This window comes from Sphaerodactylus townsendi, linkage group LG08 (assembly GCF_021028975.2).
Source record: "Sphaerodactylus townsendi isolate TG3544 linkage group LG08, MPM_Stown_v2.3, whole genome shotgun sequence".
NCBI classification, from domain to species: Eukaryota; Metazoa; Chordata; class Lepidosauria; order Squamata; family Sphaerodactylidae; genus Sphaerodactylus; species Sphaerodactylus townsendi.
The window spans coordinates 114,714,589-114,851,131 of NC_059432.1; the positions used below are offsets into that span (position 1 = coordinate 114,714,589).

Sequence of the window (136,543 nt, forward strand, 5' to 3'; positions counted from 1 at the left end):
TCCTTGACTGGGTAAGCAGAGAAAGAGGCACAGCGTCTGGCCACCTTTCCCCCTTCCACTGACAAAGAATTCACCAGGAAAATCTGCGGGCCTGGCGCAACTCCAAATTATTCTCTCTCTCAGTGGCAATTCCCGCTTCTTATAAAATGTCCCTCAAAAAAATACCTCCGTTTACAAACAGGTTCTTTTCAAAAAATATACACAAAAGATGGCGTTTCTGAACACTTTTATTCACGTACAGCCGAGGTGCTCTAGTTCCTAGAGGACCAGTATTCAGGACTAGTCCTGCAAACTGAGCATGCCCAAGCACCTCTTCCTTCCGCCTACCATCCATCTCTTTAAGACCTGGATTGGTCCAGGATCTGTCCTACAAACAGGCCGCCAAGTAGGGGTCAAAGAAGAGATGATGGTAATTTACAATGGGATAATAACAGACAGTCATATAGACGAAGAGAGGATAACTCCAGGCTTATACCAGATGTTATGGATTCATACTTATCAGCTTTCCTTCCAGCATGGCCAATTGGCCATGCTGGAAGGGGCTGATGGGAACTGTAGTCCATAACATCTGGAGTGCCAAAGGTTCGCCACCACGGCACTAGGGACTACGGCTCAGCAGCAGAGCCTCCACTTGGCACACTGAAGGTCCCAAGTTCGATCCCCGGCATCTCCAGTGAAAAAGACCGGCTGGGAGGTGATGGGAAAGACCTTTGCCTGATACCCTGGATAGCAGCTGCCAGTCAGAGTAGACAATATTGTCTTTGAGGAACAAGTGCTCTGATTCAACAGAAGGCAGCTTCAAGGGCAGGGGCCGAGGCTTAGTGGAAGGGACTGTTTGGCACGCATGAGGTCCCAGGTATCTCCAACTACAAGGACTAGGCACTGGGTGATGTGAAAGACCTCTGTGGAGACCCTGCAGGGCCACAGCCAGGCTGAGTAGCCAACGCAGACCTTGATGGACCATTCAGGATAAGGCAGATTCATGTGTCTTCTTTGCTCACATAGAACAGCGGCAAAAACTCACACGCAGGAGATGGACTATTTGCCAGAGGTATAAGAACGTAAGAACGAGCCTGCTGGATCAGACCAGAGTCCATCTAGTCCAGCTCTCTGCTACTCGCAGTGGCCCACCAGGGGCCTTTGGGAGCTCACGTGCAGGAGGAGAAAGCAACGGCCTTCTGCTGCTGCTGCTCCCAAGCACCTATTCTGCTAAGGCATTTGCCACACCCTGCTTCATCATCTACAGCAGAGCTCAAGGCAGGTGAGCACCTTTACAGGCAGGTGAGCACCAGATTTCAACTCAAACGGCAGTTCAGTCCCAAAGGCCTCCACTTGCGCAGGCATCAAGCACCTGCCAGCACCAGACACAGGGCAGAGGGGAGAGTTTCTCCCCACAGGCCTTGTATCTAGGACAGGGGAAAGAGATGCAAGAAAGGCAGGCTGAGAAAAGTGTTCATCGAGGAGACATTTAAAGAAGGCAAAGGAGAAGTTGCTTTGAAAGCAGAGGGAGGCTAACGAGAAATCCAAGACAAGCACCACAGTTAGTGGCACTGAAATTGCGGCTGTTGTGCAGAAGTCGAGAAGGGAGCTTGTTGATTCAAACGGCTGAGAAATTCTGGAGGTTTAGCGCTTTCCCCAAAAGGGAAAACCCGGCTCCCCTTTACTGTTTAATTACTGAAAGTACATGACAGGGTAAGAGCAATTCCTGGAAGGAGCAAAGCCAAGTTAAATTCGGGCATCTTTCTTATAAAGAGGCTCTTTTGACCCTGGGACAAATGATGTGCCCCTTCCTCGGACTCGTCCATCCTGGAGATCCAGCTAAACCAGCGACACCACTTCTAAGTAGCGAATCAACAGATTCAGCCTCTGAGGAGCCCCAAACTCCACACACTGATCAGGTGGTACCAACAAAATTGAATGCATAAGAACATAAGAAAGAGCCTGCTGGATCAGACTAGAGTCCAGCACTCTGCTACTCGCTGTGGCCCACCAGATATCTTTGGGAGCTCCCCTGCAGGATGTGAAAGCAATGGCCTGCTGCTGCTGCTGCTGCTCCCAAGCACCTGGTCTGCTAAAGCATTTGCAATCTCAGATCAAGGAGGATCAAGATTGGGAGCCATAGATCGACTTCTCCTCTTCCATAAATCTGTCCAAGCCCCTTTTAAAGCTATCCAGGTGAGTGGCCATCACCACCTCCTGTGGCTGCATATTCCAAACACCAATCGTGTGTTGCGGGAAGAAATGTTTCCTTTTATTAGTCCTAATTCTTCCCTCCCCCAGCATTTTCATTGGATGCCCCCTGGTTCTAGCATGGTGAGAGAAAAAAATTTCTGTCGACATTTTCTACCCCATGCATAATACCCCATGCATAATAATGCACCATCAGAGCAGCATGCGAGTGGCAGCCAACAGCAGCTAAATCCCCCTTCATTCTGAGCTTCTCTCTGCATGTCTACAAACTGATCACACCAGAGCTGACTTGTCCCCAAAAGTCCATCTCATCTTCACTCAAACTGAAGCAAGGCAAAGCCAGCTGGGGCAGGTCAAAGGATCCAGTCTGCTAAGTTTTCCAGAAACTGAAAGCAAGCCTGTGGTCTACTCCCAGGAATGAAAGTCTCAGCCATGTTGGTCTAGATTCAGGAGAGGAGCGGGACCCTTGAGACCTGGACTATACCCCATCAGCCAATTGGCCATGCTGGCAGGGGCTGATGGGAATTGTAGTCCATAACATCTGGAGTGCCAAAGGTTCGCCACCACTGGGATGACTAGATTTGGTCATCTAGATGACTAGATTTAAGTCTAGTAGCAACCTGAAGACCAAAAAGGTTTCCAGGGTAGAAGCAGTCAAGACAGAGTGGCATATATGAAATGGGGTGCTTGTGATGAGCCCACAAGGCCTCCCAGCCTGTGCTTGGATAAGCAGGGATTGGGGCCTCCTCAGGAGGTTGACAGAACCAAGAGCATTGACACGCATCATCCAAGTTGCAACAGGATCCAGGGAGAGCTAGCAGGGCTGCACGCAAACACAGCACACTAGGGCCGGAGGTACCAGCCTTAGAACTGTGCCACCAAGCGGAGCCCAGGTTTTGGGTCTGTTTGCTTTGAAAGCCTGTTTTTAATCCTGACAGCTGTGAAGAGACACTTGAAAGAGTGTCAGTAAATTCCTTTTGAAGGGGACGTGTGTGAATAAGGAGTCTAGTCAGGAGAGCAAGGTTACGGCGGTCTGCATAAGTCACTGCCTTTCGCCTTAGCTAGCAAAACTGGACTGAAACAGGAGTCCCGTGGCTCTAGCTAACACAATCAAGTTTCAAAGAGTAGCTTAGAGACCGACTAGATTTTAAGACCATCAGCTTTCAAGAGTCACAGCTTCTGGCCTTGGACAAAAGAGTTTTGACTCTCAAAAGCTGACTTTTGACTCTCAAAATCTTGCTGGTATCAAAGGAGTCGAATCTAGTTGTATAGAATTGCCTTATTCTAGCCTGCAGAAACTGTGATTTGGCACAGCCTTCCGATTCTTCTAGAGCCCAGCATGATGTACAAGTACCTTTCGTTTTCTTCTCTCCTGCCCTTCCGTGCCTGGGCTCACAAGTCACAACAACGGGCATAGGCAGTTGACTTCTAGTTCACTGAAAAGAAAGGGATCCTGGCCAAGGGAGGCAAGCCAAGTATTTGGCCACCAGGCTGCGCAGTTTGACCACAAAGCCAGACAAAAATGTGGCCCCGTGGTAGGAGTCATGGATTATAAATAAGGAAAAAGCAGCAGAACTAGCTCAGGCTGGTCTACGGCAGAGCAAAGGTTTTTTTGCAACTTGCAAGCACATGTCCGGCGTGTGGAGGACACACAACCAGGAAAGCTAGAGAGTGGCCTAAAGGCCCGGCAGCGGAAGGCACTAAGTGCAGAAGAGCCCGTCGGTAACGCTGTCACGTGGCATAGAGAATTCACAGTTGGTGGGTCCCTGCTACAAGTCTTCTCCTGCTTAGGAGGTAGTGGTGCTAAAGTGCTCTGGCCAGTTCCTCGCTTCAAAGAGCCTCTCACGCCAGTACAGGCTCGAACTTGCAGCCCAGATACAGGACCACAGTTCCCATCACCCCCTGCCAGGATGCTGGCAGGGGGTGATGGGAACTGTAGTCCATAACATCTGGAGGGCCGCAAGTTTGATACCTGTGCCTTAAGGCAAAATAAATGCTGCCTTTAGCAAGGCAAGGTTCTCTGCACCAGAGGAAGGCGCTCTCCGTTCAGAAGCGCATAGCAAGGTTGGAATGAGATGCTCCAGTCCCTGCCAGTGGTCCTCTGCAGGCATTCACCTTTGCCGCATGCTTTCAGACATGGGAGCGATTTGTCAGCGTGCTCCTGTGTGTCATTCATCCATCATCCAGGGCTACAGCCATGCCCACACATCATCCAGGGCTACAGCCATGCCCACCCACACTCCAAAAGCACAACGACAAAGAGACAGCCCCATCTATTCTGTGCTCTGCTCTGCTGAGCTTCAGATTCTAGAACAGGGGTCTGCAACCTGTGGCTCTCCAGATGTTCATGGACAACAAATCCCATCAGCCCCTGCCAGCATGGCCACTTGGTTGCAGAGCCGCAGGTTGCAGACCCCTGACTTAGGGGGACCACAGAATTCTTGAGGAAGGACCAACATGGGATTTCCACTACAATAACAGGTTTCACCCTGAATTACATCACTACAGTTGGCCATGCTGGCAGGGGCTGATGGGATTTGTAGTCCATGAACATCTGGAGAGCCACGGGTTGCAGACCCCTGTTCTAGAATACCAAGTCAGAGGAGAAAAGGCAAGTTCTCAAAAGCTTGTTCCGACGACCAAAGGCAAAGGCAACATGGCTGCTGCTCTTTCCACTAAAGCTGCCCAAGGCAAGGAGGCAGAAGTTTGTGCTTTCAAAAAACTTCAAGAGTAAAAGGTCTCCCTGAGAAAAGCAAATGCACGGCACGTGGCCAAGCTGGGAAAGCCGGGACAGTACCTGAGCTGCAAACTGCACAGAAGCAAGAGCGCCAGGGTGGCGAAGAGCGTAGAGTGTCCGATTGGGGTCCGAGAGACCCAGGTTCTAATCCCCACTCTCCCATGGAAGCTTGCTGGGTCACCTTGGGGAAACCACACACGCACCTCACGGGGTTGTTGCGAGAGTAAAATGGGAGAGGGAAATGATTGAGAAAACAGGTGAGTGACTCCCAGAGACTTCCAGATGTTATGGACTACAATTCCCATCAGCCCCTGCCAGCATGCTGGCAGGGGCTGATGGGAATTGTAGTCCATAACATCTGGAGTGCCAAAGGTTCGCCACCACTGACGTAGGATGCTTTGGGTCCCCACGGGGAAGGAAGACTGGAGAGAAGAGGCAAGTAAGGAAATATATAACTGCCGTTCTGCAAGGCAAAAAGTCTCAAGAGAAGGCTGGATGCAAACGGTCCTCCCCCAGCCGCCAACGAAGAGGCTGTTTCCTAAACCTGCCAACAGACATTCACCTTGGTGTTAAAAGCCCTTCACGTACTCTTAGGTAGGGCTGTGAGCATCATGAACAAGCGACCGATCACCCTCTCGCTAGGAAGGGGGATTTGGTTTCAGAAGAATTCAGCACCTGGAGATTCTTAGTCTCAGTTTGAAACTGGTTTCTAGTTTCTAGCTCTCATGGCAGCAAAAATCAGTTGGAGAGGGGAAAAAAATGAGCCTGGCAAAATCTCTGGGCTGCTTTACGAGGCGGCAGAAGGGCCTGCTGCACCCCTCCTTGAGCGGAGGATTCCGTGTTGAGCGTTCCTTTGTGTTGAAAACACCCTGCAAATCAACCAGCATCGAAAGCAAAGCAGGAGGGAAAGAGCCCCCTTTTCTGCTCGGCTCGTTTTCTGTCACCCGGAAGTGATTTGATGCAGACTTAAAGCAGGAGTTCATCACTGCGCTCAGAAGGGCCGCAGGCCATTCTAACCAGAGCTCTGCGCTGCACTGCACTCTCAAGTCTCCTGAGTGTGCGAAACAGGACCCAGAAGCCAGGGACTTCCAGAGGCTGGGATTCAGGGATTTTCCCGACACGTGAACATGCTGGATGTACCAAGTCTACTTTTCTTCCACTCAGAAAACGTTCCAGAGCCACGTAATGGCAGCTGTCCAGTTTTCCGTAGGCTGCTACACATGTGCATATTTGATTTGCATAATTTTGTCAACAGAAAACAAACAACAAACAATGCATAAACGGTGGGCAGAGGGGACGTGGTTTCTACATCAGGTGCGGAACTCCTCAAGAGGCTGTGACTATTGAGAAGCAAAAGGACTCATGAGAAGATACGAAAGAAGAAAAAAACCAGGTCAAGAAGTACACCGAAGACACTGAAGACAAGGGATGTGGTCTCCAGTTCCTTACGGCTTGAGTGATCTCGTGAGCGAATCTTAACGGCGAACAGAAACTATATCCACAGCACCGGCACATCTGTGCAAATATGGACAGCTGCCCAGTTTGCAGGTGGGCAAAGAGGAATCATCCCCAGTTGCTGGAAGCAACGCTAAGACTCAAGGCAGACCCTCCTGCTGCCAGGACCGAGGCAACATCGAAGGACAGCATGGGCTTTCCTCAGCCACGTTCGGAAAAGCCACGAGAAGAGGAAAAGCCTCCTCTGAATACAGAGGGCTGCTTGACTAGGCAGCGGAATGCCCTGAGGAAAGCCACTCGATCATCCTCTGCTTGGCTTCCGGCAAACTGCGCTTTCACTGTGTGCCAGGCGACACAGCCTGCTTTGCGAGGACGGCAGGATGGTGCTCAGGAGGCACGGAAGTGTCTTTTGAATCAAGATGGCAAGGATGGCTCTATAGTCTGTGCAAAATAAGCCCCACCCCCCAGCCCCGGGGCATGTGCTCGAGGTCTCGGAAGAACCCTGAGCGATCTCCGTTTTTTGTCTCTAGCGACTGCGGAGAAAACTTGAAGCAGCACCAGACTGTTGCATTTGGAAGAAACTCAGAGGAGGCCTAATACGTGGGAAGGCTTACGGTCCAGAAAGCAGAGTTTGCTTTGTTGATGCCACTTCCTAGCTGCCCCTGATCTCTCCTCCACCGCTAACTATCCCATTACCCACACTAATGTCCCTACCCCTCTCACACTAAGGAGGGGCAAAGGCAGATTTCCTGTTCTACAAAAATACCCTAAACTGTGCAATTAAATAACTCCATTTTTAAAAAAAATTGGCTAAATTATTCCAGCACCACAATAAAGGGCTGTTGTGGTTTTTTTGTTTGAAATCACAAAGCATTATAGACCCTTGGGAATTACTCAGTGAACAGCAAGCGTGGGGTCATTTTCAGCAAACGGGTTTTCCACAGAGCCCTTTCCGCATGGCGCAAGTGGGCTGCCGGTGGAATCTGTGAGAACAGACATACACAAAATCCCCCACTGGAACACAGACCATTTACCGACCACTTGGAAGAGCTGGAGTGAGTCAGAAGCACCCCTGCGCGTCAGCTAGAGGAAAAAGACCCAGCGATAGAACACGCAGAGCGTTAGCATGAGAGCGCAGTAAAATGCCGCAAAGCCGCAAATCTGGGCGGAAAGGGAGGTCAGAGTGGCTTCTTCTGCATCTGCCCCCAGAGAAAGGAGAGATTCTACTGTCCTTTTAACGCTGAGGTTTAGCTGGAGAATGTCAGAAGGGGAACAGAGATTGTCCTGTCCAGAGTGTGAGCAGGAAGGGAAAACAGACAGAAAAAAATTAGAGTCAATCGTAGCAGGCGGGCAAGCATCTAAGAAGCAGTCAGAGCCTACGGGGACTCCTTTCCCATATGGGAGCCTTCAAACGTCTCACCTCTAATTAAACACAGCTGTTCAACTCACAATCAAACAGCCTCTCTTACATTTTAGCAAGGTGGCAGGCATCTTGCTGGTAGTCCCCTGCCCCTCGTCAATATGGCTGGCCTCTACCTGGGCCAGGGCCTTTGCAGCCCTGGCCCCGTCCTGGTGGAATGCTTTACCATCTGCTGTCCGGGCCCTGCGGGACCTTGGCAAGTTCCGCAGGGCCTGTAAGACCGAGTTAGTCCACCGGGTCTTTGGGGATGCCAGCCGCAGACTGCCTGCCCCCTCTGCAGCCCCCACGACAGTTTTGCCATCTTCAGCATTGCCTGATCGCTGATTCCATCCATTTTGGGGCAATGCTGGCCCTCCTGGCCTTTGGGTTGGGCGCCATCTGTGCATGCATCTGTGCATGTATTTTTATCCGTAATTTTTGGAATTGCTGCTATAATGTATTTTAAATTAATTTTAATGTTTTATCACTATATTGTATTTATGAGACCTTATATTGTATTTATTTTATGTCTCATTGTACACTGCCCAGAGCCCTTCGGGGGTTGGGCGGTCTATTAAGCCGAATTAATAATAATAATAATATCTTAAGAAGGAGCATGGTACAGATGTTTCTCTATCAGTCCAAGAACTTACTCAAAGGAGAACTGGTGCCCAGCTCAGTCTGTGAGGGGGTCTCTCCGTTGAGCACCACAGAGCAGAGAGGGGCACCTTTTTTCGTAGCAGCGCAAAGCTGGTCTCTGAACGTAGTTTTCTGCATAAATACCCAGCGTGCCACCTGCTCAGCGCTGCTGGCCATTTTGTTGGTTTGTTTTCAAGGCTGACATTTTGGGACTTTTCGCTTTTCTGCCAGCAGTGGTGAAGGGGCTGGAGGCGTGCCGAGCACATCAGTGTCCGAAGGCATCCCAGAACTGAACCGCACTGGGATGATGGCAGGAAGGCTCAATGCAAGGTACTATCTTTAGAGAGCAGCAGCTTTTTAAACAGGTGTCCTAGTTGGCACTCTCCATAGGTCAGTATTTCTACATAGGGCAGTGGTGGCGAACCTATGGCACGGGAGAAGGGCCTGCTGCACCCCTCCAGAGGTGGCACTCAGAGCTCTCTCTGTGGGCATGCGCGCACAGAGTTTGTCATCTGGGGGGGGGGAATTGCCCCCCCCACACACACACACATCTAGGCTGGCCTGGGTCGCTGGACTTGATGCACCTGCACCTCAGCGATCAGGGAGGACTCAGCTAGCGGGCCTGGTGCCTGTGCTCCAGGTGGCTGCTGCCGGGGGGTGGGGTGGGGGGCAGAGGCAGCAGAGATGCTAGAGAGGTGCAGAGCGGTGCATGTGGGACTTGCTGGAGGCTACAGCAGGCTGGCCCCTGCTTGAGGGGGTTATTCAGCTTAAATTGCCACATTGGCACTTTGCGATAAATAAGTGGGTTTTGGGTTGCAATTTGGGCACTCAGTCTCGAAAAGGTTCGCCGTCACTGACATAGGGCCATCCTAAGAACGGTTGCTTACACAGCAGGGTTAACACTCTCCAGCTTCTATAAAATTAAACATGATAATAAAACTATTAGAAAACACTCATTTTCTAATCAGATGAACTAGGGAACAGGATTGTAATTTTAATATCTGTGGAAACTTTTGACAAGTCCCATCGCGTTGTTCATTGCATGTATTGTACTGCTTTTCCTGCCTTGTTCTCTCATTCTGTAATCCAATTGCATTTCACTGTCTGCTGCATGTGTCGTGCCGTTGTTTCTGCAGTCTTTAATGCTGCAATCCAGTTTTTTGTATTAAGTGTATGTGTTATATTGTTTTAACTGCACTGTCTTTAGACTTGTGTAACCCACGAGCATCTCAGCAAGAATGAGAGACTATAAGTTAAGCAAGCTAACAAAATGCTGTCTGAACAACATATGAAATTGCCACTTGGGCTGTGATGTGCTGATGCCTCAGCTGTACCTCAAGTCCGAAGGTGTGGAAGAAGAGGAACAAGCGGCAAGTCCAAAAATGGTTAGTTGGGCAAAAAAGCCAGCTTGTGCAACCTGCCACATGAGAATTCATGTTCCGATTCCTACTGACAGAGAACAGTCAACTGTCTCTGTTGCCAGACTCTCTAGAATAGTAATTTAAAGTTAATAGTAATTTAACTATGCAGTGGCGTAGTGGCTAAAAGCAGGTGCACTCTGATCTGGAGGAACTGGGTTTGATTCTCTGCACTGCCGCTTGAGCTGTGGAGGCTTATCTGGGGAATTCAGATTAGCCTGTGCACTCCCACACACGCCAGCTGGGTGACCTTGGGCTAGTCACAGCTTCTCGGAGCTCTCTCAGCCCCACCTACCTCACAGGGTGTTTGTTGTGAGGGAGGAAGGGCAAGGAAATTATAAGCCCCTTTGAGTCTCCTATAGGAGAGAAAGGGGGGATATAAATCCAAACTCTTCTTCTTCTTCTTAAAGTTAGCCTTGATGAGTGAGCGAGCAAAAGAGAATCTGGGAACCCAAATAACCAGAGTCTTCCATTCCAGATTCTCATGTACATCTTTGCAGAGCAATCTCCAGCCTTTGTGACAACTTGTTTGTGACAATGGCCATGCAAATCACATGTCTTACTCTGCAGTTAAGATACCTAACTGGGCTAGTTACAGCTTTTCGGAGCTCTCTCAGCCCCACCAACCTCACAGGGTGTTTGTTGTTGGGGGGGAAGGGCAAGGAGATTGTAAGCCTCTTTGAGTCTCCTACAGGAGAGAAAAGGGGGATATAAATCCAAACTCTTCTTCTTCTTCTTCTTCTGAGAATAGCTGAGCAGGTATGGAGATAAAACCTTGGTACATCAGGATTTCCATCATGGACATTTCTTTCCCAAGAGCAAATATCGTAACGTTAAAAGTGCCTGCCAGCCGCTTTTCGGCATCAGGAATAGACTTTATATGCTTAAAATTACGATTAACTGAAGCCAACTTTATACTAGATAGCATCAAGTGGTGTGCTTCCACCGGACTTTTTTTGGGGAACAGACGTTACCAGGCAAACCAGAGCTGAGTTGCAACACAATCAGCAAATACTGTGAACAGAGTAGGCAATTTTCTCTGAAACAGAACGGGATGGTTAGGATTTCATCTCCTGTTTTGCTTATTCCTTCGTGCCCAGTTTTTAAATGCAAATGTTCCTGATGACATTGTTGTGTGTGCATAACAGCGGGCAGCCCTATGTGGCAGCCCATCATTTCCTGACATTCACTTCCAGTGGGATACTCAATTCTGCAGACACAGCCCGCTGTGGACTGTTCCCACTAAACGCGGGACTCCCAGGAGGTGAGAGAGCATTTTGATCATCGTCCAAAATGTGTTTACAAAAGAAACAAAGCATTTTTATTTTCTTACCTGAGGCACACCAATCTTTCGGCAAGCTTCCAGGAAATTTTCCACATTCCGCCTACACTTTGCCATCGTTAATTTAGGCTGTAGGAAAGAGGAGAGAAGAAACCCGGAGTTCTTCAGTACCTTCATTATAACCCAGAATGATTAAGAACAGAACCACAACAGCAGCTGCCTGAGAGGATTTAGCAGGTGGCTAGGATCCTAGATAGATAGATATTTATTATTACGGCCTTTTGGCCAGCCAAAGGTGGCTAGGATCCTAATGCCTCAGGCACAAGCAAGACACTATTCCTCCTCCCCGCTCTCTCCCCCAGTTTTGCATCTATTGCATGTTGACCTCCCATTATTTCTCACAACAGCCACCTGTGCAGTCAAGAAGTAGGCAAACAACCTGACGCTCTGGAATTATATAAAAAAAATCTGCATCACAAAGGAAGTTGCAAAAGGCTTTGGGGTTCTCACGCTGTAGGACTGCTGTGTTTTCTACATGCCCGAGGTTCCCGTGAGGCCTCTCAATGTGATGTACTGAAATACAGCTTGCGTTTCTGCTTGCATTTCAGGCACGCACAGCCCAGTTAAGTCCATCGGCGATTTTTTTTTGTTTTGTTTAAGAGAAAGCCGAAGACATCCACATTTTTAAAAAATAAAAGAGAACACACCCAAGTGTGACGACAGATTGCAGAGATTCTTCAGACTGTCTACATTAAGACAGACTACTACTACTACTACTACTACTACTACTACTACTACTACTACTACTACTACTACTCTTCCGCCTCCTCCTCCTCCTCCTCCTCCTCCTCCTCCTCCTCCTCCTCCTTGCAGTGGCACCATGTTTCCCAATGTACTACACCTTCAGAAATTCCACACCACAATCCTTTATACTTAGCCTTCAGAAATTCCACACCACAATCCTCTATAGATCAATTATTGTAACTGATCTAATGTTGTACAATGAGTTACTAGGCAGTGCCTGGTGAGCAGCAGGAGAATTGGGGGGATGGGGGGAGGCACAGCATTGGGTGAGATTTTAGTCCTTACAGGAAATGGCAAACAGTAGCTGTAGGAATCACTGGAAATTTGGGAGTTACTAGAACTATCCTTTGTCACTTCCTGTTGAACTTCTGGTACCAAAGACAAGGCTGTATTTGAAAAGAATATTCTCCCACTGCCATTCCAAGTGCTGGTGGACCAGGAGATCTGGAGGCAGGAATCTCCCACCCCACCAGGAACTTGGCAGTCTTGGGTGGGTATTATTAGGTCTTGTTTTTTTTTTGATGTGTAGTTTCATACTGTCATTTGTACTAACTGCTTTTATTTTTTTCAGACCCTTATATTTTAAGTTTGTTGTTTTGCAAGCCACCGGAGGACCTTCTAGATCGGGTGTCTGCAACCTGCGGCTCTCCAGATGCTCATGGATTACAATTCCCATCAGCCCCTACCAGCATGGCCAATTGGCCATGCTGGCAGGGGCTGATGGGAATTGTAGTCCATGAACATCTAAAGAGACGCAGGTTGCAGACACCTGTTCTAGATGAAATAGCAAGTGAGGAATGAATTAATAGATGGAGATTCTCCCAAGCCCCCCCAAACTACCCGACAGATACTTACAACAGCTGGCGAGGGGACATGAATACTAGGAACGGAACGAGGCCGGACATGATTGGCTAAATGACAGAGCACCACCCCATCCGTCAGCGCTGCTCCGAGATCACTAGGCAAAGACACTTTCAACCGTGACTCAATGTTCTGCAAACAGAGGAATGGATAAAACTGACATTCAGCAACCCTGATTTGGGGGAGAGGAGGGGCTGGGTGGGACACACACTACACAAGCACAGGGCAAAGTGGAAATTGTTGCAAAGGAAGTGCGACTCCTAGGGGACAATAGGAACTCTAAGACACGCGTGCTTTGCTGAAATATCTTAAGACCAGACCTGTCGTTACCACTTGTGTTTATGAGAGCCAGTCACCAAGCTGTTCTCATGACTACAATCATGAACAAGGAATGGATTTCTGCAAGTGCTGACAGGTTAAACTAGATATCACTGTGGTAAGAATGTGAGATGCCTATAAAACCCTTCCCTCCTTTTGGACACACACCTTAACATGATGAGGGGGTTTGTATGTGTCAGCAAACCAGGGTGCAATACCACAAGGGGTCTACACAGAGGTGGGATCCAGCAGGTTCTCACAGGTTCCCGAGAGTAGGTTACTAATTATTTGTGTGTGCCGAGAAGGGGTTACTAATGGGTGATTTTTGCCTTAGTTACGCCCCTCCTCTCAGCAGTAGCGCACAGAACTTGAAGCAGTCTAGCAGGAGGTGCACCGGCGTGCGTGACAGCCTGCGCCTGCGTGCATTCGTTTCCCACCCAAGGACCGGCACAGCGGCTGCGTCCTTGCCACAGCCCCGCCCAGCAATGCCCCGCCCCAGAATGCCCAGCCACGCCCCCATTGTGCCCAGCCACGCCCCATTGGCGCTACGCCACTGTTTGAATCCCACCACCATGGGAACCTGTTACTAAAATGTTTGGATCCCACCACTGGGTCTACACTCCGTCAAGAAGTTAAACTCCTAGAAGTCATTCAAGATGGAACGGTCACAGCTGAGCACAGCTGGTTGGGTCCTCCCAGAAACGGGAGGCTGGATAAGGCCAAACAATTACCTCGCTAGGTAATTCTCAAAGCACGGGCATACAGAAACAAACCACGGCTACCTACTTTTCTCAGCTGCTCTACCAGCTCCACCTCTTCTTCCAGCAGCTTGGAATTATGGTTCTCGCTACAGTCTTTGGCACTGTTAGCAGGAGCAGGGGCAGGAGGCGGCGAGGGGGCGGCAGCTAGAAAAAAGATGGAAGAAATAAGGGACCGCCCAGACAGGGAGAACTCTTTGATGCTGCTCTGCTGAACACAGTTCCGGTGAGTCTGAGTAGCATTCTGTTATTAAATCAAGGCAAGGCATTCCCCCAGTCTTTTCTGTCCTTCGTCTTCAGTCCTGGGCCAAGCTTAGAGCCAGCGCAGTGTAGTGATTAAGAGCAGGTGCACTCTAACCTGGAGAACTGGGTTTGATTCCCCGCTCTGCCACTTCAGCAGTGAAGGTTTATCTGGTGAGCCAGGTCAGCTTGTGCACTCCAACACACGCCAGCTGGGTGACCTTGGGCTATTCACAGCTCTTCGGAGCTCTCAGCTCCACCTACCTCACAGAGTATTTATTGTGGGGGATGGGGGAAGGAGTTTGTAAGGCCCTTTAAGTCTCCTGACAGGAGAGAAAGGTGGGATATAAATCCAAACTCTTCTTCTTCTACTCTCCACCATAGAGAAGGAGGTGCCTCACTTTGTGAAAGAGTGTTGGCATGCAAGCTATACTTCTGCTTGTTAAGAGCTGACTCTTTTTCCATGCTAAGCATATGCTCTACCACTGATGCACAGTTTCTAATCCTGCCCCCCCCACCCCAAAAAAACCTGGAAAGACAACTGCACACCAATGCTGTAGGGAAGCCTCCTGCCCCACGCCCCTATGGTTGGAAGGAGGATGTGGAAGAACAGCTCTGTACGGAAGCAATCTCAGTCACATCCAGACGGGCTGCCTACCTTTGCTCACGTCATCCCTCGCAGAATTTCGGAAAAGGAAGCTCTGAGGACGCTGGGCAGGATTTCGGTAGGACGGAGCAGTGGTGGCAGCAGCAGGGCCAGGATACGGAGCAGAAAGGTGAACTGAAGGTGGGGAAAACAGAACAGAGGGCATTAAAATATAGCTACAGAAGGAAACTAAAAACTGTGTCAGCCGGCCGTGACAAAGATGCAAGATGGAGACCGACATGTTCCAGATGCTGTATCACCACCAAATCAAATCCAGTTCTCCAGATTAGAGTGTGCCTGCTCTTAACGACTACACCACGCTGGCTCACAGTGTGTAGTGCTGGAATAAAATCTCGGGAGACCTGGCTTTCAATTCCTACGTCTACCATAGAGGTTCGCTGGGTGACGATGGGTCTGTTGCAAACTCTCCACCTCAATCAACCTCGCTGGGTTGTTGTTGTGAGAGAATGGAAGCAGGGAGAACCATGGTCAAAACTGCTTGAAGTCCCAAGAAGAGACAAAAGCAACTTACAAATAAGCAGATAAGAACATAAGAACAAGCCTGCTGGATCAGACCAGAGTCCATCTAGTACAGCACTCTGCTACTCGCAGTGGCCCACCAGGTGCCTTTGGGAGCTCACAGGCAGGAGGTGAAAGCAATGGCCTTCTGCTGCTGCTGCTCCTGAGCACCTGGTCTGCTCAGGCTTTTGCAATCTGAGATCAAGGAAGATCAAGATTGGTAGCCATAGATCGACTTCTCCTTCATAAATCTGTCCAAGTCCTTTTTAAAGCTATCCAGGTTAGTGGCCATCACCACCTCCTGTGGCAGCATAATCCAAACACCAATCACATGTTGTGTGAAGAAGTGTTTCCTCTTATTAGTCCTAATTCTTCCCCCCAGCATTTTCAATGTATGCCCCCTGGTTCCAGTATTGTGAGAAAGAGAGAAAAATTTCTCTCTGTCGACATTTTCTACCCCCTGCATAATTTCATAGACTTCAATCATATCCCCCCTCAGACGTCTCCTCTCCAAACTAAAGAGTCCCAAACGTGCTCCAATCCCTCAATCATCCTCGTTGCCCTTCTCTGCAACTATAAATGTGTCCATTGCTGGTTTACCTGTTTGAGTAGTAGGTGAATTTGGAGAGATTGACCTGTCGTCACCCTGTGGATGAAAAGAAGAGATTAAGTTGAATCACGCACACCATAGATCACTTGTGTTCATCGGGGGGGAGGGGGGGGGGAATAAACACACACATCTAAGACCCCAAGAGGGAAGACAAGCGAACAGGTGACTCTCCAGGAGAAGAGGTGCATGCCATAAAGGAGAATGAAAAGAATCACCCTGCCTCTTTGGGAAAAACAGTAACAGGAGAAAAGACGGTTTGGGGTTGTGTGTATTTGGGGCAAGAACCGCAAGAACAGGTGCCATTAAGCCAGGCGGGGAAAGGCAAGTAATTAAATATTGCAAAGATATACAGTAACATCTTTGATGATATACAAGAGCTTTGCCACAACCAAACAAGTATAACCACACACTCCACCTATGCACCATCTCCTCTGTGGTTCCAAGTGTTAACAGTTTAGATTCTTTCAGAAACTTGGTGGTGGTCATCACAGTTTCCAGCACAAGTGGAAAGCGAACTTCAGAAAACCCAGTTACCCCCGAAAGTGACTTTTTAACTCAAACTACAAAGTTCAGTCTGTAGAACAACCAAACATCCAACAGCAAGAGAGGCCTGTCGATAAAGCTTTGTTCCTCTAACAGGGATGGGACCGGTTCAGGATTTGGTTATTTGTGTTCTAATTTGTAGCAACCAGCAGCCATGCACACAGTCACAGACAGTAAAACAAGCCCCACAACATATCCCATGTATGACAACAGGGATTCAAGCTTGTTGCGGGTTGTCCCTCTGAGACAGAGGAGGAGGAGGAGGAGGAGGAGGAGGAGGAGGAGGAGAAGGAGGAGGAGGAGGAGGAGAAGGAGAAGGAGAAGAAGAAGGAGGAGGAGGAGGAGTTTGGATTTATATCCCCCCTTTCTCTCCCGCAGGAGACTCAAAGGGGCTGACAATCTCCTGGCCCTTCCCCCCTCACAACAAACACCCTGTGAGGTGGGTGGGGCTGAGAGAGCTCCAAGAAGCTGTGACTAGCCCAAGGTCACCCAGCTGGCATGTGTGGGAGTGTACAGGCTAATCTGAATTCCCCAGAGAAGCCTCCACAGCTCAGGCGGCAGAGCGGGGAATCAAACCCGGTTCCTCCAGATTAGATACACGAGCTCTTAACCTCCTACGCCACTGCTGCTTCCAAAGAAAGGAAGAAGAGAAGAAGAAGAAGAGTTGAATTTGTATCCCCCCTTTCTCTCCTGTAAGGAGACTCAAAGGGGCTTCCTTCCTCCCCCCTCACAACAGACACCCTGTGAGGTGGGTGGGGCTGAGAGAGCTCCAAAGAACTGTGACTAGCCCAAGGTCACCCAGCTGGCTTGTGTGGGAGCTCTCCAAAGTCTGCCCCAGCTTGTCCAGACAACAGCTTTGTGGCTGCTTCTTTCTGGCCTGATTCCAACATTACATTAACTGCCACATCAGATTAGTAGGTAACTTTACTCCAGATGTTATGGATTATTATCAGCTTTCGCCAGCATGGCCAATTGGCCATGCTGGAAGGGGCTGATGGGAATTGTAGTCCATAACATCTGGAGTGCCAAAGGTTCGCCACCACGGCTGTAGGATGTCAACACACAATTGTCACAATGGGGAACAGCTGGCAAAAGGAGCTGGAAAGGCACAAACAACGGCAGAAGCAACATTTAGTGATCCATGCCTGGGCCTGGCCTGTTGCGAAAGACACAGGAAAGGAACGGTTCACGTGCCATGGTACAACCGTGGCACTGTATAGCAGCAAACAAATTAAATGTATTCACCATTGGAGTGTTGTGTGGTTTCTGGGCTGTATGGTCGTGTTCCGGTAGCATTTTCTCCTGACGTTTCACCTGCATCAGGTATACATACCCCACTTGCTTTACTACCATCAGGTCCTCTGAAGATGCCAGCCGCAGATACAGGCGAAACGTCAGGAGAAAATGCTACCAGAACACGACCATACAGCCCAGAAACCCCACAACACCCCAGTGATTCTGGCTGTGAAAGCCTTCAACAGCATTCGCCACTCCAAATAAAATCCTCTCTCTGAAGCCTTTTTCCCTTGGCAGCTCCATTTTGGCTGGTGACTGTGCCCATTTAGCTGCTGGCCACGGACGGCAAGGAGAAACTAAAATCTAATCTGGGGCAACCCAATGATCAAAGGTGTGCTACACTTTTCCTTAGGAGGAAAGGCTGAAACACAGCCGTTTACCATGAACACGATAAAGAGTGTTACACAAGGAATGTACGGGGTGGAGACCACAGGGTGATAATTTCTTCTCCGACTCTCATAAGAAACCCGTTGAGTCAGAATAACTTCAATACAGGTAAAAAAAAAACACCCCACAATTCTTCAGAGAACACATGACTTAGGAATTTACCACTGCAAGAAGTGGTGATGGTTTCTGGCTTAGCAGGCTCAGTAAGGATTTCAGCCAAATCCATGGAGATAAAAACTGTCAATGCCTCGGAGTCATGATAGTTTAGTGCAGTGGTGGCGAACCTTTGGCACTCCAGATGTTATGGACTACAATTCCCGTCAGCCCCTGCCAGCATGGCCAATTGGCCATGCTGGCAGGGGCTGATGGGAATTGTAGTCCACAACATCTGGGGGGCCAAAGGTTCGCCACCACAGGTTTAGTGCAGGGGTGTCCAACTCTGGCGCTTCAGATGTTCATGGACTACAATTGGCTATGCCAGCAGGGGCTGATGGGAATTGTAGTCCATGAACATCTGAAGAGCCAGAGTTGGACACCCTTGGTTTAGTGAAACCTCTGCATTCAGCGACAGTATACATTTGAACAGCCTAGAAGCATTTGGCTGGATAGCACCAGAAAGCAGGATGCCAGCTGGCCCTCACTGCTTAGGTTTGTACCTAGCTTCTATCTCCATTCCACCTCTTCTCCTTGGAGCCACCCAATTAATGAAATTGGCCCTTTGTTCCCTCCGACAATCTACCCTTTGAAAAGTCCTCGTCAGCCTTCGCTTTAAAGCCAGTTGGCCAGTCCACGGCCACAGGGATCGATACAGCGCTTGGCCTCAAACAAACAGAAAAACTACAGCCAACACAACAGGACAGTCCAACCGAGACAGTCACACGCTGCATGCTCTTCACCTGGTTGAGGGCTCCCGGCCTTCTTTTAATGGTGTTGGTGTTACTGTCAATCTCAAAGACAAAGACAGGCTCAAAGCCATTCTGTCAGGGGTGGCAGAGAAGGGGTGGGGGGGGGGGGAGAAGAAAGGGAGTGAGGAAGAGCATCACCTGCGGGAGACAGAAGATGCAAAGCAGAAGAGACCAATAGGCTGACAGGGCACGCTTGAAGAGAGATCGAGCACTTGCATATCAACATTCAAAACTGCCATATACTGTACCCAGGGTGGGCGCCAGTCCCACTATTTGACGTTTTGCCTTCAACTGGAGATGCCAGGGATTGAACTGGGGCATCCTATTCCTGCAAAATGTCTCTACTCGACCCCTCAGCAAAGGCCCCAATCCAAGATTTAAAAACAGAGAGCTGGAAGGGACCTCAACGGTCATCTAGTCCAACCCCCTGCATGACACAGGAAATGTACAGCTACCTCCTGTCCCGGTGGCCACTGATCTACACCCTGTGGAAGGCAGCACCCCCTCCCCCGCCCCCATCTAGCCAGGAGGAAAACTTCTTCCTGACCCCAAAGTGGTGATCGGCATGATCTTGGGCATGTAAGAAAGGGCCAAGAGAGCCAAGAGCTCGCTCTTCCCTCCTTGCCGTCCCTCTTGTGATCTGCCTAACATTTGCTTCAAAACTTCTAAGGAAGTTTGTTCCACCACCTCCCAAGGAAGCCTGTTCCACCGAGTATGTCCTCTGTCAGGAAGCTCTTCCGAAATTCTGACACGTATGCCTCAAAGGCTGCTCGAGGTACCGCTGCGTGTTGGGCCGATTACGCACAATGTGCTTGCTGCGTGATTGGGGTGAATGTCTGTCGCAGCAAGCTTTCTCATACGGACCTGTTTCTTCAAGCCCTGCTTTCACTTTCCGTTCTCTCCATGGCTTGAAAGACCACTTTTTGCCCAACCTTTAATATACTTCACTGTTAAGAGCGGTGAAATTTGCCAGTGAGCACAACTTTGCCCCAGAGGTCTTCCCTCTCCCTTGTGCCGCTTTGCACGTCTCCCCCTTGCCCACCCTTCCACGTTGCTGGCTGCTTCAAGTCACAGCAAAGAAGCTCACTCACTCACTCACTCACTCACTCACTCACTCACTCACTCACTCACTCACTCACTCACTCACTCACTCACTCACTCACTCACTCACTCACACAACACCAACCTCCCGCTCTCTTGATATTTCAAGATATCAACATCAAGAGAGCTTGGAAATGACAAGTCTCTGTCCTCTGGTGGCAGAAGCACCAGGACGGCCCCCTTCTTTAGCAGCCTGTGGCCCAGGGAAGTGCTTTGCCTCTTTCAATGGGTGGGTGGGTGGGGGGGGGGATTACTTACAGGGCAGTAATATCGACATAAGCAAAGCTTAAAGGGCTAAGCCAACAGTCTTGACTGCCAGGTGTAATGAGAACTGTGCCTTTAAGAATGACTTGATAGCAGAGTTAAAAGAACCAGGCATGGAGAGCTCTCTGCTGAAAAACTCTGGGGAAAGGTGGGAGTGCCTTCTCACATGTGAACAGAGAAACATGAGGAGAGCCCTCTGCAAGTCCACTGCAGAGAAGAGTCTCAATGTAAGTGTTCCACGCAAAATGGATGCTGGTGTGTTATTTGAAGCAACTGTTTATAATTTTTCCTGAACTGACCCAGCGTAATGGTTAAAAGTACGTGGACTCTAATCTGGAGAGCTGGGTTTGATTCCCCGCTCCTCCACATAAAGCCTGATGTGATTCCTTAGGCCAGTCATAGTTCTCTTCAAACTCTTTCAATCCCACCTACCTCACAAGGTGTCTGTTTTGGGGGGGGGGGGGGGGGAAGGAAAAAGGAGTTTGTAAGATGCCTTGAGACTCTTAAGAGGTCAGAAAGGCAGAGTATACATCCCAAACTCTTTTTCTTTTCCTCTTAAATTTAAGGAATGCTGGCCAACTGTTGAAAAGTTCTGCCTTCCCATACCAAGAAGCTCTACCCCCTAGGCCGCAGCTCCACTGACGATGCACTTTTGTTGCCATTGCCTAGCAGGCTGGGAATAGAATCTGTGGCTCATATCACCATCCGCACTGGATGATAGAAAGGTATTATGGTGGCAGCCACAGCCAGAGAAACTCCTGGGTTTTCCCACTGATATGTTTCCTCACTGATCAGTCAGCTTCATATGGAAAGAGACACATTTGCGGGTTGCCTGACGACTTGCTTCTGAAAGCTCAATGATTAAAATTAAGGGATGTAGCAAAACCAGCAACAAACACAGCATGAGAAGTGTGCAAGACCCACACATATGACAATTAAGTGTCGATTATTGCACAGCGCTATCCTTAATAATGCCAACTTCACATCCAAAATCTTCATACGTTCTGTAATACATCCTTACTAGTTCTCCAGAATTGTACAAGTCTTCAATGGATATCAGTCATGACAGAGAAAAGCATGCAAAATTAGGATCATTCCATGCAGTGGCAGAAAGAACCCCTAAGTTGGGCCCAAGTTTGTGACCTACAGTACCTGGGATCTTGGAATCCTGGGGTACACACTAAACCCACTCATTTACATTCCGCACTGAGCCATCCTGCCAAACCTTCATGTGTAGGAGTGGGGAGACAAATCCAGTTTCCCAGATAAGAGTTCGCCACTCATGTGGAGGGGTGGGGAATCAAACCCTGCTCTCCAGATCAGGATATATCAATGAGTATACCCAGTGGTGGGATACAAAAATTTTAGTAACAGGTTCCCATGGTGGTGGGATTCAAACAGTGGCGTAGCGCCAATGGGGCTGGGTGGGGCACGATGGGGACGTGGCCGGGCATTCCGGGGGCGGGGCATTAATAATTTCTCTGTTACTGTAAAAAACTCTTACTGTAAAAAAAAGCGACAAGACCGATGATGGTGCTGCTCTGCTTTCCAGAACTCTCAAATGAAGAAGAAGAGTTGGATTTATACCCCCCCCCCTTTCTCTCCGAGAAGCTGTGACTAGCCCAAGGTCACCCTGCTCTTAACCACTGCGCCACTGTTCTTAAGCACCATGCCAAATGCACGGTGCTCTGCTGTCCTGGCCACTTTAAGATGCTTCAGAAGAAAGAGCTAGGGGAGAAGAGTGACCCAAGTAGGAGACACAAATGGACAGTTTGCAAAAAGAAACCCCAAAGATGCAGGCAGGTGTCTGGAAGAGAAGAAACTAAAGGGACGCCAGACCATCCCTTCGCAAGCGTCAACAAAGCATCAGGAGGGGCTGAAGACCGAGGGCGTGAGGGCTGTTTCAAGTTGCCTGCTTGCGAGAAAAGTCTGCTTGCAGGAGCAGCAGTGGCGTAGGTTAAGAGCTCGTGCATCTAATCTGGAGGAACCGGGTTTGATTCCCAGCTCTGCCACCTGAGCAGTGGAGGCTTATCTGGGGAATTCAGATTAGCCTGTGCACTCCCACACACGCCAGCCGGGTGACCTTGGGCTAGTCACAGCTTCTCGGAGCTCTCTCAGCCCCACCCACCTCACAGGGTGTTTGTTGTGAGGGGGGAAGGGCAAGGAGATTGTCAGCCCCTTTGAGTCTCCTGCGGGAGAGAAAGGGGGGATATAAATCCAAACTCCTCCTCCTCCTCCTCTTCTTCTTAATGTAAGGCCACTGTTCTGAGCAAGAGAGGCGCCGTCTCAGCTGACTGCTAGATATGATGTAATAAGGGAAGTGCCACACAAAAGGGTTTCTATCCACGTTCTGCACAGCACTCGATTACATTATGGGAGCAGCACTTCACATACAGCCAGGACATACTTGTGTGAGAGCGGAACTGAAACAAAACGCTGAAACAAACTCTGAAACAAAACGCTGGGGACGGCTGGTCTGAGTCTCAGTGGAAGACAAGTCGTCATTAGAAGGAAGCAGGGAATTACTCAAAAACAGAACTGGGATACGATGGAAAGAATCATTATCGCTCACGCCGAGTCTTGGAAGGAGAAGGGGGGGGGGGATGTCCTGAGTCTAGTTTAATTACCTATTTGATCAACATGGAAAATTAATTTTAAAAGTATTTTTAAAACTAAGCCAAGCAAGGAAATCAAATATGAAAGGGCTCATATATCACACTTATACACTGTTTATAAAAATCGAGGTGGGATGGAGGGTAAGAGAAAACTCTTCAGAAGAAGAAGAGTTGGTTTTTATCCCCCCTTTCTCTCCTGCAAGGAGACTTAAAGGGCCTTACAAACTCCTTTTCTCCCCCCCCCCCACCCCACAACAAACACCCTGTGAGGTGGGTGGGGCTGAGAGAGCTCCGAAGAACTGTGACTAGCCCAAGGTCACCCAGCTGGCATGTGTTGGAGTGCACAAGATAATCTAGTTCACCAGATAAGCCTCCACAGCTCAAATGGCAGAGCGGGGAATCAAACCTGGTCCTCCAGATTAGAGTGCACCTGCTCTTAACCCTGACACCACGCTGGCTCTCCAGTTCACGCTTGCAAGAATGTGTGCAAAAGGAACCCACTACTGAGCTCAAATATTATCATTTTCTGTATAACAGGTGAGGTTTGTTCCTACTGACCAACTGTGGCTTCCCAGGGATTGGGGCTCCCTCGTCAGGAAAGGTCTGTAGAAAGACTGCCCGGGGCATCCTCATGAGCACCTGTGCAGCTGCCTTACGCTAAACCAGATCCTTGTCTCATCACAGTCAGCACTGTCTACTCAGACTGGCAGCCGTGGTCTCAAGGTCTCAACCTAAACCCTAACCCTAACCCAAACCCTAACCCAAACCCAAACCTGTGGTCTCAAGGAAGAGGTCTTTCACATCACCCACTGCCTGGTCCTTTTAACTGAAGATGATGGGGATTGAGCCTCAGACCTCTTTCTGTGTGCCAACCACTGAGCCACAGTTACACCAAGATGTCTTCTTCTGAGTCTGTCGAGGCCAGTATCACTCACTCAGACTGGCAGCCACTCCCACCAGAAACTCAAGGAAGTTGTCATCTATGCAACGTCCTACCTGATCATTTTAATTGGGGCTGCTGGGGATTGAACCTGGGACCTTCCACGTGCCAAGCAGATGGCCAGACACCGAGCCACAGCCCCTCCCACAAATGCTCCACACTTCTACTTTCTTCCAGATCTTATTTGGGTCCCAGCCATTATTCCTCCAGACCTTATTTGCATCCGGAGAAATCCTGGTGGTGGGATTCAAATAATTTAATAATCCTGGTGGTGGGATTCAAATAATTTAACAACCAGTTCCGGTGGTGGGATTCAAATAATTTAACAACTGGCTGTTTACAAGCACCATTTAAGAACCGGTTCTGCCAAAGTGCTGAGAACCTGCTGAATCCCAACACTGCTTATCCAGATAGAACATAGTCTGTCTTTAAAATCCATTTTAAAGAACGGGGATCACATACATCTTCCGCATTTTGCTCCTATCTCCAGCCCACTCTCACCCACCAGCCTTAGCCCCGAGTAAGTCTTTCACTGGATTCGATCTTAACCATGGTTAACATGCTGACCTGAATCCTGTTAAGCAAGGCCTCAATATCCATTTTCTGGCTTCTTCATTCCATGCAGCAATTTTCATTCAGGGGTTAAAGAAGCCACCTGTGGATCTCTGACAAGCCACCGGTGGCTTCTCTGATGGCCGCTCTCCTACACACCACCTGCCCCATGTTTCAGGGAAGTGCCGGAGGGCCTTTGGATTGGCAGGGGGTTCCCATCGCAACACAACTGCCCCCAGAGGAAAGGATGAAGCTGTCAGCCTCCCTGAAGCACAGGCCTTGTGCCAAAGAGGAAAATAAATGTGGCACTTTGGGGTGACGATCACTGTGCACGTGGCTTTCAGCCACTGGTTCCATGTGTTCTCATAAGACAGAGAGGGAAATGTTAACACTGGTGGCAGCAGCCCAAATGTCAGGAACAAGAGAAGAATATTTCCACTGGTTTATCTTGCACTTAGAGTCAAGTTTCAGAGCTTGTCAGTCATGCAAATCATGCAAAGGGATGCAGAGAAGGGGAGCCTGCGACAGAGAAAAGACTAGAGAATGACTATTTTTAAGGTACCGAGGAAGAAAGGAACAAAAATAGCATAAAACATCAAAACAGCCCCAAATGGAATAACTATCGTTTTCTTGGGGGGGGGGGGGGGAACAGAAGTCACGAAGGAGAGAAGTGTCGGTGCCTCAAGCAGTTTAAACTATGAGGCAACAACAAGGCTAGAAGCGTGTAGACTTGGCCTACTCTTTGTTAGAGAGTTTCCACGTTCTCAACTGGGTTCCTGCCAATGGCAGAGATGGCCTCCAAGCCAAACGTGCTGCAGACTCCCCTGAGGGAGGCTACGGATGAACATCTATTCAGGCCCGGCAGGAGGCTAGATGACATGACCCATAATATTGGACAGAGCCTCGTTCACCCTCCAGGCTTCGCTGGGCCACTTTTGGGTATTGATAGCTGGAGCCACAAGCAGGGCAGCTTCAGAGCAGAGGCCAAGGGTGCCTACAGCAGAACTGCCAGCGGACACCAAAGACTGCCATGTTTTATGCTATTTCGATTAGAACCGAACCTCCTAATCCGGGCAAACTGCAAAAGTCACGCTAACTAGGACGGAGGGCTGCTGCCATGTAAACAGGCGGCCGCATGCAGGATTCTTACCACCAGCAAGGCACTATCATCAGTGTGGTGGGACCTTCTGGATGGAAAGGGACACTGGGGACGTGGGAAAGATGGCAATGTCAGAAACAGAGAAACACAACAACACAATATGCAGACAAGCACAGACATCTGGAAATGGCGAGCTTTTTTCTATGGAGTGATCAGTAATGTATAACAGAAACAGGGCGGGGGGCGCAGGGGGTGGAGAATCTGACAAGTCTCTCAATCTCAGCATTAAGACATCTGCAACTGATTCAGAAGCAATTTCTCTTTTTCAGTCGTCCTCTCCAGAGCGGAGCACAATCCGCCATGTGAGTCTTTCCAGTGAAGTACGAGGCAATAATCAGGAAAGAACACACACATGCACAGAGCTTGGAGGGAATTGTATTTAAGGGAAAAAAATCAAATAAAAAGGAGTTACTGGGAACCATTCCAGAGCCACGAGAAGCGGGCAACTAGAAAAACTTTTTCCCTACGTGTTTCTGGCATCTTGTTTGAATTCTTGAGATCTAAAAAGATCTCAACGCAAAAATTATTTGCTGTTGGTATAACAAAAAAACAAGGCTGACCAAAGTGATGCAAAACACTAATCTTGCAGGGAATAATGAACGCCAATGGAAAAGCACTAGGAATCAACTGAGGACTTCTGTTTTTAGGTACCTGGTTCAAGAGGGCTCACTCCCTTACAACTTTAACAGGGTTGTTAGAACGGAGTGAATGGGTCCAGCTGTAAGGCTGACACATGGTGCGTTTAAGCTTTTGTGCACTGAGGTTTGCAGGGAAGGGGGCAAGAACCCGGCGGTTGAATGGAGTTAATCTGTATGTTAACAGCAGTGATTTTTTAATGGCAGCCTGGATGCCCAGGAGGGAGCTCAGTCCATTATTAATGATGAAATGAGTGAAGAGTGAAGAAGCCGATCGCCAGCAGCACCACGGGGGGGTGGAGGGTGGGTTGGAGGGGTGTTTTTTAAACTACTGCTGAGAAAGTCCCTGTTCCAAACGTGCTACTTCAAGAACCACATTTAAACAGACCTAAGCAGTCCTTTTTATACACATCTACAACGTGCTAACACAAACCACCCTAAGTGGAAACAAAGGAAAGGGAGATTTGAAAGACAAATTGGGGGGGGGGGGGGAGGAGGCACATCAAACTCTGAAACAGCTATTTCTTTCATTTAAAATATTTATACCCCATATTCAAGGCAATTTATAAAATATTTAAAGGCAGCTGGCAAAAATTCTGTACTTGCACCTTCTATTCATGTCAGTCCCACTGATTCCAGGAAAGTTTACTCTCAAGTCAGTACAGTTTGGATCACAGACGTCAGAGAAACAAGGCAACGGAAACAGTTCAAGTCTTACCTCACTATCCAGGGGGCTTTGCTTCTGAGAACTCTGGGATGCCTTTTGCTTTGGAAGAATCAAAAAAGAAAGAGCTCAGCAGGCTGGTTCCACCCAAGTGAACAGGACGCGAGTGCGAAGCAAACAGAACAGCCCAAGCAGAAACAACCCAATGTATTGTCGAAGGCTTTCACGGCTGGAACCACTTGAGTGTTGTGGGTTTTCTGGGTTGTATGGCCGTGTTCCAGGAGCATTTTCTCCTGACGTTTCACCTGCATCTGTGGCTGGCATCTTCAGAGGATCATCTGAAGATCGTCTGTGGCTGGCACCTTCAGAGGATCTTCAGCCATAGATGCACACGAAACGTCAGGAGAAAATGCTACTGGAACATGGCCATACAACCTGGAAAACCCACAACACTCCAGAAACAACCTATTTTGATTAACCTAGTGCAGTGATGGCGAACCTTTTCGAGACCGAGTGCCCAAATTGCAACCCAAGCCCCACTTATTAATCGCAAAGTGCCAACCCGGCAATTTAACCTGAATGCTGAGGTTTTCGTTTAGAAAAAAACGGTTGGCTCCCTCTTCCTCCGCCCCACCCGCTCGAGCAGGGGCCAGCCTGCTCTAGTCTTCAGCAAGTCCCACTGCTCTGTGCCTCTCTAGCATCTCTGCCTCCTCTGTGCCCCCCCTCCTCGGGCAGCAGCCACATGGAGCACAGGCACCAGGCCCGCCAGCTGAGTCCTCCCTGCTCACCGCGGTACACGCACGTCGTGCTCAGTGGCCCAGGCCATCCTAGATGTGTGTGTGTTGGGGGCTTTTTTCCACCCCCCACATGACAAACTCTGTGTGTGCGTGCCCACAGAGAGGACTCCGAGTGCCACCTCTGGCACCCATGCCATAGGTTCGCCATCACTGACCTAGTGGCTATTTTGGAATGAAGAGGAAGCTGATTTTTAATGTGAAATTAGTTTAAGGGGCAACAAGAAATAGATTTAGGCCGGTCTTAGCTGAATCAATTTAGCAAAAGGGTGCGGGGTAGGGGTGGGAGTCCAGAAGAAGAATAAAAGGAGGGGAGGAGGAGGAGTTTGGATTTATACCCCACCTTTCCCTCCTGCAAGGAGACTCAAGGTGGCTTGTAAATTTCGTTGTGCGTGCACAATGACAATAAAAATGCTTATGCTTAGAAGCAACCACCGCACAAGAATCTACACTGCTTTACTGAAGTTCAGGTACGGCAATCATTTGGTGGCTGGCAGCCATTCTGTGGTTGCGCCCATCATGCCGTGTCAAAATTCCAAACATGCTTGCAGGCTCAAAAATGGTTGGGGACCACCAACCTAGGAATTATAAAGTCACAACATCATAACAGCCCCTCTTGTTGCCCTGTGCATTGGCGATATATTTGACCATCTGCCAACCCCCTCCCTCCCAGGGTTTGACCACTGGGGTTTGATACCAGACGTCTCTTATTATTAATCACTTACTGATGGTTACTGCTGCTATAGTTTTAAGGTTTTGTATTATTTTAACTGGGGCTATTCAATTTGTTTTATTGTGTCACTGTTTGTTGTTGTACACTGCCCTGAGCCCTCCAGGGGATAGGGAGGTTTATCAAATTGAAATAATAATAATAATAATAATAATAATAATAATAATAATAATAATAATAATAATAATAATAAGAAGAAGAAGAAGAAGAAGAAGAAGAAGAAGAGGAAGAAGAGGAAGAGGAGGAGGAGGAGGAGGAGGAGGAGGAGGAGGAGGAGGTGGTCCCAGTGGTGATTGGCACACTGGGTGCAGTGCCTAAAGACCTTGGACGGCACTCAAAAACAATCGGCGCTGACAAAAATCACCATATGTCAGCTGCAAAAGGCCACCCTACTTGGCTCTGCACACATTATTCGTCGATACATCACACAGTCCTAGATGCTTGGGAAGTGTCCGACGTGTGATATAATACAAAATCCAGCATATTGATCTTGTTTGCTGTGTATAACTGTTTTTGTATCAATATAATAACAACAACAACAACAACAACAACAATAATAATAAAGCAACAAGAGGAAAATAAGCAAAATGGAAACCCATTAGTGGATGCTTGGATATTTCTCCCAAGCAAGTGTCCAACGGATTGCACTGAAGCTGCTATACACCAGCAGCGAATTAAGTTCCAATTCAGATTCTGAAACTACTTCATCCGTTTCGGATCAGGTTCCTCGCTATTCCCTCTGCATCTACTCAAAAGGGAGGTTTGTCCCACCTGGTGTGTCTCACTGGAGCATTGCAACTGGGGGTACGTGGTGTGCACATAACCAAGGAAGAAGGCAATTAGTACAGCCAACTGATGAACGGGCCACCCCAATTTTGTAAAAATTATCCCTCTACGCCACAAGTTAGATTGCTCTTTCCTGTGCACACAAGCCAGCTACGATAAATGTAGTGCACTTCTGGTGGATAATCACATTCGGAATTGTTTCACATGTCACGTTTAGTATTTCTGCTTTGTCCAGATGACAGCTTCATTTCAAATTTCCCCAAAATCTTTAGTCCTGCTACATTTTGATTATGAGAGGTTTCATCCGACTGAACGCATTGATTTACAATACACAATCTGCCTTGGGTCTCAGGGAGAAAGGCAGCCTATGAAGGATGCAAATAAAAATAGAGTAATATGGCTTTAAGCGGCTGTAACACAAGGCAGGCCAATAAGTCTCTACAGAAGTCTCACCATGGACAGTGATGAAGAAACCCTAAAAGTACAGAGAGAATGAAAGCGGCTGAATGTAACCTATGCTTGTCTTCTGGAACCCTCGAGTGTCAATCCAAGACAGGGTCTATCTGGTTGTGGGGCCAGGATTGTGGAGCTCTTTTTCAAGGGATATTAGACTGTGTGTGCGTGTATTTTCAGTTCTGGGTTTTTTCACTTTGCTTTATCATGTACATTTGGGACTTCTTAGTTTGGAGAGGAGACGTCTGAGCGGGGATATGATTGAAGTCTATAAAATTATGCATGGGGTAGAAAATGTTGACAGAGAGAAATTTCTCTCTCTTTCTCACAATACTAGAACCAGGGGGCATCCATTGAAAATGCTGGGGGGAGGAATTGGGACTAATAAAAAGAAACACTTCTTCACGCAACGTGTGATTGGTGTTTGGAATATGCTGCCACAGGAGGTGGTGATGGCCACTAACCTGAATAGCTTTAAAAGGGGCTTGGACAGATTTATGGAGGAGAAGTCAATCTATGGCTACCAATCTTGATCCTCTTTGATCTGAGATTGCAAATGCCTTAACAGACCAGGTGCTCGGGAGCAGAAGCAGCAGAAGGCTATTGCTTTAACATCCTGCATGTGAGCTCCCAAAGGCACCTGGTGGGCCACTGCGAGTAGCAGAGAGCTGGACTAGATGGACTCTGGTCTGATCCAGCTGGCTTGTTCTTATGTTCTTACTTTTATATTATACTAGTTTCAGTTGTTAAGTGCTGCCTTAGTGGCCCTAACTGGGCTGAAAGGCAAAATATAAACCATTTAAATAAAACAAACATATAACCTAATTTTTGATGACAGGTATAAATCCAAATTTTTCTTCTGCCGTGCCGGGTGCACGCTTTCGGAACGGGTTACAATGCGGCACTGACAGGCCCTCGCCCCCACCCCCCAGCAGAGAGAGCAGCAGTGGCGTAGGAGGTTAAGAGTTCGTGTATCTAATCTGGAGGAACCGGGTTTGATTCCCCACTCTGCCGCCTGAGCTGTGGAGGCTTATCTGGGGAATTCAGGTTAGCCTGTGCACTCCCACACACGCCAGCTGGGTGACCTTGGGCTAGTCACAGCTTCTCAGAGCTCTCTCAGTCCCACCTACCTCACAGGGTGTTTGTTGTGAGGGGGGAAGGGCCAGGAGGTTGTAAGCCCCTTTGTGTCTCCTGCAGGAGAGAAAGGGGGGATATAAATCCAAACTCTTCTCTTCTTCTACATGTGTGTGGTTAATTTTGACTCTCACAAGCTCATGCCATTCAAAATCTGGCGGGTGCGACTGGTCTCGGATGTAGCGGTTCTACTGCAGAGCAACACAGCTGTCCTTCAAAGCCTGCGCCACTTACTTTGACAAAGTCCAGGACAGCTTCCCTTTGGATCTGCTTCGTCCTCATCTTCTCTTCCTCAAACTGCAGAACAGCCAGCTGGGCTTCCCTGCGGGTACGCTCCAATAAAGGCTCGCGCCTTCTGTGCAAGTCTGCATCCGAGTGAGAGACCTGCAATGAAACAGTCGATGCCCCACAAATCAAAACGAACGGGTCCAGGCCGGAGGTGGGGCGCTCACGGGGACATGTGGAGTCACATGTCCCTGGGCACATGCCAGCTGGTCACATGGGGGGCGGAGAATCGCTGTCCCCCACGCCCCACTTACTTTGCCGGTGGGAGCCGGCTGTGGGCTGTGGGCCACCTGGCGGCAGCCCAAACAATCTGCTCCTTAGGCCGGCGGACTCCATTGGCTGAAGGAGCAGCCTGGCTGGGCCGCCACCAGGAGCCCCTTGGCAGGCTCCCGCCGGCAAGGTAAGTGGGGCACGGGGGAAGGGGTGCGGGGGGGAAGAATAAGAAGAGAAGAGTTTGGATTTAAATCCCCCCTTTCTCTCCTGCAGGAGACTCAAAGGGGCTGACAATCTCCTTGCCCTTCCCCCCTCACAACAAACACCCTGTGAGGTGGGTGGGGCTGAGAGAGCTCCCAGAAGCTGTGACCAACCCAAGGTCACCCAGCTGGCATGTGTGGGAGTGCACAGGCTAATCTGAACTCCCCAGAGAAGCCTCCACAGCTCAGGCGGCAGAGCGGGGAATCAAACCCGAACTCTTAACCTCCCACGTCACTGCTGCTCCACTGAAGGTGGTGCAGGGACAGGTGCCTGGAGCAGATGTTGCCCTGGGCGCCATCCCCCCCACCCCCAAACACAGGATGAGCAGAAAGCAACACATTTCCAAATGACGGGCACGTTTACAAAGGGCGCAATTACCTGATTATGGGCATTTGGCAGGGATGTGAGGCAAGAGAAGTCGCTGGAGCCCCTGAAAGGGGGGAGAAAAAGGAATTTAAGACAAAATAAACACTTCTCGTCAAGTTCACTGTTTCTAGTGCTCTAACAACGTGATTAATGCAGACTTGATAATAAATCTACTCTTCTCAAGTGTCTGAAGAGACACAGCTGGGTCATTAGCTTAGACCACCAAGGTCTGAATACAGATATAGAACTTTTCAGGAACTGGTGCCTACGAAGAAAATACTAGTTTTGGACCGTTTCTGCTCAAAACCTAGAAACCAGAATAAAAGTGTACTTTATTTATCATCATCATCATCATCATCATCATCATCATCATCATCATCATCATCATCATCATCATCATCATCATCATCATCATCATCAGTTTTATATACCACCCTCCCCCTGAGGGCTCAGGGCGGTTCACAACAGGTTAAAACATACATTAAAACATAATTTAAATACCAATTACATAACAACAGAACCCATTAAAAATGTGGACGGCGTCTGGATACCCCCCTCCCCCCTTGTGCCCACGGGAGGCCAGATGACACGGTAGATCAGACCTGGGCATTATACGGCCCATGGGCCACATCTGGCCCGCCGGATGACCCTGACTGGCCCCCCTGCCTTTTGGCCCGGCCCTCCACAATATTTTCTGTTTCTTATGCGGCCCCATGGAAAAAATAATTGCCCACCCTTGCGGTAGATGTATTTTTAAGCAGGCTGGCCAAACGCCTGGCGGAACAGGTCCGTCTTGCAGGCCCTGCGGAAACTCTGCAAGTCCTGCAGGGCCCTGATCTCCCTAGGGAGCCTGTTCCACCATTTAGGGGCCAGGGCTGAAAAGGTCCTGCCCCTCGTCGAGGCCAGCCTGATCATTTTTGGGCCAGGGATCACGAGTAGGTCCTCCTCCGAGGAGCGGAGGGGCCTACCGGGGCAATATGGGGAGAGGCAGTCCCTCAGGTATGCAGGTCCGAGACCGCGAACGGCATTTCAGCCTTATTCTGAGCCCTCGAAGCTCACAGCCACCATGCCTTACAGTAGGGCTCGATGTTCCTCAATCCCATCTCCAGAACAAAGCGTGCTACTGGCTATTGTGTGTTTTCACCAGCTGCATGGCTGTGGTCTGGTAATTTCCGCTCCTAACGTTTCGCCCACATCTGTGTCTGGCATCCACGGTAAGATGTCTTTTCTCCGCAGTACAGTGTGGACAGGTCTCTGACGAGGCCAGTCACAGATGCAAGCAAAAAGTCAGGAGCAAAAACTGCCAGACCAGAGTCACACAGCCCAGGAAATCCACAGTGGCCAGCGGATATCGGCCGTCAAAATCTGTGTGCGACGTTTTCCCCAGAGGCCAAATTATGCAAAGGCTGAAAACCTGAGACTGTCCCTGAGCTGGGAAACAAAGGCTCTCCAGTTGGCGAACAACCACAGGAAGTGGCTGTTGTGGGTTTTGCGGGCTCTGTGGCCGTGGTCTGGTAGATCTTGTTCCTAGCGAGAATGTTTAGTGGGGTATGTATTGTCCACGTCCCAGGGTGGGGAACCAATCAGTAAGTGTTTTGGGTAGAACGTGCTATGCAAAGGTGTGGTTGACTGCATTTATTATTATTATTATTATTATTATTATTATTATTAATAATAATATTTTATTATTAATAATAATTTATTATTAATAATAATAATTAGGTTTATATACCGCCCTCCCCCGGAGGGCTCAGGGCGGTGAACATATAAAACAGAGCACATATGTCAGATTAAAACCATTAAATATCAATTAATACGGCTCTCATAAATATAAACCTTACCCCATTAAAATGCAGCATTTTAGATCAACATAAGATGGCACCTACTATCAACTCCCTTAAAAACTCAAAAGGAAGGGGCAGTAGGATCCATTTGATGTTATAAGAGGGGAGGAGGGGGCCCATCAGCAGCTAGTCTCCCCAAAGGCCCGGCGGAACAGCTCAGTCTTACAGGCCCTGTGGAACTTGTTAAGATCCCGGAGGGCCCGGACAGCTGGCGGAAGAGCGTTCCACCAGGCCGGGGCCAGCCGCATCATTGAGGGGCCAGGGATCACCAGTAAGTTGGCCTCTGCCGAGTGCAGAGACTGATTTGGGACATATGGGGTAAGACGGTCCCGCAGGTACAGAGGTCCCAGGCCGCGCATTGTATTGTGGGTGGGGTTTTCAGTCTATTTACATTCGTATTCCCGTTTGCATTCTCTGCAGTAGAAACAGTATTACCTTGTTTCCCCGAAAATAAGATGGTGTCTTATATTAATTTCTGCTCCCAAAGAGGCGCTATGTCTTATTTTCAGGGGATGTCTTATTTTTCCGCTCCACAGCTGCATGCTCTGGTCGACGGGCATGTAAGACTTTGCTACGTCTTACTTTCAGGGGATGCTTTATATTTAGCACTTCAGCAAAACCTCTACTACGTCTTATTTTCAGGGGATGTCTTATTTTCGGGGAAACAGAGTAGTGAATGCAAATCCCGTGACCACAGGAAGAATCACACGGTGGGGGAACAGCCGCACTGTACTGCGACTTCTGTCCCAGGCCTTCCAGTTCTGACTCCCAAGAGGCACGCAATGCTTATAACTGGCAGGCAGCTGGGAATTACCCTGACACCTACACGCACCTCCAAATAATCAAATAAAAGCACGCAGAATGATTGCACAGCCTTAAGCATCCCCGCCCACAGCCGTAGTTCCTGACTCGAAACCGGCCACCCACTGAGCAGCTGCTGGCTGATCAGGCTGTGATCCAACCTGCCAGCCCGAAGACAACATAGCAGGGCAGGCCTTCGAAGGTGGTCCTGGCCCCGGCTTCTTCCCGAGGGACGCAGAGTCCTGGGCTCAGCCAGCCGGGATTTCTTCATTGTCCCCTTTTGCAACAAGAGCTGTGAACAACTGGAATTGCACTGCAGCAATCAAGGCCTCCTATTGAAGAAGAGTTGGTTTTTGTACCTCATTTCTCTTAACCCAGAAGGAGCCTCAAAATGTATTGTCGAAGGCTTTCACGGCTGGAATCACTGGGGTGCTGTGTCTTTTCCAGGCTGTATGGCCGTGTTCTAGCAGCATTCTCTCCTGACGTTTCGCCTGCATCTGTGGCTGGCATCTTCAGAGGATCTGAAGATGCCAGCCACAGATGCAGGCGAAACGTCAGGAACGTCAGGAGAGTCATAAGGGGAGACGTCAGGCGAAACGTCAGGAGAGAATGCTGCTAGGATGTAGGGGTGCGTCAGCGGACCCAGTAGAGCCTCAGAAAGTGAGTCCCCTCACAAAGGGCTCACACATCGTACATCCAATGCGAGATCTCCCCTTGGTGACACCTTGCAGGTCACAAGATACCTGATTGTGGATTCGACCCAGACAGGAACGTTTCCCCCTGCACGTACGCAGCCCTTCACTGAGTCATGAATTGCGCAACCAGGGACCCCAGCTCGGCAGACTAGCTAGCTCAGCTGGACAAGCCGCTGGCTTCTCTCCACCAGTCTCCTGATATCGCTGCGTCTCGCCTCATTCATTGCGTCGCCGTAACGACTTCACTAGAACACGGCCATACAGCCCGGAAACCACACAGCACCCCAGCCTCAAAATGGCTTACAAACTCCTTCCCTTTCCCTCCCCACGCCTTGTAAGGTAAGTAGCACTGAGAGAGTTTGGAGAGAACCATGACTGGTACAAGGTGGAGGAGGAGTGGTTCTCCAGATTAGTCTGCTGCTCATGTGGAGGAGCCGGGAATCAAACCCGGTTCTCCAGATTAGAGTCCACGACTCTTAGCCACTACACCACGCTGGCTCTCACTGGAAACAACCCCAGCACGAGCCCTCTTGCAGCAAATGAGAATTCCACAAGAACATGACAGCATTCGCTGCCACGGTGCCTCTTTACCTTTCTGCCCGGTCCATGCAGCCCCTCAGAACTTGCTGCCGCTCTCTATCATGCGTCAAGCTTAGACTTTCGGGTCGCCTTAACTCATCTGCATCTCTGCAAACATACAGAGCAGGGGCTGATTACTGACTGAGAGAGAAGACTTAACCAATACAAACAAAACATCATGGGCAGAGAAAACAAACCCCTTTTGAGAACACCGCAATTCAAGCGAGGAAGTCTAGCCAGGCAGGACTTGAATCAAATCCTGATACTAAACCAGGATACTTAACTTTATTTGTTGCAATGATAGATTCGCCAAGGCAGAGCTGACGGCAAGTCTGCATACAACAACATTTCAAAACCATGTAACCGGCTGATTTCAACAGAGCAGACATAATTAATAAAAAGACTTAACTGGCTGCTTCCTTGTTAAGCATGCCAACGAGGAAAAATGCAGCCACCTTAAAGGTGATCTCAATAGAACAATCCAAGAGGAGAAAACATTAACATTCATCAGGTTTGCCTGGAAAATTTGATAAGACTAGAATTATGCACATAGACCCTATACCAGTGGTGGCGAACCTTTGGCACTCCAGATGTTATGGACTACAACTCCCATCAGCCCCTGCCAGGATGGCCAATTGACCATGCTGGAAGGGGCTGATGGGAATTGTAGTCCATAACATCTGGAGTGCCAAAGGTTCGCCACCACGGCCCTATACAGACAGCAATACTGTAACACATGTTCATATGTTTCAACCACATCTATTTGGCAGGGCAAATATGTTGAGGATAAGAGATATACAAGTATCTCCCCACCTCCCCAAATCCACTACATTATCAACTTAGGGCAGGGGTCTGCAACCTTTGGCTCTCCAGATGTTCATGGACTACAATTCCCATCAGTCCCTGCCAGCATGGCCAATTGGCCATGCTGGCAGGGGCTGATGGAAATTGTAGTCCATGAACATCTGGAGAGCCAAAGGTTCGCCACCACGGCACTAGGTTAATCAAAATAGGTTGTTTCTGGAGTGTTGTGGGTTTTCCAGGTTGTATGGCCATGTTCCAGTAGCATTTTCTCCTGACGTTTCGTGCGCATCTGTGGCTGAAGATCCTCTGAAGGTGCCAGCCACAGATGATCTTCAGATGATCCTCTGAAGATGCCAGCCACAGATGCAGGTGAAACGTCAGGAGAAAATGCTACTGGAACACGGCCATACAACCCAGAAAACTCACAACACTCAAGTGATTCCGGCCATGAAAGCCTTCGACAATACATTGTCCATGAACATCTGGAGAGCCGCAGGTTGCAGACCCCTGACTTAGGGGGACCACAGATTTCTTGAGGAAGGACCAACATGGGATTTCCATTACAATAACAGGTTTCACCCTGAATTACATCACTACAGTTGCCACTGGATGTCCTTAACTGGATGAACGACACAGAAAAAAATTTACGCCAGTTCCGTTTTAAAAGTTTATCTTCACTTGGGAGTGTAAACCACAGAGCACTACAAAAACCTGTCAGAATAGGCTACTTTTTGAATTCCTCTGGCATGCTTCTTGACTCTATGAAGAAAACCAGCTTCTAGATAAAGCTTCCCACTCAAGGCAAAAGGGAGAAATTCATGAATCAAAGAAGACAGAGGTTTAAGCTAAAGCAGAGATAGAAGGGATTAAGTTAATTATGTCGTCCCAGGCTTCCTGCTTCCGTATGCAGCAGGACAGTGGTGGCGAACCTTTGGCACACCAGATGTTATGGACTACAATTCCCATCAGCCTTTGCCAGCATGGCCAATTCGCCATGCTGGCAGGGGCTGATGGGAATTGTAGTCCATAACATCTGGAGTGCTGAAGGTTCACCACCACGGCAGTAGGATGTCCCAGGACAGCCTTCCGTGAGTTAGCCAGCCCACTTGTGACAAAAGAATGCTGGAGGCCTCTGATGCTTTCCTTTGGTAGCAGCTCTCTGCAAAATTCACATCTCAGCATGAGGAAGAAGCAGGGGCCAACCCCAGACAGCCAATCAGATGTTGCAAAGCCGAAATAAAGCCTTCTTCCAAAAGACAGCCACCGTGGTGGAGTGGTTAACAGCAGAGAACTCTAATCTGGAGAACCAGGTTTGATTCCCCACTCCTCCGCATGAGCTCTTATCTTTTCGAACTGGGTCTTATCTTTTCAAACTGGGTATGTTTCCCTGCTCCTACACAGGAAGCTCTCCACATAACTGCACTTTCATAAGCATAAGCATCTTATTGTCATTGTGCACGCACAACGAAATTTACAGCAGCATTCCTCGATGCACACAATTTCAGACTCATACCCCATCCTCACTTTTCCCTTCCTCCACCCATCCCTACACAGCCCCAAACACATCAACATGAAGCCGCAGAGTTTAGCATAGCCACAGCTCTAGAGTAGAAGCTGTCTCTAAGCCTCTTTGTCCTAGTTTTGATAGACCTGTATCGTTTCATTACATTTCCAGCCTGGCTTGAGTCGTCCCATGAATTAGGAAGGTAAGAGAGACCTTCCCAAGTAGTCATGAATTTAGCAAGATCTATTTTTATACAGATTGCCAACATTAGTCTTTGTTAGTATAAGTCACTCAGAAGCACTGTCCAACTCTTCTGCCTTGTTCTAATTTAAGCTTGTAAGACTCCAAGTCAGGATCACGCCTTCAATATCATGCCCAATTTTGGTTAGGCAATTAAAAGCTTATAACTAGTGCTCAAATTCTTCAGAAGTGTGTTTACTTTAGCAATCCCTGCTAAATTTAGCTCAGGTATTTAAACGAGAGGGAAGGGGGGAGAGGGGACGGGACGGGACCATTCCTAAATTCAAGCTTCCTGAAATATGCTTGTGCAAGATTTTATGATGAATAATAATCTATCGAATCACACATTCCGTTTTGGCAAAACTGATCGGCCACCAGATACAAAACTCCACAAACAACACTTGTAAAAAAATATCACCATAAATGGTGAAAATTGAGAACCACCGCTGACAATGATCACGCATGCGAGACACAGTGAGTTTGCACTAATGGTTTCAATAGGATTAAGCCTGCAACACACCCTAGCTGGGTGCAGATGCTGCAGTCTCAGTACCCCAACTAGGGAGAGGGCAAGAATGGCTCATTAGCCTGCAGGCTCCTTCCTCCCCACCCTAAGAACATAAGAACAAGCCAGCTGGATCAGACCAGAGTCCATCTAGTCCAGCTCTCTGCTACTCACAGTGGCCCACCAGGTGCCTTTGGGAGCTCACAGGCAGGATGGGAAAGCAATGGCCTTCTGCTGCTGCTGCTGCTCCCGAGCACCTGGTCTGTTAAGGCATTTGCAATCTCAGATCAAGGAGGATCAAGATTGGTAGCCAGAGATCGACTTCTCCTCCATAAATCTGTTCAATCCCCTTTTAAAGCTATCCAGGTTAGTGGCCATCACCACCTCCTGTGGCAGCATATTCCAAACACCAATCACACATTGCGTGAAGAAGTGTTTCCTTTTATTAGTCCTAATTCTTCCCCCCAGCATTTTCAGTGAATGCCCCCTGGTTCTAGTATTGTGAGAAAGAGAGAAAAATTTCTCTCTGTCCACATTTTCTACCCCATGCATAATTTGATAGACTTCAATCATATCCCCCCTCAGACGTCTCCTCTCCAAACTAAAGAGTCCCAAACGCTGCAGCCTCTCCTCATAGGGAAGGTGCTCCAGTCCCTCAATCATCCTCGTTGCCCTTCTCTGCACTTTTTCTATCTCTTCGATGTCCTTTTTGAGATGTGGCGACCAGAACTGAACACAGGACTCCAAGTGCGGTCGTCGCACCACTGCTTTATATAAGGGCACGACAATCCTTGCAGTTTTATTATCAACTGCTTTCGTAATTATCCCCAGCATAGTTTGCCTTTTTCACAGCTGCCATGCATTGAGTTGACATTCCCATGGAACTATCAACTAAGACGCCCAAATCCCTTTCCTGGTCTGTGACTGATAGCACTGATCCCTGTAGCGTGTATGTGAAGTTTGGATTTTTTGCCCCTATGTGCATCACTTTGCATTTTGCTACATTGAACTGCATTTGCCATTTCTGAGCCCACTCACCTAATTTATCAAGGTCCGCTTGGAGCTCTTCGCAATCCTTTGCGGTTCTCACCACACTACATAATTTGGTATCATCTGCAAACTTGGCCACCCTAACTCTCCAGCCTGCGTGCAAGTCCAGTTCACAGTGACTGTGCCCTGGGACTGCTTGTCATAGAATCATCTTCAGCAGCGGGGTTGAGGCTCAATGCTTCTGTTTGGTACGCAGGAGGTCAACTTGGTGAAACCACCTGGGTACGCAGGGCCACAATCCAGGCTGGAACCACGGCTAAAGGGAGACCGTTTCAAATTGGTAAGATGGCATGGAGGGGTGTCTCCAGTCAAATAGACATGACAAACACGCAAGGATTTCCAGGACTAACCGATAAAGATGGATCAAGTTACCAGGTCTGAATGGCACTTGTCCAAGAGTTTTTGAAGAACTGAAGTGTGCAACTGTTAACTGCCTATCAAACTACACAATCTAATTAAATAAACCTCCTTACCAAAAAAAGGGGAAACAGTCAAGTACACATCTATTTTTAAAAGGGGAATCAGCTGAAGTAAGGAAATTGCAGGCCACCGTGGTATATAGGGTAAGCAGGGTTGTAATGCCCGTTGGGCAAGGTGGGCAGCTGCCAAGGGCACCACCTTGTGAGGGGCATCAAAATGCAGGGTTCGTTTTGGGGTATTTTTAGTGGTTTTCCATTTTTGGCCTGCAGGGGGCACAGTTCTTAGGCTAGCGCAGGGGTAGGCAACCTGCGGCTCTCCAGATGTTCAGGAACTACAATTCCCATCAGCCTCTGTCAGCATGGCCAATTGGCCATGCTGGTAGGGGCTGATGGGAATTGTAGTTCCTGAACATCTGGAGAGCCGCAGGTTCCCTACCCCTGCGCTAGCGGCACCAAAATTTCAGCGCATCATCAGGAGACTGTCCTTATGCTACCTCCCAAGTTTGGTGAGGTTTGGTTCAGGGAGTCCAAAGTTATGGACTCCCAAAGGGGGTGCCCCATCCCCCATTGTTTCCAATGGGAGCTAATCAGAGATGGGGGCTACAGTTTTGAGGGTCTATAACTTTGGCCCCCTGAACCAAACTGCACCAAACCTGGGGGGTATGATTGGGGCAGTCTCCTGATGAGACCATGAAAGTTTTGAAACTGTGCCTTCAGAAATGCCGCCCCCCCGCCCCCCCCCCTTGCAAGCCCCATTAACAGCAATGCAGAAAACTCAATGCAGAACAAAGATTCTTGGGCAAATTTCTGGGATGTTCCTGCAGGGGGTGCATTTTTGGACGTATCAGCACCAAAATTTCAGGGTATCATCTGGAGACAGTCATGATAGCACCTCCCAAGTTTGGTGCAGTTTAGTTCAGGGGGTCCAAAGTTATGGACCCTCAAAAGGGTAGCCCCCATCTCCTTAGCAAAGAAGCTAACAAATGCGCTGGCTTTCTTAAGCACAGAAAAGTACAGGTCCTGCTGACGAAATGCTGCTGCACTGAACCTCCGGGGTGGCGTCAGAATGTCAGAAAGTATTTTGATTCTATTAAAGCGTTAGTTAAAGTCTTGTTCGCAACTCTGCTGCGCAATTAATTTTCCTCTCTTTTTAGCCACGTTGCACCGGACTGGTTTCCCTCACGGAGGCACATTAAGTTTAAACTTCCCCCGACCTCCTTCATGGTCTCATCTTGTATCTTTCTTCGTTTTTTTCTCTCCGTTCTCCTTCTGTCCACAGTTCACCATACGTGCATCTGTTCAGGCAGCTTCCAACTCCCTTGGGCTGTTTCGCGTCTCTCTGCTTTCTTCCCTCTCCCGTGAAACTGACTCCCTTGCGTTATTTATCGGATTTCATCTTTTTTTGGCCCACATTAAGAAATTATGTAAAACTAGCCGTTTGTTCTTCAACTTCAGCAGCAGAAGGCCATTGCTTTCACCTCCTGCAGGTGAGCTCCCAAAGGCACTTGGTGGGCCACTGCGAGTAGCAGAGAGCTGGACTAGATGGACTCTGGTCTGATCCAGCAGGCTCGTTCTTATGTTCTTAAGGCCCTTGCTTTCACCTCCTGCATGTGAGCTCCCAAAGGCACCTGGTGGGCCACTACGAGTAGCAGAGAGCTGGACTAGATGGACTCTGGTCTGATCCAGCTGGCTCTTTCTTATGTTCTTAAGGCCATTGCTTTCACCTCCTGCACGTGAGCTCCCAAAGGCACCTGGTGGGCCACTGCGAGTAGCAGAGTTCTGGACCAGATGGACTCTGGTCTGATCCAGCAGGCTCTTTCTTATGTTCTTAAGGCCATTGCTTTCACATCCTGCATGTGAGCTCTCAAAGGCACCTGGTGGGCCACTGCGAGTAGCAGAGTGCTGGACTAGATGGACTCTGGTCTGATCCAGCAGGCTCTTTCTTATGTTCTTAAGGCCATTGCTTTCACATCCTGCAGGTGAGCTCCCAAAGGCACCTGGTGGGCCACTGCGAGTAGCAGAGTGCTGGACTAGATGGACTCTGGTCTGATCCAGCAGGCTCTTTCTTATGTTCTTAAGGCCATTGCTTTCACATCCTGCATGTGAGCTTCCAAAGGTGGGCCACTGCGAGTAGCAGAGTGCTGGACTAGATGGACCCTGGTCTGATCCAGCAGGCTCTTATGTTCTGAACTTCTTCCTTTCCCCCCTCTTATTTGTGTATCATTGCATAAATGTTTTGCCCTTTTCCTCCTTTATTTCAGACTAATTTAGCCTGTTGTCAGATATCCATCACAGCTGCATCTCCTTTCATTTCCTGTTTTCAGAACTTCTCTCAAGGAATTTGTCTAAACCTCACCAGGCCTTCCAATTTGTCTAATCCAGTGGTTCCCAAAGTTATTTGGCCTACTGCCCCCTTTCCAGAAAAAAATATTACTTAGCACCCCCTGGAAATTAATTTTTTAAAAATTTTGATAGCAATTAAACAGAAAGATATATGTATTAATGTTTCTATCTTTTTCGTAAAATATAGTAAAGAAAGGTGTAAATTAGAAACATTGAACTTTGAAATTATGAAACTATTTATGAACTTAGAATAGAAAGGTAATACAAAAAAAGTTAAAACATTCGAAATCATCTTAATGTGAAGGATGAACCTGGTGTGCTATTGCCAATTTAGTAATCCTCAGCTCTATTTTCGTCAGCAGTAATCTTAAATCGCCGCGATTGACTATTTGCAATCGGTTTCTTTTTTGTTAATAAATTGGTTACCGCACTGAATCCACGTTCACCACCCCCTTACAGTTATTCATCGCCCCCAAATGCACCTGTGGCCATCACTGCCCCCCTGGATCGCTAAAGCACCCACCAGGGGGTGGTAGCGCCCAGTTTGGGAATCACTGGTCTAATCCCTTTGAACAGCCTTCTGAGCCACTGGCTGTCACACCCCATCTTGTGGCAGCTAATTCCACAGGTCAAACAGTTCTCTGCCCACACACAGATTGACATTCTACTCATAGCTGTCGGGCAGCACAGCTAAAGAGAACTTTTCACATTCCAAGGCAGCATACCGTTGAGTGCCAGTTATATGGTGCAGCAGTTAAGAGCCGGTGGATTCTAATTTGGAGAACTGGGTTTGATTCCCCGCTCCTCCACCTGAGTGGCAGAGGTTTATCTGGTGAACTGGATGTATTTCCCCACTCCTACATTCCTGCTGGGTGAGCTTGGGCTAGTCACAGTTCTTGGGAACTCTCTCAGCCCCACCTTCCTCACAAGGTGTCTGTTGTGGGGAGAGGAAGGGAAAAGAGCTTCTAAACCACCTTGAGTTTCTTTACAGGAGAGAAAGGTGGGGTATAAATCCAAACTCCTCTTCTTCTTCTAAGACAAGATTACTCCCCTCATTCACTTCTTGGGGGCTTCCCAGTGGTATTTAGTCAGCTACCACAGAGAAGAAACTTGTGGACTTATCCACTAGGGTTGTTCATATGAGCCAAACAATGGTCTGCTGTCATGCATACATTGATATTAACATCTACCTTGGTTAGCTCAAACCAGCTTTCAAAACGTCTCACAACCATGGTTAATTAAGGTTATTGCATGCTGCTTCTCCACAGATGGTTTGTGAGGCAGCCCACAAAGAATCTGTTCACAAAATAAGCAGGGGCTGTGACTCAGTGGAAGAGGCTCCGCTTTGCACACAGAATGTCCCCGGTTCAAGCCCCAGCATCTCCAGATTAAAAGATCAAGCAGCAGGTGAGAGACCTCTACCTGCTGCTGCTAGTCCAAGTAGACAATACTGATTTTGTCTACCGAGTAGACAAAAAAATTGAAGACTTTATTATTACAACATACGGGAACAATTACTAAATGTGAAATCTGTATATAAATAGAACTTGTTGGGAATTGTAGTCCATGAACATCTGGAGAGCCACAGGTCGCAGACCCCTGATCTGGAGGGTCATAGGTTGGAGGCCATGCTGGCAGGGGCTGATGGGATTTGTAGTCCATGAACATCTGGAGTGCCATAGGTTCACCACCACTGTCTCAGAACAAAAACGGGAAGGAGCACACACTCTGATTCCTACATGAAACCATGGCAGCTGATCAGGAATATATTTGGCCCTTGGCCCGTGAGTAACAGCAAAGTAACATGTGCAAACCATTTGGAGTTCTGTGCTTAAAAGTACAAGTGGGCCCAGGAAGCCAAAAAAGTAATAATTAAAATCACATGGCCTATTTCTTAACCCCACAGCATGACTGACGGAGAACTCCAAGGATATGCAAAGAAGCCGTACTCACCTATTGTGGTGCAAGTATCTTCTTGCTTCTTCTGTCCTATGACATTCGCGGGCGGGCGCCTGTTTGACCGGTGAGCCCTTTGCAAAGAAAAAAGATGTGAAAATCAGCAACAAAAATCAGCACAACCTTCTGCTTGCCAAACCGGACCTCCAACATAGTTCTGCCATGATCAATATTTACGGCATCTGTATCAAAATGGAAGTGACAAGCAGAAAAGCGATGCATCATGAATTGAAACAGCTAGATTTGTTGGCTAAAAAAAAAAAAGATCACCTGCAGCAGCATGTCGGAGAGGTAGTCAAGAAATGCCTTGGGAATTATAGATACACAAGCATATACTTAAAAGCAGGCAATCCCATCAAACAAGAATTACTCTCTTGTAATTGCCACGAAGACAATTCAAACAGCTAAGCCCTGCTTGAAGAAAACTATTTGAGCTGGAAAATAAATGGGCAGTTCGTTCTTGTGCAAACAGATCCAGGTGGGTAGCCAAGTTGGTCTGAAACTACCGAAAAATGTTTTGAGTCCAGTGGCACCTTTAAGACCAACAAGAGAGGACTCCTGCCACTCCATGGCAGGAATTGAGAATAAAACTGCAAAGATTGTCATGCCCTTATATAAAGCCGTGGTGCGACCGCACTTGGAGTACTGTGTTCAGTTCTAGTCGCTACATCTCAAAAAGGATATTGAAGAGATAGAAAAAGTGCAGAGAAGGGCAACGAGGATGATTCAGGGACTGGAGCACCTTCCTTATGAGGAGAGGCTGCAGCGTTTGAGACTCTTTAGTTTGGAGAGGAGACGTCTGAGGGGGGATATGATTGAAATCTATAAAATTATGCATGGGGTAGAAAATGTTGACAGAGAGAAATTTTTCTCTCTTTCTCACCATACTAGAACCAGGGGGCATTCATTGAAAATGCTGGGGGGAAGAATTAGGACTAATAAAAAGAAACACTTCTTCACGCAACGTGTGATTGGTGTTTGGAATATGCTGCCACAGGAGGTGGTGATGGCCACTCACCTGGATAGCTTTAAAAGGGGCTTGGACAGATTTATAGAGGAGAAGTCGATCTCTGGCTACCAATCTTGATCCTCCTTGATCTCAGATTGCAAATGCCTTAGCAGACCAGGTGCTTGGGAGCAGCAGCAGCAGAAGGCCATTGCTTTCCCATCCTGCCTGTGAGCTCCTAAAGGCACCTGGTGGGCCACTGCGAGTAGCAGAGAGCTGGACTAGATGGACTCTGATCTGATCCAGCTGGCTTGTTCTTATGTTCTTATGGCGGCCAGCAAGTGCAGAGTAACACTGCTGGGCCAGGCTGGCGACCCCTCGCCCCTCCCTTGACCAACGGGCAAGCCAGGGAATGAATGTGCACGGATTTTCCAGATTGCAGGGGCACCATGCCCCTAACCCCAGAGATGTTGACGGGATGACTGTACTCCTAAACATGTTGTGTTGATTATTATTAGAAGGAGAAGAGCTGGTTTTTACACCCTGCCTTTCTCTGCCTAAGGAGACTCAAAGGGGATGACAAATTCCTTTCCCTTCCTCTCCCCACAACAGACAACTTGTGAGGCAGGTGAGGCTGAGAAAGTTCTGAGAGAGAACTGTGAGTAGGCCAAGGTCACCCAGCAGGCTCATGAGCAGGAGCTCGGAGATAAATCCAGTTCACCAGATAGGAATCTGCTGCTCATGTGGAAGAGCAGGGGATCAAACCCAGCTCACCAGATAAGAGTCCAGTGGCGTAGTGGCTAAGAGCAGGCGCATTCTAATCTGGAGGAACCGGGTTTGATTCCCCGCCCTGCTGCTTGAGCTGTGGAGGCTTATCTGGGGAATTCAGATTAGCCTGTGCACTCCAACACACGCCAGCTGGGTGACTTTGGGCTAGTCGCAGTTCTTCGGAGCTTTCTCAGCCCCACCTACCTCACAGGGTGTTTGTTGTGTGGGGGAAGGGAAAGGAGATTGTAAGCCCCTTTGAGTCTCCTATAGGAGAGAAAGGGGGGGATATAAATCCAAACTCTTCTTCCTTAACCACTACTCCATGCTGTCTCTCTTGGATCTCTCATGCTGCTTGATTATATTGGACTATAAAGGAAATAAATAAAAATTTGTTCTCAGGTATTAGGAGTATTTGTTCTCGGGTATCAGGAGCATTAGGCATTAAACGCCAATTTAAAATGGGTTAATTCACATATAATATCCACACTGATAAGGGCTGGTGAGTCCTTGCTTAGCCGTTTCAAAATCCATATTTTGTCAGGTCTGCAATTTAAGTGAGCGACGGACAGTGATGCCGTCTCCTTGGCTCATTAACTGGACTTGGAGGACTAATGTATGGACAGAAGAAACCTGAGCCGCCATGATTTCAAGAATAGAAATTAGGGGGAATACAAAGGCCCTTTTCAGACAACCACTGAACAAGTTCGCAATTAAGCTGGTGCATGTATTTTTCCCACAGAGCACTAAAGCCCCCGGGGGAACCACGATGGACGCAACTGGAAGCTCGTCTGGGTAATTAAGGAGCACCGTCTCGCTGCCGCTTCGCCCGGAGAGAATAATGGGGGCTGTGTTGGGCCCGAGCAGTGCTTGTGGGGTATGAAGAGGAAGGGATGGCGGAGAAGCCGAACGGCCCACCAAAAGGGAACAATAAGCCAGCCTTAATCGGGGTCATCCCAGCTCCGCGTTGTAGCCAGTATAAGGAGGCACAGATTGCCATCGGAGCGCAGGGGGCAAGCTGCTCGTTAAGCAAAGTAGAAGATTATCCCGTGCAGGCTGGCTTGCCACATGGGATACTGCCCGGAGCTCCGTGCCCCCCGCGACACTTATGCGCAAGGGTTTTGGATTAAAAGGCCAGAATGATGAAAACACATTACTGAGCGTTTCCTGATTTCAATGTTAACCTTATTAAGAGTGCTTCCATTTCCTACAGTCCAGACAATCACAGCAGGGAGCAGTTTTAAGGGGGCAGGTGTCTTCCCCCTACCCCCACCCCCACCCCGTACAAACCCAACTGTTAAGTAGCCAAAAATACAGCTCATGGGTCCCAGGAGAGCTTCAAAGGAGACACCTGGAATGCCAAAGGCATAAATATTCCATTGCACAGTGTCATGGAGTCTGCTAGAACTGACTGCAAAATCACTCACAGTTGATTCCCGAATAGCTGAACGTGATTGAATCATAGAATCCTGGAGTTGGAAGAGACCACAAGGGCCATCAAGTCCAACCCCCTGCCACGCAGGAACGCACAATCAAAACACTCCCGACTGCCTATCATCCTAGGTTCCACCACCACAACCCCACGTGTCAATAGGGACTTCCGCAGGTGCCAATCAAAAACGACCCGCACACCTGCTTTCCCCACTGTGGCTTCCGCCTTGTGGAATGGTCAGCCTGAGAAAGGCAGGAAAGCGCCCCATCTCCTGGCTTTCTGCAAACTATGCAAAACTGAACTGTTCAAGAGGGCTTTTCTGAGCAAATAATAAGGCAGATTGCACACAATATCAATAATATCAACCAATCGATAAGAATAAATCTGCATTTTTCAAGGAATAAAACTCCATCAAGAGGGATGATGATGATGATGATGATGATGATGATGATTATTATTATTATTGTTGTTGTTGTTGTTGTTGTTATTATTATTTGTTTAATTTAATATACCACCCTATCCCCGAAGGGCTCAGGGTGGTGAACAGCATAAAATATCACACATAAAATCATCACAAAATTAATTACCATAGATACAATTAAAACAACAATACCTAACACAGCGTCCCACGAACCCTTGCTTAAACCCTCCCCAGAAATATATATATATAATGGGTCCTGACAATATAAAAGACCCATATGGGGCAAAAGAAGGGGCAGGGGCACCCTCAGCGGCTGGTCTCACCAAAGGCCCGGTGGAACAACTCAGTCTTACAGGCCCTGCAGAATTCCCCAAGGTCCCGCAGGGCCCGGACAGCTGGAGGAAGAGTATTCCACCAGGCCGGTGCCAGAGCCGTAAAGGCCCTGGCCCGAGTAGAGGCCAGCCGCGTCATTGAGGGGCCAGGGACTTCCAGTAAATTGGCCTCTGCCGAGCGCAGAGGTGGAGCCGGGACATATGGGGTAATGCGGTCCCGAAGGTATGAGTGTCCCAGGATAAGGTGATTCATCAAGGGCATTCCAAATTATGTGACACGAAAGCGAGAATACCTGAGATCTTTTTATTGAATTATGTTAAAAGGTTGGATTTATCCCATATAGACCTGTACGGGTACTGAGGTCAGCAGAGGAAGAGTGGGGGGGGGGGCGCTTCCTGGTGGCTCTACCATGTTCCACGTTTTGCAACAGGGCTGCCATCTGGAAGGCCTTATCCGCAGTGGCCCCAGTGCTTTGCAACACTCTCCCTCTGGGGGCTGCCAGGGGCTGACTCTGCAAGAGTTTAGGTGCCTGGCCAAAACCACGCTCTGTACCTGGGCATATAGGTGATGCCCCCCTGGGCAATGTCTCCTCCCTCCCACTATACTTCCCTTTTTATGTGATACCTGACATTGGTGTTCTGGCACTCTATGGGTGCAGCCCCAGCCCAATTTTTGAAGCATGTTGGGGGCATTATGGGGGAGGGATGATTATGTATTTTTAGGAGGGTTATGGTGGGGATGGGATGGTTTTTAAAGCAGATTTTATTACGGTTTTTAAGAACGTTTTATGTGATTTATAACTGTGGTGATGGGCAGGAAGGAAGTGTACAGATAAATTAATTAAAGTTAGTTTTTAAATATTAGAAAGTAATTAATCGTCACGACAAGGCTGTGGGAAGCGAATGACCCATAGTTATGTTGCTGCACCGTTCTACATCTGATCGTGAAAAATACCTCATCCCATCTTTTGAATCTGAGAAAAGGTGTTTTTTGCAATCAGATTGCAAAATACCAGCCATGTTAGTCTGTTACAACAAAACCACATCCAGTGGAACCTTAAAGACTAATTACATTTATTTCAATACAAGATTTCATGAGAGAGTTCACTTTTGCAAAGTTATTTGAGCATTAAAAGTAAGAATGTGTAAGATCTTTTTATTGAATTACAGTAAAAAGTTGGACTTATCAGCACAGGAAGTAGTAAAATATTTAACTGCAATTTTATTTTTATTTTATTGACTTCAGTTGTACCCAGCCTTTCTCCCCACTGGAATCCCAAAGAGGCTTACACAGTTCACCTCTCCTCCATTTTATCCTCACAACAACCCTATAAGGTAGGTTAGGCTGGCCTAAGGTCACCCAGCAAGCTTCCATAGCGAGGATTTGAACCCAGATACTAATACAATACTCTTCCAAGTAAATTGGACTTGCAAAGAAAAATTTAGGATATGGCCAAGCTAGCTGGGCTTACTGCTTTATTTGGTAAAAAAAGAAGTTAAAGGTTGGCAAGCAAATTGGAGTCGTTTATTATGTCATGTTGAAAGGAATATTTGTGAGTAGAAGTCCAACTGTGTGTATATATCAACTTGCATCGATCATGTAAGTAGTTCCTTATTTCTTCTTCCTTTCACAATTGACATTTACGTGCATTTAAAACAAAGGGAGAATGCTGTTGCAACAAAATTTGAAAAGATTCCCAAATTGCAACCTTTTAGCCCGGATGCTGCAGGCAGCTTTAAAACAGCAGGACACAGGCAATACATTGTTCAAACGTACAACCTCAAAACTGACTGAATGTCTCCCTTTAAAACAAAACAAAACAGAAAAGCCGTATTTTACAGGCGATTGAACTTTCCTTCTGCTTTTCCTTGGGGTGGATCTGTGCCAACGGGCCAAGAAAGCTCTCTCTTTCAAAGCCTTCATGAAGGAGTTTGAGTTAGACACTGAATGTGACTGATTAGGGGTCTGCAACCTGCAGCTCTCCAGATGTTCATGGACTACAATTGGCCATGTTGGCAGGGGCTGATGGGATTTGTAGTCCACGAACATCTGGAGAGCCGCAGGTTGCAGACCCCTGGATTAGACTGTATCTTACAGAGGCAGTCTGTCTTTCTTTCTAACCCCTTTTCTAAGACCAAGGTCCTGAACAATAAAATCATAAAACTTAAATAAGACCCATATGTAAAAACACCTCCCTTTGACTCTTCTCTGCAGCCTCTAAGAAATGAACAACGAAATAAATACGACGAGGGTCAGAGTCCAAGAGAAGGCAGTGACTTGAAGCCTACATAATTTGAATCATGCAGACCTTGCAATCAAAATCAGCACTATGAATTGTGGAGGGAAGATGACAACAAGGGGACAGTCTGAGCAGTATTACAGCTACTGTGTCCTGCTGAGCAGTATTACAGCTACTAACCCCCCCTCCCCGCCCCCCGCCCCCCCGAATTTGAAAGGGGAACTCCAAGTCAACCATGGACACGAAACATTTCAGCAAGCGAAAGCACGTTCACAGGGGCGCGCACACACTTAACGGATTCAAAAAGATGCACCACCTCATGCGAGATGCGTCGTTCAATATACGCCATGAACTGCGAGCTGAGGCTGTCTGGCTCCGTGCATTTGGCCTGCCTCGCCTCTTCCTCCTCCTCTTCAGTGACACAACTGTCGATAAAGTCAATCTGATCCAGGTCATGTTCCACTTGGCAAACACAAAGAAAAGGATCGTCATTAGGCAACCGGCAATAACAAAGGGAGGAAAACAGAAAGTCCTGATGGGGCTGAAATCTCTGCAAGAACAAAGTCGCTCAGAGGGACTATGTGGTACACTGCTTGGTTCGATCTCCCCCACCCATACCATCCAAATTCAGAAATGTCTCCCTGCTAGCTGGTTTATAGAACCAGGGAGCAAAATACACACCCATGTCTATAAAAAGTGCTGAGTGAAGGAAAGAGTTTTCCAACTATTAAATCGTTTAGAGAGCTAGTTCATAGGCTGGAATCAATTATACACACAAAAAACCCTCCACCACTATCGGATTTATAAGTCCCACTAATGCATCTGGCAGTTACCAATCCATAGCATTTCACTTCGGTAGAAGAACTTAAGGTAGAAAACATTTTGAAAGCTACTTCATTTTGAAAGCTAAATAAATAAAATACTTCTCTGGGGTGCCTGCCTTGAATGATCAATTACTAAAGAGAATATCAGTCTATCGATATTAGTCAGCAAAGTAATAAAAGGGGGAAAAAGACGCCAGGTGACAGCTTTAGTGTTTTGTAAAGCCCTTGCGTGTTTCGTTGCACAAGCTCTGCCAGGAGTTCCGTTGTGCTGAGCCTGCCAAATGCACAGGGGTTTTATGAAACAATAAAGCCAAAGCAACATTTTTTAAAAAATCCGCACAGTCAGTCAATTAGACGCCTCGTTGCACAAAAACCCTACCCGGCCCCTCCCACCTCCTATAAACACATGGTTGGCGCCAGAAAAGGTGTCTGGGAGTGCCACGGCACCCATGGGTGCCACATTCAGGACCTCTGCTGTTCTCATGATGGGAGCCAATGTGGTGTAGTGGTTCAGAGTGGTGGACTCCAGTCACAGTTCTCTCAGGACTCTCTCAACCCCACCTGCCTCACAAGGTGTCCATTGTGATGAGGGAAAAGAAGGAGTTTGTGAGACTCCTTAAAAGGTAGATAGCAGCAGTGGCGTAGGAGGTTAAGAGCTCATGTATCTAATCTGGAGGAACCGGGTTTGATTCCCTGCTCTGCCGCCTGAGCTGTGGAGGCTTATCTGGGGAATTCAGATTAGCCTGTGCACTCCCACACACGCCAGCTGGGTGACCTTGGGCTAGTCACAGCTTCTCGGAGCTCTCTCAGCCTCACCTACCTCACAGGGTGTTTGTTGTGAGGGGGGAAGGGCAAGGAGATTGTAAGCCCCTTTGAGTCTCCTGCAGGAGAGAAAGGGGGGATATAAATCCAAACTACTACTACTACTACTCAAAGTGGGTTACACACTCCTTCCCTTCCTCTCCCCCAATAGACACCTTGCAAGGCAGATGGGGCTAAGAGAGTTCAGAGAGAACGGTGATGACCCAAGGTCACCCAGCAGGCTTCATGTGCAGGAGCAGGGAACCAAATCCAGTTCTCCAGATTATAGTCCGCTGCTCATGTAGAGGAGTGGGGAATCAAACCTGGCTCTTCAAATTAGAGTCCATTGCTCATATGAAAGAGTGGGGGATCAAACCCAGTTCTCCAGATTAGAGTCCATCATTCTCAACCGCTACACCATGCTGGCTCTCAGCAGATGGATACTTTCATACAATCAGGTGCACATGCATCTCGCAGACAGAAGTGTTCTTCTCAGAGCCTGCCTCACCAACAAAGCATCTAAACCCACCGAATTAAATCAACGCCTTTTACCTCCCCCATTGGTGACAACCACACTCCCTCTGTTTTCCTGGTACTGGCTCTCTCTCCGTAGTCGCTGCTCTTTGGTGATTTCCGCCACTCGAAGAGGAAGGTCAGAAAATTCATCCGTGGGCTCCATTAAAAAAGAAAAGAAAGCAAGAAACACATCGTTTATTCAAGAATTATTCAGAAGCAATAGGGTTGCACTATATGCAACGGTTTACAAAGTTTCTTGGGTGAGTGGACTGTGGTGTCTACTACTGTGCATTGCCTTCTGTAAGTAGGATCCTACTATGAACACATTAAGGTAATCACTTATACTCTGCTTCACTCCTGTGTTTTTCAGATTTCTGCTTGGTTCCAGATTTCCTTAATCTTAATCCTCTTCTATTGTTAACTGAATTACCCCCATCTTGTTGATTGCATTGGCTCACTGGATATTATCCGTCTGGAGTCCCAAAGGGAAAGGCGGACTATAAAGAAAATCAATAAATAAACAAAATATACCACAGCGTGCCCAAACAGATCTTCAGCTCTGCAATTCTTTGCTAACAACAGCTCCTCCTGAAAAGCATGGCAGACAGGTACCAGGCAGGCAGACGAAACAGAGTTTGTTACTTGTCCAGAGTTTATGCGGACTTTTCCTTGTTACGGGCGTGCTCTTTTAAAGAGCTGCCACCTGTGTGTTCCAGCTTGCCCGTGGCCTCAGATAATGGATCTGGGAAAACATGCTGCCTCTCAGCCTTGCCTCCCTTTCAAAAGGAGTGGAAAACTTGCCTCACCAATTATGCATACTAACAATCAGTTCTGAAGCAACTGTGGGAATGTCCAAGGGAACGGCTGGCATAAACACGGCACTTCTCCACACTTCATAACTGGGCAGCACGGGGCTGTCACCTGTTGTTCAAAATGGGCATCAACCTTCCTTTTCTTTTCCTCGTCCCCTTGTCTTTCATTCGTTTCCCTTGGTGAGAAATGTTTATAGTGCCTCATATTGTTTAGTTGTATATTTTAATCCTTTAATTTACTGTTGTAAGCCACCTCGACCTCGTCAAGGGGAAGGGCGGCCTAGAAATTATAAATAAAGAATTACATACGAACATCTCTTCTCTAGGGCTAGATAATTCAAAGTTCTCCCAATCGGGTCACAAAACAGTGGCTCGGTCAGTTCCCAGAGTTATGAGAAAAACAACTGCTTTCTGGATGGACAAATCCATAGCAGACCGTAGCCTTTCCACACGCCATATCCTTGAAAGAAAATCAGCTGAATATTTTTGAGAAAACTCATTTTCGAGTCCTTCACCTACAGAAGGACTCAGAAGCCAGAAGCCAACAATTCCAATAAAACATTTGCTGTTTTAAGTGGGACAGAAGATGCCTCTTGCAAACAATTCCCTGTTTCTTCATACTAGGAGGAATCTGAGATGTGAAAATAAACACCTTGACCTCAATCCTCAGATCAATGCAGGGTAAGCTGTTTAAGATTACAACCCTACGGAGTTCGGCAAGTAAGTCTTCCGCTGCCGTCCCGTTTTGTTTTTTTCCTCTTCGCATATGCTACAAATCCCTCAAACAAAAGCCAGGCAATTGTACTTACCTCGTTTCCTGACCACCTCTTGTCTCCGCTATCCACACTATTGAAGCCAGAATCCAACGCTCCGTACGGCCGGCTGGAGTACAGTTCCTCATGGCTGCCAAAAAGACAAACATTTTAGTTATTGTCCTGTAAAAGTAAAGGAAAATTTCTTTGGGAAAAATTAGACATCAGATGGCACCAGAGGGACATATTTCAACCTGTTAGTCATAGTGCATTTTTCATGCATAACTGGAACCTGCTCAGGAAGCCCAGTTCTTACAGACTAAGAAAAATGCTCCTTTCTGTCAGCCAACTCTTCGGGCCTTCAGACAGTTGCCTTTGCCTGTGAAAAAATGCCAAGGCACTCGAAGACGGCGGAACAGAGCAACACACTATCTTCGCCGGCCCAATCGCTCGGTCAATGCTGCCCAACAAATACCTCTTTCTCTTATAACAGTGATGGCGAACCTACGGCACGGGTGCCAAAGGTGGCACTCGGAGCCCTCTCTGTGGGCACGCACACATAGAGTTCGTCATGTGGGTGTGGAAAATCTCACACACACACACACACACACACACACACACACACACACACCCATCTAGGCTGCCTGGGCCACTGAGCATGACGTGTGCGCACCGCGGTGAGCAGGGAGGACTCTGCTGGTGGGCCTGGTGCCTGTGCTCCGGGTGGCTGCTGCCTGGGGGGGGGGGGGGGGCGCAGAGCGGGCAGAGATGCTAGAGAGGCACAGAGCGGTGCACGTGGGACTTGCTGGATCCTACAGCAGTTTGAGCAGGTGGGGCGGAGGAAGAGAGAGCCAACCATTTTTTTCTAAACTAAAACCTCAGCATTCAGGTTAAATTGCCGGGTTGGCACTTTGCGATAAATAAGTGGGGTTTGGGTTGCAATTTGGGCCCTCGGTCTCGAAAAGGTTCGCCATCACTGTCTTATAAGGATATCCTCTTCAGGCAGTGGCTACTGTGAAACATCAGAGATCTGCAGGACGTCTATCACTTTCCTTTGGGGAAAAGGCCACTAGCCCAAGGTCACCCAGCTGGCATGTATTGGGGTGCACAAGCTAATCTGATTCACCAGACAAGCCTCCACAGCTCAAGTGGCAGAGTGTGGAATCAAACCCAGTTCTCCAGATTAGAGTGCACCTGCTCTTAACTACTACACCATAAGAGAAGGCAGCTGTTTATACCCTGCCTCACCTCCACATAGTACATAGGTGCTGTCTGCATCTAATGATGGCAGTGACATAGTTTAATTAATGAAGGCGAAACTCAGTGTTGTGTGGGCTAATTTGAAACATTTGAAGCATTTTATGGATTAATAATGCACAATACCAATGACACCATCTACTGCATCTGTTTCATGTATTTTGCTCAGTGCTGTTTTTAAACTTTTGTAAGCAGTGAGTTTAGCCTTCATTAATTAAACTATGTCACTGCCATCATTAGACGCAGACAGCATCTATTTACTATGCGGAGGTGAGGCAGGGTATAAACAGCTGCCTTCCTCTCTCATGCGGCAGTGGTTAAGAGCAGGTGCACTCTAATCTGGAGAACCGGGTTTAATTCCCTGCTCTGTCACTTGAGCTGGGGAGCCTTATCTGGTGAACCAGATTAGCTTGTGCACTCCAACACATGCCAGCTGGGTGACCTTGGGTTGGTCACAGTTCTTTGGAGCTCTCTCAGCCCCACCCACCTCACAGGGTGTTTGTTGTTGGGGGGGAAGAGAAAGGAGATTGTAAGCTCCTTTGAGTCTCCTTATGGGAGAGAAAGGAGGGATGTAAATCCAAACAACAACAACAACAACAACCCTTCTTCTTCTCCTCCTCCTCCTCCTTTAAACACACACAGTGACTACACAGCTCAGTCCTGTGGCTGTCACAGATGCTGTGCTTGGCAAATGTCACAGACAAAAGCAACTTAACAATGCAACTCTTATGACCCTTCGCAGATGGACATTCAACAATGAACCAACCACTCCGCTGGCACTAGACCCCCCCAGGGAGATTGGCAGCAAGAATGGCAAGAGGGAAGTTCTGCCAACGAAAGGCTCCACCCAGGCATTATTAATTGCAGGTCTCTCCCTGGCCGGTCACTTGGTTTAAAAATCACTGGCTTGAGAAACAGCGTAATTACTATAATTCATGCAGCACCATGTGGCAAGAAACAAGCCTGGGCTAAGAGGACCGTGGGTCTAAGGACGCAGAGCTCAGCGAATGGTGATCAAAGGACAGCAATGCTGTGAGTGGAGGCAGTTTGGCTTGATGGCAGCAAATGAGGCAGAAAAAGCAGACTCCTATTTATTTGCAGGGGGTGTCCAACTCTGGCCCTCCAGATGTTCGTGGATGATTCCCATCAGCCCCTGCCAGCATGGCCAATCGGCCTCCAACCTACGGCCCTCCAGATCAGGGTTCTGCAACCTGCAGTTCTCCAGATGTTCATGGACTACAGTTCCATCAGCCCTGCCACTTGGCCATGCAGGCAGGGGCTGATGGGAATTGTAGTCCATGAACATCTGGAGAGCCACAGGTCGCAGACCCCTGATCTGGAGGGTCATAGGTTGGAGGCCGATTGGCCATGCTGGCAGGGGCTGATGGGAATTGTAGTCCGTGAACATCTGGAGGGACCATAAGTTGGACACCTCTGACTTAATCCACTCTGCATTCGTGTGTAACAAGAGGGCATTATAACCTAGGTCAGTGGTGGCGAAGCTCTGGCACTCCAGATGTCATGGACTACAATTCCCATCAGCCCTTGCCACCATGGCCAATTGGCCATGCTGTCAGGGGCTGATGGGAATTGTAGTCCATAACATCTGGAGTGCCAGAGGTTCGCCACCACGGAAAATCCTTGATCAAGATAATTCATGCCTGAGGTCAAGCCTACACGGCCACGCCAGTGGTGGTGCGCCAGCAATGATATGACACTGACACCTCCCCGGACCGTTTCGCACGTAATCGGTCCCGGTAGGGGCGGAAGGTTCCTCGACGCTTTAGCCATCCTCCCGGCCTTTCTGGTGTCGCTTCAGGCCAGGGACGCCTGCCCTGTGCTTAATAGCTCTGGAGTTGTAGGGCAGGGGGGCGGTCCCTGGTTTCCGGGCGCATAATTACCCCAAGGTCGGAGGGACGGTGAGGCGCTCGGTGAAAAGGGGAATGGCACCTTCAGCCACTGCCGCTTGCATCGCAGCTTAAAGCCGCTGTTTCAGAAAAACCTCGCTCCCTGAAACAGCGGCTTCGAGCTGCTCGGGGGTTATGAGGCCATGCAAACCCCTCCTCAGGGACGCTGTTTTTAGCATCCCTGGGATGCTGTATTCCGCCCGTGGGGAAACAGCCTGAATGTCCCCCACTGCTGTGCATGGGTGCAAAAGTGGGACAGCACAGAAAGCTGGTGAGAAGAAAGCTGATTAGTTTGAAATGCGTTGGAGGGGAGTTTTGCAGATACTCTCCCCTCCTCCCCCTGCAAAAGACAAATCAGTGAGTTTTAGATCAAATCAAGCCTGAAGTCTCCCTAGAAGCTAAAATGACTATCCTGAGGCTATCCTGCTTCGCTCTCATTCTGAGAAGAAAAGAGTCACTGGAAAAGACAATAACACCAACAAAAGTGGAAGGCGTGGAGACACAGTGATTCAATAAAGGAAGCTGCAGCCTTCAGTTTGTAAGACCTGAGCAAGGATGTTAATGAAGAAGAGTTTGGAAGAAGAGTTTGGATTTATATCCCCCCTTTCTCTCCTGCAGGAGACTCAAAGGGGCTTACAATCTCCTTCCCCCCTCACAACAAACACACTGTGAAGTGGGTGGGGCTGAGAGAGCTCCGAGAAGCTGTGACTAGCCCAAGGTCACCCAGCTGGCGTGTGTGGGAGTGCCCAGGCTAATCTGAATTCCCCAGAGAAGCCTCCACAGCTCAGGCGGCAGAGCTGGGAATCAAACCCGGTTCCTCCAGATTAGATACACGAGCTCTTAACCTCCTACGCCACTGCTGCTGCAGGGTGTTTCAGGGGTTAATTCTTTTCTTCATCTTTGCCAAATGGCTGTCCAATGGCAGCTGACCTGCGGCAACCTCACAGGGTTTTTCAAGGCAAGAGAAGTTCAGAGGTGGTTTGCTGCTGCCTCCCTATGTGAATTCCTTGGTCATCTCCCATCCAAATACTGACCAACCCTGTTTAGCCTCCAGGAGCAGACAAGGCCAGGCTAGCCTCAATATTCTAATGGTCAGCCATTAATTCATATATGTCACAAGTCAGAAGTGACTTAAGGGAACAAAGCGACTTAAGAGCACAAAACCGCTGGACCAGCATGAATAGAACAGTCAAAGCATGGTATCTCATATAGACACTTCCGCTATCAATATTCTTAAATTTGCTGTTCTAAATGTTATAGTTTAAATTTTAATTTGATTTCTCACTCATAAGTTTCCTTCCTGATTGTTGAAGGTTACAGTTAGAATCACTGGTGTTGTGGAGCTCGGGCTGTGTGTCGAATAGTAAGTATTTTCCTGATAAGTCACTTCTGCACAAAATGCAGGCAAAACACGTCAGGAGAAAATGCTAGTAGAACACGGCCATACAGCCTGGAAACCACACAATACCCCAGCCTTTCCTGATTCTTAATTGTGTAATTGAGCATCCCGTTGCATAGGTTAGTAAAAGGCAATTTATAAACTGGTTGTGGTGGGTTTTCCGGGCTGTGGATCCACCAGACCACGGCCACACAGCCCAGAAAACTCACCACAACCAGTTGAATTTGGCCGTGAAAGCCTTTGACAATGCCATTTATAAAGGTAAAAAGTAGCAGGAACTGCTCAGGAACTGCAGTAGGAAGTAAAGTGGCGAACAGGATGCATTTTCCCCCTCACTCCTTTGCTGCCTCCTCCTTTCCCGCATGACCCACTGATCACTGCAGAAGCTCCCAGACCAAATTCAAAACCTCCCAAAATCCAAAATCCGGTTCTCTTCGGCTGAATTTCTGTCCCATCAGGCTGTTCCTGGCACCACCCCTTTCTGCTCTCCTTTCTCTGACAGCACACTTCCTTCCGTTCTCTGTGGGTGTGCCCCACCCCGAAAGACTTTGGTCTCTGCTTCCTTCTTTTCCCCTTCTGTACCACTTCTTCTGATGATTTCATCCGTTCTTTTAGTTTCAACTATTCCTTTTACAATGACAGCAACCAGCTGCCCTCTGTCCTCTTGCACTTGACTGAGCTGATTCATGTGAGCATTTCCATCACTCAGTGAAAGATCTTTCTCCGTCCTGGGATTTGCCACCTCTGTTAGAGCTGATGAGTCCAAGTTTTCTGGCAGGCTTGCTTTCTTCTCAGGTCATGGTTAAGCACTAAAATAGATCCTGATCCATTTATATAATATGATATTAGTTCACAAAATATTTTGAACACCGCTCCTGTTAGTATGGACTAACAAGGCGATGCGTTTCAAAAATAATTTTTTTAGCAGATTCAAGCCATCCTCCATTTTTAATGAAATGGATCAGAACTTTGACAGACGTGATATGCACAATGAGGTGGAAGGGAAAACACAAATGAACAGACCATGCCGCTAGGTCTTTTGTGCATCCAGTAAAAAAGAAGAAGGAGGAGGAGGAGGAGGAGGAGGAGGAGGAGGGAGGCGAGAGAGGAGGAAGAGTAGTTTGGATTTATATCCACCTTCCTGTAAAGAGACCTGCGCTTTACAAGTTCTTTCCCTTCCTCTCCCCACACAACAGACACCTTGAAGAGACTCAAGGTGGCTTACAAGCTCCTCTACCAGACACCTTTGGTGGAGGTGGTGGTGGGGCTGAGAGAGTTCTGAGAGAACTGTGACTAGCCCAAGGTCATCTAGCAGGAAAGTAGGAGTGGGGAAGCACATCCGGTTCACCAGATAAGCCTCTGCCACTCAGGTGGAGGAGTGGGGAACCAAATCCGGTTCTCCAGATTAGAATCCACCTATTCTTAACCACTACACCACGCTGGCTCTAAAACCAGACAAGCCACGCAATGGAGTGGATCCTGGAGAGGTCTGAGGGGTTTTTCTGAGCTCACACTGCTTAAACGCACGCTTGCCCAGCTGCCTCTGACAACTACGGAGGGAAGTTTTCAAAATTAGAAGAGCTGATCCTTTCTAATTCCCATCAATCTTCCAATGTGACACAAACAACTAGCACAGGCATGCAGGACAGCTGGGTGATAGCTGCGTATACAGACCTTGTTGGAAGATATGGAACAAAATAAAAAGCTCTACAAGTGAACTGTTTCCATGTTATACCTGACTATAACGCAGGCCATTTCACCCGGTAGACATTATTATTATTATTATTATTATTATTTATTCCACTTTTATACCGCCCTCCCCCAGAGGGCTCAGGGCGGTTCACATCATAATACAACAAGTGGGTAACAAATAAAATACTAAAAATTCATCAGTTAAAAACAGCGCCCTAATTCAGAAACAATTAAAACAGATGGCGTTTCAGCTATTAGTTCCCCAACTCCCCTAAGAGGGGACAGCGGAGCCTAGCCGTTAACGGGCCCCTATCAGCATCCGGCCTCCCCAAAAGCCCGGGGGAATAACTCAGTCTTACAGGCCCCCCATGGAACTCTTTGTAGGTCCCTGTGAGGGTCCCGACAGCTGGAGGAAGAGTATTCCACCAGGCAGGGGCCAGGGCCGTAGAAGCCCTGGCCCTGGTGGAGGCCAGCCGCATCATAGAGGGCGGAATCTCCAGGATTGGCCTCTGCCGTCAACGAGACCGACGCGGGGACATATGGGGCCAGACGGTCCCTAAGGTAATGAGGGTCCCAGACCGCGTAAGGCCTAAAGGTTAACACCACACCTTGGAAGACGGCCTGAATTCAACTGGGAGCCAGTGCAGACGGTGCAGCACGGGCGGATGTGATTCTAGAGGCACCACCCGTGAGCAGACGAGGCCGCGATGCTGGACCAGTTTCACCTCCTCGGATCAGTCTCTGGCAGGCCCACAGAGCGAAGTTGCAAATAGTCTAACCTGGAGGTGACCAAGCATGAATCACTGTGGCCAGATCCCACTGGGAGAGAGGGAAGGCCAGCCAGCCGGCCTGGCGAAGATGGAAAAACGCAACCTGGTTACATGGGCCACCTGGGTCTCCATAGAAAGAGACTAATCCAGGTGGACCCCCCAGGCTTAACCGAGGGGGCCTGCGCCGCAGACCCCTCCCACACCGGTGGCTGAGCCCCTCCGCACCAAGGCGACTCCAGCCAAAGGGACTTCCGCCTTCGCTGGATTCAGTTTTAACCTGCTCTGCATCAACCAGCAACCGCTTCCAAACAATGCTGTAGAGCCAGAGAAGTGCCTGCTCCCTCCATCGACAGAATGAGCTGGGTATCATCAGCATACTGATGGCACTTCCAGCCCAAAGTCTGCACTAGCTGAGCAAGGGGTCGATATAGATGTTAAATAACAGCGGGGACAACAGCGCCCCCCCTGAGGCACACCGCAATAGAGCTGGCACCGGGAAGCTCGGTCCCCGCACTACACTTTGCTGACCCGTCCCGGAGAAACGAGGCAATCCATTGAAGGACAGTACCCCACTCGAAACGCCAGGCGGTGGGTCAAAAGATCGCGGGTTTCCACCACATCAAACGCCGCGGTGAGATCTAACAACACCAGCAGCCGATCCGCCTTCGGTCAAGCTGCATAATGGAGCGATCTGTGACAGCGACGAGAACAGTCTCCGTCCCATGCCCAGCACGGAAGCGGGATTGGAAGGGATCAAAGGCCGACGTCCTCCAGAAAACCCTGAAGCTGCTCCAACACCACTCTCTCAATTACCTTCCCCAGAAACGTAAAAGATTCAAACGGGCTGCACTGGCCGGATCACTCAGGATCTAACCACGGTCTTTTAAGAGGCATGGACCACTGTCCTTCAACCCACCCGACAAACTCCTTGCTCAAGGGAGCAATTAATAATAGCCAATTGTGGTATCGTAATTCACATGCTTTAATAAGCAGTGGGCACGGATCCAGAGGACAGGTAGTAGGTCTAACAGCAGCTAGGGCTGCTCTAGTTCTGCCAATTCTGTTCAACTCTGAAATTAAGTCATTTTCTCTACACCAATTTTTATGTCTCTGCTCTTCCAGCACTTCTTCTCTAGTGTTCGATTAATGGTTGCCAACACTCGGGTCTTGATTCTCAGGTGCCCTGATGGATCTGCTACCTGAAGAGGTTTGTGCAGTGGTGGGATCCAAAAGTTTTAGTAACAGGTTCCCATGGTGGTGGGATTCAAACTGTGGCATAGCGCCAATGGGGCTGGGCGGGGAACGGGGGCGTGGCCGGGCATTCCGGGGGCGGGGCATTCCTGGGCGGGGCTGTGGCAAGGATGCAGCTGCTGCGCCGGTCCTTGGGCAGGAAACGAATGCACGCAGGCGCAGGCTGCCATGCATGCTGGTGCACCTCCTGCTAGACTGCTTCAAGTTCTGCGCACTACTGCTGAGAGGAGGGGTGTCACTAAGGCAAAAATCACGTGGCAAAATCACCAATTAGTAACCCCCTCTCCGCACACACCAATAATGAGTAACCTACTCTCGGGAACCTGTGAGAACCTGCTGGATCACACCTCTGGGTTTGTGGCATTCCTGCATCTTCTTGGTTTCTTCCACAGAGAACTTCGGTTCTTCACTCTCTCAACATTATCCGTGCTGGCTTTACTGATGTATCTCCCATTGGTCCTTCGATACCCTTCCCCGCCCCCTCCTTGAAGGTCCAATGATTCAGCACTGCTCTTCAGGATAAACACAGGCTGCGATTCCCTTCTCAGGGAAATTAAAGCTTTGCCTCATCACCTTGCATCACTCAGAACTGAGTAGTATAAACACACGTGGCTTTTCCGTCCTCTTAATTTAGAAACCGGTGCTGCGGCTGGCTGCTCAGAAATGTATGTTACTGGGCTAAGGGAGAAGAGCAGCTTGCCAAAATCAACACGGTTTGATTGAGAGTCAAAAGGAGACCGGCCTTTTCACCTCTGGGTACACCTGGGATCCTGCTGCCCCTAAGTTCTGCCGTCTGGCACAAAGCAACATTATCTGGTAATGTGTTAAAACTACTTAGGGGTTTAACACAGGCAATAAAGAGCTCAATAAAAAGTATCTACAAAATATTTCTTTCTTTTTTTTTAAAAAAAAAAAGAGCAAATTCAAAATGTGTATATACTCACCAAGAACCAAACCCCATCGGCCGCCTTTCGTAATCTGGAAGGTCTGGCGCTACTTTGCACGCTTCCATATTCAGGTATTTAAATATGTGGACTTTTCCTTTTATACATATCTGAAGGGAAATGGCAAATTGTCAAGGAGACTGGAAAATGATGCAGCAATATTTACTTATCTGTTTCAACTCATACACTACTATGATGAAGGAACCGGATGCATCGGAATTTCAGAAGTGCCCTGCTGGATTAGATCCATCTAGTCCAGCCTCCTGCCTCACATAGTGGCCAACCAGTTCATCTGGAGGTCCAAGACATTTGGCATGGAGGTTGAGGCCTTCTTAAGAATACCAGAGGAACCCTGCTGGATCAAACCAACGAGGGTCTCCCTAGTCCAGCATGCTGTCTCGCACAGGGGCCAACCAGTTCATCTAGAGCAGTGATGGCGAACCTTTTTGAGACCAAGTGCCCATATTGCAACCCAAACCCCACTTATTTATCGCAAAGTGCCAACCCGGCAATTTAACCTGAATGCTGAGGTTTTAGTTTAGAAAAAAACAGTTGGCTCCCACTTCCTCCACCCCACCCCCTCGAGCAGGGGCCAGCCTGCTCTAGCCTCCAGCAAGTCCTGCACACACTGCTCTGTGCCTCTCTAGCATCTCTGCCTCCTCTGCACCCCGGGCAGCAGCCATCTGGAGGACAGGCACCAGGCCCGCCAGCCAAGTCCTCCCTGCTCACCGCAGTGCACACACATCGTGCTCAGTGGCGCAGGCCAGCCTAGATATGTGTGTGTATGTGGGGGTGTGTGTGTGATTTTCCGCCCCCCACATGATGAACTCTGTGTGCATGTGCCCACAGAGAGGGCTCTGAGTGCCACCTCTGGCACCCGTGCCATAGGTTCGCCATCACTGATCTAGAGGTCCACCAACAGGGCACCGAGTGCCAAACACTCCGAGGTCTTCAGAGGAAGGGCGGAGCAAAAATGTAGCGAGCAAAAGAACTTAAACTAAAATCCCACAACTATAAAATTAAGAGCAGAACCTTAACAACCAAGTCTCTCTTCTCGTTTTTGTGAAAATTCTTTTGGAAGACAAGTAAGCATCAGATTCTGGCAGGACTCCCAAGGGAAGCAAAGTTATGAAACTGCGGCTGCGGTTGTGACAGATTCCCTCTAGGCTCTCAACAAGGGAACTTGAGTTTTGGGCTCATGCTTGCGGGGAGGGACCCGAAGAGATGTTTTTCTGAGTGGCGTTCCTTCTGTGAGCAGATCTGACCTGCGGTTTGTGAAGGGGAAACCTTTTCATTACACCAAAGAGATAAAGAAATGCGAAGAAGCAGTCGTTTGCTCCTGCTGATGTGGTTGGAACTGCTTCGCTCATGCCTCTTTCTGTTGGCATTGTAAGACATTTTTAATCTAAAGGACATCTGGCTACTGGGGACTGGGCTCAGCACTGTTATTGATTTTTTTCCCCTTTTAAAAGGGTTGGCTATATAACTGCAGGCTACCTGTTTTTGAAAACCACAGGATTTCGATGTTTTCTCCCCTTATAATGTGCTACATTATATGTGCTGCATTATATGGATATCGAAGAGATAGACAAAGTGCAGAGAAGGGCAACGAGGATGATTGAGGGACTGGAGCACCTTCCTTATGAGGAGAGGCTGCAGCGTTTGGGACTCTTTGGAGAGGAGATGTCTGAGGGGGGATATGATTGAAGTCTATAAAATTATGCATGGGGTAGAAAATGTGGACAGAGAGAAATTTTTCTCTCTTTCTCGCAATACTAGAACCAGGGGGCATCCATTGAAAATGCTGGGGGGAAGAGTTAGGACTAATCAAAGGAAACACTTCTTCACGCAATGTGTGGTTGGTGTTTGGAATCTGCTGCCACAGGAGGGGGTGATGGCCACTCATCTGGATAGCTTTAAAAGGGGCTTGGACAGATTGATGGAAGAGGAGAAGTCGATCTATGGCTACCAATCTTTATCCTCCTTGATCTCAGATTGCAAATGCCTTAGCAGACCAGGTGCTCAGGAGCAGCAGCCGCTGAAGGCCATTGCTTTCACATCCTGCATGTGAGCTCCCAAAGGCACCTGGTGGGCCACTGCGAGTAGCTGAGAGCTGGACTGGATGGACTCTGGTCTGATCCAGCTGGCTTGTTCTTGCGTTCTTATGTTCTTACAATGTTACTGGGAGTTTCTTGGGGCAGAGAAAAAAAATAAATGGATAACAATGATCCCAGCAAATGAAAATATGCATGTTTAGATGGATAAAAAACTCTGGGGAAGAAATATCTTTTCAACAACAGGAAACCTTTAAAATTTACAGCCAGCCCAACATTAAGGCAAAATTGGTACAAGATGTTTTATCGGTGGTACATCACTCCAAAGGTTACTGAGAAGATGGACAAGAATTAGAAAGGGAAACGTTGGAAATGTAAAGAAGTAGATGGCTCTTTTTACCACATGTGGTGGACATGTAAAAAAGTTTTTTTAAAAAAATTGGAAAGAAATCCACGTGGAAATTCAGAAAATTTTAAAAATCAAATTTGCTATGGATGCCAAGACTATATTACTAGGCATATTGCCAAAAAAATGCCAAGAATCTCAGAAGAACTGTTTTAGTGTTTTGAGAGCGGAGCCAGAGCTGTGCTTGAAACTAAATGGAAAGCAGAAGAATTCCCAAGCCAAGAGAACTGAGAAAATAAATTAATGGAATAAGCAGCAATGGCAAAATTAATGAACTTTCTGAATAAGCAACTGATCAAAGAATTTCAAGACAAATGGAAAGTGTTCTGTTCATATTGTTCCAACAAACAACAATGTGAATTGTGAAGGATATCACTGATGTAATCTACATAAAGTATCTATTACGTTCATGATTTACTATATACTAGCAGTAAAGCCTGTTGTGCGAACAAATACGACGAGCTCTAGAAAACTGCTGGAGGATTAATGGCGCCTACCAAGGGGGAGCCAGGCCCTCCTGTTTTTCCTCCCCACTTGGCCCTGAGTCAGCAGCTCCCTCCTCATCCTCCTTCTCTTCCCAGACACCTTTAAAGTGTCACAAAGCTATGTCAATTTGCTCCACTTTTCCCCTGAAGTATAGCGAGAACAAGAATCCCTGGAAAAATTAATAGCGCTGTATGTTAACTGCCACAAAGTCGCTCCCAGCTGATGACGACCCTATGAATCAACGTCCTCCCAAACATCCTATTGTTAACAGGTCTTGCAAACTAATGTTACTGCTAGTTGAAAAGTTGAAAGCAGCGGGAAAAGAGATGGATTAAGTCAATCAAGGAAGCCGCAACCCTCAGTTCGCAAGAGCTGAGCAAGGTTTTTAACAATGGGATGTTCTGGAGAGTATCGATTCACTGGGTCACTGTAAGTCAGAAGAGACTTGTCCTGACCACCCTTAGCACACATGCCTAGAGCAAAATAGATTGGAATATGCTGCCACAGGAGGTGGTGATGGCCACTAACCTGGATAGCTTTAAAAAGGGCTTGGACAGATTTATGGAGGAGAAGTTGATCTATGGCTACCAATCTTGATCCTCCTTGATCTGAGAGACTGCAAATCGCCTTGTAGCAGACCAGGTGCTCAGAAGCAGCAGCAGCAGAAGGCCATTGCTTTCACATCCTGCATGTGAGCTCCCAAAGGCACCTGGCGGGCCACTGCGAGTAGCAGAATGCTGGACTAGATGGACTCTGGTCTGATCCAGCAGGCTAGTTCTTATGCTCTTATAAGGGTCAGGATGAACGACTGAATGATTTTCCATTGGAGGAAAAGAAACTTCAGTTGGAGGAAGTTAACTGTTCAGTGATTTTAAAATATACAGACAATGTTGTTTTCTCTCAGTCTCTAGAACTAATTGTGACTTCTGTTTTGATTCCATTTCCTTTTTCTGTTCTATTCATTTAGATCTAAAAATTTTTTAAAGATCCTAGGCAAAGAAAATAACCATGGTCCCAGGGTGCTCAAAGCACAATAAATCCAACAGCTCCTTGAAGTGTGGCTGAAAGGTCCTACAGCTGGTTTGGAATGGATTTTTACAGCATGAGATAGCAGGCTGCAGAATTCTTACTTAAGACAGTCTTTGGTAGACAAACCACGACAAATCATACCTGATAATCTGAATCAACTGCAGTAACAAAGCAGATTTTCCACAGATTGTCTGCTAATTACGTGTTCTTTTAATTTCCCTTGTTTGCCACAGGAGGGAAACAAGGAGTGGTCCAGCCCTACCATTAGGTGAGGCAATGCAGCCTCTGCTTCGGGCAACAGGTTTTGGAGTAACTTTAAAGGAGAACATCTTTTTTCAATTATATAGTTTATTGTTATATTTTTCACCATGATGGCGGAGGCACTGTTCCGCCTTTTTGCTACAGGCACCCAAACACCCTTGGGCTAGTGGTAAGAAATAATTACTTATGAGCAGAGGTGTACCAAGGGTAAATGGCGCCCGGAGACAAATTGTCTCTAGGACACCCCCCAGGCTCTGCCCCCACCCCGCCCACCCCGGCTCCACCTCCACTGCCCTCGACCCCACCCATGTCACCATGGACATGGGCAAGGTTTAGGGTGCCCACCTCTCCCCCAGACTCCCCGTCAAGCTGGCTGTCTTGGGAGGGAGGTCAGTCAATAATGTAAAACAAATTAGACAGTAGAACTTCTATCGCTCACATTCATGGGAAGCTACGATTCTTTGCTTCCCCAAGTGACTAATAGAAGGAGATGGCCCTGGGACAAGGGTACCCACTCTTGTCCCCTAGGCAGATACGCACTGCCAGTTATATGAGGTTTCTAAGGTTCTACCCCCTCATCTCTGAATGTCCTTCAGTTGGTTTCTAAAGTCCATTTTCAAGCTGATCTTTGTAGGTTTACAAACAAGAAAAATCTTGAAAGCCACAATGCTGAACCCTGTAATAAACCATACATTGCAGGGTACTCCTAGAAATACAGAAGCTGGTGGTGAGTTTTGGAAGCAGCTGTCCCTTGTAGCTTTAGTAATTTATCTCTACAGGCAGAGGCCAGCCATGATGCTGAAGTCCGGAGTGAAATCTTGAATTCCTTTCATAAAAATCCTTTGGTGCAGCTGCAGTCTACTGTCATTTCCTTCCTCCATGACCACAGGCATTCACACAGAAGGCAAAACCCACAACTTGTCGAGATGCAGCTACAAACCAGCCGGTCAGCCCTGCCTGCAATACTGCCTGCCAGTCAGAGAGAAGTTTCATTGACCCTTGAATGACTTAGGTGTCAACCCTGTTGTCTCTCTCCAGATGTTAAGTGGACTACAGTTCTCATCATCCCCGCCAGCATCATGCTGGCAGGGGGGATTTCATGGGGAGCACTGTAGTCCTGATAACATCTGGAGAGGTCAGCTGAAGCTTGACACCTGTGCCCTAGAAGAACTGCAAGCCTGACCGGGTGAGCTGTGGCCTGCAGCTTCTGAACTCCATCTTATTGGGAACACCTGCGGAGGGGCAGGGCCTGGCAGGTACTTCAACAGCAGCAGTCCAAGGCAGTAGACAGGTAGATTTATTGTCAAAGGCTTTCGTGTCTGAGTGCTGCGTTTGGTGGTTCCTATGTAGACTTGTCCACAGCTACATGGTATGCATTACTGAGCTACTGCAGGAGTCTACTGCATACCATGTAGCTGTGGACAAGTCTACATAGGAACCACCAGCTTTACTAACGAGTCAGGACAAGACAATCAAAGCAACATGAGAAGGCGGCACTCGCAAGGTGACTATTTCAGCCAGAAAAATCAGCAAAATAAGCAGAACACATGATAAACCAAACCTGGACACGGGTAGAATATTTTTTTTGAAAACACGAGAAAATTCTGGACCACTCGGACCAACCACTTCACGTCAGGACTACAATAAGAGTAAGCTTTTCATTGGAAATTCCAACGAAGCATTACATGGACAACTTCAACAGGAAGGGAAGAGAAACCATGAAAAATGAAACAGAATTTGGCTGCCAGTGTTCGAAAAAAACTCTAGAATCAAGAACCAGTGACTAATCAGCTCCAGCCCTGGCCACAAACACAGGGACAACTATAGACAATAGCAACCAAGCAGAGCAACAAGCAGACTCAGGATACTTCTTATTCAGATGCATTTCACCTATTGACCTTTGCTATCCCTCATTGTTACTCCCCGGGCTACAGACTCTTTGGTAGGACTCACATGTACCAGGCTACTCTATTCAGAGGGCCTCACCTTTTGACCTCACAGTATATATACTCCACTTGCTTTCCATTCCTACTATCGGATCCTCTAAAGATGCAAGCCACAGATGCAGGCAAAACGTCAGGAGAGAATGCTGCTAGAACACGGCCATACAGCCTGGAAACCACACAGCATCCCAGACAGGTAGATTGCTCGCAGGGATATAGCTTACCACTTGCCTCCTGGACCAGGGCCCATTTTGGCTGATTAAATCAAACGGAGGGGGACTGACTGAGTGGATCCAGGGTGTTGTCAACGCCTCATTGAGGGAGGGGACGGTGCTGCCAGCTCTTAAGGAGGCAGTGGTTCGCCCCCTTCTGAAGAGGCATTCCCTCTTAAGGAGCAGCGGTGGCGTAGTGGTTAAGTGCTTGTGTGCTCTAATCTGGAGGAACCGGGTTTGGATCCCCCCCCCCCCTCTGCCACCTGAGCTGTGGAGGCTTCTCTGGGGAATTCAGATTAGCCTGTACACTCCCACACACGCCAGCTGGGTGACCTTGGGATAGTCACAGTTCTTTGGAGCTCTCTCAGCTCCACCTACCTCACAGGGTATTTGTTGTGGGGAGGAGGGAAGGGAAAGGAGTTTGTAAGCCCCTTTGAGTCTCCTGCCTTTTAAAAGTAATATTTCTTCTGCGTACATACAATAGTTCTGTTCTGCATCTACCACAAACCACACACACACACACACACAGAGCAGCTGTTCTTGCAGATGTATGCATCTTCCATTTACACTCACTCTATCCACTTATGACTGCTCTTCCTTTAATATTAAGGGAACAGCATAGCAATAGGAAAATCAAATAATGAACACATACCTGTATGTAATGTTTGGCATTTCTTTCTGCCAATACTAGAACCCAAGGTGGTTCACAAAACCAAATAAAGCCTAAAACAGAAGAGCTACATTTAAAAAAAACCCCAACCTGCTGCTCTTTGCCAGAGGACTTTGGTGGGTTAAGAATATGCAAAAAGCCTCCATCCCTGCTCCCAGATAGTCTTGCTGATATAGATGGTGAACAGTTTGAGTTTCCAGCTCCAAGCCTCAAATAGCATGTATAATACCATAAATGCATAGGGAGAGCCTACTGGATCAGTCCGGGGGTCCGGGGAGCAGCAGTGGCGTAGGAGGTGAAGAGCTCGTGTATCTAATCTGGAGGAACCGGGTTAGATTCCCCGCTCTGCCGCCTGAGCTGTGGAGGCTTATCTGGGGAAATTCAGATTAGCCTGTACACTCCCACACACGCCAGCTGGGTGACCTTGGGCTAGTCACAGTTCTTCTGAGCTCTCTCAGCCGAACCTACCTCACAGGGTATTTGTTGTGGGGAGTGGGGAAGGGCAAGGAGATTGTAAGCCCCTTTGAGTCTCCTACAGGAGAGAAAGGGGGGATATCAATCCAAACTCTGCTTCTTCTTCATTTAAGAAGAAGAAGAGTTGGATTTATATCCCCCTTTCTCTCCTATAGGAGACTCAAAGGGGCTTACAAACTCCTTTCCCTTCCCCACTCCCCACAACAAATACCCTGTGAGGTGGGTGGGGCTGAGAGAGCTCAGAAGAACTGTGACTAGCCCAAGGTCACCAAACTGGCATGTGTTGGAGTGTACAGGCTAAACTGAATTCCCCACATAAGCCTCCACGGCTCAGGCGGCAGAGCTGGGAATCAAACCCAGTTCCTCCAGATTAGAGTACACCTGCTCTTAACCACTACGCCACTGCTGCTCCTTTAGTCCAACATATAGCTGTAGATATATTTGTACACCAAGGACTGACAGGTAATAGACAGATAAATATAAAGCCAAAGATAAAGCCAATGCACCAGAATGCCCATACGATGCTAAACTTCCCCCATGCCCCACCCCAGAAAAGTCCATCCAAGGATGTATCTGATGAGAAAAAAACCCAGTTCTGGTCAAAAATAGTTTTGAAACATTTGATTATACATTACCTGTGCAGGGGGTGATTGCAGCGGGTTGTTATCTAACGTGATTGTCTGTAAGTGCCTGAGGTTCCGGTAGCAAACAGGGATTGTGGTGATTTTATTGCAGGAGAAATCTAACCGAATCAACGGCAGCTCGGCAAGCTCTGCAAAAGCACACACACACACAGACACCTGTTGTCAACTAAATGTAGAACAAAATGCGGCATTTGCACAAAACCTCCTGAAATGCTAGCACTGGACCTAACTTGTCCCCCATTTCTTACCCTCGGGTAAGTGCACCAAATGATTTCTTCTGATATTTAGGTCCCGCAGGGAATCCAAATTGCCAATCTGAGGTGGAATCGTCTGTATTTCATTACAGCTTACATCCTGTAAAAAACATTACAGCAAAAACAGTGGAATTAACGATTTTTGCCTTTTTCTTGTTGTGGGTCATCACATGAAAACAGTTTTTCACAGGCTCAAGACGTCCTCTGCTCAGTGGGAGAACTCAACACCAGATTCATTTATACTATAAGCTACCTTGAGTTCTTCAAGGAGAAAAGGCGGCTAATATATGTTTTAAATACATAATAAACAAATGAAGACAGGCTGTGAAGAACGACAGGAGGATCTCTTACATGGCTGGGTAAGGTGGAGAATACTGGAACCAACATCCTAGTTTTACATCTATGCTGCCGATGTGTTGCGTGCGGTACCATCATTGGCACTACCGGTGTGACATCTTTCGGTATTGTCTGTCCCCTCCCGGCCTTGGGACTGGGAGCCATCATTAGTTGTATGTATGTATGTGTGTGTGTGTGTGTGTGTGTGTGTGTGTGTAATATGTATGTATGTATGTATGTATGTATGTATGTATGTATGTATGTATGTATGTACGTATGTATGGGTTTTATATACTGCCCAACCCCCGAAGGGCTCTGGGCGGTTCACAACATAATTACATCTTACAACCCATACAAACAAACCCCATTAAATTAGAATTAAAACACAGTGATAAAATTAATAGAGATGGCGGCACGCAATAAAACCCAATTAAAACCCTCCAAAAGAGGGGGAAGCAGAACGAAGAAGTGGGTCCCATAGATGGCAAAAGGGAACTCCAAACCGGAGGAATAAAAAGGGGCAATATTATTAATATTGTTTTACTGGGTTTTAGAATGCTGCTTATTCTGAGCTAAGTATTTTAACTATTTATCACTTATTTATTGTACACATTGTTTTAGTTGTGGTTTTGCTGTACACCCTGGTTTATCAAATTTAATTATTATTATTATTATTGATACAAAACAGTTACACACAGCAAGCAAGATCAATATGCTGGATTTTGTATTACATCACACGTCGGACACTTCCCAGGCATCTAGGACTGTGTGATGTATCGACGAATAATGCGTGCAGAGCCGAGTAGGGTGGCCTTTTGCAGCTGACATATGGTGATTTTGTCAGCGCCAGTTGTTTTTAAGTGCCGTTCAAGATCTTTAGGCACTGCACCCAGTGTGCCGATCACCACTGGGACCACCTTTACTGGTTTGTGCCAGAGTCTTTGTAGTTCAATCCTTAAATCCTCATATCATGTAAGTTTTTCCAGTTGCTTCTCATCAATCCTGCTGTCACCAGGAATTGCAACATCAACTATCCACACTTTCTTTTTTTCCACAATCGTGAGGTCAGGAGTATTGTGTTCCAAAACTTTGTCAGTCTGAATTCGGAAGTCCCAGAGTAGTTTTACGTGTTCATTTTCAGTGACCTTTTCTGGTTTGTGATTCCACCAGTTCTTTGCCACAGGCAGATGGTAGTTGTGGCACAAGTTCCAGTGAATCATCTGAGCAACAGTATTATGCCTCTGCTTGTAGTCCGTCTGCGCGATCTTCTTGCAGCAGCTAAGTATGTGATCTATTGTTTCGTCTGCTTCCTTGCAGAGTCTGCACTTGGGATCTGTAGTTGACTTTTCAATTCTGGCTTTGATGGCGTTTGTTCAAATTGCTTGTTCTTGGGCTGCAAGAATCAAGCTCTCAGTCTCCTTTTTCAAAGTTCCATTTGTGAGCCACAACCAGGTTTTTTCCTGGTCAATTTTGTCCTCAATTTTTCTAGGAACTGTCCATGGAGAGCCTTCTTTTGCCAGTTTTCTCTTCTGCTTTGCAGTGTATTTTTACGGTATTCACTCTTTGTCTTTTGCACTTTGAGCAGTTTTCTGCTGTTGACTTCCATCAATGTTGGTTCTTCACTGTTTTCACATAATCTGCCAGTGCATGTTTCTCTTCTTCCACCGTTTGTTTCACTTGCAGAAGCCCTCTACCTCCTGATTTTCTGGGTAGGTAAAGTCTGTCAACATCACTACGTGGGTGTAATGAGTAGTGGATTGTCATCAGTTTTCTTGTTTTTCTGTCCAGATCATCCAGCTCTGCTTGCGTCCAGTTCACAATTCCAGCAGTGTATCTGATGACGGGTATGGCCCAGGTGTTGATAGCCTTGATCGTATTCCCGCCGTTTAATTTGCTCTTCAAAATTTTTCTGACCCTTTGGACATATTCTCTGCTGACCACATTTTTCACATGTCCATGCTTGATGTTGTCCAGCTGTAGTATTCCCAGGTATTTATAGGATTCAGGTTGATTGCACTTTATGCTGTACACCCTGGTTTATCAAATTTAATTATTATTATTATTATACATATAACAACACAGCACAAGTGTCTGGAATTCATCTCTGAATATCGAGTCCTTCCCAAGGACCTAGGATATTAGAGGTATTTGCGTAGAATATGTGCAGTTCCTAGAAGTGCTGCTTTCTGCAGCATGTGGACTGATGTTCTGTCCAAGTTTAGGCTTTCCAGATGTTTTTCAAGATTTCTTGGGATTCCTCCTAGAGCACCGACTACTAGTGGGATTACTGTTGTTCTTTTTTTGCCACAATCGTTCAACTTCAATTTGTAGGTCCTTGTATTTTGTGATCTTTTCCAGCTCTTTGTCCTCTACCCTGCTGTCAACTGGCACAGCAACATCTATGATCCAAACATGTTTCTTCTCTATCACTGTTATGTCTGGGGTGTTGTGTGCCAGGTGTCTGTCTGTCTGTATTCTAAAGTCCCAGAGTATTTTTGCTTCTTCATTTTCTGTGGACTTCTCTGGCTTGTGCTCGTACCAGGTCTTGCTACAGGGCAGGCCGTACTTTTGCAAAGGTTCCAGTGCACCATTGCTGCTAGCCTATTGTGACGTTCGAGATAGTCAGTTTGGGCTATTTTCTTACAGCAGCAGATGATGTGCTCCACGGTTTCATCACACTCTTTGCAGAGACGGCACTTTGGGTCATTGTAGGACTTTTCGATTCGTGTCTTTATTGCATTTGTCCGTAATGCTTGCTCCTGGGCAGCAAAAATCAGGCCTTCAGTTTCCTTCTTTAGAGTTCCCCTTCTGAGCCACTCCCATGTTTGCTTGCTGTCAACCTTCCCTTCAATGTTCTTAAAGTATTATTATTATTATTATTATTATTATTATTATTATTATTATTATTATTATTATTATTATTATTATTATTATTATTATTATTATTAACAATAATAACAATAATAACAATAATAACAATGACGATGACGATGACGATGATGATGTCTGAATGAGACTGAAAGAGATCTTGGGGTTGTAGCTGACCTAGTGTATGGCAGTGGCAAAAAAAGCAAACACGATATTGGGACCTATTATGAAAGGCTGAAAATGAAAACAGCAGATACTGCAATGCTTTTTATATAGACCTATGGTGCGGCCTCAGTTGGAATCCTGTCATTGTATCTCAAAAAGGATACTGCAGATATGGGGGAAATACTAGGTGCAACCATGACATTTAGGGGGTCGTGGTATAGTGGTTAAGAGCAGGTGCACTCTAATCTGGAGAACCGGGTTTCATTCCCCGCTCTGCCGCTTTAGCTGCGGAGGCTTATTAAGGGATTAGTTTGTGGACTCCAACACAGGCTAGCTGGGTGACCTTGGGCTAGTCACAGTTCTTTGGAGCTCTCTCAGCCGCACCTACCTCACAGCGTGTTTGTTGTGGGGGGGGGGAGGGAAAGGACATTGTAAGTCCCTTTGAGGGAGATATAAATCCAACTCCTTTTCTTCTTCTTTGAAGCACCTTTCCTAAGAAGAAAAGCTGGAGAGTCTGGGACTTTTCAGTTTAGAAAAACACAGCTAAGGGGAGACATGAGAGAGGTTTATAAAATCTCCTTCTCCCAGAAAAACTGATTTTTGGGAGTATCCTGGGTTGAGAAATGGGTTCAGGACAGATGAAAAGGAGATAATTCTGAACACAATGAGTTATTAACCTATTGATGATGGTAACCTATTGATGATGGTTAGAGTTAACAGGCTTTCAAAGGTGGTTAGATGGATTCATGGATGAAAGTTAGATGGATTCAATGGCAACTAGCCATGGCGATGGAAGGGAGCCTTGATATACAGTAGCAGCAAACCTCTGAATCCCATTGCTGAGAGCAGCAGCTGTGGAGGGCCTCCAGGGCGCTATGAGGGGGGGGGAGAGAGAGAAGGAGGGAGAGTGAGTGCGAGAGAGGGAGAGAGAGAGGGAGGGAGGGGGAGAGAGGGAGAGAGAGGGAGGGAGAGAGAGGGAGGGAGAGAGAGAGGGAGGGAGAGAGAGGGAGGGAGAGAGGGAGGGAGGGAGAGAGAGAGAGGGAGAGAGGGAGAGAGAGGGGGGGAGAGAGAGGGAGAGAGAGGGGGGAGAGAGAGGGAGAGAGAGGGGGAGAGAGAGGGGGAGAGAGGGAGGGAGAGGGAGAGGGAGGGAGGGAGGGAGAGAGAGGGGGGGAGGGAAGGAGGGGAACATTCCTGCATGGCTCACCTTGGTGGATGAAGTCAAGCTCAGTTCAGCAACTCAATTGACAGCTATTCTATTGACCAAATCTGGCACCTATATTTCTCCAAGGGCTGGAGAAAACATTCAGCCAAGCTTTAAGGTGAGTGTGCATTATAAGCATTTACCCTGCTCTCTTGTCAGTCATTGTGCGCCACCACCTTGAAATAGGATTCTGGGAAATATCAGGATGGGGAATAACTGTATCAAGACATTTACAGGGGGAATCAGGATTCACTGGATGGTGTTCTTACCCTGATTACTCAGCATATGGTCAGAAGGATGAAGCCATCTGTACACGCTGTAGCTGTACCAGTGACACATAAAGAGCATCTGTCCAGCATTAATTGGGTTGGACAAAAGGCTAATGCTTCATCTAAAAAACCTCAAACCACAAGGCCAGCTGAATCAAGGAATTTGAGCCAGGACAATATTTACACACTTACCAGCTCCATGAGGTGTCTGAGGTTTCCGATTTCTTCAGGTAGTGAAACGAGTTTATTATTGCTTGCTATCAACACTTTCAAGGGAAGGCTGCACAAGTGAACTGGCAACGTTGAGAGCTGATTCCGGCTTTTCGGGCAGAAAAAAAAGAAACCGCGTTTTAAAAACAAAATAATAATGAATTCATTTTTATTTTTATTTATTTTATTAAAGTTATATCCTGCCCTTCCTGACCAAGGCCGGGCTCAGGGTTGCTTACAAACTCTTTAAAAACATTACGTATACATAAGTGCATAACATTAAACAATTAACATCTTATGAGAGGATGGCAGAGAAAATCTGGACAGATTGACAAACAGCCCAGTGGAACATCTCTGTCTTAAAGGCCCTGTGGAACTGTTTAAGGTTCTGCAAGGCCCTGGCATCAGCCAACAGGGAGATCCTGTTGGACAGATTTATGGAGGAGAAGTCGATCTATGGCTACCAATCTTGATCCTCCTTGATCTCAGATTGCAAATGCCTTAGCAGACCAGGTGCTCAGGAGCAGCAGCAGCAGAAGGCCGTTGCTTTCACATCCTGCATGTGAGCTCCCAAAGGCACCTGGTGGGCCACTGCGAGTAGCAGAGTGCTGGACTAGATGGACTCTGGTCTGATCCAGCAGGCATGTTCTTATGTTCTTATCCACCAAGCAGGAGGCAAGGGCAGAAAAGGCCCCGGCTCTGGTCAAATAGTATCTGGTCAAGTGATATCACGGCGAAGAGGGAGTAAGCTTGTTTTATGTTGCCTCAGAGATGAGGACACAGAGATGAGTAATGGTTTCCAGGTGCAGGAAAAGAGATTCCACCTAAACATTAGGAAGAACTTTCTGACTGTCAGGGCTGTTTAACAGTGGAATTCGCTGCCTTGGAGAGTGGTACAGTCTCCTTCTTTGGAGGTTTTTAAACAGAGGCTGGAGGACCATATGGCAGGAGTGATTTGGTTGTGTGTTCTTGAATGGTAGGGGGTTGGATTGGATAGCCCTGGTGGTCTCTTCCAACTCTACGATTCTATTTGATATGTTGCATGAGAAAATCAGAACATTATCATGCCAAGCCAACGCTTTCCAAACCAAAACAATGCGATAGCTCGAAACAACAGCAGGCACCAGTGGCAAACACCAGTAGAGTGTGTTTTAGATGATTGCTGCACTGTTAAAATTTCAGCACAGGGGGGCGGGCACAGCTACAAAATGGGTGCTGCAGAGGTGAAGCCAGCTCTTTGTTGAGTAAATAACAACTTACTGGTGGTCCCTGGCCCAAAAACTGTCCAGCTGTCCTCAACCAGGATCAGAGCTTTTTCGGCTCCGCCCCCTGCCTGGTAGAGCTCTTTGTCAAGTGAGACCCAGGCGCTGTGGGACTTATTACAATTCCACAGGACCTATAAGACGGCACAGTTCTGCCAGGCCCATGGTTGAGGGCAGCAACAGTATCCAACTAACTGGCCTTCCTTCCCCTTCCCTTTCCTCCTCTTATTCCAGATCAGGGGTCTGAAACCTGCGGCTCTTCAGATGTTCATGAACTACAATTCCCATCAGCCCCTACCAGCATGGCCAAGGGATGGAAATTGTAGTTCATGAACATCTGGAGAGCTGCAGGTTGTAGACCCCTGTTCTAGATTGATTATTATCGTTGGTTTTTGTTTCTGATTATTATTTTGATTCTCCTCTGGTTAATTTTAATAAATTAAAGTGCTGAAATATTGCAATGGAAATGGCTGTTTTATTGAGATTTAAACGTTGTAAGCTGCCAGCTGGGTGACCTTTGGCTAGTCACAGTTCTTTGGAGCTCTCTCAGTCCCACCCACCTCACAGGGTGTTTGTTATGAGGGGGGGAGGGGAGGGAAAGGAGATTGTAAGCCCCTTTGAGTCTCCTTACAGGAGAGAAAGGGGGGATAGAAATCCAAACTCTTCTTCTTTTGTCCCAAAACTGCCTCCAATGCAGTTAATATTAGCCTGTCATTCTCGCAACCTAAAGTTGACCGGCTGCTGGCACGAGCATAGAATAACAGCTGAGTGAGACCTGTGCAAACCAGCTGTGTGAGGGGAATGTAGAATTTGGAACCGCTGCGTCTGCAGAAAACATGGCACGCTTGCCTCGGGTGAACAGACCCGCTTTATGGTCTGTGAAACAGAAACTTGGGTAGCCTTTTGTGATATCACGGAACAAAAAGCAGCGAGATTTTCTTGATCCCCACTCTCTGAGATGAAATCTTCTGAGCAAGCTACCTAGGCTGCCCGGGGCCATCTGCCTTTATCTTCCCTATGTTACCTGCATGAGGTCTTGAGTTCAGCAGCATCTAAAAGAATAACGCTGTCACCTGCATCTGGAATTGTCAATGCTACCTACGTGAAGGAGCCTGCCCAACCGTAAACTAAACACCAAGAACAAAACAATAATCCTTAGCAAATTCAAGACAACATAAAATACACATTCACTTTGGCAAGCACCACACCGATTCACCCCAGAGGGCTGTGTTACAACCCAAGTATCTTATCATGCAAGGGAGACTGTGGCCATGTGACCAAAATTCTACTGAACTGAGTCAATCGGGCATGAAGGAACCGATTAAACATGGTTTAAGATTACAAATAATTGCAGTGAGCAGATTCAACCCAAGAAGTCAGCAATTGTTACAGCTCTGTTTTTATGTGCCTGACTCCCCCTCCCCCCTCAAAAAATTGGCCATGCTATGAAGACCTAGTTTCAACTCCAGAAAACACCTATGGGGATGATAATACTATGACATGCGTTACCTGCAGCAGAACAGACCGAAATCTGTGTTGGAACTATGCTGGTGATCCCAGGCCCTGCGAGGATGCGACTGGCCTCGACCCGGGCCAGGGCCTTTACGGCTCTGGCCCCTGCCTGGTGGAATGCTCTACCTCCAGCTGTCCGGGCCCTGCAGCACCTTGGCGAGTTCCACAGGGCCTGTAAGACAGAGCTATTCCACCGGGCTTTTGGAGGGGCCGACCGCGGTTCCACCGCCCCCCGTTGAAACTGAAATCAAAGCTGCCTGTCAGGACCACCTTGGTTGGGTCCTAATTCCACCTTGGGCCCTGCCTATCTCCTTCCTTCCTTCCTTCCTTCCTTCCTTCCTTCCTTCCTTCCTTCCTTCCTTCCTTCCTTCCTTCCTTCCTTCCTTCCTTCCTTCCTTCCTTCCTTCCTTCCTTCCTTCCTTCCTTCCTTCCTTCCTTCCTTCCTTCCTTCCTTCCTTCCTTCCTTCCTTCCTTCCTTCCTTCCTTCCTTCCTTCCTTCCTTCCTTCCTTCCTTCCTTCCTTCCTTCCTTCCTTCCTTCCTTCCTTCCTTCCTTCCTTCCTTCCTTCCTTCCTTCCTCTTTTCTTTTTTCTTTGGCCTTTAAATCGGGCGCCTGTGTATATGTGTTCTACACAATCTTGTTGTTTTAATTTATTTATTGTTATTAATTGCTGCTGAGTTTTAATGGGTTAACTTTTATGCTGTATCAATCTGCTGTTGGAAACAGCCGTGTTGTGAGTCGCCTCGAGCCCTTTGGGGATGAGGCGGCCTATGAATTTAACAAATAAATAAATAAATAAAATAAACTATGCTTCTCCTATTGGATTCACTGGGAAACCCGTTGCCAGAGACAGTTTGAAGGAATGGGACCCCCAGTCGTTGAGGTCTTCATCTGAGATATACTTCCTATCCAACAAAGAGACTTGGAAATCCATTTGGGCAATTGGGAAATATAGTGGCGAAATCCTTGACTGTGTGGCAATGACAGCAGCCACTTCCCATATCTAGAGCACTTGAGACACAAGTTACTCCTTTCTACTTTGTGTTCTTTTCTCCAACATCCCTGCAAGACTTGGGAAATTCTCTTTGGCTCTTAAGGATCGAGGACAGGGGTGGGCAATTATTTTTTCCATGGGGCCACATAAGAAACAGAAAATATTGTGGAGGGCCGGGCCAAAAGGCTGAACTCAATTCTGCATAATAAGGGCTGATAAGTGACAGACAGGTGCACAGATCAACTTGGAATCAGTGGCAACAGTTCTGCATACAACACTATTTGGCACAAAGAATCACAGGCTTAACCTACCTGCATAGTTGTCCACTGTGACAATCAAGCAAATGGGGAGACTTAAGTCCCTTGACCTACTTTTTTCATCGACTGGTGCTTTTGAAAGCCCCGCAGAAGCTGGTTGCCGGCTTCTGCGGGGCTTTCAAAGGCGCCTCGCTCCCCAGCAAGGCAGGGGGGCCAGTCAGGGTCATCCGGCGGGCCGGATGTGGCCAGCGGGCAGTATAATGCCCAGGTCTGATCTAGAAAGTTCTACTGAAGGCAAGCTAAAGAGTTGCCAACGGCCCGATCCTGCACTTGGGCAAACTGTCCGTTTCTTTTCTCACTATGTGAGAGTTCTGGATTGCAGACAGGGAAACAGGGGAACACAAACAATGGAATTCCGTGAAGGCACCTTCAGTATCGAACTGAAACCATTTCTGGGTGGGAGGACAACCCCACCCCGAAGGAAGTGGAGAGTTTGGGGGTCAACTGGCACATCCTGTTGAGCTTTGCCGCATCACTGAGTCACAGTGTACAGCTAGTGAAGTAAACAGGTGGCCACAAGCAAGCGGCTGGATGGGATTCTCTGTGACACTATTTAGTCTTTGTGACAGGCAATTCGTATACATGCTGGCATGGACAGGCTGGGGGACAGGCCATTCCTTGCAACTTTCTGAGATGCTCTCCTGGTGATCTCTCTCTCTCTCTCTCTCTCTCTCTCTCTCTCTCACACACACACACACACACACACACACACACACACACACAGAGAGAGACGATAGCTGTGGGTGATTACACCTGTCTCACATCACTCTCCTCCCTATGTCTTATCAGATGTGTGAACATGGCAGAAACGTGCCTGAGTGTGAACGGACATGCACACAGTGTGGCTGGATGTTTTCCCACCCTCTTGTGTTAATCAAGGGACATGAAAAAACTCTAGTTCTAAAGAACAAAAACCGCCAGGCTTGAAGTATTACAGTATCAGAAGAAGCCTGTTGCCTTGAAACAGGGTGAGCAGAAGCTACGGTTATTGCCTCTCACCAGATTTCTTATAATCAGTTTTTTCCAATAGTTGTATACAAGCCTTTGAAAGAATGTTCTCCTTAATGAAATTCTCCAGTTACAATACACAGATCTGTTCCAAGTCCTTTCAACAGCTGTACAATATTAAACATTTTAATCTATTACAAATCCATTCCGTGTTGTAGTCCAATGCCTTGAATCGATAGGCAATTAATTGAAGCAAAAAGGCTAGCTCTTCAAAAGAGCATCTTTTTGCAACCAAGTTTAGCTTCTCATAATTTAGCAAATTCAAACAAAGGAAGCAAATGTCTGCTTGTGGCTTCGGAGGTTTCGACAATGACTGGAAAGAATAACCCACTGTAGGATTGCCTCCTCCACTGAAAGGGAACAGCTACAGTCTCAACTGGACCAAAACATATTTATCCACACATATACACACACACATATATATATATATGCATGCAAGGATGGAATCTAAAATTTCCAGAGCAAAATTATATCCTTAAAGAGCAGATATTGTCTAATGTCAGCTGGCTACACATAATAAATATTTTTAAACGAACAATAGGAAGTTATCCTCTGACTCATTTCCTTTTTTTAAAAAAACTCTGACTGTAAAAAAAAACACAAAGGAAGCTAGACCAAACTGAATGGGCCAAAGGATAATGCCAAAGCAAACCTCAGTGCTTATTTTTATACTGTTGTCATTAGCTGAGCTATGCAGCCCCTTGGAGCAATTCTTGCCGGCCATAAGAGTTCGTTGCATTTTCATTAATTACAGAACATGAATGTCAAGTTAGAGACTGAGGTTCTCACTGGAGTATATAGCTGTTCACATCAAGCTACAAAACTTTTAATATAAAGATCTTTTTTGCCATCAAGTCATAGCCCCTTTCCGCACGGGCCAAAAACGCCGTCCCTAGGGAGCTGTTTGCATAGGAGGCGCTGCTGCCGTCCTCGCTCCCTCCCAGCAGCACGAAGATGCCATTTTCCAACCACGCTCCACGAGCGAGGTTGTTGAAAAGGGGCGTCTTCCCGTCGGCGCGGTGCAAACCACCCCGCAGGGAAGCCGCCCCTTTCCCCATTGTCCCACTCACTTGCCACTCCAGCATCGTTCTGGAGGACTGCAGGGACCCGCCCACGCTGTCCTCCGACCTCCAGGGGTCGGAGGGCAGCATGGGCGGGGCCCTGCAGCCCTCCAGAGCGACACTGGAGAAGCAGGTGAGTGGAGGAGGGCAACCGAGAGGCGGCTCCATGGGGAGCCACCTCTCTAGCTAGAGCGGGAGCCGGGACTGCTCATGTGAGCAGTCCCCACACCTCCACCGGCATAAATTATGCCGGTGGAGAAGTGCCCCGCTGCCGTGCGGAAAGGGCCATAGTAAACTTATTGAGGCCCTGTGGGGTTTTCAAGGCAAAAGACATTCAGAAGTGACTGGACATTGTCTGCCTCCATGCAGCAACCCTGGTATTCCCTGGGGATCTCCCTTCCAAATGCAACCAATGGTTGGCCTGCTTAGCTTCTGAGATCTGATGAGACCAGGAATACAAAGCAATTGTGTGCACGCCATCAAGCCACAGCTGACTTATGGGAACCCTATAGGGCATGCTGGCAGGGGCTGATGGGAATTGTAGTCCATGACATCTGGAGTGCCAAAGGTTTGCCACCACGGCTGTAGGGTTTACAATGCAAGAGATGGTCAGCCCGCCTCTGTGTGAGCTCAAAGAGTTCTGAGAAAACAGTGACTGACCCAAAGTCACCCAGCAGGTTTCATGTGGCGGAGAAGGGAATCAAACTCTCCCGGATTAGAGTCCACCACTCTTAACCACTACACCGCGCTGGCTCTAATAAAACCGTAATGGGAAGGTAATTAATGGGATCTCTGTGATTCCTCACCCCCCCCCCCCAGGTCCCCACCCCCAACACTTCTTCAAAGCTGTCCACAGGAGGAACTGCTGTTGGAACAGAAACTCCAGAGAGCTGCAAGACTCTTTGACACACAGCCAGTGCATCTATTCAACCTTGAAACAGCACTGATTCACAAAAACGTGAAGCACCATTTCTGTTTATACATACAACATTTCTATACAGCACAGCACCTTTGGATGGGGATTATGCTGCTACTACTAAGTAATGAATGGCTGCCATGGTTACCTGATATTCAGAAACGTTAAAGACTGCAAGTTCAGGATGGCTTCTGGAATATAGCGAATACAATTCTGGTACAAGTTAAGGCTTTCAAGGGACACAAAGAGACACGCTTCGGGTGGCAGCTCTGAGAGTCTATTCCGTGATAAATCTGCAAAAGAAGGAAACAAAATGAGAATGGCAATGGTCAACCCGCTTCCAGAATCGGATGAAATCAGAACCCACCCTGGCTCCAAACCAAGTGCTGGCAAACAGCAGAAACCTGACACAGCAAAAGTCAATTTAGCCAGCACGACAAATCGTCGTTTGACTCCAAAGATTTCAACAAAAATTTAAAACTTTTTACCCCACTCTCATAAGCAAGGTTCTCAGGAACAAGACAAAAACCCTGGGTAAAAGCTCTGTCCTTCATGGTGCAGAGCGCAAGGGTGAGAGGCAATTTATGCGTGCGCAATTTACCTCCGGTCAGTTCTCTAACTTTAATTAGCAGTGAGATTTTCACATGATATTTTTGTGTACACAGATCGCCCTTCTGGGAAATGTCACTACCCAAGCCAACCTGCCACCCTATTATTTCCGTGCGACTTCCATTTGGGGAGATTACCTGCCACCTTTTCTGTTGTTGCGGCTGCCTTCCTCAGTCTAGCGCAGTGGTGGCGAACCTATGGCACGGGTGCCAGAGGTGGCACTCAGAGCCCTCTCTGTGGGCACACGGGCAGAGTTTGTCATGTGATAATAGTGCAATTATTTCAGGGAGATTATTAGCACTAAACCTAAGACCTAGTTTTGGGGAAGCAGTGTAGGTAACCCTGATAAGTGCTGTTAAACCCCACTGGTTTTCACGGGAAGAACTAAAGCACGATCCTTTACCTGGGAGTAAGCTCAGTTGCTGGCAATGGGGCTTGCTTCTGAGTAAACCCTCCTAGGGTCATGATTCACGCGTTCAAAACATTGCACCGACTACCACCAAGCTTACTCCTGAGTAATGTGCGCCTTGGAGCCAGCCATTTTTTCTATACTAAAACCTCAGTATTCAGGTTAAATTGCCATGTTGGCACTGTGCGACAAATAAGTGGGTTTTGGGTTGCAGTTTGGGCACTCGGTCTCGAAAAAGTTCGCCATCACTGGTCTAGCATGTTTAAAATTGTAATCCACACTGAGACTATAGTAAAGGGTGGGGAATAAATCTAAATGGTGTTCCCATAGGTACCTTAGTTCTTCACCCAAATCAAATAAATCCTGCATTTGAATGTAAGGGGAGCGGAAGAAAACGAGAAAAGCTTGTAAACACCCACTAAAACAACTACAAAAAGGAACCCTACAGTTCATAGATGCGTGCTTTTTTTACAGATCTCTGCATTCACTCTTACAGCCGACCCATTTCCTGTCCAAACTGCCCTATTTGAAGCACAGGAGGCAAGAAGGTGAAGGCACTGCGACTCCTGCGTAAACCGAAAGCAGAGACGGGAATTTTCTGTCTTGGGACGAGGAAGCAGGCTGTTCCAAGCAGGGAGATTAATACAATAACTACAAGAGCACGCATGGGAACAAAGGAAGCTGACAGCTATCAAAGCAATAAATATTTTAAAAGGTGGTGGGGATTAGGCCTGCTTTATACGTTGCATTTGTGGCAAATTCTCTGGGCAAACCGTAACCACATGCAATAACCTAATGCAATAAAAAAACAAGCAAGCTTCCTACTGTGCAACATTTTTGGTAGAAAAGAAATAAAAGAGGTGCTCAGAAATGAAAGTGAAAGGCGGCGGCTGAAGTCCAAGGAGTACAATTTGAAATCTGTATGGAAATGTGAGCTGAGAGCCAGAACCCAAATTGGGATTTTGATCTGGAGGTCACAACAAACCACAAATGCCAGGCTGTGGAGGAAGGCACCGGTACACACAAGGGAGGGCAGAATGCGCAGGCTCACAGACCATTCCTGACAGCCAAACCCTGATAGGCCACCATGTCTGAATTGAGCCAGAGTCATCGGTCAGCTCTGATAGGCTTTCCTTCCCCTCCTATCCCACATCATAATTCAAATGTCAAAAAGAAAATTGCCCTCATCACACAGTTGCTAAGAAAGAAAAAATGAACATGAAAGGTTTTATCTATTTACATCATTATAACTAGCTGAAAGTTCACAGAAATGCAATATTTTTGACAAAGAGAAGAGAAAAGCCCCTGCCTGACGTACTATTTTCACTCATAAGCTGCCAAAAGCACACTCGGAAAGGTCTGCTTTGGAGTCTCCAAAACTTCTGCAAAGTTGAGGCTTTCTTGAGGTGCCTGTTCCACAGGGGCACCAAGAAACCCCAAGCTAATAAGGCTTTCACTGATCTGAATGGAAGCACTAGTAGTTCTCCCTGGTCCAATGACTGGGGCTACAGAGCAGCCCATATTAAAAGGTACTGATAACATCCCTTTCTGGCAATTCAATTAGGCTATGTGTAAAAAGAAAGAGCTACTCCACTCTCTACAATAATTTAGGCGCTCTTGAAGGGATGTCTCTCTACTGCTGTTAAAATTTAAGCTGAGAATGGAACCTGATGGAAGCAAGAAGTAGGGATGATTTTAGCTGACGGCTTCCAATTTCCTCCACAGATATCCTTGGAGGCCCTCTGACCCCAGGAGCAGCATTCGGAAGGGAGAGAAGTTTGGGACCACTGCATAGGGCCGTGATGGCAAACCTATGGCACGGGTGCCCAAGGCGGCACTCAGAGCCATCTCTGTTGGCACTCATGCCATCATCTCCCCCTCCCCCTTCCTCCCTCGCCCAGCCAGAGGCAGCTGCCAGCAGATGCGTTAGGAGTCACGCTGCACAGGTTGGCCATGCACAAGGCGCTCTGCCGGTTGGCGCTGAGCTTCAGAGAGGTCCTCTTGAGTCGACCTGATTTGCTGTAAGTACCATCTACCGCCCCACAAGTACCCCCCTCCCCCACAAAGCTTGAGAGACTGGAGGCTGGCACGCTTTTCTTGGCGTGTAACTTTTGGGACCAAACTAAAACTTTGGGTGTAGGATTAAAAAGCAGCAGTCCGGGTGAGGGGCTTCCATTGGGAGGAGTGAGTCTGCTAAGAGCAGGGCAGGCGCAGTGGTGGGTTTCAGGCAGTCGCCCCAATTGGAGTGAATTGTTTGTTAAGGGCCTCCCCTCCCCTGGGAGAGAGAATGATGGGGCTTTTAGTGCCTGGGAGCCCAGGGTGGGGAGGAGAGAACTTGCAAGGTCCCTAAACTCACAACGCCAATCCAGTTCCCACAGGATCTAAGCAAAAGTACAAAAGACAAAAGGCACTTCACACCAGTAAAGAATTGAGCCAGGCCCTGACGAACTGGCAGGAAAGGGAGAGGAGCATCCCTTACCACCCTGAGCATCTCATCCCCACCCCCCCTTGTCAGATTAGGGCCATTCTGACAGAGGCAAATGTGGGACAGAGAGGTCCATTTCACAATATTCTCCATGCTTTTACTGTTCCTGTTCCATTTTTGTGGGAAGTCAAGTGCTGTGATGACATGTGAAAGAAAAACCGCAGATCAGATGGCTGCTCCACAAATTTAGCTTTCCTGAAGTTATCACACCCCTCGCACAACATTCTTGCTTAGGATTGCCTTCCTTGATTGCCTTTTTACTTTTATTTTGTGGTGGTGGGGTTATTGGGTTTCAGAAAGCGAAAGTTTTACTTCCCTCTCCCCCCGCACCCCTCCCCCTTCCTCTGCCAGGCCCCCAGTGTGATGACAGTGTAATTATTTCAGGGAGATTATTAGCATTAAACTTCAGACTTAGTTTTGGGGAAGCAGTGTAGGTAACCATGTTAAGCGCTGTTAAACCCCACTGATTTTCGTGGCAAGAACTGGGAGTAAGCTTGGTTGCTGGCAATGGGGCTTGCTTCTGAGTAAACCTCCTAGGGTTGTGATTCACCCATTTGAAGCGTTGCACGGTTGCTTCAAAGCAAAGCCACTGACTACCACCAAGCTTACTCCCAAGTAACACACACCTTGGAGCCAACCTTTTTTCCAAACTAAAACCTCAGTATTCAGGTTAAATTGCCGTGTTGGCACTTCGCAATAAATAAGTGAGTTTTGGGTTGCAGTTTGGGCACTCAGTCTCGAAAAGGTTTGCCATCACTGGCATAGGGGAAGAATCGGCAAAAATCTCTCACTCTGCCACAAGAATGTACCAGCCATGAAACGTGCTATTCTGATATAAACGACGACGAGTTCTACAGGACTTGATACCTTCTAAAGATGCTCAGAACTGAAGCCATAAATAATTTATGTATTTTATTAATTTACATTATTTATAATCCGCCTTACCCATGGGAACCCCATCAAAGGTGAGGGGGCACGATGCCCTTCAAGACCTTTGTTTTCCCAACCAGCATGACTTCCATGGATTGTCAAAGGCTTTCATGGCTGGAATCAATTGGCTGTTGTGGGTTTTCTGGGCTGTGAGGCCATGGTCTGGTACAGTGTTTCCCAACCTTTTCGAGGTCAGGCTACCCTTGACCTCACTCTTCATATCTCACGGTACCCCTGCCGCCACCCTCCACCTTTCCCTCCCATTGCCCCTGCTTGCCACACACCCCACCTTCCCCTCCCAGGGTGAAGGGAAGCACTGGGGGTGGTGATGGCTGCTGACCTTGTGGCAGGCCCTGCCCCATGGGCCAGCTCCATGTCCTTGCTGGCGCTGGTGGGAGACACCACAAAAATGAGGGGGGGTAGTGTTGCCGCGGTACCCCTGGGACATGTTCACGGCACCCCAGGGTACCACGGAACCCTGGTTGAGAATGGCTGGTCTGGTAGTTTTTGCTCCTAATGTTTCACCCACAGCTACAGTTGGGCACCTTCAGAGAGCAAGTTAGAAGCAAACCTATCAGACCACAGCCACAGAGACCACAAAACTTTAGGAGCAGAAACTACCAGACCATGGCCCTGTAGCCTGCAAAACCCACATCAGCCAGCCCATCCTTCCAGGATTTTGTTTCAATTTGTTCACTCTTAGCCATTTAACCACAGGAATCAGGCAGCGATTCAGGACCTCAACTGCATTACTAGCAGATTTGGATAAGGATGCAAAATAACAACAAGACAAGTCATCCTAAGAAAGGCAATGTTGCAATAGTACATCAAAGAGGAGGAAGAGTCCATGATGTTGTAATGCCTTTACTTGTCTTGAGTCATCTCAGTACAGATTTTCTATGGCTTCATACCCTCATTTTCTAATATGAGCCTGGAGAAATACACACTAAAATCCTGACTAAGCAGATTTAATCATGACTATATATATTTTAAAGACACAACCTCAAGTCGCACGCAGCAAAAGGCTTATCCAAAACAAAACAGTAGCGGAAAACTGTGATGTGGTTTTCGTGTAACAACCAAGCCACCCTACGTTAATACCGCAATTAGAAAGGGCAGCCTTCCCAGAAGAACTCTGGAAACAGAATTCCCCTGTACAGAGCGTGAAGATCCCCAGCTTGTTAAAATAAGTAGAACGAGGAACTCCGCAAAGCTGCTTGCTTGCTTTGACTTCTGTCACAAGAGCAGACGAGCACGGACGATGCCCCTTATAAGGAAAAGACTATTTTTAATAGGCTTCCAATTTTCTCTGCTCCAGCAGAAAGCGGACTCTTTCTCACTGATCCTTTTTTATACCGAGTCTCACCAGTATCTTATCATTCAGCATCAAAAGTGAGTCTTCATTAACAATGAATGTCCAATCCTAACTTCTCTTGCAAGTTAAAAGTACATATTTGATAGCAGACCATAAACAGGCTGCAATTTTGTACAGAGTGAACCCATAGACAATTCCAAAATATCTGAAGGGGGCAGATACACAAGGAATGGGGTGGAAAGAAATTTTTCTCTCTCACAATACTAGAACCAGGGGACATTCATTGAAAATGCTGGGGGGAAGAATTAGGACTAATCAAAGGAAACACTTCTTCACGCAACGTGTGATTGGTGTTTGGAATATGCTGCCACAGGAGGTGGTGATGGCCACTAACCTGGATAGCTTTAAAAGGGGCTTGGACAGATTTGTGGAGGAGAAGTCGATCTATGGCTACCACTCTTGATCCTTCTTGATCTCAGATTGCAAATGCCTTAGCAGACCAGGTGCTCGAGAGCAGCAGCAGCAGCAGCAGCAGGCCATTGCTTTCACCTCCTGCCTGTGAGCCCCCAAAGGCACCTGGTGGGCCACTGCGAGTAGCAGAGTGCTGGACTGGATGGACTCTGGTCTGATCCAGCAGGCTAGTTCTTATGTTCTCATGTTCTTAAAGTCAGGATCCATAACCCTGAATGTCCACCAACCCTTTCCAGATGACTGTGAAATCAAACTTGGAAAATTAATAGCTTTATCTAGCTGGTTTTTGTTCAGTCCCTCCCTAAAAACTCATTATCCTAAGCAATAGTCCCTCTAAGAATTCCTGGTTGCTATATGGAACTTCAAAAATGCTGCATGGAACTGAGGCGCCCGGGATAATTCCTCCTGCTGGGCAGCCCCTTATCTGCATGGCACCAGTATAGTGGCCATACAGCCGTACACCCTACAGGGAACATTGGTCCTAACCCTAATTGGATGGGGGGGGGGGGTATCGAACACCACAAGACAGAGCTGGTGGGGAAAGGAACGTGGTTATCCAACAAAAGGCCTGTGGAGCCCAGTACTAGAACTACAAGAGGATACCAGTGTTTTAATTACAGGGGAATTTGCAATCCAGAAAATAAGAGCTAGGGAGAGGAACCAAGATATCCTGTGGGCTGCACTAAGCAATTATGTTGGCACAGCCCCATATTTCTTGGCTACTCCTGCAAAATAAGAACAAAAGCTGGGATAATGTTGAGGGCAGACAACGGAGACCGTAGAAAGCCCCAGAGTTCCCTTTTCCAGGAAGGCTCATTCTGCCCTTTGAACGAGGGGAAGTGGCCCAGCCAAGAAGAGTAAAACAGGGGTTGCGACAAAGGGAAGCAGAGGTGACTGCCTCATCCACACAGGTATATTAAAGGTTCCCTGACTACATGAATAGAAACAACAGAGAGGTACAGACTACATGGATTGGGTCTCATGCACCTGCAGGGATTGAGGGAAAACACTTCTACCAGGTGTGTCAAACTCATTTGTTTCAAGGGCCAGATATAACATAAATGTGACTTGGTTGGGCTGGGACTTGTGTATGTGTCTTGTCTGTCTTGGCTGGTGGTTTCTCCAGGAGGCTCCCCAGTCCAGATTGGCACGGGGGTGGGGGTGGGGGGGAGCTACCTCAGCTTGTGAAGACTCATCAGACCTGCAAGCCAGCTGAGTCAAAAAACCCTTGCTCCCTGGATACAAAGGCATGTTGCCTCAGCTAGCTCATGGGCCTGATAAGCCCTCTCAAAGGGCTGCATCCAGCCCCCAGGCCACAAGCGGACACCTCTGACTTATAGGGCTGCCCTAGAGGAGGTAAAATAAAACAAATGGGAGAAGATGAAGTGCTCCCAAGGAATGCTTTCACAGACATGACCTGAAGTTTCCATACTGAAAAGACAGATCCCTGCCGTACAGTACAGCCCTTACCCATAAATTATAAAGGACTTCTCTGCTTTCTAGAATTCACCCTCCACGCCCCTGTTCTGTGCAATACTCCAGCAAAAGCCTTCTGTCTCACCACAGTCAAATCATCCTCAACTCTTCCCTTTCAGTACAGGCTCCCGGCCAACACCTTAAGTACAGTTCTTCTCCAAGCACAGCAGGAGTGTGCCAAGGCAGCTAAAATAAGCAGAACAAAGCAAATAAAAGCTGAGATGGTACTACGCTGAAGAGTGAATCAGATAACTCCATTGGCTCAGGCGGCTTGGTATAACCAAGTCCAAGGTTTGGTAGATCAGCGTTGAAATCAGACTCTGCTTCTGCTAAATGCTCTGTAATTATACCGAGAAACAGGGGCCAGGAGATTTCCACAGAAGACAAAAAAGTTTGTGTGAATGAGTGAACAAAACAAAAATGGGGGGGGGGAGTCATTTACTTGGGGATTTTCCGTCCGTTTTAATATAAAACTGATACAAACAAATGACACGGAGACAAAGAATTGCCACTTTACAGAAAGGAACTGCAGGGTAACTAGAAGAAATGTCACTGAATCAGACTGCTGGGAAGACCAGAGCCAAGAAATGACCTTTCTCAAACCCTCACCACAACTGCATGTTTGTTGTTCCTGCCGTTGCAACAACTCAGACTCTGCCACCAAGTTTTCTTGAGTTACTAATCAAAATATTTTCACAAACCACACACAAAAGCCTACCAAAGTATTACTGTGCAAACTGCATCTTATTAAAGCTATTTTTGCCATGTGCCTGCATGTGACCAACTGGGTCAGTCAAATGACCAGGAAAAGGTGCAACAGGAAGAGTGCACACACAAAGGGGGGGTGGGGAGCAGACAGACAGACAGATTTGGCAGGCTACGTTTGGACACTCTGATGTAACACACAAGCTGAAGTTGAGGAATAAATGTAAAATTCTTTTAAGTACATTAATGCACAAAGATGGGTGGGCCAATTAAGTACGCATCTGCAGGACAGGCTGGAATGAACATAACCAAGCAGTTCCTTTAGTGCACAGGTGTCAAACTCGTGGCCCTCCAGATGTTATGGACTACAGCTCCCATCATCCCCTGCCAGCATGATGCTGGCAGGGGATGATGGGAACTGTGAGTCACATCGGAGAAACATCCTGGAGGGTCTGGGATTATTTTGACACCCTAAGTGGCTTTAGTGGAACAGTACTTGCTAAAGCTTGAGGGGTGATTTCTACCAATTCCAAACATCCACTGCAGACCCCCCCCCCCCACTTGACCCTCTATGCTATCTTGGGGGGGTCAAATAATTTCAGTGAACTTCAGAAGAACAGGAACGTAGGAAATCCCATTCCATGAACTCCACAGAGGTTTGGATATCTGCCAGAACTTGCAAGGGACAGTGAACTTGTGTTGAGTAATATGGTTATACTCAGGCTGAGTATAACCACATGACCATGAACTGTATCTCCTCTTCAGGAGATGGAAAGGCTGTGAGATTAAAAAAAAACACTTATTCAAGCAAATGCATGATGTGTTTTTGTGTGGTTGTGTATCCCCAACTTTAATCCAGAAAAAAGAAAATTCCTACAAGTATCAAAAGTTGGGGAAGGGTTTGGGAATTCACATTCCCTCAAAAGCATAGCTGTGGAAAATCATCCAATGAATAGAATGACTCAAGATGACATTGGAATTTTGCTCCCTAATATTGTACAAACTGTCCAAGGCTGCACTACGAGGTGACGCAGCAAGGTCAGCAAATTGCCTTTTTCTACTGTAGACTCGACGTAATGTCTTCCAAGAGAACAGTGTCCATTGAAAAGGATTCTTGTCCTACTTTCATGCGTCCCTTTAAGGGTTCTATCTCTGGCAATGACATCATCCTTAACAAATAGAGCCCATTACAGTTTACACGCACACGCACACACACAGAGTACTTCAATTTCTAATAAGACAATTAGGCTTGCTAGGAGAAGTTGGAAGGAAGCCAGCATACTTGAACAGCGCATGAATTAACAATGCAAGATAAGCAGGCAGAAAACCCCATTCAAGGGACCATTCAAAGAACCAAGTCGGAGATATGTCCCCAGTGGATGTTTAAATTTAGGCACTGCAAGTCAAAAAGGTTGCTTCTGCCCTGAAGAATACACAGTATGCTCAAGCCGTAAGTAAAGGCCTTAACTTTCTCGCTCCCATTTTAAAACTGCATTTTCGTTTTTTAAAATGCAGGAATGGAAACCAATACCTGTGAATGATTAAAAAATGGGAAATGGACTTTGATACCAACTTCCAGCAGCGATCGAACGTTTGATCCTGATTCTATTAACTGCGGCAAACTGTCCTTCGAACACCCATCAAGAAGCCATATCACTCAGACCATCGGTCAATCATAAGAACATAAGAACAAGCCAGCTGGATCAGACCAGAGTCCATCTAGTCCAGCTCTCTGCTACTCGCAGTGGCCCACCAGGTGCCTTTGGGAGCTCACGTGCAGGAGGTAAAAGCAATGGCCTTCTGCGGCTGTTGCTCCCGATCACCTGGTCTGTTAAGGCATTTGCAATCTCAGATCAAAGAGGATCAAGACTGGTAGCCATAAATCGACTTCATAAATCTGTCCAAGCCCCTTTTAAAGCTATCCAGGTTAGTGGCCATCACCACCTCCTGTGACAGCATATTCCAAACACCAATCACAATCAAGCACAGTATTGTCCACTAAGATGAGCAGCAGATCTGAAGGGTCACAAGCAGAAGTTTTTCAGATCAACTACACATAAGCATTCTCTCATTCCTGTCTCTCAAGCTGGACACTGCTACACATATGACTACGTGAACAGGATACAGTGTCCCTTGTCTTGTGAGTTTGCGGTCTTGCTGCTGCCTTTAGTGTTGCAACAGGACGCTATCGTTTTAAAGGACTGGTTTTTCTGCATACAGCATGCCCATATATTGTTTTGTGACTCTAACCTGGCTGACTTTGATTTCCAGTTTTGTTTCACTCTAGTATTCAGTATGTTTGTAAATCTGTTGCGTTTTCTTTGGGTTCATGTTTGGAAATTTGTGCAGGGTTTGCAGCCAGCCAACTTGGAAGACTCAGAACTTCTGAAGCTTCCCTTCTCACTGCAGTTTTCCAGCTGGTGAGGAGCTCTATGTAGCCTCCAAGCACAGACATCAGTTCTGTTTCTGCGCTGCTATTTGGAAGTATCAAAGAAACCCCACCGATTCGGCTGGGCTCAAGCCCTCCTCACCAGATTGCTGGCTGGGATCTTGACAAATCTCTGCCAATTCAGTATTCAGGGCAGGGTACCAAGACCTCGATTCAGACTTCCCATTACCACACTTTCAGCAAACAGCCAGCCACATGTATTGGAACCCCTCTCCAGACTTCACCATGATTGTCAACAGCTGCTCCGCTGGTCACCTGTGGCAAGTAAGAAACTGGCCTCTGGAAATAATTTGGTTCCTTTTTTCCCTCCCTTCCATTTCAGACCTCAAACACCTGGCAAATGTGTGTGGGCCAAGCGATGCCTTCTGTGCACAAATTCAAGCTGTGCTGCTGTGCCACAGGGCAATGCTGTTCACCCCACTCAGGAAAAACAGAAACACCCAAAAAGCTGCAGTTTCTGTGTTCCACATACATACCTTCTCTTCTCTCCCCTAAGGTAAAAAAACAGCATATTGCTTTGGAGAACTTCAGTGTAAATCCATAGACCACACACTGTACGGCAGACTTTCCTGCAGGTATGTACAGTCATCAGGAGTCATGCAAGTTTTGCTCCAAAGCAGACTTGTCTGCAAGTCCTGAGCAATGTCTCCTTAGTGTTTAGAGCTAATGTTTTGACCCTGTATTTTCCTAGAATCATAGAGTTGGAAGAGACCCTAAGGGCCATCAAGTCCAACCCCCTGCCACACAGGAATACATAATTAAAGCACTCCCGACTTATGTTCATCCAGCCACTGTTTAAAAACCTCCAAAGGAGACTCCACCACTCTCCAAGACAGTGTATTCCACAGCCAAACAGCCCTTACCATCAGGAAGTTCTTCCTAATGTTTTGGTGGAATCTCTTTTCCTTCACCTTGACCCCATTACTCCTTGTCCTAGTCTCTGAGGCAGCAGAAAACAAGCTTGCACCCTCTTCAACATAACATCCTTCAAGAAATGAAACATGGCTATCATGTCACCCCTTAGCCTTCTCTTCTCTAGACTAAACATACCCAACTCCCTAAGTCTCTCCTCGAAGGGCGTGGATTCCAGACCTTTGACCAGTGTTGTTGCCTTCCTCTGGGCCTGCTCCAGCTTGTCACCCCTAGCTGGGCACCTTCTTGAATTCTGGTGCCCAGAACTGGACTCCGTATTCAAGGTGAGGTCTAATATTAAAAGTTCCTCCCTTACATACTTAAACACCCAACTTGTCCTGTCATTACTTTCAGTCTGTTGCAACCACCAGGATAATATAATGTATTATTTAAATTTAATATTAAATTTATTATTTATCTATTAAATCTATTTTATCTATTAAATTTTATCTATTAAATTATCTATTAAATTTATCTATTAAATCGATTAAATATTAAATCTATTAAATTTAATAAATAATTAAAAAATAATAATATTGGTTTAATTAAAACACTTATTATCCGCCTTCCTGCCTGATGGAGCTCAAGGGCGAGTGCCAACTTTTGGAGGTTGTTCCATAATCGTGGGGCAGCCACTAAAAGGCCCTCTCTCATGTACCCACCAAACGTGCAGCTTTGATTGATGGTGCAGTCAGGAAGGTAGTTTTCCTCTGATCTTAATTCCCTGGCAGGAATATATTGGAGAAGATGCGCTTTCAGATATCCAGGTTCAAAGCCATGTAGGACTTCAGAGGTCCAAGCCAACACTTTGAATTGGGCTCAAGAACAGATCAATAGCCAGTGCCATTTCTGCAGCTTCCAAGTTGCATATTTCTATTCAACTGGCAACCATTTGCTGTATATATTTTATACAAAGTGAACAAACTTCGAGGGTGCTCACTGGATCAAAGTTTAAGAACTACACACTTAGGGGAAAGGTATGGTTCGCAAACAGATAATGTATTTTCATCTTTACAATGCTTGTATATCTATATATATAAAAAGCAAACTGAGTTTGTTCCTGATGATGTAGCACAGGAACTGCTGGGCCAATTCCTCTGCGAATTCCCAGCCACTGTAGTCAGCCAAGTGAGAGTGTTTTTAGATGTTCACATACCTGAAATCTCACACCTGGCCCAGGTAAAACGCCTTTTTCCTGGCGCTCCATGGTGAAGGACATGCAGCTGGTTGTGTGTAACTGTCAGCCTTAGAATGTTCGTGCAGCTTAGAATGTTCGCTCAGGTGGCCAGATATGAGCAGTGAAAACAGTACATAGGTAATAACTCGAGTGGAAGTGAAACACATACACACTCATGCACACGAGGGAGAGGGAAGGGAGGGAGAGGGAGGGATGCAAGGGAAGAGAAGTGGGGGAGGGGAGAGAGTGAGAGGTGGCATGCAAGGGAGGGGGCCCAGCATCTGGATATGACCCACCCAACCTAGCGGAGGGAGAGGGGAGGGAGGGAGGGGGAGGGGTGGCATGCAAGGGAAGAGAAGTGAGGGAGGGGAGAGAGTGAGGGGTGGCATGCAAGGGACAGGAGGGAGGGGTCAACCAGCCTAGATTCCCTGAATACTGCGGTTACAGTTCAGAAAACCAGGCACGCGTTACTCAGGAGTAAGCTCAGTAAAGCAACCGTGACATACTTTGAATGGCTGCGTCGCGCCCCTTAGAGGGTTTACTCAGAAGTGACACCCATTGCCACCAACCAAACTTACTCCCAGGTAAAGGATCGTGCCCAGCCAGCCCAGATGTGTGGGAGGGGTGCCTTTCCATTCCCCCAAGGAATGCAGTCACACACATCAATGACATCGCACAGTGTCAGGCTGCACGTTTCCATGAGCACGTACTTCTGGCCTCTGCAATTGATTTGCTGCTACTGTTCCTTTTCCATTTCACCACAATAACCCACAGCAACGCGTGGCCGGGTACTGCTAGTAACTATATACAAACTGCTGATTGATTTAGGCCAGCTTAGAGACAGTGCCTCAGCCTTACAGACATTGGTTCGCCAGAATATTTCTGTGAACAGAAGAATTTCTTCCCACAGAACACGACTTTCTTGCTTCTTTTCTCCTCCTGCAGCCTGGACTGCCCTCTCATGCTGTTTCACCCCACACCTGAATTCCAAGGGCATCCTGGCTTCCAAGAGCTCAGTTATGCAGACCAATTGCCTTCCCTTCTACTTGCTCTTTAGTTGCAGGAGATGAACTTCCAGACCTTTCTAAAAACATCATCCTTATTTAGAAGTTGTATTTCAAATCAAGACCTTCAAAGAGGTGACCTTCCCAACCATCCACAAGATATATTGAACTTCTGGGGGGTGTTCTTGTTGTTTCATTTTTTGAGTTACAGCATAAGGTAGAACAAGTTAAAAGAAAAGAAAAACTGAATGATGGCAGACACTTTAGAAATGCATACAAATATTCCTTGCTAGGACCATTCACCTCCTATCCATTGTCAAGAAATATTCTATATTGGCGTAGAAGGTTAAGAGCTCGTGTATCTAATCTGGAGGAACCGGGTTTGATTCCCAGCTCTGCCGCCTGAGCTGTGGAGGCTTATCTGGGGAATTCAGATTAGCCTGGGCACTCCCACACACACCAGCTGGGTGACCTTGGGCTAGTCACAGCTTCTCGGCGCTCTCTCAGCCCCACCTACCACACAGGGTGTTTGTTGTGAGGGGGGAAGGGCAAGGAGATTGTAAGCCCCTTTGAGTCTCCTGCAGGAGAGAAAGGGGGGATATAAATCCAAACTCCTCCTCCTCCTCCTCCTTCTTCTATTACTCTCAGTAAGACTGGATCCGATTTGGACAAGAGTATTAAAGCAACAACCATGTTATAAATAAATTAAACTTTTAACCCCAGGAAGAATTAATGTGGGTCAAAGTAGACAGACTATTCCTGTATAATGGAACCTTGCAGACCCTGGAAATGATGCCCAGTGCTATTGCGTACCTCTAAAAAGGCATCGTGAAGTTCCCGCTTAGTTATGCATAAATCAGAACGAACTACCAAACTATCAGGCTTCTGATGGAGTCTTTGAAATCATGGGCAGGACCTCTGATTTCGTAACCAAGGCTCCGGCTGAAAGGTTTTAAAGTAGGCACACCCTTTACTCAGCCAGCCAGTGAAGCCCAGTTGACTTCTAGAGACAGAAATTAGTCCTCACACTATTTTTTCACATGGCATGTTTTGGGGGGGCAGCGGCACTCTTGATCCCTTCTCCTCCATGCCTATTTTCTTGCTCGGCTTTCTGTGTCTGCCTTTTACCTCCGTTCCTGGAAAGGAGGCATTTGGTCTACGGCTGATAATAAGAGAACCATCGTGAAGTCCACAGTATGACAAACCCAGGTGTATAGAACAACCAGCTTCCTTCGAGGTATGTGAACTTTTTGCAAACTTGATTTTTGGATTTCTCCCAAAAGCAACAGGCTTTGCCGAAAATCTTGAACCATAATACACTTCTACCTTGAACCAAGAGGAAAGGTGGGATGTAAATGTATTACATATATATATATATATATATATATATATATATATATATATATATATATATATATATATATATATATATATATATATATATATATATATATATATACTATATAACTATATATATATATATATATATATATATAAATCAATACTAAAGTAAGCAAAAAACGTAACTTGTCAGATTGTGAGTCTGAGGATCCCCATTTGGATTCAGGTTACGGCACTAAGAGAAGTGGAGTTTACAACAGATATTATTTAGTATTCCTTTGAGATGAGTTGGTTTTCATACCCTGCTTTTCTCTGCCTTTTTTCAAGGAGTCTCAAGCAGCTTACAAACTCCTTTCCCTTCCTCTCTCCACATCAGACACTTTGTAAGGTAGGTGGGGCTGAGACAGTTTGAAGAGAACTGTGACTAGCCCAAGGTCACCCAGGAAGCTTCATGCAGAGGACCTGGTTTTCCAGATTAGAGTCTGCCGCTCAGGTGGGGGAGTGGGGAATCAAACCTGCTTCTCCAGATCAGACTCTGTCATTCTTAGCCACCGCACCATGCTAGCTGTTAGTCATAGGAAGGAAATAAAAGATAAGTGAGGGAAATAAAAGATAACTGGTTCCTGGCAATACTTCAGCCCTGAGCCAAAGAAGATCTCCAGATAATGGGCCTCTCATATAACAGAGATTTACTCTCAACGACTTTGGCCTCACAAACAGACAATGAGGAAGCAAGTCCTGTTTCAGATCTGTACTATGTCTGAATATTTGGGGATTCACTTCTTACCATGCAAGAATAATAACAACAAGAACAACGAAAACCAACAGCCTATTGAAGCTAAATTTCAATCCAGGAGCACCTTAGCGACCAACTAAATTTTCTGGGTATCAGCTCCAGGAATTCAAGGCTCCCTCGGTCAACTGCTTCCTGGGACTCAAGTCTAGCTCTTCCACAACAGACCACAATGGCTATCCTTTGAAACTAACAACAGTATTAGGAAGAAGGACTAGATACTTTTGCCTTGAGATTTTTCCTGCACAGGGATTTTGTGTTTGATCATCTGATCTCCACGCCCGCAACAGGAAGTGGTACAGCCCAGCAAGAGGTTCACTGACTCATCCGCTGCTCATCAAAGCCAGGCCTCAAGAACAAGCCGACAATAGCAAGACAGCATTTTGCAACATGCTACAAAACAAACAGGGGAGTCACCATTTGCTGGAGAGCTTGTCTTGGTACGTTTCCAGGCTCGGTACAAAGACTGCACTTTCTTTACCTGTACTCAGGGGCATAACGAGGGAGCCGTGGGCAAACTGTAGCCCTGGGCAAAACCTGAGTTGAATGCCCCCCCCCCCACCATGGGCGGCCACTCCACCATGACCAAAAAATTTTTTGCACCAGGACATTGGTGCCTGCAGGGGGTGCATTTTTAGACATATCAGCACCAGACTTTCAGCATATCATCAGGAGACTGTCCTTATGCTACTCCCCAAGTTTGGTGAGGTTTGGTTTAAGGAGTCCAAAATTATGGACTCCCAAAAGGGGTGCCCCATCCCCCATTGTTTCCAATGGGAGCTAATAGGAGATGGGGGCTACAGTTTTGAGGGTCCATAACTTTGGCCCCCCTGAACCAAACTGCACCAAAATTGGGGGGTGCCATCATCTCCAGATGATACCCTGAAATTTTGGTGCCGATACATCCAAAATGCACCCCTGCAGAGCTATCCTAGAAATTTGCCCAAGAATCTTTGTTCCTGCATTGAGTTTTCTGCATTGCTGTCAATGGGGGTTACCCAGGCTGTGGGGGGCACATTTCTAGAAGGCACAGTCTCAAAACTTTCAGGGTCTCATCAGGAGACTACCCTAATGATACCCCCCAAGTTTGGTGCAGTTTGGTTCAGGGGGGCCAAAGTTATGGACCCTCAAAACTGTAGCCCCCATCTCCTATTAGCTCCCATTGGAAACAATGGGGGATAGGGGCACCCCCTTTGGGAGTCCATAACTTTGGACTCCCTGAACCAAACCTCACCAAATGTGGGGGGTAGCATAAGGACAGTCTCCTGATGATACACTGAAATTTTGGTGCCACTAGCCTAAACTCTGCGCCCCCTGCAGGTCAAAAATGGAAAACCACTAAAATACCCCAAAACGAACCCAGCATTTTGATGCCCCCCCACAAGGTGATGCCCTAGGCAGCTGCCCACCTTGCCCAATGGGCATTACGCCAGTGCCTGTACTGAAGCGCAATCAAATAAAGAATGGAAGCAGCTCCCTTTGAAAAGCCAAGAAGCACTAATATAACATGTGCAACACAGGAAGTGAGGAACACTGCCGTCCGCTGACTCGGAGGCTGGTGGCACCCAACAGACAGAGAAGTAAGTCATAATCGGAACTGGAATTTAGTCAGAACCAGATTTTAATGTCTCTGTGCAATTCAGAAGAAATGTTCACTTGAAAGAGCGGAACAGCATGGCTGACTACGTGAATTCACCTCAACTACAACAGGCTGAGAAGGGCGTGGGGGGTGAGCGCGGGAGGGGCTATTTGCTTTGTACAGCAATTGAACTACAGATGAAAACAGACAATGAACTGTTGGAGGCTCTCACAATCAATCAACAAGCCGTTGTGGGTTTTCTGGGCTGTGTGGTCGTGGTCTGGTAGTTTTTGCTCCTAACGTTTCACCTGCATCTATGGCTGGCTTCTTCAGAAGTACGCCCTCATTGCGGCCACGGAGAAAAACACATCTCACGATGACATACCTCTGAACATGACTCCTTAGATTAAGATGACATGAATGGGTTACTGTGAAAACCACAAAGCAAAAAAATGTAGAAACTTTTCCACAACAAAATCAACGACAATATCCGGGATTATGCGTCTTGACTTGAGAGCTCACATTCCCTTGCTCCTAAAACAGAAGTTACTCTGCAGTTAAAAAGCGCCAATCGGAACACACGAACAATGACTCGAGAGCACTTTCCTCTTTGAACATTTCACACGCCGGCCAATTGTCACAGCTTCAGCAGGCAGGAAGCAGGATGCACCTAACAGAACTAGAACGGAAGTTTCAAAAAATAAAAAAGTAGACACACACACACACACACACACCCTTAAAAAGACAGGAGGCCAGAGAAGTAAATCAAACTGCTGTGATAATAACTGAAAATGTGGAAAAATAAGTAAGAAAGCAAGTCCACCTTTCTCACTGAGATTCAACGTACAAGTCAAAAACAATACAGTAAGCGTAATAATAAACGTAACCCAACAGTTTTAACAACTGGATTAGAAAACTACAGAACAGCACATCACAAGCAATATAATACAATAAGACAGAAAGGTACGCACAACAGCACCACAAAACTGGATGACAAAGGGATTATTATTTATTTTATTTATTGAATATGATGCCCCATCCTATTCTAACACAAGGCCCGGCTCAGGGTGGCTAACAATAAAATCATTTCAATACAAATCTTGCAACAATAAAACCATTCCATACAATAACAAATATTACGTTCACCAAAGCCATTAAAACTAACTCCCCAAGATGGCCCTCCTCAGACAGATAAAGCGATTTCCCAATTCCTAATATCTCCTTCCCAATCTAAATTTATCTTAATAAAAGAGAAGGAAGAACAGTAAAAAGAACAGAGCCAGGATAGATAGGGGAGAAGGTAGTTACAGAAACAGTTGAAAAGTATAATATAAAAAACGAGCAAAGCTATGAAAGCTTCCTAAAATTTGACAGATTATCTCTGATCACCTCAATGGGACTCAGCTCTTCAGACTCCATTTCTGAAAATTGGGACTCTAGAAGGATACATGCCTCATATTTTCCAAAAGTATGAATGCGCACAGCCAGGTCAGTTGTGCCATGATAGGGAGCCATACTCCTGGCTAAATGGAGACAAAAGAATGCATTTTTTTACAACTCTTCTGGACTTGCTTCTCCAGAAGAGACAGGATTGTGTTGCGCTTTGAAAAGTAGAAGGGGCAAACATTAATCCCTGGAGTTCCTACAGTTACATTCTAAGACAACGCTGCGAGTCAAGAAATATATAGCGTTTTTCAACCTGTTGATAGCGTATATGTATAATGCCGCAAGCAGGCTTGCCAATCCAAGATGCTGTGTAATTAACTTTTTAATCTATATTACATATCACTTTGTAGAATAATTATGCCGTCGAGAGGGCCATTGATTTGAGCGTTATGACTGCTGCTTAAGAAATTACTGCATATACCTGTGTTAAAATTACAAGTATGGGAGAAACTAGACTTCCTAGAGCGCTGCAGTGATAACAAGAGAACTCAGCCTCATCTCGCCGGCTGCAGCTCTTGGGCATCCTCTGCCTACAAAGACTTCACGCCTTACAGACATTCCAATTGGCAAGAACAGCTTGGAAGGGAAATTATTTCATGGGATTCATCACATTCATGATCTTCTGTTGAACTGAACATCCGTGTCAAATTTTAAGGACAATCAAGGTTTAAAATGATAAAAGATCAGTGTGAAGAAGAGTTGGATTTAACACCCCCCCCTTCCTCTCCTGAAAGAAGACTGAAAGGGGCTTACAAACTCCTCTCCCTTCCCTCCCCCCACAACAACAAACACCCTGTGAGGTAGGTGGGGCTGAAAGCGCTCCAAAGAACTGTGACTAACTCAAGGTCACCCAGCTGACATGTGCTGGAGGACACAGGCTAATCTGGACTCCCCAGATAAGCCTCCACAGCTCAAGTGGCAGAGCAGGAAATCAAACCCGGTTCCCAAGATTAGAGTGCACCTGCTCTTAACCACTACACCTCGACATCCATTCCTCTCTCTAACGGGATAGTTAGAATGATACCCACCGGATGTTCCAGAACCACAATGCTTTTGACTCTTTTTGGCCCCTTCCACATACGCAAAATAATGTGTTTTCAAACCACTTTCACAACTGTTTGCAAGTGGATTTTGCCATTCTGCACAGCTTCAGAAAGCTGAAAGCAGTTTGAAAGTGCATTATTCTGCATGTGCGGAATGAGCCTTTCTCATGTTCCCCATTTAATACTAAACCAGGGGTGGCCAAAGTGCAGCTCTTTGCCTCATAATGTGCAGCTCACAGCCAGGGAGGCTGTTTGGTAGAGTGGGTCTCCCTCTTTCCTGGCTTGTCTCCTTCTGTTCACGTTCTTGCCCCTGGCCGTGCTGCTTTGAGTCTCCTGAAGGTATAAAAACCAACTCTTCTTCAAATTAAGTTTATCCCCATCTTTGCTGCTCAGTTCTAATATTTTAAAAACAATTCAGTAGGCATTGTGTACAGAAACAGGAGATGCATATAGAAATGGTTTTTTAGAAACATAATTTCTGTGGGATATCATGGCAGAAAAAGTATTCCTTGGAAAGAGGAATCTCTGGCGGCCTTTGCAGAGCCCCTTCCCAGTGTTTAAAAACCATACAGCGGGACTCCCAACGTCTTTGAGCCTGTCGGCATATTTGGAGTTCAGACCCGGCACGGTGGGCACTGCAACAAAATGGCTGCCAAATAGGGAGAGCAAGCCACAAAATGATTGCCATAGCTTAACTTCAGTAAAACAATGCAGGTCCTTGTAGTACTGTTGCTTCCCATAGTGGTAGCTGATGCCAAAGAGACATTTTGAAAATCTGCACAGACAATTGAATCTCCAATAGCTCACAGCAAAGGTGGAGATTCACAACAAAGATGGAGTCTCACAATTTTTCTTGGAGCAGTAATAGCCAATAATTAACTCTATTTTACATATTTTTTTCTCCACGTTTGATCAGATATTTAAAGACTTAGTCAAGGAAGTACCATTAGCAATATGTGTTTTTTACCCCTTTTGTTTTTAATTTCTGGCAGTCTCATTTAATGTTAGTAAAAATTACATACATGAATAATTATTATGTATGTGTACTTCCTACTATTTAAATAAAAGGTTTGTAACAAAAAGCGTCCATGTAACAATAACAGTGTGTGTGTGACGTCTGTTCATGACTTGTGGCTCTCAAACATCAGAAGTTTATTCTATACGGCTCTTATGTTAAACAAGTTAAACAAGAAATGGGAAATGTTCAAAACTTCCCATACGTACATACTCTGGGTAAAGTAACTATGCTTTGAATAAATGTCTGAATGTTTATCCTATTTTGTTATAAGCCTTGATTTAACAGCCTTCTTCGGCTAAGAGGTTTTATTTGTTTAAAGCATCTGTACCCCGCCTTTCCCTAAGGATCAAGGTGGCTTACACATGCAATAAAAAACTGCAGGGAATAAAATTCACTAATTAAACCACTATAAAATCACCCACATAAGCAAACCACAGCAAAGACTATAACTACTGGCACAGAAATGTGGTATAGAAGCAAGCAATAATGAATACAAAACATCTTGTAATATTAAAAGTGTGCCAGTGTTACATTCATTCTAAATATGCCAGAAGACATCTCTAAGTTCAATGTTAATAAAACACCTAACAGAAAACCCTCATACACATTTCTAAGTTATTTTTGTTGATAGAGGAGCACTTCGCCATGTGAGTCAGCCCCTGCGCTCTGAAATGTACAGCCAAGAGACAGGTTTGAGAACTGGTCCCAAGTCTCTGGTATCAGACTCGAATCTTTCTATTAAAATTCTTTACATATGGATACGGGGGAAAAAACGGCCACACATTCGGAGCATGCACGACTAGACACACTCCTGAGAGAGATATCCCCTCTTCCAAATGAAAACATTCATGTGAATTAGCAATCCCAAACCTGTAAAACTGTAGCAAGGAGAGAACGGGGCTTAAAAATTGACAGCATATTAAAATAAAGGCTTCCAAAAATGCTTCAAAACAATTGCAAGTATATCACAAGGCCAGCTGTAAAACAGATGAAGCCTCTTACATCTCTGAGTTAAGACCACACTTACTGGGATTGTTCAGTTTACCAAAAAAAAACACACAACCAAACAAACAAATATGGAGAGACACAAAAGAGGGTTATAAAATTATGCACGGGGCAGAAAAAAACAGACAGGTTTCTCTCTCTCTTTCTGAAGATACTGGTGGGATTTGTAGTCCATGAACATCTGGAGAGCCGCAGGTTGCAGACCCCTGTTCCAGTGGAAGGACCTGCATGAATATCACAGGACTCAAGAAGTCAGGGAGCTGGTCAGGTGGCAGATGCCCTTCATCTGGCAGGGAAAGCAGAACCTGCCCACCAGAAGGGCAGTCCCTCAGCGACACGTGGTTCAGATGGCACGAGTGTAGCGGCAAGACAGCACACAGGCCCTGGAGCAAAATACTATGCAGTGGCTCAGGACTGGTTCTCCCAGACTGCCTGACTACTAGGATCAGGGAGAATAACCGGTTGCAGAGTCCAGACTTGGGCTGTAACTTTTTAAGGCTTTTGAATTTTATCAGAAGTTCCCGCAGTTTAATGGACTGAATCTCAATTTTATCCTACTCTGTGGCTTAGTTCAGAAAGCACACAAAACCATGGGCTAAATGAAACAGTGGCTAGCATACTTCCGTGAGAGCCACTCCACTAATAATTGATAACTACCCATGCCAAATGAGGCTCTAAAACGGTGAGCTGAAGTTGGTTTACAGAAGAAGAAGAAGAAGAAGAAGAAGAAGGAGGAGGAGGAGGAGGAGGAGGAGGAGGAGGAGGAGGAGTTTGGATTTATATCCCCCCTTTCTCTCCTGTAGGAGACTCAAAGGGGCTGACAATCTCCTTACCCTTCCCCCCCCCCCACAACAAACACCCCGTGAGGTGGGTGGGGCTGAGAGAGCTCCGAGAAGCTGTGACTAGCCCAAGGTCACCCAGCTGGCATGTGTGGGAGTGTATAGGCTAATCGGAATTCCCCAGATAAGCCTCCACAACTCAAGCAGCAGAGCGGGGAATCAAACCCGGTTCCTCCAGATCAGAGTGCACCTGCTCTCAGCCACTACGCCACTGCCAGCCTCAATTTTCACACAGCGTGGAAATGCTGACCTCCCAGTTTGTTCTCCTGCACCCCCCTCGTTGCAGAGCAGGTTGAGATATGTGTCAACCTCTGTGGTGGAAAAGAGCAAAGAGACGAAAGGTGGCGCAGGTGTGGGAGCCCCACCTCTGCTCTGGACCTGTGGAAGCTCTCAGGCAGCTGGTGCAGGGGCTTCTATGGGATGGAGCAAGTATGGCAAGCCCCCAGGGGAAACCCTGCCCAAGAGCAGGCGAGGAAGGGATGGATAGAAGACACCCATCATGCAGCCAGTGGAAGAGAGGGTATGACACTGGGCCATCCCATGGGGCACAATACTAGAACCAGGGGGCATCCATTGAAAATGCTGGGGGAAGAATTAGGACTAATAAAAGGAAACACTTCTTCACGCAACGTGTGATTGGTGTTTGGAATATGCTGCCACAGGAGGTGGTGATGGCCACTAACCTGGATGGCTTTAAAAGGGGCTTGGACAGATTTATGGAGGAGAAGTCGATTTATGGCTACCAATCTTGATCCTCTTTGATCTGAGATTGCAAATGCCTTAACAGTCCAGGTGCTCGGGAGCAACAGCCGCAGAAGGCCATTGCTTTCACATCCTGCATGTGAGCTCCCAAAGGCACCTGGTGGGCCACTGCGAGTAGCAGAGAGCTGGACTAGATGGACTCTGGTCTGATCCAGCTGGCTTGTTCTTATGTTCTAATGGCATCCCACCAGCATCTCTGGGCCCCTCAGGCCAGAGGAGGAACCCTCCAAGGTAGAAGGAGACAGAGAGGTAAGGAAGGTAAGGTCTGCACATGACATTCAATCACCTCTGTTACTCCCTCTCCAAAGGACCATGTCCCCTTTCAGAAGGCTTTAAAGGAGACTGGGGGCTGCCCTGTCCACGGGAAATCCTCTAAAAGGCAGGAAGCAAGGTAGCCAGGGAAGAACCAGAGTTCCTCTGTGGCACAGGCGGAGAGAAGTGGGGTAACAGAGAGGAGGCCCGGGATGTGTTCAAGCAACAAGTCTGAGGCTTTCCTGCAGCCAGCCCAAAAAGGATGCTGGAGGATGCACCAGCTCTGGGCTCTGACCCACTGAAGATCCCCCGTAAGTCAAATCCTAGCTTCACAAGCCCGTGCTTTCGTTGGATGCTTTTATGATGAAAGCCTCCTCCAGTTGCTTTTTGGTTTGATTTTATTGTACACCACCTTGGACCTTTGTAGCTTATAAATCCTCAAACAAAAAATTTAATTGACTCTGAATGGTCAGATCCGCTAGGATGTCAACAGGCCCAAATGGAAACTCACGTGTGGGGGTGGGTGGGTTGTCAGACATTTAGAGAGCATCCCAAAGGCATTTGCAAAGCACTGAACCCGGGCCCTCCGCCTGGGTGTGAAATAATGCTCGCTGAACAAATGGAACGGCCAGCCATGCATCAAAACCTCTGCTCCTCCAAATCTCTTGGTAAAATCCATTTTGTCCAACATTCTTCGGCTAAATTGATTACAGCTTTATCCATTACTCCCATTCCTCTTCAGCTTTTAACCATCTGTGCACATTCTGCCCAATTTAAGATTCAAATCTGTAGAAGCACAGAATGGGGCCACAGACTGCAAGTGCCTTCAACAGCAGGCGGAGATCATAAACCTTTACACGTACCGTGCCATGATTTCCCTACAAAAGAAAACACCAATGATGTCTCTGCTGCTGTTTAAAACCTCGTCAATTAACGAAAAAGGTATTTGTTCGCAATCAAATGCAAGAATTAGCTTTTGGTGTTTTACTTCATAGAATTAGCACATAATGACAAGCTCTGAAAAGCACCTTGTAAACATTAGTTAAATGTTCCAATGCCTCAAAAGCTTAGGAAACAGCTAATCACAGTAATTTCTTACTACAGTCCTTGGCTATTTATTCTAGGGTCATTAATGAAGCCGGATTTGTACGGGGGGGGGGGGGGGTCAATCAACTACGCATGCAAAGATTTATCGTGGATTACCCCTTGATTTGATTAATTAAGCCAAGCCCTTTCAAAAGACAATCTGCATATCCAAGCACACACTTGAGACCATTTAAAATGTTAAAGACGTTGCTTCTATTGTCTGTTTGTTTCTGTTTGCCTCTATCACCAAGGGCCAAATACTTGAAGTCTGACTTGTCAGAAGAGCCAATAAAAACTGGCAGCGAGAATTGTGCTTTGAGGTTTGTTTCATACTGAGGCTCGGTCATGGACAAACTGGTCTTTTGGCTTCAGTTCTCCACGGTAAAATAGGAATGCCTTTACCTGGCCCTGACCTGCATGGCTCAGGCTAGCCCGATCTTGCCAGATCTCAGAAGCTAAACAGGGTTGGCCCTGGTTAGTAGTTGTATGGGAGTACACCACAGATGTCCAGGGTGGCTATGCAAACGCAGGCAATGACAAACCACCTCTGAACATCCCTTGCCTTGAAAACCCTACAGGGCCACTATAAATTAACTGCAACTTAATGACACCAATGATCAGGCCATGACCTGGATAGCCCAGACTAGCCCAATCTCTCATCAGATCTCAGAAGCTAAGCAGGGTTGGCCCTGGTTAATAGATGGATGGGAGACCACCAAGGAAGTCCAGGGTTACTACACAGTGGCAGGCAGTGACAAACCACCTCTGAACATCTCTTGCCCTATGGGATCTTCACAGATCAGCTGCAACTTCATGACACTTTATACACACACCTTTACCAGGTTTGTTGACTATTAGTTACTGACTGATGCAGCAGCCATAGAACTGTTGTGGAACCACATACCTCATCCCTTGCTGGGCCTCCAAAGGAACTGGTTGACCCCTGTGGGAGACAGGATGCTGAACCGGATGGACCAGTGGGCTGATCCAGCAAGGCTCTTCTGATGTTCTCATGAAGGCCTCAGCCTCTATGCCCTGTCACTGGATCTCAAAAGGAACTGGTTGACCCCTGTGTGAAGCAGGAAGCTGAACTAGATGGGCCCTCAGTGGGCTGATCCAGCAGGGCTCTTCTTAACTTCAAGGCATCTGGGCACTCCCGCGTCAGGTCGTTTTGCCTCTTGTCACTGTTCCAAAGTCACCTTTCTCTTCCATTGTAGTCTTGGATGAAGCAAAGGAACAGGCTAGTTCTCACCTTTTTTCTCTTGGGACTTTTGTCCTGCAAGCCAGCTGAGACAGCACCCCCACATCTCGTGGAGGAGGGTTGCCTCAGCTGGCTCGCGGGCCTCATACGCTCTCTCAAGGCAGCTACCTCGGAGCTGACCCCAATGGAAACTTTCTACCAGAAGCCAATAGGGATGGCTATTTATAGTTCCAGTTTATTTAAAAATATGAACCATTTCTCAAAGAAAAAGGCCACTGTAAACCTTTTTAAAAGTTTTTTTTTAATCCCTTGGTTTTATACACACACTGGTGTGGAACGGCAAACAGAGCATTTGACTTGAATCAGAGAGACTGTGGTTCAACTCCTTGCTCAGGCAAGATGGCTTCCGAGCCTGCTCAGTCTTGTCCATCTCGTGGGGCCCTTCTGAAGATTAAATAATCCCATCCATGTCATCCGGAGCTCTTTGAAGAAAAGCACAATGCAAAGGGGGTACAAATATCTACAAAATTACATTGCCTGTATTGACACGGATTCTGAAACTCCACACCAAAGGGTTGTTTTTTGGGTTTTGGCTTACATTTTCAACTTTGAAAATCATTTTGGAATAGAGCTGGATGGATGGACAGTGAGAACATCTGTGAAATGGGACAAGGTGTAACAGGCAGAGGATCTTTGCCGGTTGTTTAACATCTTCCCAGAGGATTTATCTTCCCCTTCCTGTCTCAGGTACTTTCTAAAGCCTGGGCGTGGCCTAAGGCTCTTTAGCAGGAAGGGAAAGAGAAGGAAGAGGAAGATCTTTCCTAAAGATACCGCTTCCAGTCTCCAGTACCCTATAAAGCCCTGGCTGCATCCAAAGGGCCCCTGGGCTGCGGTTTGAAGCTGGCGTCTTCCATCAAGCCAGGCAGACTAGAGTCACTGGAGACTGTTTTCCTGTTTGGTTTGTTTGCTGCTGCGCTCTGGTTTATTTATGAACTGTTTTCTCACAACCTGCTTTGGGTCCTTGTGGGAAAAAGCAGAATATAAATTCTCCAATAAATATGGCAAAAAGCAGTAGATAGCAATGAAAGTGACTGATTCTGCAAAACCTAACCCCTCCATGGAAACCCCCTCATTTTCAATTCAAATCAACCGAGGCTAGAGTCAGGTCTGTGAGACAACAGCAAAGACACACACACACACACACCATTTAACGAGAGTCAGGCAGGTAGCAGTTTGGCCTGAAGCAGCTGACAAAAGATTTCGGTCCAGTTGTACCGTTAAGACCAACATGGTTTCACTCTTGGTAAAAGCGTTTGTATGAACATACCAAGAATAAAACTTCATTGGCCTTAAAGGAGCCACTGGACTCAAACTATTTAAACACAAATTTTAAGATAATCAGATAGGACAGTGGTGGTGAACCTTTGGCACTCCAGATATTATGGACTACAATTCCCATCAGTCCCTGCCAGCATGGCCAATTGGCCATGCTGGCAGGGGCTGATGGGAATTGTAGTCCATAACATCTGGAGTGCCAAAGGTTCGCCACCACGGAGATAGGACTTTGTGATTGCTTACTCTAAAAAAACTCAACAGGCACTCCAGACTATCCAAACATTCACAGCTACTATTAAAAACCATGCAGTAAAAGGAAAGTAACCACAGTTTACTCTGCGGCAATGCTCCACAGCACAGAATCCCTGAACTTGCAACGTACCCAAGTTTACAGCAATTTATGCCCACGCATAGCTTTGCAAGTTTTGGGAGAACGGAGGGACAAAACGAACACTCGCTGCTCATTGCTGTTGAGGGAAATGTTTCTTGTGAAAAGAAACACACTTCTAAAAAGACGCCTTTTCACCCTCCCGTTTTTCCTGCCTCTGAACAGGAAATGACGATGGGGCATGGGTGGAGGAAGAAAGAACTAACATGAAAGGAAATGCTTTTTACATAAGAAAGCAACCCAACTCCGTGCAACAATTACCAATGAATCACCACCAGCTGAATGTCAACATTTTTTGAAAACCCTGTGCACAGCCACTTGTGCGTGGCCAGAAAGCAACAGATCGGGTCCTCGGCATTATCTGAAAGAAGGAAAGGGGACGACATATAGCAGAGACCATCCACTGCTCCTGCTTTTGGGTCACTAAAATTTTGAACTTCTTGGTCCCTGTATGAAGAAGGTCCAGATACTAGCTCTGGGGATGCAAGACAGAGTCTTGGAATCAAGTTAGCTGATGCACCCAAACATGCTTGTGCATTCATAATTTGTGATCAACTTTGTAAGGTGGACACAAAACCATCTTTTGTAAAGTATTTCGACTTAGGTACGGGGAGGCAATTTTTCTCACCACAGATGATTAACAACTGACAAGTTTGATCAACGGTGTGCAATTGTTTCAAAGATTACAAAGCAGAGACAGGTGCCCCGCCTTGTATTCACTACAATGCATACTGAAATGCTATACTATCACTATACCATATTTCCTTAGCATTACTGTGTTTGGTGCTGCAATGACCCAATGTGAATTCTACCCAAACAGGACACTAAAATTTAAGAGAGATGGGATGGCGTTTTATAAGGAAGAAATTAAAAATTCATTCCCTGTCATCGGCTCATTCCGCACATGCAGAATAATGCACTTTCAAACTGCTTTCAGTGCTCTTTGAAGCTGTGCGGAATGGCAAAATCCACTTGCAAACAGTTGTGAAAGTGGTTTGAAAACGCATTATTTTGCATGTGCGGAAGGGGCCATCCATTGCAAGCAACCAACAGTTGACAGCTGTCAGGCATACAATGCAAGAGAAGGCATTGGCTGGGTTAATATTCACCCAGTTCAATTTCTCTCACAATCACCGTTTCAGAGGGTAGTCATATTGGTCTGCAGTAAATAGCCGAATTTGAGTCCAGTAGAACCTTATAGAGACCAGCAAGATTTTCAGAGTATCACCTTTTGACTCTCAAACGCTTATATTCAAAAAATCTTGTTGGTCTCCAACACACTACTGGAAGTGAACAAAGTTCTCATAACCGTTACACTTTTATTAAAATAGCGGTATAGGGAATCACAGAAAAATACTGTCTTTTAAATCACTTTATTCAAAATACAGTCTTTTTATCACTTTATTAAAGGTGTCCCCTAGACATTTCCTCTCACTGCCTCTACTGACTGATCTTTTTTCCAATGTTTAACACCTCATTATTACAAAACTCTTCAGGACAAAAAAGGACGGGACGATATGTCACTGCCACCTGAAATGCCAATATTCATTTATTTAGGCTAGGAGTCCACCAAGTATTTTTGGGAAGCTTTCAGGGCCACGTAGGGGTTTTGTCCACCAAGGATTCCGATTTACTACTGCAGATTTGATTGGCTGGGCAGATTCTGTTTTAATGGGGCTTTGCCAGTAGCTGCCACCACAGCATAAAGATCTGCACTGAGTTACTTAAGTTAATCTGTGGCACTCATTTGGTGGCTAGCTCTGCCTCCTGGGCAGAGGCATGGGGGGGGGAATGGCGTCTGGGACAACACCTGCCCCCCACCCCACCCCCGTGCCTCACTGAGTGGGAGCCTGCTGCAGGCTGCCCCCCGGCCTGGCCCTGCCAGGCTGCTCCTTCAGCCGGTGGAGGCTCCGCCAATTGAAGGAGCAGCCTGGCGGGACTGGGCCGAGGGCAGGGGGGGCAATTATCCACCCACCCCCCACATGACCAGCTGGTGTGCGCCCGGGGTCATATGACCCATGTCCCCGTGAGCGCTCCACCCCGCTCCTGGAGCAGCCATTTTTTGGCAGTCATTCTGTTGCTGCACCACACCATGTCAGAATTCTGAATGTGCCCACAGGTTCAACAAGACTGGACACCCCCGAGTTAGACATTTATACAATCTTTCTCTTCCCAATGGGGACAAACGCAGTTTACAACAAATCTTCTCGCTTCCTCCAGCGTCATCTCGTAGCAAGCACGTGATGAGGGAGAGGAGGCTACGAGGACGTGACTGGCTCGTTGGCATGCAGTCTGCCAGAGGGGCGATCCAAATCCGGATCTCCCAAATTCTAGCCAAACGCTCCAACCGTTATAGCAGGATGGACAGAAGATAAACACTTCCTATTTCATGCCTCAATTCCATGGAAACACAATATATTCTATTTTCAGAGAAGGCCCACTTGGCCTGCAGTTGCGCTGCTTCGGCCTTTTAGCCGGAGAGGGGAGGAAGTTGGTGAAAGGACTTGGCACAAAGTCTCCACACAAACATACTTAATAAAAAGGGCCTTCACTTCAGCCAAGAGGCAATGCCGGCCCCCTCCCCCAAGTCACATGAGCAGCACTAATGATAGCTGACATTTTACAAAATGGAGAAGGGGAGAAGGGGCAAAGGGTGGGCCGGGGGGGGGGGGCGGGCATGGTCACTGCACTTTCTCCTGAGCAGAGCAGCAAATGAGAGAACAGAAGCCAATATCGATTCTGAGGGAATCAGAGCAGACGAGAATGGGTTTTAAAACTTTACTACGCTGTACGGTCCTGCCAACCTCGAGGGTTCCAAATTATGTGCTGGGCTCGAGGAGGCCACGGTAATTGAAGCCAGATGATATGGGACTCCGCCCTGAATGCATTTAATTGGGACCCTAAATACCACTGATTTCAATGAAATTAATTTTCAGGAGCACAAGCATAAGACTGGAGCTACAGTGCGATTCTATTCACATTCTACGCTCTAGCTGCATACCGCAGCCGCATTTGGACGCTGCCACAGTTATTAAGCACATGAGCTCTGAACCGGAAAGTTCTCAGATCAAACCTCAGCTCAGCCAGTTCAACTTCTGAGGTGGCCTAAGGTAATCCTCTCTCTCTAACCCCTGTCTGCAATAGGTGGATAATACCTAAGTCAGAGGTGTCCAACTCTGGCACTTCAGATGTTCATGGACTACAATTCCCATCAGCCCCTGCTGGCAAGGCCAATTGGCATGGCCCATCAGCAGGGGCTGATGGGAATTGTAGTCTATGAACATCTGAAGCGCCGGAGTTGGACACCTCTGACCTAAGGCCTTTCTTAACGAAACTGTCACGATTTCTGAGCAAGGGTGTGTGAGCGCTGGAAGCCACAAAATGTTATGCTCCAACAAATCTGTTCTTCTTCAAGATGCAACAAGACTCTCTCTTTTTTTGGTGCAAAAGGCTAACATAGCTGCAGCACTTGAATTTGAGGAAGTTAGCAAAACAATTTGAAACCTCGAGGATGGGCGCTCATGTTTTTCTTCAAAACTACAAGGATGAGATTTCTCAAAGTTCTATCTTAGGTTTCTGAAATCTCCTGAAAAATCAAGAGCATAGATTTTTTCAACCACTATGCATCACAAATTTTAAGAACCGCCACTATGCCACAAGGGACATGTGGTAGCCTGATAAACGATTTGAAAACACATTTAATGGGGAAAAGCATGTTAACAACTTTCAAAAACAACTCTGTGATAGACTCAGCATTATTCATAGCTTAATACCAATAAAACTGTCTGAAGGTCACCCAGCAAATTCATGGCTGACACCACCGGGATTTGAAGCGAGGACACTCAGGTTCAAGTCCCCCTCAGTTACGTGAGTATTTTTTTTAAAAAAATACCGTTTTTCAATGATGCATTCATAGAATGCAGCCACAGATAATCAAATCTACTGGGAAATGAAGTATAAAAAGACTCACAAAGCTCTTACAACTTTTAAGTGTGTAACAAACAGAAATAGAAGAGTTTAGAGAAGAGAAGAGTTTGGATTTATATCCCCTCTTTCTCTCCTGTAAGGAGACTCAAAGGGGCTGACAATCTCCTTGCCCTTTCCCCCTCACAACAAACACCCTGTGAGGTGGGTGGGGCTGAGAGAGCTCCGAGAAGCTGTGACTAGCCCAAGGTCACCCAGCTGGCATGCGTGGGAGTGTACAGGCTAATCTGAATTCCCCAGATAAGCCTCCACAGCTCAGGCGGCAGAGCGGGGAATCAAACCCGGTTCCTCCAGATTAGAGTACACGAGCTCTTAACCTCCTACGCCACTGCTGCTCCTACGCCACTGCTGCTCCTTAGATTTATACTTCGCCTTTCTCTCTTGTAAGGAGTCTCACGGTAACTTACAAATTCCGTGGCTTCCTTTCTCCACCACAGTGGAGTTTAATCTCTCCTCTTTATCAACAGGTATTATTCAGTATTCCTTCAAGTTTGAGTTGGCCTTTCTCTATTTTTTTTCAAGGTGTCTCAAAGCAGCTTACTAACTCCTTTCCCTTCCCCTCACCATATCAGACACCTTGTAAAGTAGGTGGGGCTTACAGAGTTCGGAGAGAACGGTGACTGGCCCAAGGTCACCTAGCAGAGTTCATGTGAAGGAGTGGGGAAATAAACCCAGTTCTCCAGATTAGAGTCCACCTATTCTTAACCATTACCCCTGGTTGGTCATAACCATGTATCTAATAATGCACAGTAAACACTGTCCTTCCAAATAATACAACGTAAGCACTGTCTTTTTGGCCATTGGCTCATATTCCCTCCTCCTCTGCTATTTGACTGTACATATGGACTGTTCATCTACATTCCATGCATCCTACACAGACTCTCGTAGAAAGGACTGTAAATACTTGATGCAGTTTGCAACGTCTCACCCATTTAAATATTGGCTTCCATATACAGGCTCTGTTCATTTGCTTGAATAAGCATACCATGAAATTGGCAGTTACTACACTCTTTTAAAAAATCCAAGTTTCTCAATCCCATATTTAGAGTGGAAGATTCAGCTGCACAAGGCAGCAAACACCTGACACACTATCAGCTCATAGCAGTTATCTGAGGGGTGAAAGTAGTCTTCACTGAGCCTCAAAGGTGCCAGTCCTTCTGGCTGCATGATCCAGGGATCCATCTTTTGCCATTCCACAAATGTTTCTGGGTCCAGAACCTCATTTGCACACCCTGGTCTACCAGCCTGCTTCACACATGTCCTTTTACTCTTCCATGAGCCATCACAGCTCACACATATTTGGAGAGGTTGTAGCTCAGTGGAACAGCTTTGCCAGCAGAAGATCTCTGGTTTGATCCCGGGCATCTCCAGCTGAAAGGGCCAAGTAGTATGAGGTGGGAAAGACCTCTCTGCAAGCAACCCGGGAGAGCTGCTACCAGTATGATGATGCAATACTGACCTCAATGGACTCATTCCATATGACGCAACTTCCTGTGTGCTTAGATACACCAACCTTCCACTACATTTTATTCTGAACCTCTGGAACTCTTCTAGAACAGTGTCACTGACGTATCATCAACCCACTCATACAGCATTTTTTTTTGCATCATCTCGGACAGCCTCCGAATGGAAAGGGCTGGTTCGGCAGCTTCCTAAAGCCAAGCCAATGTCAAGCATAACAGCATCGTTTTCTTTCTCCCGTTACCTTTGCTTCCCCTTCTTTTCAGCCTTTCCTTTTGTCCAAAATGTCGACCTCATGCTGCTTGAGGAAGGGGCCTGCTTAATGTTTGTGTGACTCTGTGAATGTAGTCAAGCATACCAACAGTGCTATATAAAGTTACCACCAGTCCATCAGAAATCTGAAGCTGACAATGCTGGTTGCACACGGCCAAACTTTCTTCTCTTATGTTCCAGTAAGCAAGTGGCACTAAACCACAAGTACAACAACAAAATGACAGTATTACTGCAACCAGGCCCAAATGCATAGTGAGCCATTTTCCCTTCCTGGAACCAAACTTACTTCACTTATGTCAATCTGCATAATATCTGCATAACATCAATATTAATATTATATTAATAACTCATCCCTATCCTCTTTTACTGACTTAAAGTAAATACATAAGATATATACTGGCTGCTGCGGGGTTTCTGGGCTGTATGGCCATGGTCTGGTAGATGTTGCTCCTGATGTTTCGTCTGCATCTATGGCTGGCGCCTTCAGGGGCACGTTCACACATTGCCATTGAGAGAAACACATCTTACCACGACATTCCTCTGAAGATGCCAGCCATAGATGCAGGCGGAATGTTAGCAGCTAAAACTACTAGACCACAACCACGCAGCCTGGAAACCCCACAACAGCCAGTTGATTCTGGCCCTGGAAGATTTCAACAATACAGAAGATACGCACATCATATCATGAGTTTAACACAAGCAAATTAAAAGAAAACAGGATATTTAAAATACAAAATATAAGACAGATGCAGAGATAATAAACTTAGTAGTAGCCTCTTAGATCTTTTGATGACGCAATTTTATAGCACCTCTCAAACATTTCATTAATAACAACCGCGCCCCAATCTGCAGGGAGCTGTTCTGCTTTTGTGCGGCCAAAGTTTCTCTCCTTAGTTACTCTGGAAAATAGTGTGATGAGTGGTTAACAGAGGCAGGCGCTAGAGAACAGAGCTTGTTTCCCTGCTCCTCCACAATGGAGCCAGCTGGGAGACCTTGGGCCAGTACCAGTTTTCTCCAAACTCTCTCAGCCCCACCAACCTCACAAGGTGTGTATTCTGGGGAGAGGAAGGAAAAGGAGTTTGTAAGCTGCTCTAAGATTCCTTATAGGAAGAGAAAAGTGGACTATAAAAAACCCAACTTTTTCTATCTATCTACCTATCTAGGCACAGGTGTCAAACTCGTGGCCCTCCTGATGTTACAGACTACATTTCCCATCATCCCCTGCAAGCATCATGCTGGCAGGGGATGATGGGAACTGTAGTCCGTAACATCTGGAGGTCCGCAAGTTTGACACCTGTGATCTAGAGCGTCAGAGTGGAGTAGTGATTAAGAGCAATGGAACTGGAGAACTGGGTTTGACTCCCTGCTCCTCCACATGAAGCCTGCTGGGTGACCTTGGTCAAGTCACCGTTCTCTCCAAACTCCCTTAGCCCCTACCTGCCTCACAAGGTGTCTATTGTGGGGAGAGGAATTGAAGGCTGACCTCGGTTAGGAAAGGGCAGGATGCAAACATCAATGAGAAAAGGAGGAGGGGGAGGAAGAGTTTGGATTTATACCCAACTTATGCAAACATAAATAAGAAGAGAAGGAGGATGAGTTTGGATTTATACTCCCCTTATGCAAACATAAATAAGAGAAGGGGGAGGAGGAGGAGGGGGGGAAGAGTTTGGATTTATACCCCACTTATGCAAACATAAATAGAGGAGGAGGAGGAGTTTGGATTTATACCCTGCTTATGCAAATATAAATAAGAAGAGGAGAAGGATGAGTTTGGATTTATACTCTCCTTATGTAAACATAAATAAGAGGAGGAGGAGTTTGGATTTATATTCCACTTTTCTCTCTTGTAAGGCGGTGCACAAGAACAGACGGTGAGCCGTCTAGAGACTCCTCACAGGAGGGAATTGTGGGGTATAAATCCAAACTCTTCTTCATCCTCACCCTCCTCACTGTGCAGAGGGGTGCCACTGACACCCCACCTGCTGCTCCCCACGAGGCTGCCAACTAAATAAGACGAGGGAGGAGGAAGAGTTTGGATTTATATCCCGCTTATGCAAACATAAATAAAAAGAGAAGGAGGATGTTTGGATTTATATCCCACTTATGCAAACACAAATAAGAGGAGGAGGATGAATTTGGATTTATACCCTGCTTATGCAAACACAAATAAGAGGAGGGAGGAGGAAGAGTTTGGATTTATACCCCACTTATGCAAACGTAAATAAGAAGAGGAGAAGGAGGATGTTTGGATTTATACCCCACTTATGCAAACACAAATAAGAGGAGGAAGAGGAAGAGTTTGGATTTATACCCCACTTATGCAAACGTAAATAAGAAGAGGAGAAGGAGGATGTTTGGATTTATACCCCACTTATGCAAACACAAATAAGAGGAGGAAGAGGAAGAGTTTGGATTTATACCCCACTTATGCAAACATAAATAAGAAGAGGAGAAGGAGGATGTTTGGATTTATACCCCACTTATGCAAACACAAATAAGAGGAGGAAGAGGAAGAGTTTGGATTTATACCCCACTTATGCAAACATAAATACCAAGAAATAAATCCAAACTCTTCTTCTTCATCCTCCTCCTCCTCATTGAGCAGAGGGGCGCCACCGACACCCCCACCCCCACCTGCCGCTCCCCCCGAGGCCCCCTCCTCCCGGCCCCTGAAGAAGCAGGTGCGCCGCTTGCCAAACTTGCACCGTTGAAGGGGGGGGGGGGGCTGAGGAAACGGGGGCGCCGCCAAGGTCCGCCCTTGAGCCCGCTGGAGACCGTTGGGCGCCCCCCTCCCTCCCTCCCTCCCCCCCCCCCGCCAGGGCCGGGGTCTCCCCCTCCTCACCGGCCTGCGTGGTGTCGCTGAGGTCGTGTCCGGCGGCGCTGCCCCGCGGGTAGTCCCGCAGCTTCCTGCCGCTGAGGCTGAGGGCGCCGCTGGCCGCCGCCTCCTCCAGCGCGCGCTCCAGCGACCGCGTCCACGACGACGGCCCCGCCGCGGCCCCGCCCGCGCACGGCCCCGACGCCAGGCCCCCGCCGTTGCCGCCGCCGCCGCCGCCGGCCATGAGCGCCCCGGGACCGCCGACGACGACGACGACGCCGCCGCCCTCAGCCGCCGCCGCCGCCGCCAACACCGCGGCCGCCATTTCCCCACCCCCCTCGCCTCCCTCAGCCGCTCCGGCCCAGCGCGCATGCTCCGGACGCTCGGACGGGGCGCGGGAGGGCGCCTGCGTGCGGAGGACGGGCGGAACGCGGCTGGCGGGGTGGCGTCGGGAGGCGAGGGCGCATGCGCAGAGGCCGAACGGGACACAAGATTTCTGGAGCGGTACCTTTCCAGCTGTAGATGTAAATATCTATATCTCTCCATATATCTATTTCTATTTGTACATCTGCCAGAGGTGGGATTCAGGGGGTTCCAAAGGCTCTGTAGAACCTGTTGTTAAAATTTAAAATATCACTTTTTTAATACTTAAAATATTTTTAATTAAGTATTTTAATATTTTTAATACTTAAAATAAAAAAGTGATATTAAAACATATATTTTAATACTTTTTAACAGTTATTATTTGAATCCCACCACCATTGGAACCTGTTGTTAAAATGTTTGAATCCCACCACTGCATCTATTGCTGTATATATCTACCAGTCTCTATATCCAACCATATCTTTCCAACTATAGACCTCTCTCTATATCCATATCTATCTATACATCTATCTCTCTATATCTATATACCTATCTCTACATCCAACCATCTCAGTATCAGCTCTATCTCCAATTGTCTGTCTTTTTGTGCGTGTGTGAATATATAAATACACACACACACATACGTAAAGTATCCTTTCCCCTGTAGTGTAGATAATTCGCTCAGGAAAACCGATGCTAAGTGATGACCTGTCTGTCTTATGCTAGGCTAGTTCAGCTTTATTAGTCGCATGGCACCCCCTACTTCCCATGTCTCACAGCCACTTAGCTCTGCTATTCTTGCCCTCCCTGAGTTGCCATCTACTAAATAGGGTTGCCAGGTGTAGGTTATTACTTTTATTTACATTTATACTCCACCTATACATGCAGGATCTCTAGGCAGCTACAGCACTAAAACATCCCCTTAAATCAGTGGTGGCGAACCTATGGCGCGAGTGCCAGAGGTGGCACTCAGAGCCCTCTCTGTGGGCACGCACAGAGTGCCCCACACACACACATCTAGGCTGGCCTGGGCCGCTGGGCTCGATTATTAGCATTAAACGTAAGACCTAGTTTTCAGGAAGCAGTGTAGGTAACCCTGCTAAATGCTGTTAAACCCCACTGATTTTCACGCGCAGAACTAAAGCGCGATCCTTTACCTGGGAGTAAGCTCGGCAATGGGGCTTGCTTCTGAGTAAACCCTCCTAGGGTCGTGATTCACCCATTGGAAGAGTTGCATGGTTTCTTCAAAGCAAAGCCATCGACTACCACCAAGCTTACTCCTGAGTAACGTACGTCTCGGAGCCAACCATTTTTTCTAAACTAAAACCTCAGAATTCAGGTTACATTGCTGTGTTGGCACTTTGCAATAAATAAGAGGGTTTTGGGTTGCAATGTGGGCACTCGGTCTCGAAAAGGTTCGCCATCTCTGCCTTAAATAAACTGAGAAATACCTGTAGATTTGGGGGGTGGAGCCTGAGGAGGGTGGGGTTTGGAGAGGGGAGGAGCTTCTATGGAGTGCTGTGTGGTTTCCGGGCTGCATGGCCGTGTTCTAGCAGCATTCTCTCCTGACGTTTCGCCTGCATCTGTGGCTGGCATCTTCAGAGGATCTGATAGTTGGAAAGGAAAGCAAGTGGAGTATATATACCTGTGAGTAAAGGTCAATAAGGTGAGGGCATCTGAATAGGAGTGGCCTGGCAAGTGAGTAACAATGGAGATAGCAAGGTCAATAGGTGAGGCATCTGAATAGGAGTGGTCTGGCAAGTGAGTAACAATTAAGTGTAGCATCTATGGAGTTTACCTTTCAAAGCAGCCATTTTATCCAGGGGAGCTGATCTCTGCTACCTGGAGACCAGTGGTAATCCCAGGAAATCTCCAGCCCCCACCTGGAGGTCGGTCACCCTGATATAAAATGCATGCAGAACATCTGACGACGTAGGCCTTGTTCTTTTTGTTCATGAAAGCTAATTCCCAAATAAAAGTTGACCTAGATCTGTTTATTTCTCTTCAAGCTGACCAATCCAGCTACCTCTTTGTGGTCGCAATAGATGAAGCACAACCATTCTGACCATATCTGTTCTCCATCCATTCAGAAAAGGGGAGAATGCTCCCACAGAATGGACTCTTATTAAAAAGAGGGTCAGACAGCTTGCCCACCCTACCCTTCTTGGCGCCCCTGTGCAATCTGACAAGCTGCTGGAGTTGTGAAGCACTTCTGTTTCTTGAGACAAGATTTGTGTCCAGTCTGAGTTAGTGTATGCTCTGCCACTGTAGATTTCTCAGGTTGGTAACACATCCACATCAGCACAGTTTTAATCAAAAGGAAGCAAAATTGAAAATAAACAAAATCTGGCTACCTGTGCTAAAAAACATCAAAGCCGAACTTCAAAAACTTCAGAAGACTCCTCAAAACGACCACCACGCCTCTTCTTGAACAGTTGACAGTTAACATCATGAACATTTCCCACTCCAACACTGAGACCAGAATAAGCATATTCAGACCACTGCTACATAACCCGAAAACCTCCCAACAAAAATATTGTTAAGTTCTAAATGGAAGCAGAAAGAGATGCAAAATTCAACGCCAAGTACACACAGCGGCAAACCTGTAACTTTTTTTTTATTTTTAAAAAGTCCAACAGCTTTAGAATAGATCCAAATGTAGTTAACTTCTCCAAAAAAAATACCAAAAAGTACAGTTTTAATCATACTATCCTTAAATACAAATTAGCTCTCTCGAGATGCATTGCATCAATGGTTTGCATCCATGTTGATGCAAGAAAAGGAATATTACTTTTTTTGTTTTTAACTGCATCCTGGTCAAAACAAAACGCAGGATGCTCATCAGCGGTACAGTCTACGTCAACGCTAACAGACTTCTTTAACAGAACTCCTACTAACAAATTTTTTTTCAAAAAGCAAAAACTTGTGTTACGCTCTAAACTTTTCCCATTGCCAAGGTACAGAACATATCCCAAAGAATTAAAAACAGAAGTAGTTGAACATCAATGGTCATGAACATATGACTGTTTCAAAACTGACTGCAGAAAAGAGTGCCAAACAAAAGAGATTTCCCCTCTTGAACTCCGGCATAAACAATTTACATGGGGATTTAAAAAAGAAAATAAACTAACAAACCCACGGATCTCATTCTGCAAACCGTGCCCCTGTAGACTGCGGGAGGGAGGGAAATAAAATAGTATCTGTTTATCCAGATGTACATAAATGAATCAGTGTGGGACATTTTTAGACCTGGATGCTATTCATAAGCAGCTGCGTTGCATGTGCCACGGCTCCAAACACAACTAGCCTCAAACAGCTTTCGATGCCAATAGGCGTTTTCTGTCCACCGCGGACATTATGACGCATGGTCCACATTCAAGAAACCAGTCAATGCATGTGAAGTCTGGAAAGCCGTCTCCACAACTTCTGATCTCTTGATACAACAGGACAGCCCCTCGAAACACCTGAATGTAAGCCTGATGAAACCAACCCTAAGGACTGGGTCAAAATTCACATTTCAGAAAAATCACCAAAGTCATTTGTCAAGCCATGTCTAATGGTCGTCGAATCACAGTCTCGGCTCGCAAAGCCCTGAAGCGAAGAAGAATTTGTGACGGTCAATAACGTTTCGCCCCATCGAAACAGACTGATTTCTCAAAACGCACGGACGCCCCCCTCCCCTTCTCACCACGGCCTCGTTCTTTATTGTAAGAGTGATGACAATCTGGCTGCCACACCTTTCGGAATCCAAGCGCTGCTGGAAAGTACTGGGTTTTTATTCTACCTCTTCGAATTTTCCTAAAAGTTGAGCTTTCAATAGCAGATGCAGGGCAGAAACCAGGAAAGGGGAAGTTATCTTCATGCTGAACTTTGTGCTGAATAGGAGAGCGAAGGGCCGTGAATGAAATGTCATGATCTTCAGTTTCGCTGTGGAGCTAGGACCAACTACCATCATCAATACCATTCTCGGCCAGTTGCGTCAGGGTACTAGAACAAAAATATTTGCTTGTCCCCCTCCTAGTCGGGGCTACACGGAATCTTTTCCCATCGCGGCAACATGACACCATCTATCAAGTATACTGAATATTCTCTTTTCATGGCCCAATATCATGCCAAGGATTTAACTATTCAAAATAAAGACAGTTTTTAAAAAGTGGGGGGGTGAGGGGGAGAGATATTCAGTTTCATCAGCATCTTGACACAAAGTCCAACATATCCCAGTCTTTTCTGTTCACTGTTAGTTCAGTTTCTTAGAAGGAGAGGGCATCCATGTCTGGGCGTTTCTCTGTTGGCCCCTAGCCCACAGTCACAAAACGACTGCCTTTGTTCTGAGAGAGGGCGGTTCTTTGTTCCTTCAGGATACCAAAGCGTTCGTTGAGAGTCATGTTTGTCTGAAACAGAGCAAGCATGGGAGGTTGTTACTTAAGAGGGACACAAAGAAAAAAAAATCTGGTGTCCTGTTAAGATTTCATCCGTTTGCTAAATACTCTATTAAATCTAACACTGTTCTTATATTGTCTCTACTGTATCTACCAGCCATAAACCCGACTTGATCTTCTGCATGAATGTATCGTATCTGAAAGACCGCCTCTCCCCCTACGCGCTGCTCCTTTGAGCAGGGTCTTCTGCAAGTGCCAATCCACAGATGGGCAAAAGCCACAGCTACCTGTACACGTGGCTGCTCTGTTGTGGCCCTGCCTTTTGGAACGGCCAATCATAGGAGGCTTTCTGGAGGAGAAGTCGATCTATGGCTACCAATCTTGATCTGCCTTGATCTCAGATTGCAAATGCCTTAGCAGACCAGGTGCTCAGGAGCAGCAGCAGCAGGCCATTGCTTTCACATCCTGCAGGTGAGCTCCCAAAGGCACCTGGTGGGCCACTGCGAGTAGCAGAGTGCTGGACTGGATGGACTCTGGTCTGATCCAGCAGGCTCGTTCTTATGTTCTTATGCTAACTATGGGAAACTGAATTATTCAAGGGGGCTTTTCTACACAAGTAATACAGCTACACTGTACTAAAGGATTCAAAACATTATTTGGATAAATTTTAGGGACTGTGATCTATGCTACTGTACATACCTTGCTGAACCTACTATGACTATGTCATATTTCCATCATTAAGTGGGACATGTTAATATGTACGCTTGGCTTTAGTTCTGGTTTCAGTCTTCTGGTCGGCTTTACAATTCCTACGGCACCGTTCACTCAATTGTATTGACTCACTGTGCTGTAATCTGCCTTGAGTCCAAGTGAGGAAGGCAGACTTTAAATATCGTGAATAAATAAAATAAAAGATCAACTGAGCATCAACTGGAGGCACGTGATTGTAACACTGAGGAACCCACCTTGGGGGACACACAAGATCTCTGATCCCAAGCCATCAAAAGTCAAGGTTTTCAAAATGGAGGATCAGTCCTCTATTTCCCTCAAGAGAGCACATGTTTCTGTCCATAAAATTTGGCTATTCAGCCTAGCGAAGTATGCTTCTTGGTACGCCGCCCTGAGCCCTTCAGGGGAGGGCGGTTTATAAATATAATAAATAATAACAATAACAACAACAACAACAACAATAATAATAACAACAACAACAACAACAACAATAATAATATTATAATAACAACAACAATAATAATATTATAATAACAATAACAATAATAATAATATAATAATAATAATAATATAATAATAATAACAATAACAAACAATAACAATAACAATAACAATAACAATAACAATAATAATAATAATAATAATAATAATAATAATAATAATAATAATAATAATAATAATAATAATAATAATAATAATAATAATACTTTGCTACGATTCACCATTCTGGGCCTTGACAAACTAACAGCTCCCTGAAACCCTGGGACTTTGCTCCAAATAAGAACATAAGAAAGAGCCTGCTGGATCAGACCAGAGTCCATCTAGTCCAGCTCTCTGCTACTCGCAGTGGCCTACCAGATGCCTTTGGGAGCTCACAGGCAGGAGGTGAAAGCAATGGCCTGCTGCTGCTGCTCCTGAGCACCTGGTCTGCTAAGGCATTTGCAATCTGAGATCAAGGAGGATCAAGATTGGTAGCCATAGATCGACTTCTCCTCCATAAATCTGTCCAAGCCCCTTTTAAAGCTATCCAGGTTAGTGGCCATCACCACCTCCTGTGGCAGCATATTCCAAACACCAATCATCTGTTGCGTGAAGAAATGTTTCCTTTTATTAGTCCTTATTCTTCCCCCCAGCATTTTCAATGGATGCTCCCTGGTTCTAGTATTGTGAGAAAGAGAGCACAATTTCTCTCTGTCAACATTTTCTACCCCATGCATAATTTTATAGACTTCAATCATATCCCCCCCTCAGACGTCTCCTCTCCAAACTAAAGAGTCCCAAACGCTGCAGCCTCTCTGCATAAGGAAGGTGCTGCAGTCCCTCAATCAGCCTTGTTGCCCTTCTCTGCACTTTTTCTATCTCCAAAGGCACCTGGTGGGCCACTGCGAGTAGCAGAGTGCTGGACTAGATGGACTCTAGTCTGATCCAGCAGGCTAGTTCTTATGTTCTTATGTTCTCTTCAAGAGTGTCCTTTGTGAAGCTGAAGGATGCAGCTGGAATTTTTGAACCAATGTGAATGTGCTGTATGGTTACTCCTTTCTGGTTGAGGCTTTATTATTTTATTCCTCATTGCTAATGTTCTCTTATTTGGATTCTTGCAGAATTGTAACACATTTCCTCTAATCATATCTGGGGGGGAGGGGGGGTTCCCCTTCAGATACATCAATCTAAATCCAGTCCTAAAGCCCAGGTTAGCTATTTGGTGAAACTCACTCTTCCACCAAAGTGGTCTCACCACCACGCCGGGGACCAGCACTCTCCCATTACCCTTCCCCAGGAGAAGGTTTCAGAGAAGCTTGTCTTTTGGCTTCTGGGATAGAAAAAGGGGCTGGTGGCAGCTACCCTGCTGGGCTTTGTGGGTTCAGGCTTCAGGGTTTAAGTGTCTTGTTTTTGGGTCTCTGGGCTAAGGACATCCTGACAGCATCAAAAGAAGGATACAAAGGAAGGTTTCATTTTATGAATGAGATTGGAATGTGCTTGGGGAAAGGGGGCAGCAGAGACCATTGGAAGGAGATCTCTGTGATCTATGCTTCACAATGTAACCCGACTCAATGACATGTTAATGGATCTGTTTTCTATGTGCTTACAAATGTAGATAACTAGGCTGACCCTGCCTCAGGCTCCAGGAGGGGGAAGGAGGAAGGAAGAGAACTGGGCAGGAGGCTATCGGACTGTCTTTGCTTTGGCCTGGGGTTCCACAAAACAATCTCGTTTACACTTTGCTTTCACACCTTCTTTGGGAAATCAGGAAGGGGGACTTAGGGGAGCACAACTGGGGATTAAAACACGGATGCGGAAGCCAGGTCGAGCAGAAACGGCTTCCTGAGTTTAGGGAACTTGTTACCTACTCAGTAAAGACTACTGATCCAGACCAATGTGCCGACTATCTGTACATTCTGTGCAATCCCAAACAACGCAGAGCGTACACTTTGGCTCGTTTTGACGCTCTGCCTAACGCTATGACTCTTGGCAGGTATAATAACACTCCATATGAGAACAGGTTATGTCAATGCAAGATGGCCGTTGTGGAGACTGGTCAACACGTACTATTGGAATGTCCAATATACGAGTCGTTACGCTCTATGTATATCTGTCCATTGACAGAGCACTCAAATGCTGTCAGGCTACCATCTTTTATGAATTTTCTACTCAACGGTTCCTGTGACTTCATATGTGAGAATGTTGCAAGTTTTTTGAGGCAGTATTTGGCCAGGCGCAATCATTGCCTACATAGTAGTGACAGCTAAATTATTTTATGTGTGCTGTTTACAAGACGTGGTTGTGAATGTTAAGAACATAAGAACATAAGAACTAGCCTGCTGGATCAGACCAGAGTCCATCTAGTCCAGCTCTCTGCTACTCGCAGTGGCCCACCAGGTGCCTTTGGGAGCTCACATGCAGGAGGTGAAAGCAATGGCCTTCTGCTGCTGCTGCTCCCGAGCACCTGGTCTGCTAAGGCATTTGCAATCTGAGATCAAGGCAGATCAAGATTGGTAGCCATAGATCGACTTCTCCTCCATCAATCTGTCCAAGCCCTTTTTAAAGCTATCCAGGTAAGTGGCCATCACCACCTCCTGTGGCAGCATATTCCACCCACCCCCCCCCCCCCCCACCCCCCCCCCCCCCCACCCCCCCCCCCCCCCACCCCCCCCCCCCCCCACCCCCCCCCCCCCCCACCCCCCCCCCCCCCCACCCCCCCCCCCCCCCACCCCCCCCCCCCCCCACCCCCCCCCCCCCCCACCCCCCCCCCCCCCCACCCCCCCCCCCCCCCACCCCCCCCCCCCCCCACCCCCCCCCCCCCCCACCCCCCCCCCCCCCCACCCCCCCCCCCCCCCACCCCCCCCCCCCCCCACCCCCCCCCCCCCCCACCCCCCCCCCCCCCCACCCCCCCCCCCCCCCACCCCCCCCCCCCCCCACCCCCCCCCCCCCCCACCCCCCCCCCCCCCCACCCCCCCCCCCCCCCACCCCCCCCCCCCCCCACCCCCCCCCCCCCCCACCCCCCCCCCCCCCCACCCCCCCCCCCCCCCACCCCCCCCCCCCCCCACCCCCCCCCCCCCCCACCCCCCCCCCCCCCCACCCCCCCCCCCCCCCACCCCCCCCCCCCCCCACCCCCCCCCCCCCCCACCCCCCCCCCCCCCCACCCCCCCCCCCCCCCACCCCCCCCCCCCCCCACCCCCCCCCCCCCCCACCCCCCCCCCCCCCCACCCCCCCCCCCCCCCACCCCCCCCCCCCCCCACCCCCCCCCCCCCCCACCCCCCCCCCCCCCCACCCCCCCCCCCCCCCACCCCCCCCCCCCCCCACCCCCCCCCCCCCCCACCCCCCCCCCCCCCCACCCCCCCCCCCCCCCACCCCCCCCCCCCCCCACCCCCCCCCCCCCCCACCCCCCCCCCCCCCCACCCCCCCCCCCCCCCACCCCCCCCCCCCCCCACCCCCCCCCCCCCCCACCCCCCCCCCCCCCCACCCCCCCCCCCCCCCACCCCCCCCCCCCCCCACCCCCCCCCCCCCCCACCCCCCCCCCCCCCCACCCCCCCCCCCCCCCACCCCCCCCCCCCCCCACCCCCCCCCCCCCCCACCCCCCCCCCCCCCCACCCCCCCCCCCCCCCACCCCCCCCCCCCCCCACCCCCCCCCCCCCCCACCCCCCCCCCCCCCCACCCCCCCCCCCCCCCACCCCCCCCCCCCCCCACCCCCCCCCCCCCCCACCCCCCCCCCCCCCCACCCCCCCCCCCCCCCACCCCCCCCCCCCCCCACCCCCCCCCCCCCCCACCCCCCCCCCCCCCCACCCCCCCCCCCCCCCACCCCCCCCCCCCCCCACCCCCCCCCCCCCCCACCCCCCCCCCCCCCCACCCCCCCCCCCCCCCACCCCCCCCCCCCCCCACCCCCCCCCCCCCCCACCCCCCCCCCCCCCCACCCCCCCCCCCCCCCACCCCCCCCCCCCCCCACCCCCCCCCCCCCCCACCCCCCCCCCCCCCCACCCCCCCCCCCCCCCACCCCCCCCCCCCCCCACCCCCCCCCCCCCCCACCCCCCCCCCCCCCCACCCCCCCCCCCCCCCACCCCCCCCCCCCCCCACCCCCCCCCCCCCCCACCCCCCCCCCCCCCCACCCCCCCCCCCCCCCACCCCCCCCCCCCCCCACCCCCCCCCCCCCCCACCCCCCCCCCCCCCCACCCCCCCCCCCCCCCACCCCCCCCCCCCCCCACCCCCCCCCCCCCCCACCCCCCCCCCCCCCCACCCCCCCCCCCCCCCACCCCCCCCCCCCCCCACCCCCCCCCCCCCCCACCCCCCCCCCCCCCCACCCCCCCCCCCCCCCACCCCCCCCCCCCCCCACCCCCCCCCCCCCCCACCCCCCCCCCCCCCCACCCCCCCCCCCCCCCACCCCCCCCCCCCCCCACCCCCCCCCCCCCCCACCCCCCCCCCCCCCCACCCCCCCCCCCCCCCACCCCCCCCCCCCCCCACCCCCCCCCCCCCCCACCCCCCCCCCCCCCCACCCCCCCCCCCCCCCACCCCCCCCCCCCCCCACCCCCCCCCCCCCCCACCCCCCCCCCCCCCCACCCCCCCCCCCCCCCACCCCCCCCCCCCCCCACCCCCCCCCCCCCCCACCCCCCCCCCCCCCCACCCCCCCCCCCCCCCACCCCCCCCCCCCCCCACCCCCCCCCCCCCCCACCCCCCCCCCCCCCCACCCCCCCCCCCCCCCACCCCCCCCCCCCCCCACCCCCCCCCCCCCCCACCCCCCCCCCCCCCCACCCCCCCCCCCCCCCACCCCCCCCCCCCCCCACCCCCCCCCCCCCCCACCCCCCCCCCCCCCCACCCCCCCCCCCCCCCACCCCCCCCCCCCCCCACCCCCCCCCCCCCCCACCCCCCCCCCCCCCCACCCCCCCCCCCCCCCACCCCCCCCCCCCCCCACCCCCCCCCCCCCCCACCCCCCCCCCCCCCCACCCCCCCCCCCCCCCACCCCCCCCCCCCCCCACCCCCCCCCCCCCCCACCCCCCCCCCCCCCCACCCCCCCCCCCCCCCACCCCCCCCCCCCCCCACCCCCCCCCCCCCCCACCCCCCCCCCCCCCCACCCCCCCCCCCCCCCACCCCCCCCCCCCCCCACCCCCCCCCCCCCCCACCCCCCCCCCCCCCCACCCCCCCCCCCCCCCACCCCCCCCCCCCCCCACCCCCCCCCCCCCCCACCCCCCCCCCCCCCCACCCCCCCCCCCCCCCACCCCCCCCCCCCCCCACCCCCCCCCCCCCCCACCCCCCCCCCCCCCCACCCCCCCCCTCCCCCAACCCCCCCCCCCCCCACCAACCCCCCCCCCCCCGAACCCCCCCCCCCCCCCACCCCCGCCCCCCCCCACCCCCCCCCCCCCCCAGCCCCCTCCCCCCCAACCCCCCCCCCCCCCCCCAACCCCCCCCCCCAACCACCCCCTCCCCCCACCCCCCCCCCCCCCCACCCCCCCCCCCCCCCACCAGCCCCCCCCCCAAAACCCCCCCCCCCCCCCCCATCCCCCCCCCCCCCCCCCCCCCCCCCCCCCCCCACCCCCCCCCACCCCACCCCCCCCCCCCCCACACCCCCCCCCCCCAAAACCCCCCCCCCCCCCCCCCCCCCCCCCCCCCCACAGGAGGGCCCTAGTATCATTGCGATGTGGTATTGCCAGGATTGCCATGAGCGAGCCCCACGAGTGTAATCCAAACTCTTGGTGAGTTCCGCAGGGCCTGTAAGACAGAGCTATTCCACCGGGCTTTTGGAGGGGCCGGCCGCGGTTCCATCGCCCCCCACTGAAATCAAAACTGCCTGTCTGGACCACCTTGGTTGGGCCCTAATTCCATCCTGGGCCCTGCCTACCTCCTCCCCTTCTTTCTTCTTTTTCTTTTTTGGCCTTTTAGATTGGGCGCCTGTGTGTGTATGTCTTACACAATTTTGTTGTTTTAATCTATTTATTGTTATAAACTGCTGTTGTGTTTTAATGGATTCAGTTTTTATGTTGTATTAAATTGCTGTTGGATGCTGAGCCCCCTCGCTTTCAAAGGCAGCTGAAGCTGCTTTGATGTAGGACCAAACTAATGAATTTACTCTATACTCTTGTCTCAGAGAAAGATCTCAGGAGATGCGTGAATTAATCTGCCGCATTTTCCTGGACCTTCCCTGTGTTGAAATGATTAGTGGGGTCCTAGTACCTGCCAAGTTCTGCCCCCACCCCCCCTTTCAGATTCTCTTTTAGCATTAAAGAAACTTTGTGGTGACCCTTCCACCTGTGGCCACCAAAAACAACGTCCACTTTTTAATAGATAACTAAATAAGTGCCAGCTAATCTTTGTTCCTTTAATTCTTCCCCATACGGTAGCTGCCACCAGCAATATGGATTCCAAACACACACACACACACAAACTTTGTTTTTAGTGTGTTCGAGCTTATAAGGCAAAGTGGATGGCCTACAGGGTCCTAAAGAAAACAGGGTGGGATCCCAGTGTTCCTTCAAACACAATAAGATTTTACTGATAGCTGATAGGTAACTTCAAGGTTTTGAGCTAAATTTTACTTTACAAAATAAACTAAAATCGGATTGAGGCAACAAATACTTTGAGGACTTTACTCAAGATAAATTCACTCGGACAGTTTTTGACAGCTTCTCTCTCGTAGTTTCTCTCAGACTCTCTGTCTTTATTTGGTCTAACAGTTTATGGAGGCTCTGACTTTCTCTGTATACCCTCCAACACCCTGACTAATTCTCTCAACTCTGCTTATTCGCTCAGAAGCCCTAACACATTCTGCCAGGCTCACACAGAGCTTTGACTCTCTCTGACTGGAGTTTTGACACACCCAGTCCTTTCGCTGTGAAATGCTGTCCCCTTCTTCCCTCTGTGGCTCTCTGACACTTTTACCAGTCCAGCACAGCCCCCCACCCCACCCCACATGCACACTCTAGAACAGTGATGGCGAACCTTTTTGAGACCGAGTGCCCAAACTGCAACCCAAACCCTACTTATTTATCGCAAAGTGCCAACCCAGCAGTTTAACCTGAATGCTGAGGTTTTCGTTTAGAAAAAAACGGTTGGCTCCCTCTTCCTCCGCCCCACCCACTCAAGCAGGGGCCAGCCTGCTCTAGCCTCCAGCAAGTCCCTTGTGCACCGCTCTGTGCCTCTCTAGCATCTCTGCCTCCTCTGCGCCCCCCACCCCACCCCCAGGCAGCAGTCACCCGGAGCACAGGCACCAGGCCCACCAGCTGAGTCCTCCCTGCTCACTGCAGTGGCCACATGTCGTGCTCAGTGGCCCAGGCCAGCCTAGATGTGTGTGGGGGTGGGTGGGTGGGTGATTTTCCGCCCCCCCCACATGACAAACTCTGTGTGCGCGTGCCCACAGAGAGGGCTCTGAGTGCCACCTCTGGCACCCGTGCCATAGGTTCGCCATCACTGCTCTAGAATCAACAATTACATCGTTCTCTCATCCCCCTTTCTCCAATTCAGCTCTCAGTTTAAAGTCACGCGCACACTAAAACCGTTGCAGGCTCACTTAAGCGTTGCCATCTGGAGCAATAGACATGCTCTTTTATCGAAGCTCGCTGTTTGATACTGCACGGAATGATGGTTTTGACGAAGGCAGCGTTTAAACAAACTTCTTTAATACTAAAAGAGAATCTGCACTACTTCCGACTGCGGCAACACAACACTCCAGCTTCCGCCAGAGCACGCATGACCAGACTTGGATCTTTTTCTCATACAGAGTAGAGCAATCCTGAATTAGGCTGTGAAAGATCAGTAGGCTGTTCTCAGTCCCCTGTCATTGACAAGGCAAGGGATTACAGGTAGACTGCCTAGTCCGCTCTTGCTCCTTTCCCTGTTGGGGGTCTCCGTCCTTTGCTCCCCTGGAGTTCCTTTAAAGCCTTTTGAACATACGAACCTAAGAATGAGCCTGCTGGATCAGACCAGAGCGGGTGGCTAGTTTTAAATAGAGTTTTAAATAGAGTTTTAAGTAGAACTGGTGGCTAGTTTTAAATTTCTGGGCGTTATGATTAAAGAGGACCTGACCTGGGGCGTTCAGACTGCCGCGGTGGTTAAGAAGGCCCAGCAAAGACTGTACTATTTGAGACTTTTAAGGAAACAACAACTGGATGGAAAACTCCTAGTGTCCTTTTACCGCTGTGCTATAGAGAGTGTCTTAACCTACTGCATCTGGGTATGGTTCTCCAGTTGCACAGTGGCGGATAGGAAGGCGCTCCAAAGGGTGATCACTACTGCACAGAGGATTATCGGCTGCCCTCTCCCCTCCTTGGAAGAACTCTCTAATTCCCGAGAAGCCTAAGAGAAAGCCCAACATATTCTGAAAGAGACCCGTCTCATCCAGCACACTCTCTTTTAGGCTGTTACCATCCGGCGAAGATGATACAGGTCTATCAAAGGCATAGGACAAAGAGGCTGAGAGACAGCTTCTACTCTAGAGCTGTGGCTATGCTGAACTCCGCGGCTTCGTGTTGATGTGTTTGGGGCTGTGTAGGGATGGGTGGAGGAAGGGGAAAGTGAGGATGGGGTATGAGTCTGAAATTGTGTGCATCGAGGAATGCTGCTGTAAATTTCATTGTGCGTGCACAATGACAATAAATGCTTATCTAGTCCAGCACTCTGCTACTCACAGTGGCCCACCAGGTGCCTTTGGGAGCTCATGTGCAGGATGTGAAAGCAATGGCCTTCTGCTGCTCTTGCTTTTGGTTAAGTTGACAGCTAGTGTCCTCTACAGAAGCGTAGTTTGCGTAAATGACTCTTGTGATTCCCCAACCAGGTGGCGAACGTCCACTACAAATGGAGGCATTTTGACTGTGTCTATTGACAATCCCGGCGCAGTGCCGTCGCCAGTGTGAGTAAAACAGCTTTGGTTTTTGTCTACATACGCTGTGATACGAATCTAGGAGTCAGATCAAAAGCCACTTCAAAAGTCACTTTATTGACAAGGGGCCGTGATGTGGCTGGCTTTCATTGTGAACCTTGTTGATGGAAAGAAAAGTGGGAATAGAAATGATGCTTATTATTTCAATTTTTACCAGTAGCCAGTGCAGTGGTGTAGTCAGTGTGTCAAACTAGGACAGTGGTGGCGAACCTATGGCACAGGTGCCAGAGGTGGCACTCAGAGCCCTCTCTGTGGGCACACGCAAACAGAGTCCTCCCCCCCCCCCCCCCAATGCATCTAGGATGGTCTGGGCCGCTGGGCTCGATTATTAGCATTAAACCTAAGACCTAGTTTTGGGGAAACAGTGTAGGTAACCCTGTTAAGCACTGTTAAACCCCACTGATTTTCATGGGAAGAACTAAAGTGCGATCCTTTACCTGGGAGTAAGCTCGGTTGCTGGCAACGGGACTTGCTTCTGAGTAAACCCTCCTAGGGTCGTGATTCACCCATTGGAAGAGTTGCACGGTTGCTTCAAAGCAAAGCCACCGACTACCACCAAGTTTACTCCCGAGTAATGTACGCTTCGGAGCCAACCATTTTTTCTTAACTAAAACCTCAGCATTCAGGTTAAATTGCCGTATTGGCACTTTGCTATAAATAAGTGTGTTTTGGGTTGCAGTTTGGGCACTTGGTCTCAAAAAGGTTCGCCACCACTGAACTATGATCTGGGAAATCCAGGTTTGAATCTCCTATTCTGCCGAGGCGCGGGCAGCAGCTCTGTAAATGTGACCTTGGGATTATCTTCTTCCTTTAAAAATTGTTATTGTAAACATCAGAAGA

The 136,543-nt window shown here is 48.0% G+C and overlaps 1 protein-coding gene and 1 long non-coding RNA gene across 2 annotated transcripts; both read right to left on the reverse strand.

Annotated features, from left to right (window-relative positions):
* Nucleotides 1-5,320: 5,320 nt before the first annotated feature.
* Nucleotides 5,321-121,118, reverse strand: LRCH3 (leucine rich repeats and calponin homology domain containing 3). The gene is made up of 21 exons (XM_048506984.1): nucleotides 120,902-121,118; nucleotides 84,460-84,604; nucleotides 77,225-77,351; nucleotides 72,188-72,293; nucleotides 71,931-72,067; nucleotides 63,761-63,870; nucleotides 54,598-54,691; nucleotides 53,013-53,133; nucleotides 51,152-51,297; nucleotides 44,697-44,773; nucleotides 35,891-35,986; nucleotides 31,972-32,023; nucleotides 31,069-31,218; nucleotides 26,992-27,039; nucleotides 25,630-25,683; nucleotides 15,867-15,912; nucleotides 14,760-14,882; nucleotides 13,890-14,008; nucleotides 12,780-12,917; nucleotides 11,172-11,249; nucleotides 5,321-7,666 (listed from the first exon to the last, which is right to left on the reverse strand). Exons 1-21 carry the CDS (start codon nucleotides 121,116-121,118, stop codon nucleotides 7,466-7,468), a joined length of 2,385 nt encoding a protein of 794 aa, XP_048362941.1. The 3' UTR covers nucleotides 5,321-7,465.
* Nucleotides 121,119-123,837: 2,719 nt separating this feature from the next.
* Nucleotides 123,838-126,844, reverse strand: LOC125438084. The gene is made up of 2 exons (XR_007245290.1): nucleotides 126,582-126,844; nucleotides 123,838-125,628 (listed from the first exon to the last, which is right to left on the reverse strand). It is a non-coding gene; the product is annotated as an uncharacterized LOC125438084 (long non-coding RNA).
* Between the last annotated feature and the right edge of the window lie 9,699 nt (nucleotides 126,845-136,543).

Excerpts from the sequence above, each read along its gene's own strand:
- LRCH3 (XM_048506984.1), bottom strand. The coding sequence starts at position 121,118 with ATGGCCGGCGGCGGCGGCGGCGGCAACGGCGGGGGCCTGGCGTCGGGG. Across the intron at positions 72,294-77,224 it reads TCAGACACCTCATGGAGCTG|GATGTAAGCTGTAATGAAAT; the intron begins GTAAGTGTGTAA and ends TGTTTTTTACAG. Across the intron at positions 14,883-15,866 it reads TTCACCTACTACTCAAACAG|TTCACCTTTCTGCTCCGTAT; the intron begins GTAAACCAGCAA and ends CCCCACCTTCAG.